Raw genomic sequence first — 141209 nt, forward strand, 5'->3', positions numbered from 1 at the left:
AGGTTCGAAGAAGCTGCGAGCGCTTCGCCTAACGTTTCTATCTCGTCAGGAATTTGATCTAGGTGCTGTGAAGCCAAGGACTTGAGACGCTCAGACAGTCTCCCGTAATTAATTATAGTTTTGGTCGGGGGGGTCGTGGAGGGCGGGGTGCCCAGCTGGAGTATAACTGGTCTGTGGTCCGAGTCCGAGGCCAGATCCGAGAACACCTCCAAAGGACTCACTTCAAGAGTGATGTTCTTTAGGAGTGCCAGATCCAGTACGCTCGGAGTTTGGTTTCGTGTGTCCGTCAGTCTCGGGTAACGTGTTGGTTTGTCGGGGGTGAGCAAAATGAAATTAGCATCGTCGCGGTCAGTCAGTCTTCTTAGAGTGTTGCCGCTAGTGTTATTATAAGCGTTGAGCCAACTTGTATGTTTAGCGTTAAAGTCACCGGCCAAAATGACGGAGTCACTTAAGGAGAGGAGTGTCTGAATGTCACTCTCTAAGAGACGTTTACCGCAGGGTTGGTAAACTGAAACCAGTGTGATCGGCGGATGGCCGGTCATACTGACCTGACATACTGAGACTTCCATGTTAGTAAGCTCGGGAGGATCAAGAGGAGTGCAGTGAAGAGCCCTTCTGTGATATATAGCTGTACCTCCCTTCCTTTGGATGGTCCGGTCGTTTCTAATCATTAGGTAATTCCCTATTTTGGGATCGCGAAGGCTAGGTTTCAAGAAGGTCTCTTGCACCAGAAAGATGTCCGGTTTGTGGTCGCTTATCCATTCGCGGACCTCGAGTAATTTATCGGTGAGCCCGTCTGCATTGAAGAAGCCGACAGTCAGGGAATGTGGTTTTAATCTACCGTTGTAAGCCATTTAGAAAATTTTTATAGTTTTCGATCGCGCGGAGCATGATACTGTGCTCGCCTATTGCCCTTAGGGGGTCTACTTTATATTTCTCAATAAAGAGATCGTATTCTTCCATACGGAATACATCCGAGAAGGAGTGAGTCGCGTATGAAGGTTTGGACGAGGCTTGAGGGGCCGAGAGAGGGGGTTGGGCCGCAGGAGCGGCCCTCGGGGGCTGTTTGGCGACCGGAGAAGCCGGTGCCGCACTAGGAGCGTTAGGCGCTCCGTACAATGGCTTGTTCCAAGCGTTGGTGGTAGGCACCGGCGCTGGAACAAACCTGTGAGCGGGCTTTTTGGGTGCCGCCGGTTTGCGGCCCGCTGCCCTGCCCCTTCGCTTGCCTGGCTGTGGGGCCTTCCGGCATCCGCGATAGTTCGCAGGATGGCCGGCTTCGCCGCACAGCACGCAGCTTGGGGGCACTTCAGCGATCCGTTCCTTGCGGGGACAATCTATCGTGCCGTGATCTCCCAGGCACTTAACGCACCTGGGACGGGCAAAACAATTCCTTTGAGAGTGTCCATAGGTCTGGCATCTATGACATTGACCTATGCGGCCACGGTTGTTGGGCTTCTCAAAGGAGAGGCCAGAGAGGTGGCATATCGCCTTCAAGTTGTATATACTCTTGCCCTCAGGAGAGAGCTCGAGGATCACTAGACAGAGGTCTAGCGGCTCTTTTGAGCGTGATCGGTACATTCGGTGTACCTCCTGGACGGGGAGATCCTGTTTAAGCAGGTCGGCTTTGATGAGCTCAGTATCAAGCTCCTTGGGGAGACCGCGGACTACTACGCGGAGGACTCGCTCATCGCTCAGAGCGTAAGTGTGATAGCCTATTGAGTTTGACCTCAATAAAGCTGTCAGACGCCTATGGTCACCGGATGACTCGCATTCCGCACGAATACCTAAGGTGGTAAGCTGGGCGTTTGGAATAAGGATATTGTTTTTTATTAGCATGGGGACAATTTTGTTTGCCCATGCGTCCTTGTCCCTAATAAACATTGGGGGGATCTTCTCCTTGCGAGGTTCCTCCATAGGAGAGTCCTCACTTTCGGAGTCTGAATCGGATAAGGTTTGTGACCGAGCTTGGCTCTCGGTCACAGTGACCTTGCTAGTGGTAGTGGGCTGAGCGTCGGTTTTAGTAGCCTTTCGCCGTTTTCGATTACTTACGACAACGGTGAAGCCATCGTCATCTGGAGCCGGTGAGCCCTGCGACTCTGGGATATCGCAAATGTCCATGGCGGAAGGCCTATGGACCGTGTTGGTCGGAGTGCGAGTCATAGATTCGCGGGAGGGTGGCAAAGTGCCCTTTGGGTGGGCTGAGGGCCCGGGGAGCGCGTTAGGCGCGCTAGGCCCTACGGACGGAGCCGGAATCGGTGTTGCCGGGCGACCCGAGGCCGAGACACGTGGGTCGCGGGCCGCGGATTGGCTGCCCAGCGGCGGGCGCACTACCTGAGCAGGTAGCACGTGGCGCTGGGTCACGAGTGGCGCGGGGGTTGCGGGGATAGCGGGGGACGCGGCGGCATTTCCCGGAAGGGGACTACCTGATTGGGGTTGACTTTGAGTCAAAGTCACGGTTTGAGACGCAATCGGTTGCGAAGACATAAAACTTTCCAGATAGCCTGGAAATTTAACTCGGAGGTCCTTGAAGAGGGCCTCCAAGTACGGCGGCGGAACGGAGTTGGGGTCCATAGTGGACCCCGGAACTAACAGGGCCTCCCCACCGGGGCGGGGAGGTGAGTACCTACTGTGTGGCCCTAGTGGTCCACGCCTTTAGGTGACGTGGGTGTACCTACTCTTATTCTAGTGTACTCACGGACCGGAACCACTTAACTACACTAGAACAACGCAGAACACAACACAACACAGCACAACGAAATTGGTGGTCAAGACAGTACTAGAAAAACTAGCACCCTCTCAAAAGAAGAACCAATATTGGTGGCCTCCACCGTGGGATCGAAAACCTGCATAGGCGAGGACAGACGACCGCACGGGACGGCTGCCAAGATCGGAGTGATTTACTAAGGTGCATTTATTTTACCAAGGTAAGCTACGTGTGCCTGTAATTACTTACATTAGCAGGTAGTCGAGCCTCCATCTCACGAATAACACGTAGGTAATACGTATACCTACACACGTTTTATAAACGCAGTAACCTATCCCACATTTCCTTCTACGTTTTGTGAAGTCATTGGTAAACCCTTTGTATGTTGTGCATGACGATCGAAATTATTTCACAATGCAATAGTTACATTTTCACAACGGCACAGATTTATCTGTAGGTACTTTCATTGTAAAAAGTTACGGGGTCATAAAGACCCCTTGGCTTTTCTTTATGACCCCGTAACTTTTTAATTTAACTAGATCAAATTGACCTCGTATTAAGACAATAATACCAAAGAACCCTGACTTAATATTAACAGCATATTTGGAGGTATAATATTCTCTCAATACTTAAACCAAGTCAAAGTTATGCTTTAGAGAAGTTCTTCTGAACCGCACTTGCGGTGCGGTACGGGTCACTTAGGCGTATTTATCGCATCGAACGTGTTAAGAGCCTTATATTTATGTTCATCATCGTCATCAACCCATATTCGGCTCACTGCTGAGCTCGAGTCTCCTCTCAGAATGAGAGGGGTTAGGCCAATAGTCCACCACCCAATGCGGATTGGCAGACTTCACACATGCAGAGAAATAAGAAAATTCTCTGGTACGCAGGTTTCCTCACGATGTTTTTCCTTTCTTAAAATGCTTACAACTGAAAAGTTGGAGGTGTATGCCCCGGACCGGATTCTCAACCCACACCCTCCGGAATCGGAGGCAGAGGTAATTTCCACTGGGCTATCACGGCTCATATCATATTTATGCTGTAGATCATATATCTACAGAGAAAAACCACGCGCTTTAACGAGCGCGTCGCGTGTAAAAGCTAGTTAATATTTTATTACGATTTATTATGAATAAAGAACACATTTTTATTATTTACAATGTTTTTATTTAATTAATTATTTTTATTTGAATCAAAGGCTCTTCCAGACAGCCGGTTGATTGTCGTAGCCAAGTTTCCGGAAGTCCTTCGACACCATCGTGACCTGCAGTGAGACACTTCCGTACGACTCGGTGCTTAGCACTGAAACGAAACAGTCAATGTAGTAGCATAAGTATATCCAGAGTGAAATCTATTTACATTCCAAATTTTAGCCAAATCGCTTCAGTAGCCGCAGCGTAAAAGAGGAACAAACATACACACACTTAGACACAAACTTTTTTTTTTTAATAAGCTCGCGCTTGACCACGATCTCACCTGATGGTAAGTGTAGATGTGGCCTAAGGTGATACGCGCTTACCTAGAAGATGCCTATTCACTCTCATGTTAAAGATGCCCAAGTTGTAAGAATTAGGCAATACTGACTTCGGGAGAGAGTTCCATACCCTAGCCATGCGTATAAGAAACGAAGAAGCAAATCACTTCGTACGAGTCCTAGGAATGTCAATGACGTAGGGATGGAAACTTCGCCTTTATAATATTAGTGTGATACCCATGCGAAGCCGGAGCGGGCCGCTAGTTATACATATAAACCTTCCTCTACAATCACTCTTATCAATAAAAAAAAAATCAAAATCCGTTGCGTTTTTTATGTATTTTATTTTATATATTTATGTATACATAGGGATATAGGGAAAAAGGTAGCGACTATGTTTTTTATACTATGTAGTGATAACCACTATTAATGAGGTCCAAAGTGACAGGGCTGCAGAAAAATTATGGCATTGAATATTATTATTATTCTTTACAAGACTACAACCTCGTCTGATGCGATGATGCAGTAATAGATGAAAGCGGGCTAACTTGTTATGAGTACGATGAAAATCCACACCCCTTTTCCTTCACCGTTTGAGACACGTGATATTTAACTTCTTAAAATGCACACAACTGAAAAGTTGGAGGTGCATGCCCCGGACCGGATTCCACACCCTTCGGAATCGGAGGCAGAGGTCATATCCACTGGGCTACCTAACTATAAACGGTTACATATTTGATGATGAATTTACAATAATTGTCTTTCCCGTCGGCCAACATCTTCGGATCCGCCAGCTCCGGGCCCCTGCCCGTCAGCCACGCGAGCCACTCGCCCAGCAGCGTGGCGGGGCGCGGCCGCACCAGCTGCGCCGACAGCCGCTGCGAGCCCGCCGTGGGCGGCAGCAGCAGCACGGCGTACCCGCGGAGACTGTCCCCACATAAACTGTTCTTGGCTCGCACTGTCACTACTAGCTGTGGCCCTGGATAAAAATTATTTACTTACCCTTTAGCAGAATAATGATATACAAGGATAATTACAAAAAAGGAAGCTTCTCTAAGAAGTTAGAGTGCAAAGGAGGCTTTATCGCTAACATTGGCGTATCTAGGATTATTTCCTAGAGTGGGCCCAGACCCACCTTAAGGGGGCAGCCCCTGACATACCGCTGAACAGAGTCAACACTCATTATAGAAATGACGTTTACAATGTTTGTGGACGCTGGTCTCTGAAACGGGGCGACTGATTTTATTGATATCTACCAGGCGGCCTTTGGTGAAAGGTATCAATTAAGGTAAACGGGTTGGTGTGGCAAATAAATTTAGATCCCTAAGCATTAGGAATATACTAGCGGACCCGGTCAAGCTTCGCTTTGAGTTAAAGTGCTCTTCTTCCCTATCTCTACCCTACCCTACCCCTAGGATTTATGGGTTTGAAAAATAGATGTTGGCCGATACTCAGACCTACTGAATGTGCGTATAAAATTTCATAAGAATCGGTCAAGCCGTTTCGGAGGAGTATGGGAACAAACATTGTGACATGAGAATTTAAATAAACTATAGCAGACGCCCTGTTTCACCCGTGCAGTGCCCGTTACTGTAGGAATACGGCGATAAAATAAAGCCTACTTCCTGATAATATTCAAATGGTCAAAGAATTTTTCAAATCGCTCCACATTTTAGTTAATTTGTTACTAATAATAATAAAAGCCTTTTATTTTCATCATTGACAGCCCATATTCGGCTCACTGCTGAGCTCGAGTCTCTTCTCAGAAAACCGATTCCGGAGGTACACCCTCCGGAATCGGTTGAGGCAGAGCCGAAAAGCCATTATTCATAAAAAAAATATACAAAATAATACGTAATGAAATATTTATTCCTCTTACACCCAAATACATTAGTGCTGCCGAAGACCATTTCTATCGGCATATTGAATATGACCCTTTCTGGATCATGACCCGACGTAGCCATCTGACTGGTGCCAGAACTCAAACCGGATATGGGACTCCAGTCTTCGCCCCAAACGATATCGTACTGTAAGTATAGTTGATCATCGAATACACCTGCTGGAAATCGCACATGCTCTATATGACCACTGAATGACACTAAGAATTTTGTAACCTCGGTCTCCCTCATTACTTAGCATTAATTACACTAGATTAAAATATCAATAAATTAAATAAAACAAAGAACTCGGTAGTGAAGTCGTAAACAATGAAAACAAAACAAACCGTTGTTATAGCAACCGGTGTTGCCATTTTCGTAAAACAAAAACCGTAAATTTTTAAATACGTATTAATTACATTCATTTTAATTTAAAATTATTACACTTATATAAGAAGTAAATTAAAAAGTTTTCTGCATCATTCATTCAATTAATTGCTTAAAAATTAATATTTTTCTCATTTATTACCGGTTTTTATAACCAAAGACAACGAGAGCATATTTCCGTTTTACTGTTTTACCGATGCAGTTGTAGTTTGACAACGGATTCGAAAGATGGCGCTCTTCAAGCTTTCAAAAACCAATCGGCCACCATTGTTGGATGTGATCCTTGTGCATAGTTTGATATAATTTACGTTATTCGTGCAAATACAAGTGTTATTTATTGCATTCTTCGAAAGACTAAAGTAACGAGCAGTTATCGGTAAATAATCCAGCACTGGAGTGCAAACATACTGTATATTTTCAAACCTAAAATGCGTTCAAAATGTCACACGAAGTGAGCTTCAGATTTGTGAACACCATACCGTGCTCGTAATAAATGTGGTTTTCATTTGTATAAACGCGCCTTAAAGTGAATTTATGTGTCGCATAGTGTTCATTATGTCCGCGAGGTGATAAAGACGCTCCGTATTAAAACATGCGCACATGAAAAGGATTCGGAGGATTCTGTACACGTCGTAGCGGAGCGCAGTTACGCGAAGGGAGGCTTCAAAGTTGCCGGCAACATTATGGTGGACTGACGGGCCATTTGTTAGCGGATCGGAATTGAACAAGTTTTGTAAACAGTGTCGAGAGGGCACCGCGCACGATGTCCGGCGGCTCTCAACACAATCCTAATGGGAGACAGTCGCAAATAGGCGCGGGCTGGAGCCCTTTACAGGTGGTGCATATTGTTGTGATCAAATCTACACCCTACACGCTGTCCACACTTTAAACAGTAAAACACTCGGCGCGGCGAAATTATAATGCGCATAAATAAACAACGAAACCCAATTTCATATTAATTTCTCGTTGGGAATTCGTAATTTCGCCAGCGCGTAATGTTTAATTGTTTTTGTTGTAAAAACAACAGAAAACCTGTTCTTGCTTACACATCGAATCAATGAATAGTTATTTTAATGTGTGTGTGGCAATACAAGAATCAGCTGTTTGCATGACTGACCTCTTTAACTACAAGTCTACCAAGTTAGCATGACACAGGCTGAGGTTAATGTTGCCATCATTCAGCTAATAATTATTTGTGATTGTTTGAATCATTTGTATCAAACTTTATTCACCATTTCCACTAAACAACTTGATAATATGTATTGATAAAAAGAAAACACTTTGTTATTGAGTTTTGATAGAATCTTCTAGAAGAAATCTTTCTTATAATCCAATCATCAACAAAGATGAAAGTTTGTATTTGTTAATTACTAAAACAATACAAACAATTCAGATTAAATTTGGCACACTTAGATAGTTTATGACCTGAATTAACATACAGAATACATGTTATTGTTATCTATCTATGTTTTTGTTCCTATTAATCTCAGAAACTATGTAACATGATTTCATGTAATTTCCACATATTATTTAAGATTAGAGTATTTTATTGATAACCAAAGTAGAGAAAATTGTCAGTAAACTTGGCTAAACTCAACTAAACTATTGGCTGTTTTTTTTTTTTGGGGTTTTCCCCATGACAATTAATGAGTGATGGAGTGTTGATCAACCAAGCAACTGCTTATCTAAACTGCTATGCCATAAAAAAACAGACAAAGATCGACGATTTATAAAGCACAAACACACAAATCAAGCGGACACCCTCAACTTTGTTCATGTGAAATTCAATTTTTCACAGATCCCGCGGGAACCATAAATTTTTCTGGGATGAAAAGTAACCTATGTGTTAATCCATACAAACTTTCACATTTATAATATTAGTAAGATTAATTATTATTGTAACTATTTTTATTTATTTTCTTCATTACAAGGCAGTCTAGTCGGACAGTCATTTATTTTGTTCAACTTGAAGATGTAAAACTGTATATTACCAAGGTTTTATTTACCTGTACATAAAATTGTATATAGGTAAATTAATACAGTTCAATTGTCCAAAAAAAAATGTTGTTCTGAAAACCCATTTCCCCCAATTATTTGGGATAATTTATGCCGTAGTGTTGTTGAAAATCAATCATCTGGGGCAAAACTCATATAAAAGAAACTCCTGCCATTAAGGAGAGGGGAGGTGGACCTTTCTACCCAATGCAGGTGGGCCACATTTAGGTAATAATACAACTCTTTACTATCATTATATGACAGGACTACAGGTTGTTTCATGTAGGATGGTGCAGGTGACAGTTCATTTCATTCTTGAAAGTTTGCAGCAATTTCTTTTCATTCACAATAATAGTACATATTATGAACATCATACAGGCAACTGTCACCATACCCCTGCTATCTGAAAAAACTAAACTAGGACCTTGTGATCCAAACCCACAACAAGTGTTATCCAACACCATTATTGTTAGGTGACAGGAGAGCCATAGCTCTGCCTGTCACCTAGTCACCGAGCACGTCAGCTTGCTTCATTCGCCACGTTTGATTCCCGGTGCTACCACCAATGAGATTACATCATTATAGTATATATGTATTACATACATTGTATGTAGTACATATATACTTTTTTTGTAGTTAATAAAATATTAGTTATGCAGTTTGGTTCCTATAAGTGGTCTCGTCTCGTTATTTGTTAATACCTTGAAGTTATGGGAAATACTCCCGAGCTCCCTGTATATTAAGATTTTCTGCCAGTCAGTGACACTCACAACTCGCCTGCTTAAATTCTAACGACTGATCGCAAATCCAAAGAGAAAAAAAAATATATTATGCAGTGTGTGATGGTGATATTGTACAGTTACAGATGGCCAACCTGATGGCGCGCGCCCCGCAGGCGCACATGGCGTCGGAGCGCGGCGTGACGTGGCACACGCCCACCCCCCCGCCGCACCTGTACCACGTGCCCGCGCCCTCGCCGCCCGCCATCGACCCGCTGCAGGTAAGCCCCTCATCGGCACCACTATCACCAGGGCCAGCCAAACTCTGACAAGCTCAAGGCTATCAGTAAACATCACTGGTGCTGGTAGGTCTATGATGTGACGAGATATCTCGTAAAGAGAAACAAATATCAACCAATAGCTGCCGAGTTGAGGCGCAAGTAAAATTGTAATATCTTTTAGATATTACCAATATTTCCATTCCCCTCCAACTAGTTAGGATAGACTGTATTAGGAGTTGGTATGCTAATAGACCAATAGGGGTGGGGATCAAATAATCACCTCTTGGTGATGAGGTCAATGACATTTGTCTTTTTCTCTTAAGAGATATGTTGTTGGTCGCATGTTAGGCCTACTTTAGCAGCAAAATCGATAGTAGTGTTCTCTCTTTTGTTTTAGTTACATGAAAAAGAGAGAGCAATATTTTGAAATATGCCACTGTTTGTCGACTATTTGTTCATCAGGATGTAACCGTTGACACATCATAGGCCTCCAGCAAGCCAATTTACTATCTTTGATGTACTTGATACATACCAAATACTTTTAATCATACAATAGGTAGATGACATCTCTGTTTATTTGATGTTTATTTTAATCTACTATATAAAAATAAGTCGGGTTTTCCTTCCTGACGCTATAACTCCAGAACGCACAAACCGATTTCCACGGTTTTGCATTCCTTGGAAAGGTCTCGGGCTCCGTGAGGTTTATAGCAAAGAAAATTCAGGGGTAGGGTAGAGATAGTTGAAAGTTTACATCGAGTTTCACGTGGACGAAGTCGCGGGCGTCCGCTAGTAGTTTGATAATAAAGACCAAATTTGTAAATAGGCCAGCTGGGCTAGTGAAGCTTTAGGTGGTCAATGAAATATTGTACTTGCAATATTTGGATTTTTTTTTAAATTATTAAAATAAGTAATAATGGTTAATAAAAATTACAATACATGAATGTTTTCTTTATTTATGACACTTAAATCTATGTACATTAAACAGTGTGTCGTAAATATAGTAAACGATTTATTGTCGTGAATTACGAAAACATTGATGTTGGACAGTTATGGATAATTTATATTATAGAAGTTATGTGACTCTTTATTCAGTGATTCCCTTTTTCGTAAAGCGTCGATTTGTCAACAATAACTATTTTTTGCATACTAATATCAGTGGTTTACGTTTTTTCCATAGATACAACATTCGTAAATAGTTATATAAAACAAAGTCACTGTCCACTTAGACACACTATGTAATTTTTTTAGGGGCTTTTTTAGAAGTTCTGCTTTCTCAAAAATTGTTTTCACATAATTCCTACAATTTTCTGATTTCTAATAGTATAGAAACATCAAGTACAAGTTACAAAAACTGTAGAAGTTTTTCAACTAGTTCAGTTTTAAGCTAAAAATTTACTGGTAAAACAATAAAATTTCATTTAATTTATTGCAGAAGTAAGTTAGAGGCCAAAGAAAACAGTACTATTTAGAAAACTTTGTTTTATATCCACTATAACTATTAAGACAAAGACTTTCTTAATTAGCCTAGGTGATCTTTTTTATTAAAGTGAAAACTTCTTTAGGTCCCTTGGACACTTTGGGTTATTGAAAGTGAAAGCTGAACGAGCGAGACCATTAAAAACTATTGTAAAATATAATTTCTAATAAAAAAATATCACATTTAACAACCAAAAATACGAGTAATATTTGTCGCCGTAAGATTGCGAACACCTTTAGATTATAAATCGTAAATCTTTATTTTGTTGCCTATCAAAATAAAAAATCATATAAAAATACCTTCACCTAACCACCTAACCTAACCTAACATCAAAAACTCCACGATGATGGAGTGCAAACGAAAATAAAAAACCTTATCCTTAAACGTAGTCGTCCACATCGCCCACCGGTGTTATATAAATTTTTGAACTAGCTCGCAAGTCTCTATCCACATAAGAGGAGCGGAGATTTTGTTGGTTAATATTTCTCCGTTTTCCTGCTTCGCTGCCTCGCTCCGCTTCGGTGGACTGGCAGCCTAACGGTGTTCACAATCTTACGGAGACTTACCCAAGTTTTCACATGAGAAGTTTTCACTACTAATGTAGTCCTGAGACTGCTAGGCTGTTCTCCCACGAGACTACCAGCAAGTGACTCGTGTGTGATACGCGTTGCTTATCCTATCCTCACGACGTGCGACTGACACGTTTAATGTCAGTCGCACGCTACTGGATGTATCCCAGTCAATTAAGGATTTAAGCTCTGGAATAAGAGATACCTAATAAGTTGTAAAGTTCTTTATAACTTTATTTTGGTGTTCTTAAAGCTGTCTCTAAAGTCTCAAAAGACAAAATGTTACAAAAATCAATTTATCGCGATTATCTCGGTTTCTACAGCTCAAATGTTAACATCTTCTGTAATATAAAAAAGATTCCGACGAATAGATGACCTCCTCCTTTTTTTGAAGTCAGTTAAAAATGAATGTATGAAATGTGTTGCTAAGCGCTAATTTCGAAAACGGCTGAAACGATTTGGCTATTTTTTTTAGAATATTCTTTGAAGTACGGCGATGATGTTTACTGAGAGTTTTTTTTTAGGGCAAGGTAGGGGTAGGGTGGGAGTAAGGAACGGTAGGGGTAGGGAAGAAGTGCACATAAGCTTGACCGGATCTGTTAGTTTATTATAAAAATTGTAGAGCCTAAAACTTCTTAAAATTTTTTCATATGCATAACCGTTTTTACTATAAAGAGTAGCTTATTATTATCTCTCATTCCGCGGTTGATCAATTTATTTTCCTTATTTGACCGGTAGCCGGGTTTCTCTGTGGGAGGACAGCCTTATAGTGTTTTTCATATAGCATATGTACTGTGACAGTTGCCTATATTGCCGGCTCGACATTAGTGCCGTGCCATTTCGCGGCGGGTTTTGTGAGCGTCCCTTAAATGTGGAGGGAATGGACTCGTGCCGTGAATAGGGATGATGACAGTTTTTTAAATTGTATATAAATTAAGAGTATACTAATAGTAAAGCAATTTTGTAAAAGGAACAGGGTATCTGCGATCATTACTTTCGGAGCTACAGGGATTTAAAGGGTCAGATTTGCGGCGCTGCCGCGGATCCCTGAAAAACGCTCCATACAAAATGGCTCGAACTAATGACGTCATAGGCAATGTAATGATCGTTAGATTTGTATGGGCGTTCAAACAAAATTACTAATATCTTTGTTATTTGTGCGTTTATGATTATGGTTCTCATATTAAAAAATGTCATATTTAATGTAAGGAAGCTAAAACTGTATGAATTTTCATCTAATTACGATAAAATATTTTTAATAGATTTAGAAATTTTATAATCTCATTTATTTTGCAAATATCCAGACAATCTTTGATTTAACATTGATTCTATTTACCCGAATGTATCATAAAAATCAATATATTCAAACCTAGTCATCATCCCCATTCATGGCGAGAGCTCGCGCGTGAATTCACGGAACTAATATGGAGCCGGTATCAAGAGTGAACTGTCACCACTATATTTAGTATGTTGTGTTCGCTGTGTAACGGCCGGCCCGCGCTACGGTAGGGTCTGTTGACGTTGCAGGCGATGAAGGGCGGCGGCAACTCCGTGTTCCGGCACAGCGCCACGCCGCCCGAGCTCTACCGCCACACGCCCACGCCGCCGGACAAGCATCTCATGAGGTACGTACTACGTATATAGGCCAGGCATAAGAAGGCTCAGAGTCACACAGCGGGCGATGGAACGAGCTATGCTAGGAGTATCTCTGCGTGATCGAATCAGAAATGAGGAGATGCGCAGAAGAACCAGTCACTGACATAGTTCAACGTGTCGTGAAGGTGAAGTGGCAATGGGCGGAGCGCATAAAAGATATATAATTTAAAGAGCCAATAGACGTGACCCCGTACTAGAAAGTGCAGTGTTGGTCGACCCCCCACCAAGCGGACTGACGACGAGCGAGTCGCAGGGATTCGCTGGTAGCAGGCAGCTCAGGATCGTGATGTTTGGAAGTCCCTATAAAAGGCCTATGTCCTGCAGTGGACGTCCATCGGCTGATATGATGATGATGATAGGCCAGCAGTTGACTACAATCATGTCTGATGGTAAGCAATAATACAGAATATGGTTAAGCGCATTTAGAATGTGCCTATTCACTCTTGCTACCCCTGCAGGGTAAACGGAAGCTGTAAGGGCATTCCATAACTTCGTTTAAGTAGTTCGTATCAGGAATGAAGAGCCAAAACGCTTTGTATAAGTCCAAGAGTCGTCACATAAGATAAAAATGTGAAGGAAGAATTAGATCGATATTTCTGGGCGCACTCTTCGAAACAAATCTTTTAGAAAACCGACCATTTGGTGATGCTCCAATGATTGTATCTTTGCGTTAGATGCCTTTCCGCCTTCTAGCTCGGTTTGGTCATTCAGTGGACGTGACGTGAGCAGTTGTAGAGTCCTTTTCATGAAAGAAGTCCCGCGGGTAACACCGCAAAAATATAAGATCGCCATTACCCAAAACGACCCAAAGAACAACAGTAATACAAAACCATAGCTGCTAAATAAGTTCTTTTGTTGGCTTAACTGCATACCTTTATATGCAGCTGCACAAACAGAACATTGTATTGAATACACTTAACTTCTAACGGGAAATGTTACACCAAAAACTACTTTGAAATATACGGAAAAGGAAATTACCAGTACTGATTGAAAGATTCAGTACTCATAATTTCCTTTTTAAAGAGTTCTAAAAGTATACCATTTCAAAGTAGTTTTTGTACAATGTATGGATAAGTACCAATACCGCTATTATAATTGATAAAGAAATTAACTTGTGTAAACTGAAGTACGTAGCATTTAAAAGGGCTTCACCAAAATTAAATTTCATGAAAATCTTAAATTCTATAATCAATCGATTCTAAAGACAAGTCACTTCTTTATTTCGGGACACCGCGTTGATGTCAATTGTTTTAAGAAATTGTTATAGAAAAATCTTGAAAAATTGCGTCAATCTGTGCCAAACGCGTAAACGTAAATGTTATATATGTATATAAACTTTTTTTAATGAATGTAACTACCACATTTTTGTTCATACTTAGATGTCCTATACGATATGATCCAATTCTGACTGTTAAGATTAGAGATTTCTAATTTGAAAAATTAGTTTTTTTTTTGCATATTTTTGGAGCCCTTTGAAAAAATAGTCACTGTAAACGAATACATTTCGAATGCATGGAATTCGTGATAGCCCAGTGGATATGACCTCTGCCTCCGATTTCGGAGGGTGTGGGTTCGAATCCGGTCCGGGGCATGCACCTCCAACTTTTCAGTTGTGTGCATTTTAAGAAATTAAATATCACGTGTCTCAATCGGTGAAGGAAAACATCGTGAGGAAACCTGCATACCAGAGAATTATCTTAATTCTCTGCGTGTGTGAAGTCTGCCAATCCGCATTGGGCCAGCGTGGTGGACTATTGGCCTAACCCCTCTCATTCTGAGAGGAGACTCGAGCTCAGCAGTGAGCCGAATATGGGTTGATGACGACGCATGGAATTCAAAATTAGTGGGAAGTTCCAGAGATGAGCCTGGAGATCAACCGTTGTAACAATTTTTTTTAGAAGAAAGGTTCGTAATTGGTCGCGTCTGTGTAATAATATGTTCCCGTATGAATGTTCCAGGCACACGCCTTCTCCGGGCGACGTCAAGGCCACCGCAGCGCTGCCGCCGGTCGAACTATATCCGCACTTGGGTCCTGGCAGAGGTAGGTTCAATATACTTATTAATAATTAGAAAGAGGAAGCTCTATCTACTGCTAGCTTGAAATGACAAACCATGTTTCACTCTGTCTGTAGAAAAGCCTCGCCCGATTATACTTTTCAGAACTCATTAACCAACTTACTCCCCAAGGCAAGCGTGCGTAAAGAAGTTTTATTTCAAAAAGCACCTTCTCTATAAACAGAGAAGCTGGTCCGGGCCGAGGAGCTGCTGGGCTACGCGCGCGGCGGCGTGGACCTGACGGTGGGCCCGCGCGGCGCCAACGGCTCGCCCGCCGCGCCCGCGCTGTCCGTGCGCGACGCGCCCACCATCAACAGCCTCATCGCGCGCGCCGCGCCGCGCCCGCCGCACGCGCGCGTCGACGCGCTGCTGGAGCGCCTGGCGCCCTCGCCGCACTCCGTCATCGTGCACCCGCGCGCCGCGCCCACGCCCTCGCCGCCCTCCTCCAACGAGGTACGACACGAGCCCCGCGTGACCTCCGCACTCGTCACTGCCGGAGCGCCTGGCGCCCTCGCCGCACTCCGTCATCGTGCACCCGCGCGCCGCGCCCACGCCCTCGCCGCCCTCCTCCAACGAGGTACGACACGAGCCCCGCGTGACCTCCGCACTCGTCACTGCCGGAGCGCCTGGTGCCCTCGCCGCACTCCGTCATCGTGCACCCGCGCGCCGCGCCCACGCCCTCGCCGCCCTCCTCCAACGAGGTACGACACGAGCCCCGCGTGACCTCCGCACTCGTCACTGCCGGAGCGCCTGGCGCCCTCGCCGCCCTCCTCCAACGAGGTACGACACGAGCCCCGCGTGACCTCCGCACTCGTCACTGCCGGAGCGCCTGGCGCCCTCGCCGCACTCCGTCATCGTGCACCCGCGCGCCGCGCCCACGCCCTCGCCGCCCTCCTCCAACGAGGTACGACACGAGCCCCGCGTGACCTCCGCACTCGTCACTGCCGGAAAAAGGAGGAGAAAGGAACTTCACTCGCCATCTACATAATCACTTCACAAAACCACTGGGTCACTTCAACTAAACTTTAAATTTTACTTGGTTCTTGCTCTGCTCTCGAATGAGCCCTTATTGTGTCATGTTTTAATATAAATTTCAATAATTCTTTTACAGGATTCGACAGATTCCTGCGGGGCACCCACCGGATCCAAACGGAAAAGAAAACCGGAGCGCACAATACGCGTGCCGGTGCCACCGCCCCTACACCCGCCGCCCGAGGCGCCCAAGCCCGCCTCCCCGCCCCGCGTGTCGCCGCACACGGAGCCGCCCCTCGAGAACGGCGACGCCACGTACGAGACACGGAACGGACCGGAACGACCGCTCTCCCCGCCACAGGCCGAGCCGCACGTGCGCAGAAAAACCCGCTCCGGCTCCGCCGAGACCATAGATGACATCGCCGCCATGATCGCCAGCACCACCACACACATAGACTCGACGATAGAACCTCTCCCCGCGCCGGAACCGGAGGCGCCGGTCACGGTGGACAAGCTAAAAAGCGTTCTAGCCAGCCCCGAACCTGAACCTAAATCCCCGGTTCCTCTGAAATCCGAAAGCCCGCCACCCCAGCCTGAGGAACACAATTCGCCGCCACACAACTCCCCCAAGAAGTCCTCCCCACAAAACTCCCCACCGCAGAAATCTCCCCCGAAGGCCGAGGAGCCCGAGCCGCCGGCGACCGCCGCCGCGCCGAGGAGGCGCAGTGCGCGGAACTCCAACGCGGAATCCACTAACGTACCTGTCGCTTCGCCGTCTGAAGCCAAGCCTGCGGAGCCCGAAGCGAGCGAAGCGGGCGAAGCGAGCGAAGCGAGAACTGCGGAACCCACCGCAGCTAGCTTCGTCGAAGTGGAGAACCAGTTGGAGAAAATGTTCGCCGGCCTCGAAGAAGAGAATCCGGCTGAGGCGGAGCAAGAAGAGAAAACGGTGTCGGAAAAAAAGCAAACCGCTAAAGCCAGGAAACGGAGAAAATCCGCTCCAACTAAAGGGGAACGGAAGGCGTCGAAACGATCTAATAGATCGGCTACTGGAGACGAGGGTCCCAGACGGAAGGTGGCGAGGAAGAAGGCGGCGGAGAAGAAAAAGAAGGAGCCGGTCACACCACAAGTGCCAGTGAAGGATGCGTACGATTCCGGGAGCAACGCCAGCTCGAGTCGATCAAGAGGACCATACATACAGGTACCAAAAACCATTTTCAATTTGCATATAAGTGATGATGATGTAATCCTTGACGCATCCGCGTGACGAATCCGTGACGCATTACTCTGTTAAAGCCAAGGTGTCAATGACGACACCTTGGCTTCAAGAGTCAACGTCTGAAAGTGACCGGATGTGACTGAACCGATTTAGCTGAAATTTAGAATAGAAATTTTACTCTGGATTAACACATAGGGTATTTTTCATTCCGGAAAAATCCATGCTTCCCGCGGGATTTGCGAAAAACTGAATTCCAAATCGCAAGCGTCCGCTATAAATTTTGTAATAAACAATGCTTTAACCGCTCACTTACTTACAAACTCCAGATCGTGGGACCGAGGGACTCGCCCGTGTCGGTGTCGGTGGTGAACGCGCCCGCCGGCGCCGCGGACGAGGAGCGGCGCACGGGCGACGAGTGGCGGAACGGGCTGCGCGCGCGAGGCCTGCACGCGAGCACGCTGGGCCTCCGCTACGACGCCTCCACGCCCGACGCCTCGTGGCTGTGCGCCTTCTGCGAGAAAGGGCCTCACTTTGCAGGCCTCGGTGATCTGTTTGGACCCTACCAACTGGATACTAGTTGTGATGAGTTCAGGTATTTTTTATTACATTATAATAATTGTTTTACTTTATTCTACTGCATTTAGTGGAGTTGCTGACCCAAAAGGAGGAGAAAGCATATTATGGATGGGACAAAGACATAGAATAAAGAATTTGTAGGGAGTCAAGAAGGCGACCTAGGAAACACGTGAAGAGCATGGAATACGGGCCCGCTCTCCCACTGATTCGGCCCGTATGACTGTGAAGTCGGGCGGGCCATGGGAGGATGGAGAGTTGTACCGTGGAAACTTCCATAGCTCCACAATAAAGGGGTTGGACTTTGGACAACACCAAGATGTGAGGTCAATCTACGCCCGCTGGACTATTGTCTTACCCATTCCTAGCAGTGTTTTCCGACTAGTTGGAAAGGAATAGAGACATTAATCATTTAAAAAAATGCACACCCATACAGTTGTTTCCCAATTTATGAAGCCTTATGCAACTAAGAGTGCAAAGATAAGAGTATTGTCATACCAACTTCTAGCATATGTTACAATATGGTCATTGCTATAAGATATTGCTATTTTTCTTTAATACAAAAAACAATAAAACAAATTATGTATTTCTACCCTAGTAAATAAAATAACTCAATTCTATGAAACAAAACAGACACAGTCCAGAAATATGCTATTCCATAAGACAAAACTTATTATTAAGAAGAAAATCTTGGTAGTTAATATAGGTATAATCATTGAGAATTTGTTGCATTACAGAACACTAGATGAAGTCTCAAAACAAAGATTCGCGTCATCATCGGGAGGTGCGGAAGTTTGGTTCCACGAGGCGTGCGGTGTCTGGGCGCCAGGGCTCCTAGCGGCCGGCTCCCGTGTGTGGGGTCTCGCCAGCGCCGTGTGCGGAGCCCGAGCCGCCCGGTGCGGAGGCTGCGGCCTGCCGGGTGCTGCGCTGACGTGCGCCACGCGCTCCTGTAGAGCCACGACCCACGTACCGTGCGCCACCACTTGGACCTTGAAGGATGATTTCCGTGCACTGTGTCCCAGACACGCCTAGCGATCGTAATAGTGATATATCAAAAGAGCCAGTTAATGTGTTACCGGTGAAACTAGTGATACTTGATATGTGAAAACTAGTGATATGTGAGTGTTGTCAATGCTAGGGACATGTGCAAGAAACATGTGGAACTAGTGATGTGTAAACATTGTGTAGCCGAAAGCAATTTTGTTACCTGATTGTTTTATGTGATGATGATGGATGAAGCCTGTCTTTATCTGGCTTAAAAGGAGCAGGATTTCAGCCAAGTTCTGGACTGAATGTTAGATATGTGATTTAATGATTTAAAAAAAAACACTAGAATGTGCAGAAGAATTTTGTTACCTGATCATGTTTAAGCAAGTTTTAATGTGCTAAGTTGACTTAATGTAAACAAAGAAATTATGAAATTGCTCTTAGATGGCCTTGTAAGAATTATGTTGGGTATATGTTATATATACAGTATGATTTTTTTTATGTATTCAGATTAAACGAAAATTAATAAGCACTGTGTAGGAAATGGAAATAATTTTGATTATTAACATAACACAATTACAATATGCTTTGTTTGCATATTAGTACTTTCCTTTTTTTGGGGAGTGTACCTATAGACTTCCTGTCTATGAGACAATTGTTTTTTTTTCTAATTCTTGCATTTTTTCACTTTTTTGACACAGCTTTGTTATCCAGTTTGGTTAATCATATGTTCCCATACAGGAATAAAATATTGCATATATTGCTTAGTGAAGATATAGCTTTCTCAAGGTAAAGTAATTTTTAAAATCAGTTAAGTAGTTTTTGAGTTAAATGTTAAACATTAACCTTCACTTGTTATTGGCTCTCCATTAATGAATCAATCAGTCACAATTACAAATTGTATATGGGGCCACCTAGAATATAACATTTTATTCAAAGATTTTTTTTAATATTGATGCATTTTTTATTTATTTCGTATATGAATACATTAAATACATACATATATTATATTGTAAATAAACACGCACCAACATTAAACATCAATTCTTTCCATTTTCAACATGTGCTTTTTATAAATACTCATTTTGGAGTAAGTACAGTCTATTTAAGACTGTCAACTAATGTACTTAGAAATTTTTAAACTTGACTTCATTTCAATGTGGGAGACTCCACATTCAGCTGACATGTACATGTAGGCATACTCTATATAAGAGTCATCGTCCACGTGTTACAAGGGTACAATAATGGAGGGGATGGATGAGGAACGGGTGGCAGGTGGACTCCATTAGGACTACCCACAAACTCCCATGGCCCTTTTAACTTTCCGGTTATATGGGCCAAGTCTAGGGAGGGCAAACCTGGTAGTTGCTCTATAGCGAGTTGCCAGGACGCCTTCTTGACTTCCTCCCTACAAGTGGTTTCTCTTTTCGCTCCTTGTCCCTTGATGCTCACTCTCTCTCTTCTGGGGCTCCACTAGAATAATTTTAAGTTGAATCAGTGAGGATAGTGGATTATGCTACATTAATGCTATTTGAATCTATGTAATATGCTCTCCCCCATAAATAGTTGATCCGTGACAGTTATAGAACTCTTGAGACGCAATATGGAGTCATATGTATGCTGTGCAGTAGCGGTATGGGTAAACTGTTTAAGTATTATGTCTTACACACTTATTTGTATAATTGGAATTATTGGCATCCTATGTTACTCAATTTTTAGAGATTTTACACGATATGCCATGCTATTAAAGCTTCTTTGAACATACAAAACCAATAATGAATCGGACCATGCATTTGGATTGTATGTATGGACATACGCATATGTTTTTCGCTTACCACATACAATAGAAGCATACTGGATCGTCCAGTGTGAATCTGATCTATTCATAGAGAAGCGCGGCGTATTGTTCACTCTTCTTGTGTTACCTCCCTCAGAATAATTACATAAGGACCTGCCTCGCTAGACGTTACTTTTCTGTCAAATTATATGATCAACAATCTAATGCTATCCTAAAAACTGCCACTATATAATCAATGTTTCATATTTGTAACTGTGTTTGTTGGTTAAAAAGCTCCATATAAATATATCTTTTGGGTAACTAAATAGTGTAAAAACGGTCAACAACTTCTAGTTTAGTACAAAATATATACAGAAAAATCGAAAAATTACAGACAATTCTGTTTGTGAATTTGGGTGCTATACTATAATACTAGTCCCTATGTAATTAGTCTCAGGTTACTGCACAGCCCTGTATCACGCAGGTAAAGACTCAACTATTAATTAATCCTTAAGATTGAATTTGCTCTGAATTTGGGACTTTATTGAATATTGGACTATGTTTATAGGCCTTTAGGTATAATAATCGTCACCAATAATTTTAAAATTGTTAAAGCTAAGTTGGCCAGTTTTCAAGTGAAATTTTCTACATGATTGTGCGTCCTTTTATTATAAGAGGTCAATGTGTGCAAATGATAAAATGATTGTCGGCGATTATGGACTTTTTTTATGTCTCTTGCACCAATCACAAGTGCAGAAATTTAAATTTAAACAGTCTTATATCTGATGATAGAATCTCTTGCGACCATAATCATAATAACATTATGTTTAATGGTGAAAGTTTTATTTAATCTTTAAACATGTAAACCATGTACTGGTGGTAGATTTTGTTTTGTACTTGTAATATTAGTATCTGTTATCTACCTATAGTCAAAGGATTAATTCCAGTCAGTAAAATGACAAGTGCAACTGTCACTGAAATGTCATTTTAATGAAAATGTCAGTAAAATTACTAGTGAAACTGTCACTGAAATGTCATTTTACTAGTAAACTGTCACTGAAATGTCATTTCAGTAAAATTATATTTTAGTAAAGTGACGGTTTCACTTGTCATTTTACTGACTGGAATTTATAATTGTACTATAAATATATTTATCACAAAAGTATATCAGTTTGATGCATTTATGCAATGACTGAAACTAAAATACCCATCTCACATGGATAGCCAGTAATAAAAAATGTAAGATCAAGATAGTTTTTTTAAACAATTTTGTGTTTTTTTAATTAAAATTTATTGTAAGTTTATTTCATGAGATGGCTGGCATTTGTAATTTATTATACATTTGGGTGAGAGACAGGTACTGTGGCACAAGTTTTTAACTTTTAGCAATACTCGATTAAATCTAACTACCAACTTTTTGGCTATTTCAGTTAAATCTAGTTGACCATGAGTAATGAGTATAGATTAATGTTAACGATAATAAATGCCTGTTATGGATGTGTTATACAGTGTGATGTCGGTTTAACAATGTCACATTTATATAGGGTGTTCTGATGCCAAACTGCCATACATTTCGTAATACACCCCATCTAGGTTACATTCAAAAATTGGCTATATAAAGATACTAAGAAATTATTCAAGTTAATGTTTGTTCATATCAATTCAGGTCACAATTTTGCTTTAAATATGTTTTGCGTAATACAATGTTTATAACTTAGCTGGCGTGTATAGCTTAGTTAATAACAGGAACAAATCTTCCAAAGTCCCATCGTCTCGTAGACACACAGCAATTATATCATACTAGATGTTAATATAGCAAAAAAAAATTGTAGATAAATTCTTGTTAAAGTATTAGAACTAATTTATTCATACCAACGTTTCGTCTAAATAAATAAATTCGTAAACATAAGTATTATAATGATATTGTACAGAATATTTTACATATTATATAGACTTTTAACAGTGAATAGTTGTTGGATATTGGATTTGGAGTTTTGTATATATAGGTGATAGTGTGTATATAACCATTGGAATGCATCAGAACACCGCTTTTTTATCGGCAAATCGGGTAATTGAGTCCTCAACCCCATAGCACAGAGTGGTGATATGACGAGAGGGGAGTGAAAGGAGTGGGTTTTAAATGCATTTTCACTAGTACACCAAATAATATACTCAGAGGCACAATTATCCGCCCACTTTAATGTAACGTGAGTATATTAAAGTGAGCGGATAATTGTGCCTCTGAGTATATTATTTGGTCTACTAGTGGAAAGTACTATCGGGGAAGGCTATAGGCTATATATACTCAGAGGCACAATTATCCACCCACTTTAATATACTCACGTCATATTAAAGTGGGCGGATAATTGTGCCTCTGAGTATATTTATAAATAGATTCGCGACTCCGTTTGCGTGATCCCGCAGTAACCATGAACTTTACCAGGATAAAAAGTAGCTTATGATCTGATCCAAGGTCCCATTTATGAGTATACCAAAATTAATTTAAATCGATCCAGCTATTTAGCTATGAAAAGATAACAGACAAACTTACTTTTATTTTTTTTTTAATTTGTCTACATATTGTTCTCATATTGTGTCATATCTGCACCACTGTATATTAGTCTAAGATCCGAATTAGAAACGACTTTCACCCATCTGTTCACTGGATGTAAAGTATTTTATATCCAATTAAATTAAATATGTCAATGAATGTATTGCCAAAAGTTTGCCTAAAAAAACATGATGATGTCCATAATCCAGGACTTTACGATAATGTCCATAATCCAAGACTTTATGATGATGTCCATAATCCAGGACTTTATGATGATGTCCATAATCCAGGACTTTATGATGATGTCCATAATCCAGGACTTTATGATGATGTCCATAATCCAGGACTTTATGATGATGTTCATAATCCAGGACTTTATGATGATGTCCATAATCCAGGACTTTATGAAGATGTCCGTAATGCAAAACTGATTTTTCGCTGACAACCCTGTTCGTAATGACATTTTAACTTAACTTTAATTCATTAACCACTAATCAGACACTAGTTACTAGTATTGATTTAACCTGTTTATACCAAATTAAATAAATACTCAACCTAATGCATTCTTCTTCTTTCTTGAAGAAGAAGAAGAACCTAATGCATATTCTATAGGCTTCATACTTTCGCTCACTCGTTTTAGTATGGACTTCGTCTGTGAACCAAACCATTGATTTGAAATAAAAATTAAATTGTTGATTAAGCATTTTCTGGACTGATTTTTTTTTCAGGCAACCCATTGGCAATATATTTATTGGCATATTTAATTTGATATAAAATAACTATTCATCCAGTAAACAGATAGGTGAAGTTCCTTTTATATTAGGATTGTGAGTTTACTATATGTGTGTATGCGCGGGAGAGGACTGAGTTACCTGGTATGTCTATAATTGTAACATAGTGAAGGTGGTATATTCAAATAGGGAAACAGTATTTCGTACAATGTAGCTAAGCGCAAACATTGCCTCCATTTGTTCAACGTAATATTTGTATTATTACCCCCTTTCTGCAACATATCTATTTGAAATAAATAATAAGCTATGAGTTAAGACTTGCAACTCAACGCGGCTCGTCTAATTTGGATTTTTTCTTTGTGTCACCTCTATAATGTTAAGAAAATTGAGTAAACTGAAAACAGAGATGCAAATAAATTGAGTTAAATTTATGAAAATTACTTTTTCAAAATTAAGTTTTAAATATTTGGAAGTTTAAAGATTCCTTCGACTGATTTACAACAATATATTTTATAATATTTTTCTGCTAAAGAAACAAATTTTTTTACTCCGCATTTTTTTGAAAAGTAATAACTTCTTATTATCAATTACATCACATGTCTCCTTTATATGTTGTTTCACTTGAACGAGCTCATGATTAGTAGATCCCTTACACCTTGTATAAAGACAGATAGTTGCAGAAAGGTGCATATTGGAATGTATGATATGCCTTATCAAGAAAAATCTATGAAAACATTGTGTATGAATAATGTACCGCATAATAAATTGTATGCAGTATAATATAATATAAAAAAAAATATATATTGTCGCGGGCGATCAATAATAAAATCGGGCCATGTTCTTTTGTCTACGCCTTTTTAATAACTATGTCCTAAAAATGTACACCATCCGTAGAATATAATTTACAAAACATTCTCCAATTCCAAAAATAATTTTAACTAAACTACAGTCTCTCTTGATGAGTACTGTTTACCAACAAACAAATTAAAAATGAGGGTATAAATCACTAGTCATTTCACATTTAATAATAAATATAATCAACTTGTTCTTAAATTAATAAAAATAAATTTGATTAATAAAGCTTAGAACAAGTAGATATGGTTAATATATTTTATAAAACATTTTATAAACAAACAATACATCATTTAAAATAAATAAGTTATGAAATGACATGCATTTTCTACCTTCATTTCTAATTTATTTGTTGGTAAACAGTATTCATCAAGAAAGGAAAGGAATATAGTTTTTTTTTTATATTAACTTTGCTTTTAATCTGGTGGAAATTAAAATAAAACAAACTAAATCTTTCATTGTAAGGCAATAATATCTAAATTTATATTGATATGAGGTTGTAAACATTTTATTGTGATTCCATATAGCAATAACTTAGCTAGATGCATCTAGAAACTGATGAATAGCTTGGATCTATGCTTGTTTATACAATGTTGTGAAGCAACTATTTGGTTAGCTGTTATTAGTAATAAAGTTGTGGCTGGTGGGAGGCTTCGGCCGTGGCTAGTTACCCTACCTACCCACCCTACCGACTAAGACGTACCGCCAAGCGATTTAGCGTTCCGGTACGATGTCGTGTAGAAACCGAAAGGAGTGTGGATTTCATCCTACTCCTTAACAAGTTAGCCCACTTCCATGTTAGATTGCATCATCACTTATCATCAGGTGAGATTGTAGTCAAGGGCTAACCTGTAGAGAATAAAAAAGCAAGATTAAAAATGTGATTTGATATTGCTGAAATGGTAAACTATCTGAACCCTAAGCATTCATAGTAATTTGTTGCCATTTTATATTGTGAACTAGTCTTAACATATTTATTATTGGATTACAATTATATAATTACATGCTTTGGTTCACTTTGAAAATATTAAATATGATATCTTTTTAAGCGTCGAGACATCATTTCTCATTTTTGCTGTAAAAATGTTGCAAATACTTGTAAATTGAAGGCCACCACAATCTAATAGCATGAGCTGACATAGCTTTTAAAAACAAATCAAGATTCATTCATACACCATACATATTCAATTGTTTTCCTTTTTTTTTAACCATCTCCACTTGCCCAAATATTGATGGCTTGTTACTGTCAATCTGGTCCACCTCTCTACTGCACAGTACAGGGGTGGAACAGGGAACCATACATTTTGTATGGAACGTTTACACTTATGTGCTATGACGTGTCGTGATTGCTTCTGATGTGCCGCATACAAAATGTACCTACGATACCGATTCTGTTCACGACACGACACGTCAGACAAATATAAATCCAGCTTTACAGCAGCGCGCATGATTACTTACTTCTGTGCTAGCAAACTTCTCAATTTTATTTTTCCCACCGCCCCATTTGAGAATATTTCTTCGTACGTAAAAAAATCGTTTTAAAAAATGAAATTTTTCTCATCACCTAATTGTAGATGTAAATCTTTCCAATTATTGTTATATATTTATGCGAATTTTCACACAGATAGTAAAACCATTTTGGAAATTTTCTTTTTTGATTATATTATTTTATAATCTAAAAAATCGATCTTCTGCGTTCATCCCTAATGTGCCTTCACAAGGCCCTAAAATTCCTCTGGGTTCTCTACCCCTAAAAATCAGAAACGAGAATTATTTAATTGCTCACTTTGAGAACCTATGGCCACTGATATAAAATTTATAATAATAAGAACATTTGGATTCTACAATATAGCTACAATAATATACTAATAAATAAATAAATCGTGGTTAGGATGTTTACAAAATGAAATGTTGAAATTATTTTCTTTTTGTGATAATAATATTAATCTACCTTCTGGTGAATGATTTCTAGTTTACTTTTTTTATAACTTTTGCTATTAATTTTATATTATTTGCGCTCCACTTTAATTTATTATATACCTACTTATATTTTTAATTCTGACTACATACTATTATTAACATCTCATTAAAATGAATGAGTTCACAAAAATGGCAACTACTATAGTAGTTAATTCAATACTTAATATATGAGTATCATTTTAATTGGAAGGAATTTCAATAAAAAAAAAGAAAAAAATAATAATTTTTTTTTTAGATTATACATACTAAAAACAAACAGAAAATGTCGAGGAAAAAGGAACATTAATTGAAAATGTCCATGGATTTGTATTATTTTTTGTCTTTGATTCATACTTAACTCATTATACTTTAAATCTGTATATTAATTACAGAAAAACACAATTCTGGATTTTTAGGAGAAGGAAAGATTAGGTAAATTTCAAGGATTGTCACAAATTTGTAAAAATAAACAAGTTACCGATCACTACAATATAATTTGTTTTTTTTTTAAGCTATACAATTTCTAGCACTGGCGTAAAAGAAGTTAATTTATTATTATCTAAGTACATAGAAAAAACTATATCTATGTATTATTTCCGGTGAATAGAAAATAGACTGTATTTAGAGAAGATTAAGGTACAAATTTATAGTAGGGGAAAAATCAGGCCAGTTAGCGTTTTTAAAAAACCTTCATAGAGAAAAAAAAAGTACGGACATCCCAAAGCCTTAGTATTTGTAAATGGTGTAAGATTTTTTAATTACTTACGGCGAAATAACTACTTTTTATTAAGTATGTAATTGTTATAAAATTATATTTATCATAATATTATAAGCAAATTGAAATACAACATGTTTAAAACGAGAAAGTTAGCTTTTATTTCTGTATAATGTTTTTTTTACATACCTGCCCCCCCTAGCCAAGTGGAACGTAGATTATCTTTCTACGATAGCTATCGCTTCGAAAACTAGAAAGCTGTATGGGAATGACATTTGCTATCGACAGGTCACGTGATCAAGATCTGTCATTCACATACACTTCTCTATTTTTCAAAGCGTTAGCGATCGTAGAAAGAGAATCGACGTGCCACTTGGCTAGGGGGGCTGTTACTTTTGGTTTCGCCTAATATATTATTGGGCTATAGGTACTAACATAGACATCATAATCTATGTTATATAACTATGTATTAGCAAAATATTATGCTTGTATGTTAGTTTTATCATCAAAGCAAAAATTACAACAAAGAAAAAAATGGATGGAGTAGGTAAAGAAAAATTTAAAATTATATTAGGTACATTTTGGAATATTTCCTCGTGTGTATCTGTTATTAAAAACAAGGATTTCATAGATTTTAAAATGGAACGTAAACTGGCAAATGTTTTTCTGATTTAAAAACAAGACAAAGTTGCAGATTAATAAAAAATAGCCAAAACTATAAAAAGAAAACATACAACAAAGTTTGGTACTTATTTGACTTCTATTTATTATTTCAATACATCGATTAGTTTTTTATTGCTAGACCACATTAACAAATAAAAGATGGACTATAGACAAAAATATTTATTTTTTAAATATTTGGTTAAAGAACTATTTCGCCAATGTGCATAAAACAATCATAGAAGGAGCAAGTAGCAACAATAGGCGCATCAAACTTCCAATCAGCGCCATACGCTATGCTCTCGTGCTCCAGATACTCGCATACAACTTCAATAGTATCCTCGGCGCGAAGTATGCGGAACCCTCCGTACATGCACGCCGCTAGCACTACATCACTATTTGACGGGCTCCACTTCAAACGCCATACTCCGCCGTTTACATCCGTCTCTGTAACGCAACGCTTCAAACTCCTCGTGTCCCATAGACGTACTTTTTCGTCGTAACTGAAATGGAAGAGCGATTCTAAAGCGTGGTGGGAGTAAGTACCTACTGGTTATTTATATGTTTTGCAATATCACACCATACAAAAAACACTAAATCGATCATACTCGTAACTAGCTGACGCCGCGTGGTCCCCGTTCCCGTAGGGATACGGTGAAAATATATAGCCTAAAGTCTTCCTTGATAAATGGGCTATCTAACACTGAAATAATTTTTCAAATCGGACCAGCAGTTCCTGGGATTGGCAGACTTCACACACGCAGAGAATTATGAATATTCTCTGGTATGCCGGTGTCCTCACGATATTTTTCCTTCACCGTTTGAGACACGTGATATTTTTTAAAATGCACTCAACTGAAAAGATGCATGCCCCGGACCGGATTCGAACCCACACTCTCCGGAATCGGAGGCAGAGGTCATATCCACATCACGGCATCTCGGGAATATTGGTCGAATTAAAAAAAAACATATGTAACTAATAAGTATACAAGATTCTTCAAATCAAATCAAATCAAAAATCATTTATTTCAAGTAGGCTCAGTTTACAAGCACTTTTGACACGTCAGTTGACTATTTGTAAAGATTCTACCACCGGTTCGGAAGGCAGGTCCTGCTGAGAAGATACCGGCAAGAAACTCAACAGTTGCTCTTTTGAAAAAGTCATACAGTATTATAATTTACAATTGATAACAATAACTGTTTACATTTCTTATAGTTTTACTTCCTGTGTGAAGGTGGAAGCTGATTAAAAAAAAATGTTCCCTCTACCTTGCAAACTTTCAGTTTTGTCAATTTAAAACGTTTGTAGGGTTCCGAACGTATTCTCGGCCGTCTCGGTCTAGTGTCCCCTGCACATGATGCCATAAGCAATTGCTTAAATAGCTTATAGACTAATCCTGGACTGAGGCTATGTCTAGTGGACGCTGATGATGTCAACTCACCTGCCAGTTAAGAGCTGGTGTTCCACAGTGACGTGGCTCCGTATGGCAGTGACGCCGGCGCCGTGGCTGCGGTCGGTCGTGGCCGGGACGTCGGGCACCCTCACATCGTAGCTCTTAAATATGCAGTCGTCACCACCTGAATAGGGCTAAACTTAGTACCTATACCTATCGCATTATAGCTCTAAAAACTATCAAAAATTTTAATAAAAAAAATTCAACCGACTTCCAGCTCAAAAATTAACTTAAACTAAAAAGCAAAAAATAACATCTTACCTATGTACCTTCTGATCAGTTTGAAGGCGGTACCAAGCCAGTGATGTTTTAATTCAAGCCGTTTAAATTACAAAATTTCTGTGGTCTTTCAGAAACGACTTTAATTATAACATGACACTAGATTGGCAAACGCCTTCAAACTGATCAGAAGGTAGCACATACATACATATACATACACATACAATTGTAGCTTTATGTTACACCATCTGATACCTACCTACCTACTTATGTATTAACTACATATAGGTATGTATGTATTTAAGTAAACCACTAAATTGTAAGAAAAATTTAAAATCTTAGTTACGGTACAACCTACTCACCTGAATAAAACACGTTAGGGTTCCAGTAATTAAACGCCGCAATCCACGCTTCAAAAGAATGAGACTGCCAAAATCCTATTTTCTCTAAAGTTGTTGCGACTACCCGCATAACCGTAACACCACCCGACGAATCGCTGACAACCAAACAAGGTTGATCATTGGACGTTTTATTTGTCGACCAATCAACGGAGAGCGCGAGCACGTTTCCACCAATGGCATCTTCTAACCATAATTCCAATTTCAAAGTTCCACTATCATCTAGCAGTTGATATAGTTGTATGAAACCTTCGGAAGTGACAACAGCTAACACTGGGTGTTCTTGTATGGTGTGATGGCACCATTTCATGTCTAGAACACCCGCTGTGTCTATAGTTTGGATGGGAGATATTTCTGTGGTAATTTCGTGTAGTAGAAATAGGTAGATTCTGCCGAGGCGTTTCTGCTTGGGTTGATCTGCATCTTTTGTCTCTGTAAATTACAAAACCGCACAAACAAATTTATAACATGACAGAGGACGTTTGAGTTTCCTAAATCGTTTGTAGATGGAAGGCCTGCGTTACCTTTCTGTGTTTAACAATGCTGAATGTTTTTTTAACCTATGCTCGTACTATAGGTACCTAAGTAGGTAGGTACGGTAGGCAACTACAGTGTTCATTGGCAAGAGAATATTAATACGAGTAGTTTGTTTGTTTGCTACACTTTAACGAAAAAACCACTAAATCGATTTAAAAAAAAATTCTTTTACTAATGTAACAATGATAACTAAGGGTTATGTCTTACCCTGTATTTCAACTGGAACTAAAAACTACACCGTATGCAGGTGAAACCGCGGAACGTCTATCTTCCTGAAATATTAAGCTACCAGGAATTGAGAGCAGAGAAAATTTAACTCTTGGATTCGCTTCCCAGAAGTAGGTAATTACTTACCTTATCAGCCGATAGACGTCCACTGCTGGACATAGGCCTCTTCGACAATGCTTCCCAGGCTACACAATCACAAGCAACACAGCGTCTTCGCCGGCGAAGACGAGGTCCCCGATATCTAACGTCACCCTGACGTGGGATTTCTAACTCACGATCTCGGGGGCGTCCGGACTGATTGACTCAGATCACGGTTACACCCTCCCGAATGGCCCTCTAAGCCGAGGTCCGAGTCTCATAGGAGACGCCCTTAGAGAGTCATTCCGTCCTCTATCTTTATTTCAGCCTTCGGGTCTCATCAGGCGATGCTTCTGCGCTCGCCCAAATCCCCCGGTGACGCCGTAGTGGTCCCACATGGAGCCATCGGCACTTACTCAACACGAAAAAAAAAAACAGGCCTCTTGCATGGACCTCCAAGCACAACGGTCTCGAGCCGCCAGCATTCAGCGTTCCCTCCAACACGCTTGATATATCCTCCATCTAGTGGGGGGTCGACCAATACCCGCGCTTTCAGGTTCACCATTCCAGCACCTTGGGACTCTAACGTCGTAATTACTTCTTACAGGGTTAGTGAGAATATTTTTCTTAAGAAGGAACCTTGCCTTGATCGCTCTTGTCGAGTTGGTATGTGCCGCACACGAGCGCGTGTCGGTACTGCTCGACGGGACACCACTCCACCGAGTCGGCGCTGTACCCGGTCTCCCACTTACACTTATTGTTCCATGACACCGCCATTAAACAAGCACTAAAAACATACAAACAGACAAATAAATAAAACACACGCTTTTAGCACGCACTAAAAATTACAAATATATCCAATCCGCCATGTTGGATTTAAGTCACGTGACTATTTTGTTCGTATTCCTGACAGCAAACCGTTTCATTTAATACCCTTATCATGGGGGTGCATATCAAATAGCCTGTCCGCCATCTTGGACGCCCGCTATATAAGATTTAAGTCACGTGATTATTTTTATCGTATTCTTGGCAGCAAACCCTCATTCATTTGATATCCATATCATGGGGGTGGATTTCAAACAGCCAGTCCACCATCTTGGGGAGACTGCCATATTGGATTTGTAATGACGTTCCTTAGCTAGTCATGTATTGTCATCAGAACTCAGAGCGTGTGCAAAATTTCATCCTAATCGAAGACGGGATCGGGAAGTGGGTCAAAGATTCCAGAATTTTCTTACATACGTAGTTAGTTAAAAGTGAAACTATTAAAAGCGTGTTAAAAATAACATTTAAGTAACTTTTTTTAATCAATGACAAGTTAGACCTTGACTGTGATCTCACCTGATGTTAAGTGACGTTGCAGTCTTAAGATGGAAACGCAAACAGGCTTACTTACAAGTATAATCTCCCTATAGGTATCCCTGACAGTTTCGACGCGGCATTATAACAGAAAGCTAAATTGCTTGGCGATACGTCTTTGTCGATATCTAGCCACAACCGATGCCAGACGTCTAGACCAGAGGCAATTATAGAATCATAGAACCCTAAACTGCCCCGAGCTTGGAATCTCAGCAAACCACAGCCACAGCATCACCAACAGCGCCGGAAAGGTCCTCAAAACTCTTAGACTATTTTAACGTGGCGCAGTGGATATACAAGACGGAGGTCCTGCGTTCGATTGAAGTTTTCTTAATTGGCCCAGGCTGGACCGACAAAGACGTTCCGGTACTATATCGTGTAGAAACCGAAATTGGTGTGGATTTTCAACTTACACCTAACAAATTAGCCCGCTTCCATTTTAGATTGCTACTACTATGTATATCTATCTAAATATCACCATAACTTGATTTTGAAAATCCTCGCAAACTAAGGCTACTTGAAATTTGGTCGGCACTTGTTCTCCGAGGCACGGGGATGTAACACCAGTCGCCACCAACTTCCCAACTTCAAGCAAAAAAATTTTAAGGAAGTCCGAATATTTCGTAGCCGAACCCTGGACCTCGTAACCCAAAACCACATAGTCAAACCACTGAACCAGACAGTCTATCTACGAGTAGGTAAAGGAGATCATTCAAGCTCCACACATTTCTGGGCTCTTTTTTGAAAGTGCCGGCCAACAAAAAAAAAATGGCACGATTCGTTAGAATTAGCCATTTGGAACAATAGCTAATATGGCATAAAAGTTGTAGGAGGGCTCTGAACCAAGTTATACAGGTTCGACGATTCGTTATTTCCATACATTTTGTCGATTTTAAAAAGAGTCCGCCAAGAAAAAAAACTGATACGTATCGTTAGAACTAGATTAGATCTAGATTTTCATGCACAGCATAGTGTAAGCAATATTTTTTTATAAAGATACCCCCATTTTTGGGGTTATTGACTTTTATTTTTAACTTTTTCGATTTTATTTTTAACTTTTTATTTTTAGCATAGTTTAAGCAATATTTTTTTACAAAAATACCCCCGATTTTGGGGTTTTCACTTATTTTTTAATTTTTCGATTTTATTTTTAACTCGACCCAGAACTCTCGAACTCCATGGCCCCATGAATAACAGCCAAACGAGTTAATCACTGACCTAACTGGGAACTTTACGAAAGCTATACATACATATAAAAGTAAAGAAAACCTGTGACTCAATGAAATAAAACTACATTTACTAATTTAAATCCATTTATTTCATAATAATAAAAATAAGTCCATACGGGAATAATAAATACGGTATACTATCGCGTACGAGCGAATTACTCAACATATATTATATTCTAACGTTTTACATTTGCAACACACAATACTAGATATCAATATACTAAATTTGTACTGTCGTATGGTTCATCACTTACATATTACAATAGGTAGGTACTATTTAGTATTTAGGAGAACCGTTTGAATGCTTTATATGAAAACTTATTACTGAAGAGACCTAGTGCAGATATATAGTCTGATCAATAATGTAATGTAGATGCAGACATGTACACTACGATTGAAAATTTAAGACGTTTCGGAACATTCTGCACTTTAGGTATCAGCGGTAACGAAGGGTTGCGGCGGTGAGGCATCACGCCGCGCGTGCCTGCAGTCACCTCACGCGTCTTTATTTTAGCGTACCTTAAGTACAATATAACCCGTTTATATAAAAAGAAATCCCCATAGTTTTGTTGGCTATACATTGGCTAGTTGGCTGTGGAAATCATTATACATAATTGAAATCCGTCCAATAATGACCTACGCTAGTGTAGTGTTTGGCGATTCTAAAACTCCTTCAGGTCCTTCAGAACTGATTCACACGTCAAATCACGGGCGCTCCGGCTCCGTGGTTTAAACGCTTAACGATTTACACTAGACCTAAACTTATTTTGAGCTATCGAAAACTTATTTTGAGAGAGCCGCCACCCACCCCAAACCAAAGTGGTTGAGGCTTGCATCTACACCCCCGATTCCAACACTGATTGTAGATTTAGACGTCCAAAAAACGTCCTTTACGATCCTGACAATGACATAAACGACAATGCTTCCCAGGCAACACAAACACAAACTACAACCCGATATCTGACGTCACCTAGACGTGGGGTTGTAATTGACTATCTCGAGGGCGCCCTCAGACCAAAACACCCTTCCCGAACGGCTCTCTAAGCCGAGGTCCGACTCTCAAGGGACACGCCCTTGCGAGTTGTTCCTCCCATCTACTATGCTTCTCCCTTCGGGACCCATCAGGCGATGCTTCTGCGCTCGCCCAAACCCCCCAGTGACGCCGGTGAAGTCCCATTAAAGCTCGGCACTTACACAATCAGAGAAGAAAAAGTTGAACTAGCTAATCATAGTGCCAATTGAATTAACATTGTTTTGGATAAGTATGTACATTATAAATATTGTGAGTTGGCGTAAATTCAAGATTGTTTTTGAATAATTGGTGCATAATGAAAATATTTTTCAATACTTTTATAAATGGCAAAACTTTGTATGGAGATACAAATTTGAAACTTCAAGACTACAATGAAAATGTAATGACTAAAATTCATAAACATAAAACTTACAGAAAACTGACAAGAAAATAATCAGCTGTTACTTACAATAATAAGTTTTCATACAAGACTTGGGTATATAAAGTACCTAGGTTTAGAAGTTAAAATACAAAACAAATATACAAAAGGTTTTCAAAAAAGATACCAACTCGTATTTTATATACACCAATACAATTTCGATTAAATTTTAATGTATAATAAGAGTAGATGAAAATGTAATAATATTAATATAAAATATATTAATTGGAAAATGGACTTTCTAAGGATAATTAAGTAATAATAATTTTAAGTTTATGTAAGTTGTAAGTACGCTATTAGTTAATGGTAACTTATCTTTATATTAAAATCTATTTCGTAATTTCTTCTTATAACTAATTACTCGCTATCAAGTATACATCAACGGCAGTTGGACCAAACTTTTTGACATTTTTTTAAAATATGGGACAATATACTCGAATGACTTAGAGATAAAATAAAATATATACCTAATATATTGTTTCAATGATTCTAAAAATGATTGATTGTTTTTTTTCTAATTTTAACTGCTCTCATACTAGAGTCAAAAACAATTACAATAAAACTTGAAAGAACAATCATACACTCCAAAAATCGCCACTTTGTAGCTTGAAGTTGTATGAAGTCTACAGGGTGAGCTTTTCTATGGTTACAGGATGATGTAAAGTTTCTTTTAGATCATCCTGGTTTAAGCTGCACAACACAAAGTTTTAGGTGTTTAGGTCATCGAAGCAACTATCTTCTCAGCAGAACCTGCCTTCCAAACCAGTGTTAGAATCTTTACAAATAGTCAACTGACGTGTCAAAAGTGCTTGTAAATTGAGCCTACTTGAAATAAATGAATTTTGATTTTTTTTTTAAAGCTTAAGCTGACCACTAAAAGCTTTTTGTCATATTTTTTGTATTGATATATTTATTTACAAAGACAAAATAAAAATCCTGAAAAAAAATCAAATTTTACTGCAATTCTTTATCAACTGATACAAGATATTGAAGGTATTATTTAAATTTATCATTTATTTAAAATATATTTATTTGTATATTATTTGAACTAACTATTCAATTTACTATCAGGTTAATTTATACTGCAATATTTTTTTAATAATGTAAGTCATTCTGATATTTGTCCCTTTTACATTTTGCAATAATCTTGAAACTTGAGTTGAGTAAGGTGGATTACCTTTATTAAAAACTAAAATATTATATATACAACTTAACTACGAAAATAATAACTAAGAAAAAAAATAATGAGCACATTTCACTTAAAAACTATAATATCCTAAAATTGAGGTCACACATAAGGCTAAAAACATTACAGTTTTAATTTATTTCAATGACAGGGTATTCACTATAATCATAATTATGTATAAATAATTAAATATTCAAATTATACAGACTTTATTCATTGTCTTTGATTAATTATTGTTATTAATTATATTTTAAATTGTTTTTTTCTTGTAGCCATATAAGGAAAAATCAGGGAGTTGATTACATAGCTGATTACTAAATTAAGGTTTAAAATTTTATATGAGTTGTTTCAAAACAGGACTAGGGTAGGTACATTCAATGTCAACTTAGTTTTATTCAGATTGTCTTTTATTTTGTGTAACAAAGTTAAATCTGTCTGTATTATGTGCAAAAATGATTAGTAAGTTTTGCATTAAATTTTTACATTTTCAGATTCTGTTTCGGCTAAAAGTACTTTACTGTCAGATACTAATGCCATTATGTCAGATTTTGAAAATAAAATAACAACAAATTTCCGAAGGATATGCTTAGTCGACAAATAGCTAGAAAAATTATGAAATATGAAGAAGAAAATGTAATACCCTGTCAAAATTGTACAGCCACTAATATAATATCATCAGACCAGAAATAACATCACTTTAAAGGATCTTGTCATTGTTCTATGTTGTGCACAGATTATACTAACAACTATGTTTCCACAGCTTTCATTTCAACTATTAAATGTTGCTCGTAAACATACAACACTGTTCATTAAAAAGTTTAAAAATATTAATATATTTTTTTTTTGCATTTGAGGTAGATGTTCACAATAAATGTTGCGATCACAGCCTGTGGTTAGTTCAGGACATTTATTATATTTGTACAATGTATCGAGTATCAATATGACATGAATATAACACTTAAGTTTATATACGTGTTGTAATACTAAATTAGCAAACTTTCACAAATTATCACATTATTTTTCTTATATTCCACTAAATAATTATTTACTAATATGTATTTTGTAGAATAATAAAAAGAAATTCAACATTTAATGATAATTATGAAGCAGTAAAGCACTTCAGAAGCAGCAATTCAGAAAACTAGCAGTAGCATATTAATCATACAGTGAGATTTTCAACATAACACAATATCAGTTATATTGCTTTTGTTATCAACTCAAATTCGGCTCACTGCTGAGCTCGAGTCTCCTCACAGAAAGAGAGGGTTTAGGCATTAGTCCACCATGCGGGCACAATGCAAATTGCCAGACTTTGCACACACAGAGAATTAAGAAAAATCTCTGGTATGCAGGTCTCCTCACTATGTTTTCCTTCACCCTTTGAGATATGTGACATTTAATTTCTTAAATAGCACACTACTGAAAAGTTGGAGGTTCATGCCCTGGACCAAATTTGAACCTGCATCATCCAGAGTCATATCCACTGGGCTATCACTGCACTGCTAAGTTGCTTAAAATTATATTAAACTAAATTAATATTCATGTCATATTAATTATAAAGTTTTCTTATTTGTGTAAAGCTTAAATATATTTGCCACAACTACACAATGTTGATTACTGTATGGAATCACAACTGCCAAAATTTCCTTATCATAAAACTTTAACATTAATAAATATATGCAAGAGTTTAGATAATAAGGTATACTTTGTAAAGCGGATAGTTGTCTCTTTGGGGACCTGAATAAAATCTTCATCTATTAACAAAATATGAGGTAAATATTAAAATTTTAACTCATTGTGTCACACAAAGTTGTTCATTTATTTAATGTCTAAGTACCCTGAATTATATATTTGACTTTATTCTAGTGTTTCTCTTAAGTGTTATAAAAATTAGAATATCCATGTCTTGTAAATTTGTTTGTTACGCAGTTTACAGTAAATATTAAGAGGATTCAATTGAACTATCATTTTTTAAGTAGCCTGGTATTGTAAAATGATATAACATAACAGCTCACGAAGACTGAGAGACCTACAATTGACTGTGACACATAGCTACATAAAACTACTGTCTCGCCGATCTTTCTGTCTCTATGAGACACTCTCTGACCAAAATACGAGCGTGTACGATGCCGCGTTTGAGCCGCTCAGCTGAGCTGCGGCTCCCTGAGTAGCTGGGTCTTACTTCCTTACCCATCTCTTCAATGACGGCGAGCAGTTGAGCATACTTTGACATACCATTGTCCTTGTCTTTCCCGACTGACGATGGAGACGACGCAGGAACGGTGGAAATAGTAGCATGGCTGTTACCGCTTATTGATAAATCCTTGTGAGTACTCTTCCCACTCATTGGTATCGCAGTCACCGTCACATCGCTTAACTTTGACTCGACAGCCTGAATGTCCATCGCCTCCATATCACTGAAAAGAGAACAGCGTTAACGTAAAAAAACTAACTGAATTAATCTATTAGCAGAGCCAAACTTACCGAAATAAATAAATACTAAACGTCAATTGAGAAATTCACACAAATTGTACGCTTCACCGGCCAAATAAAACGAATAAAGACAATAATAAGATAAAATTAAAGTCAATTTAGGACATACCCAACACGATCACGTCGGTTTCCTCAAAACCGCTACACTTGCGATAACAATGCACTTAAAATAGTTGAAGCTGTACAGACGTTGGAATGTATCAAATATATTGTAAATGCAAATGAATTTCATAAATAAAACCCGTATTTTCTAAACAAGATCGAAATTACACCACAATCCACATTGACACAAAAAGAAACACAGTCCATAGACAATTAATATTTGTGACATCGAACGAAAAAAAATCAACAATCAACAATGAACATAGACATTCTGTGCCTCAGACGAATTGTGCTCAAAAAATAATAAACGTGACACGTATGCGTTCTGTAGAAGTTCTAACGACTAAAATATTTATATAGATACTAGTCAGTGGTAAATTATTTAGTTGTAATAGTAACTAAGCATAATTTATATCTTTTAAATTACCGTAAAATGTAAAAATAAAACAAATAAAAAATGGCGTTCAATCAACTCCAAATGTCATTAGACTTATGTCAAATTGTCAAAAAGACAAAGAAAAAAGCAAATCGTTCCGCAGAGGATCTCGTCAAAAATATCTGTTTCTTTTAATTATTTTTTACTTTTATCTTTAAAATACCCGGGGCCGTTGCATGCCGCCTCAAATATAGAACGATGTTACCGCACCGCGTCCAGTCTTATATAAGAAATGCATTCCGGTGTCGCGTTGTTCCCATAGTTTTCTAAATTGATCAAATGAATGTAAATAATAAAACAATAAGTGGTCGGTGTCAAGTGATATCTCCGCCCACAGCGCCCACTGCACTCATTATGCGATTAGTGTAAATAAATTGAGGGGAAGTTGGTTAGAATAGGGTTAAAATGTCTGGGGAGGGCGAGCGGGTCTCTCGACCCAATTCTCTGGTACTGGAGACTCCGGCGCCAGAGCGGGAGCCCTTGCGCTTCGACGTGCAGCTGGTGGGAGCTCCGCCCGAAGTGGAGCAGCTCGTGAACAACATCAAGCAAGTGGCTGAGGACTTTCTTTACCATTGGAAAACTTTTCCTATTGGTAAGTTTATATTTATTAATTCATATTAATCAAAGACACCTTGAGAGTTTCACTAAATCTGGGGCAACATATAAATTACTAATTCCTCACTTAAATAGTGCTTGGTATAAAACACATGCCTTTGTGCCAGACAGTTTGATAAATTTTAATTTTTTCTATTTGTTAGCGGAATATGATTAGGAATTGTATTTGCATTCGAAGTTTTTACCATCTGTTCAACACACTATATTATTATATTATAAACAAAGAATTTTTTTTCCAATTGGACATACTTTATTACTTACTTTATTTAGAAAGTTTTGATATATATTTTCTCCCTTTTCCCTATAATAATCATATGTTGTCAGTATTGTGTATGTATGGCAGTGAAATGGTTACCATTGCACTGCCATACACATTGACCAATCAAAAAAATCATTTCATTTCCATAGATAGGGCTTGGTAGAGGCCACATCCTTCAACATGCTAAAATCTTTGCATATCTCTCTTTTTTCTTCCATTCTCATCAAACTTGATTGTGTCATACAAGTTCGTCGGTTTAGGGTACTCTTCAGCTGGCCTTGTGTCATGTCTACAAGTTTATGAAAAAATTCAATAGAACTTACAATAGTTACTACAATAGTTATTGTAAATTAATATTAATGAGCAATTTTTGAGTTTCTTGCCAGCTCTTCTCTGCAAAACCTACCTTCCTAACCGGTGATAGTCATTAAAAATATTCAAACTTGATGTTTCAAAAATGCTTGTAAACTAAGCCTACTTGAAATAAATTAATTTTGTTTTATTTTGTTCTGAATCGCTAAGACACAATTACTTATAATGCAATAATGCGAGTGTGTTAAATTCCTCCACAGTGCTCCCACAATCAAGATTCACGGGCCCTGGTAACAGACCCTCTGACATCATAATACCACCACCATGTGACGAACTGGATGCAGCCGCCCTCGACGCTGGGGTTGAACCACATCCTTTGACACCAAAGCAACTTCACTCTATCAGAGAAAAGGGGTAAGTTATCACACACAGTTATATACATTATTGTCTCAGTCTCTGGAGCGAAATCCCGAGGCCACCCTTAAAAGTGTTGGCTTGATATTGTAAACGCTGACTTGAGAGTCAATTAACTTAAGAATATACTCATAATAATAATTGATTTTAATACATATAAATATTTGAAATGTTTACTTACAATAATTACAAAATATAATGTCTAATATTACAAATCTTTTACTGGTTGCTGCCAGATATAACAGCAGTTATATCCTGATTTTTATATCTATTAAATACCTTTCTTTACAATATGTTATTATTACACACTACAATGGGATATTTTCCTCTAAAACAAATTTAAATAACTGTTTCAGTTAAATCATAACAAATAAACTAAAATCAAATCTCTTTGTAATATTACTAGTAGACGCCACGCAGTTTTACCCGCGTAGTAAAAAAAGGAATTTTTTATATTATTTTTATTTTACCTACTCTTATTTTAATCAAATGATTTTGTATCCTACTAAATTTAGTTTTATATCCCTTGAGCTATTGACATTTTTAATAGGTATTTCTACAGACAGGACTGCTGGTCTAGTAGCTCATAAAATGTACGAAATTACAATCTTCATAAATTACTTTCGTAATTCTTACTTATTACATAATTTACATAATCTGCATTTAAAGTTAAATATTACAATGGCCTATAGATGGTTTCATCACGTGACAAAAGAATATTCAGAGATGATTACACAATTTTCAACAGAAAGTAAAGTACCTACTATGCATAATTAAAAAGCTTCAACAAAGATTTTTTTTACTTTAAATGAAAATCTTGCAGGGACTTTGTGTTATGCCCTACTTTACCAAACTCGTACAATAGTTACGGCGATCGCATATTTGTTCGTTTGTACGTAACGCACACGAGCTTTTGCTAAGAACGTCGTTCATTCAGTAAATAGGAAAATACCTTTATGAAGTCTTTCGATATTAATGTACAATATTTATTTATTTAATCGGAATTTTTAAAAATTAAACATGTTAATTTGAGACTTCAGTATCTTTGTCAGAAGGTAGTACAAAAAAGGCTATAATAAAATATTACCTCAGAATGAAAAGGATTCAAAACCTTAAGGTTACGCGAGTAATGTAACATTTTATAAACAAAGCGAAAATTCGACGCAGCAAAGCTGATCGTTTTTATAAATCTTAGTAATAAGTGTTTCTTAGTGTAAGTTACGTACGGAGATAATCTGCGATCACCTTTATGTATATGTTTATCCTTAATAAAGGCCCGCATCCTATACTTTATGTTCTCTGAGCTTATTAACACCAATTAATGTTTTCAAACAAATGACGGACAGTAATTCAAAATGTGTGTTACATTGCTAATTGTTATTAACTTTTATTGTGTTTTAAATTGATTCCTTTAGAACAGAATGGGACATGTGTTAGTTTACGTGTCGTCGTCATCAACCCATATTCGGCTCACTGCTGAGCTCGAGTCTCCTCTCAGAATTATAGGGGTAAGGCCAATAGTCCACCACGCTGGCCCAATGCGGATTGGCAGACTTCACACACGCAGAGAATTAAGATAATTCTCTGGTATGCAGGTTTCCTCACGATGTTTTCCTTCACCGATTGAGACACGTGATATTTAATTTCTTAAAATGCACACAACTGAAAAATTGGAGGTGCATGCCCCGGACTGGATTCGAACCTACACCCTCCGGAAGCGGAGGCAGAGGTCATATCCACTGGGCTATCACGGCTCGTTTACGTGTAAAAATAAATAAATTCTTTAAAATTAAATGTTATAGTTTTGTTTTATCACAATGAAACATTTCTCGGCTTATTACCAATTTTCTCAACCAATTTCTTTTTTTAATTGTATACTATAAATATAAATTAATATAGTTAAGTAAACATAATAAATAGTAAAGCGATTTTGAACAAGTAAGTGGGTATCTGTGATCAATACTTTCGGAGCTACAGGCTCTATATCGTCAAATTTTTTTTAATTAATCAATTTTGCGGCGCTGCCACGGATTGCTAAAAAACACTCCATTCAAAACACAAAAGAAAGACGTTGTCGTTGAGAGAGATCGTCAAAATTGTATGAGCTTTCAAACAAAATTACAAATATTAGTAATACAATAATCTAGCGGGCGGGGATCGAACCCGTAACCTCTAGGTTTTGACTCTACCTTTACCGCTTCAGATTTTTACTTAGCTTTTTATATTAATTAGAAAGAGCATAAAGCACCTTTGGTTATCGCACACTACAATATTTCAAGTAGGTTGTATTACCCTTACGTCTCTACTGCCACTCGAGCACGTAACATATTGCTCAAGGACCAGGATAATAGCCTGCGATTTGTCGTTTAATCTAGAAAAAGGTACCAACAAATTCAGAATATACTCCATAAAGCCGGTATTGTAACTAACGACGGCTGAAGCCTCCCGCCAGCCAGACCTGGACCAATTAAGAAAACCTCAATCTATACCCAACCGGGGATCGAACCATTTACATTTACGGGCTCTGTGTGGCAATGGTATGGGCAGTGAATTTACAAGATGGAGGTCCTGGTTTCGATCCCCGTCTGGTAATGGTAAATATAAATAAAGGTAATGGTAATAATAAAAAAATCCCCGGATGAATAAATCAATATACTCCATAAACCGCATTTACGGCCTCCGTGTCGCCGTGGTAATGGGCAGTAAATTTACAAGATGGAGGTCCTGGGTTCGATCTCCGACTAGGTAGATTGAGGTTTTCTTAATTAGTCCAGGTCTGGCTAGCGGGAGGCTTCGACCGTCGCTAGTTGCCTACCGGCAAAGATTACCGACCAAGCGATTTAGCGTTCCGATACGATGTCGTGTAGAAACCAAAAGAGGTGTGGAATTTCATCCTCCTAACTAGTTAGCCCGTTTCCATCTTAGATTGCATCATCACTTACTATATGGTGAGATTGTAATCAAAAGCTAACTTGTAAAGAATTAAAAAAAAACTATTTTATTCCGCACCAATTTTCAGCTGGAAACGCAGTCCAGGTGAAATATTTTAGAATTAAATAATAAAACGAATTTGTGATAAGGAATTAATATTTAAAGAATTTATCTACATTTATATTCTTAACGTAACGAATGAACTCAAAATCTACTGTACTGATTTCAAAAATTCTTTCACTAATCAGAAAGCTAAATTATCAGGGAGGGATTATTATATAACATAGGCTGTGATTGGAAGCCCATGCAAGAGGCCTATGTCCACCAGTGGACATAGGCCTCAGTCCATCAGCTGTTAATGATGATGATGATGAACATAGGCTATATTTTATGCCTGTATTCCCACGAGAATGGTGTCTACACTGGTGAAAACGGGAGGTTCTGCTAGTAATTAATAAATTAGTCTGTTCCGGTGCACCTCAGTCAAATCTAGTTACTACATTTATGTATTGACGCAGACATATCATAAATTCTAGTTTATATCCGGTTTTTTGAAAATCAATATTGGTTACACAAGTCGAGACATAAACGCGTGTATCAACTTACAAGGTTGTTGCCTGTAGTATAACTATTTAAGGAGATGAATCTCATGTGCCCACGAATATGGACTTCGCTTTGCTATTACGAGTTTTTTTAGTTACGGAGGTTTTGACGTTGCACAAAAAGTTCCTCTAAGCCGAGGTCCGAGTCTCAGAGGAGACGCCCTTAGAGAGTCGTTCCGCCCATCTACTCTGCTTCTGCCTCCAGGCCTTAGCAGCTTCTGCGCTTCCTCAAACCCCCCGGTGACGCCGCTGAGGTCCCTTTAAGGAGCCTTTTAGGAGGCACTTACACATTCAGAAAAAACATGTTGCTATAGGTTCGATTTTCAGCTCGATTAAGGTTTTGTTTTTTTTTGTTTATTTACAAACGCCAATGACTTCGTCTGCTGAGATTATTTTTTTATCAAATCCATGTATTTTTTTACGATAAAAGTAACCTGTGTGAGTGTGTTAATCCAGTATATAATCTATATCCATTTCAGCCAAATCATTTAGTAACAAAAATCCATACATTCGTAGTACGTACGTACGACTTTATAATATTAGCAGGATTTTTTAAAAATCCGTAACAGGTACTCGTATTTTTAACTAGGTACAAGTTTAGAATGGCAGGTGTTGTATATACTAACAGAACTATAATCTCGCATTCGCCTGCTTCCTGCTGTATTGTATTACTTCAGCATATTCATTACGTTAGTAAGTACGTATTACTTACTTCATTCGTGATTGATTCTTATATCAACACAATACATTACCTCGATGGCTTGGTTGTCAATACAAATGCTCTATAGCTATAGCCTTTATGTACCTTTTATTTCTTGTAGTAGGGTAGCTCGGGATGCTAAATTTGCAGTTACTAAAGCGTCATGGGGACCGTTTAAATTTGGTAGATTAAATGATAGGAAGAACAAACGGTTATTTACTTTTTTCGGTTTTAGGGGTGGAAAAAAAACTACAGACTTTAAAAGCAATTTTTATTACTTTGGCTTACTGAAATGGGGATGATGACTAGGTTTGAATATATTGATTTTTATGATACATTCGGGTAAATAAAGTCAATGTTAACTAATTTATACATAAAAGGCAAAGATAGTCAGGATATTTGCAAAATAAATAAGATTATAAAATTACAAAATCTATTAACTTTTTTTTTATCGTAATTAGATGAAAATTCATACAGTTTTAGATTCCTTACATTAAATGTGACATTTTTTCAATAAATGAACTATAAACATAAACGCACAAATAACAAAGATATTAGTAATTTTGTTTGAACGCCCATACAAAACTAACGATCAGCGAGCCAACGACGTCACTAAATCGTGCCATTTTGTATGGAGCGTTTTTCAGGGATCCGCGGCAGTGACGCAAATCTGACCCTTTAAATCGCTATAGCTCCGAAAGTAATGATCGCAGATACCCTGTTCCTTTTACAAAACTGCTTTACTATTAGCGTACTCTTAATTTATATACAATTTAAAAAACTGTCATCATCCCTATGGTCAGTTATGTGGTTTGCGTTTAGGTTGGCTGCATATTGGCTACGCTTGAGTGACTTGAACTATGCACAACTAGTTGAAGTTGTTAATCATTGTGTTAGTTACAATATTCCACTTTATCCTAATCCTTTAAACTAATAATAATAATTATAAAGCCTTTTTATCCCAGTATACCCAATTTTTACATTTTACATTGTGATAGTTCTTTATTTATTAACAAATGTACTTCATATGTAGTGTTAGTTAATATTAAGAGTGTTTAACGTAAACGTGCTTAAACCTAAAGTATTTAGGATAGGATCCCATTTTGGCTATCGGCCTCTCTCAACCTTTTCCACCTTCCCCTATACTTGCCTTGGTCAATCCAATTTCCTTCATCCTCCATCCTTCATCCACCGCTTGAGCGATGTCGTCTTCCCATCGCTGCTTCGTCGTCGAATTCGTCAATGAAATTTGATCTCCAAGGGTAAAATTATCGGGTATAGCACAGCTGTTATAAATATGAAACTTCTTACAAATGTATCTGTCATTTGAGATCTAAAGTACTCGTATATGATTAATACAGTCAATTGATCGCAACTAGCACGATGTTTCATTGCATAACACTGGTTTCCATGTCGATCAATAATTTGGAGTTTATACGAATGTGAATCCATTGTCAAAGTAATCATATAATATATACGTACAACTTGAAATGAATAAGTTGTTTTACTTTGTCGAGACGCCAAGTTGCTGTAACCTGTATGACAATGTACAATGTTGGCATATTTTATTTGTAACCCCATTTTGAGGAATCTTATTTCAGCAGACTCACAAGTGATTACAATAATAAGAAAACTAATGTTAAACAAAGGTTATGATTCACAACATTTGTCAGACAAACTGTAACCAAAATAAAACCCTAGAATAGCAGAGAATGACCTTGAGTCACGCACTTGTGAACGTTGTGTGTAGGGTTAAAGGTACTTTTAACTGTTAACAAGCACTTCCCTTTTCCACTCAAGTCACTCTCCCCGCCTATCCCAAGTAACCCATAAAGAATTACACAACAAGAGATGTGGACGGCTCGAACGCCACGAGCACACTGAAGCCGACCGTACCGCAAGTCGTTGCAACGCGGCGATAATACTTACACTAGATATCCTTGAAATTTGATTTTTGTCGACGCATTGCAGGCATAAGTCATAGCTCTCTTCATTTGTAACAGGTAGCAGAAGTGGGATAATATTTCAAACAAAATCCGTATATGGAACCCGTATAGAAAGAATAAGGGAGAAGCCACACGGTGCGTTCCCACGCCGCGCCGCAGGCACACTCTGCACGCCACGTGTGTACAGCGACGCGGCATAACGTCTCCAGGCGGCGCCGTGTGGCTCCACCCTTATTTGACTGTCTCAAATTTAGTAGTCAAGGCTGTTTTTTATTAAATACTAGCGTGGTATTAAGTATTTCACAAATCCCTCGGGAACCATGGATTTTTCCGGGATAAAAAGTAGCCTATATGGTAATTCAGACTATAACATAACTTAGTACCAAATATCAGCTAATTAGGTTCAGTAGTCGAGGCGTGAAAGAGTAGCAAACATTCATATCATCAAAATTATCAGTTTTCGCAAATCTCGGGAAGCCATGTATTTTTTCGGGATAAAAAGCCAATGTGTTAATCCAGAGTAAAATCTATTTCCATTCCAAATTTCAGCCAAATCACTTCAGTAGTAGCGGCGTTAAAGAGTAACAAACATCCAAACATCCATGCAAACTTTCGCGTTTATAATCGTCGTCGTCATCAACCCATATTCGGCTCACTGCTGAGCTCGAGTCTCCTCTCAGAATGAGAGGGGTTAGGCCAATAGTCCACCACGCTGGCCCAATGCGGATTGGCAGACTTCACACACGCAGAGAATTAAGATAATTCTCTGGTATGGTTTCCTCACGATGTTTTCCTTCACCGATTGAGACACGTGATATTTAATTTCTTAAAGTGCACACAACTGAAAAGTTGGAGGTGCATGCCCCGGACCGGATTCGAACCCACACCCTCCGGAATCGGAGGCAGAGGTCATATCCACTGGGCTATCACGGCTCTCAGCAGCAGCGTTTATAATATTAGTAGTATTTCTGTATCGGTGTTACAGCGAGTTCGAGGTCCCGTCTCGCCATTTCCCCGGCCAAACGCACGTGTGGCGAGTGGCCGGGTGGTTGCAGCGCGGCAGGGTGCGCGCGAGGGAGGAGCTGTACTGCCACGTGGCGCGCGCTATCGCGCTGGTGGTCGTGGTGTCGCGCGACCGACTGCTGCGGGACGAGCCGCTGTCTCTCATCGCTGGGGCCAAGGCGCTCATGGAAGGACTGCATAGGTGAGAGTTACTTTTGACCCCTGCCATACACTTTAATGACATTGCATAGGTGAGAGTTATTTTTGACCCCTGCTAAACACTTTAATGATATTGCATAGGTGAGAGTTATTTTTGAACCCTGCCAAGCACTTTAATGACATTGCATAGGTGAGAGTTATTTTTGACCCCTGCTAAACACTTTAATGACATTGCATAGGTGAGGTAAAATTTCAATTTGTTCACAGATTATTAGATCTCATATTTGGCCTGCCATCGTTAGAAGCTCGTGATCTCGATAAGAAAATACGTGAAGAACGTTCACGTTACTTAGTAGCCGAACTAATATGTAAGGTAGGAAGGATTTATTCATAACTTACACATGAAAATGAATCCTCTTTAAACTTAAAGTGTATTCAATGATCCGTCGGTATTGTTCAGCCAGAAAACCAGGAAGACATAACAGCGCTGGCGACGTGGGTGACGCGCGGCATGCGGCGCGCCGCTTCGGAGAAGACGGACGCACGCGACACGCCGCGTGCCGCGCCGCGCGTGCCCTGCCTCTACACCACGCCGCAGAAAACGCAGGTAACTGACCGGATACGACACATTCTATGTGAAACCAAGAACCACAGTGGACCTACCCAGTGACCCGCCTGTAGTAGCAGGCGGCGCTTGAAACCGCCGTAAGAGGCTATGGCCGAGCCGGTACACTCGGAACCCGTAAAGGTTTCTTGGATGACTTCCCGTCGGACATGTGGTTTGCGATTCGCCGCAGACGAAGGCGGACGCGCGTGCCTCAGCCTCTACACCACGCCGCAGAAAACGCAGGTAACTGACACTGAGTATATAACAGCATTGGCAGCGTGGTGGACATGTGGTGCTGATCGCCGGCTACTTTTGCGGTCTCGATCGCAGCACAGCGGATATCGGATATGACACATCCGATGTGAAACCATGGACCACAGTGACCCGCCTGTAGTAGCAGGCGGCGCTTGAAACCACCGTAAGAGGCTATCGCCGAGCCGGTACCCTCGCGACCCGTAAAGAGAATCGTCGTGCCACTTGGGTACAGGGGCTGAGTTCGTTGCGGAGTAAGCATTGTCAAGTCAACCTGATGATGTTGTTGGTTTCAGACTGGAAGATACGCTTTAGATTTAGATGACGTTACCACATGGGCGTAGTATTTACATTACAAATTGTCGGACCGAAACTAGTTTTAGAGCCGAAACCGAAACATCCACATAAGGTCACTTTTTCGTTCTTAAAATTTGGTATGAAGCCCCATAGACTGATCGCTCATCTAGGGGGGGCAGTCGCTACGCCCATGCGTTACCACACACAAACTCTTCAGAGATTAGTGAACTAAATATTGAACCTCCCAAAGCACAATCATCAACAATCATATAATAATGGGTTCAGGATGCTGTTGGGGTTGCCGCGGTTTTGCTCAGCGTCAGGTATGTTTGCGCAGGAGCGGACAGACGATTTTTATGCAATAATTAAACGAAAGTCATCCCTCCTAGCAAGACTGCGGGCGAGCCCCAATAGGATCTTGAACATGTTAGCAAGCAAGACTGACTCGCCGATCCTGCAGAAATTTATTTCTGTTTTGGTGCGTTGAGATAGTTTTTATTTTCTTAAATGTAATTTACCTACTAACATAATTTTTAAGATTGTAACTAACCAATGGGCCTTTGTAACCATAAATAAAGAAATTATTATTATGAAAGCACCACTTGTGCACTATTCGAAGAAGAGCTTGTCTGTCCAAGGTGGACCTGCGGCTGTACCGGCGCGAGGTGCTGCGGCGCGCCGCGCCCGCGCTGCAGGCGATCTTGGAACGCGAGTCGCGCGGCTGGTTCCTGCACTTCCGGGAGCGCCGCGCCGCGCTGCTCGCCAGCCAGAAGATGCCAATGAGGGATATCGAAGAGGTTAGTCCACTTAATAATAAATTCGTATATTAGTGAATATGCACACATCGCTATCAGTCCGACAGTGAAAGCATAGCAGAAAGCATTTATTACATTTTCTTTAAACGAGAATTTTTTGCAAATAAAAAAATACGAATGTGCTTTAGACCACACGAACGGAAGTACAACATGTTTTAAAGGAAAAAACAAAGCGCCACCTATGAGCCTCAGGCTTAACTGCATCGCAACAGATTCTTGAAGTGTACAAAAAGCTTTGTTTCAATGTTTTCTGAAAACGCCATCTACTGGTAGTTTAAAATAAATACTGTTTCACTACGCGTGTAGATGGCAGCACGCGTCTTGAAAGCCTCGCCTGATTAACATTTAACACATTCGCCAGCTTACTCCCCAAGTCAAGGGTGTGTACGTCACAAAAAAGGAGATATTTTTTTTCAATCTAGTAGAGCGAGAATGAACAATTTAAGGTCATTTAAAGTGTCAACTAGCCTATTGTAAATGTAGGTGTGACAAATAGGTATTGTTCTGTACTCCAGGAAGTGAGTTCGGCGGCGATGCGCGAGTACGTGTCGCGCGTGTGCAACGCCGTGCTGGCGAGCGAGCAGCTGGCGGCGCTCGGCCCCATGATGCCGGAGCTGCTGGCGGCGCAGCTGCGGGCCGCCGTCATCGTCAACAGGTACACACGTTCAAAGGCCAGGGGCCTCGACTTGCGGTGCTATTTCCCAGACGTTATTTGCAATAGCAGACTCACCAGACTTGTGACTACAGGATGTAGGGTTAAGGAATTCCTTGACAATCGATTAACACTCCCTCCGCTCGTGTTGTTCTCCCTGCCTAGCTTAATTTGGTAAGATCCTATTGGAGCAGCTTTGGATACCCGTTCTAATATAGAATCCGTCAGTTTTAACCGTACAGTTTTTCTAATTCATAATTTTGACTGAAATTTTGATTAGATAAAACTGTACCGTTATAACTGAAGGTCTTTAATATAATATAATAACGTTACAGTTTTACTTAGTGATTAGATAGGTAGATATAAAGTTAATCCACCATTACATGTAAATGTATACGTAATATGTTCGTAGAGCGGAAGAAGGCGTGCGTCGCAAGCTGGAAGCGGGCCTAGCCACGGCCGAAGCCCGCATCCAGACGGCGCACCCCGTCCTGTCGCGCGCCGAGGCGTGGCGCAAGGAGAAGCTGGCGGCGGCCGCCCACGCGCTGCGCAGCGAGCTGCGCTGGGCCGGCATGGAGGACGCGGCCATCGCCATGCAGGCGCACAAGCTGGCGCAGCATCGGTACTTCCTGCTCAGGGATCTCACCTTTCTGAGGGACCGCGAGCCTTTGCTCATGAAGGTAAAACAGTGAACAAAAATATTATTTTGTCGTCATTGACTTTGTTGGTCCATTACTTAAGGGCCTCTTAAGGGTTGGGAATATTTTGAGGATAGATCATTGCTGCTCTGATCAAGCAGTGTTATCCGAGGCACGAAGGAAAAGTTCAGAGAACTTTAGGATACTTTAAGGATTGTTCTGCAAGTCGGCTACTAAGTTAACTTGAACTCCCAAGTTACCATGTACAACGAATGTGATCGTCGTCGCAGGAACTCCGCGCCGCCAAGACGCCGACGCGCGAGTTCACGTGGGCGTCGCGCATCTGGCTGCCGCGGAACTGGGCCGTGGTGCGCCACTTCCGCGGCCGCTCCGAGCGCATCCCCACCGTCATCAGCGGCCGCGCCACCAACATCGTGACGCCGCGCTCCGACCCCTCGCAGCCCGTGTTCCTCGCCGAGCGCGAGATGGTGCGCACCAGCACCACGCGCTGGCCGGGCTGGAGGCTGCTCAACTTGGCTCACAGGTGACCTTGCGTGTGCCGAGCGCATGCCGCATGCCGCACCCCCACCGTCATCAGCGGCCGCGCCACCAACATCGTGACGCCGCGCTCCGACCCCTCGCAGCCCGTGTTCCTCGCCGAGCGCGAGATGGTGCGCACCAGCACCACGCGCTGGCCGGGCTGGAGGCTGCTCAACTTGGCTCACAGGTGACCTTGCGTGTGCCGAGCGCATGCCGCATGCCGCACCCCCACCGTCATCAGCGGCCGCGCCACCAACATCGTGACGCCGCGCTCCGACCCCTCGCAGCCCGTGTTCCTCGCCGAGCGCGAGATGGTGCGCACCAGCACCACGCGCTGGCCGGGCTGGAGGCTGCTCAACTTGGCTCACAGGTGACCTTGCGTGTGCCGAGCGCATGCCGCATGCCGCACCCCCACCGTCATCAGCGGCCGCGCCACCAACATCGTGACGCCGCGCTCCGACCCCTCGCAGCCCGTGTTCCTCGCCGAGCGCGAGATGGTGCGCACCAGCACCACGCGCTGGCCGGGCTGGAGGCTGCTCAACTTGGCTCACAGGTGACCTTGCGTGTGCCGAGCGCATGCCGCATGCCGCACCCCCACCGTCATCAGCGGCCGCGCCACCAACATCGTGACGCCGCGCTCCGACCCCTCGCAGCCCGTGTTCCTCGCCGAGCGCGAGATGGTGCGCACCAGCACCACGCGCTGGCCGGGCTGGAGGCTGCTCAACCTGGCTCACAGGTGACCCAGGTCATCATCAAAAGAAAAAAGAAAGAAAAATAGAAAAATTATTCACTTTTTAGTGTCACAAACAGTACATCCTATCTTAGATATTATATGACTGTCTCTGACACCAAACAGAAAGGGTTTACAGCTCAGCATTAGCCGTTCATCGCAGGAAAGCAATGCCCAGCGCTGATTTTCAGCTGAGACCCGGGTGACGTCACAGTCAGTTATAATTACAAACTAAACAACTAATCAAAATACTTTTAATACATTCAAATTAAAAATTCAAATAATAAAACACAAAATAAAAAACCAAAAACAAAAAACCTTGATAAGAGCGTTTATATAAAATGATAATAACAAAAATAAATGCCAACATACAATAATTAATATGACATATCTATATATACATTATATATATATAATTATAATATTAGAATATATATAAATAGAAATATGAATACTTATACCAATTAATAAACTGTACCTAAATATGTTATTTGTATCTAAAGTTCCCACTAAATAATTGATGCCTCCACTGCATAATCTTCTGACTCTTTTTGTCTATATAACATGAACTTCTTCAATTTCTGAGAGAAGCTTAATTTGGATTGAGACCCGCGAATAGGTGGCGGAATGTTGTTCCAGCATCGAGTGCGTCATCAACAAAGAATGCGCTATGGCCTGCTCCCTTCTTGCGCCCCTGCTTCATATCCTCACACACTTGTACCGCGCGGGCGAGGATTCGTGTGACTGTCCTATAGTATTTACTATAATGTAGTTGATACTATCTATATCTATTTATTATTTATTAAAATCAATCCCACTTTTCCTTATAATTTTTTAACTCTAGAACGGGCTAACCCATCCAAACCAAATGTTTAGGCTTTGTTCGGACTATTTAGTAGATGATTTATGTGAATCAAGTGAAGTTTGCACAAAATAAGGTAAGGGTAGGGTAGGGGTAGGAGTTGGGTAGTAGTAGGTTATAGGAAAGAAGTGCACATAAATCAAAGCGAAGCTTGACCGGGTCGAGTTGATAAATAACAATCCGTGTCGCACATCCGCAGAGCGTCGAGCTGGACGTGGAACATGATGTTCGTGCTGGGAGTGCTGGTGCCGTGGTGCTCGCCGCTGGCGCTGAGAACGCTGCTCTGCGTCAAACCGTTCGTGCCTGACTTGGAGTTGTCTCAGGTAACTAACGTTAACGAACACAGTTATTTTTTTTTTTTAAGTTAAACTTCTTTGACTTGGGTAGTAAGAGCAGATACAGACCTTCAATATTTAACTGTACAGGTTGACTGTTCAGTTAAAACTGCAAGCCTGTAGCACGGGCATGTTGCTGAATGTGTTACGAAGAATAATCAAGCGAAGCGTCTAATATGCACCGTGAATTGGATGGATATTAGACGCTTCGCTTGATTATTTATGATATTAGATAATTTTGTTGAAAGTTCTAGGTAAAATTTTACTAATTTTAACTTGGTTGTGTAAAAGTTATACTTTTCTCCTATTTATTGAATAGGTAAATGGGACTCTATTTCCAAAACGGAGTAGCGAAACTCAAACTATGTGGTCACTGTTGCTGAAGCTGTGGCGACATGTGTCCAAAGAGAGGACGCGATTTGAGACTGAACCTGATACTGGTACGTACGATTTTGATGACACTTTATATTCTAACATTTTTTTAAAAACGGAGTACTAAATATTCAAATATATGTATACTAGCGGACGCCCGCGACTTCGTCCGCGTAAATTTCGATGTCAACTTTATGAATACTACTACTACTACTACTACCCCTACCCTACCCTACCCCTACCCTACCCCTACCCTACCACTACCCCAACCCTACCCTATCCAACACCTACATCTACCCTACCCCTACTCTACCCTACCCCTACCCCCACCCTACCCCTACCCTACCCCAAACCTACCCCTACCCTCCCCGTACACTATCCTTTTCCTACCCCTATCCCACCCGTACCCCTATCTCACGCCTATCCTACCCCTACCCTACCACTTCCCTATCCTACCCGTACCTCTACCCTACCACTACCCTACCTCTACCCCTACCCTACCACTACCCTAAACCCGGCCCTAAACCTACCCTACCCCTACACTACCCCTACGCTTCCCTACCCGTACCCTACCCTAACCTGTAACTTCTCTATCTTACTCCTACCCTTAGCAAAATCGGTCCAGTCCTTCGAGAGTGGTGGTATGACCAAGAGAAATAGAGACTTCTATGCTAATAATATAAAGAGGTAAAGTTCGTGTGGTTGTAGTAGGTAATCTCTGGATCTACTGGACCGATTTGGAAAATTGTTTTACCAATAGAAAGCAACGTTATTTGCGAGTGTCATAGGCTATGTTTGATCCCCATATTCACACGGGAACGGGAACTACGTAAATGAAAGCGCCGGGCGTCATATAGCGGAATTTCTGCGTCTTTTAGAAATTTTGTATTATCTCCGAAACTATTTAAGTAATTAACATACTGTAAAGGGCAAATCTTATCTCCATAATATCCTTGTAATTATTAAATAATTTATTTTAATAAGGATTAAAGTTTAGTTGTATAAATAATGACGTAAACCTAAGTATATAAAATTAATAATTTTTAAAACACAAAAGGTACTATATCTGCTAATATATTGAAGATAGATATATGGTGTCGCGGACTTTTTTGTAGAACTTTTAAAGATACATAAAGCCTCCATACATTAATTTCAATTTTACACAATGGTTAAGGCAGCGCATGCGAATAAGTCTGCTTAGGAGGATTTTCGGTCCGACCTGTATGACAAAAACTGTGATAACTCGACTAATATATATCATACTAATATAAAATATAGCCTATAGCACTCCCCGATAATGTAGCATTCTACTGGTGAAAGAATTTTTGAAATCGGACCAGTAGTTCCGAAGATTACCCCATTTAAAAAATGTGACAAACTTACAAACTTACAAACTTTACCTCTTTATAATATTAGTATAGATTGTTTTTTATTAATCAAAAACACGTATTTAAAAACAATAATGTTGAGTTGTAATAATCTATACTTCTATACTAATATTATAAAGCTGAAAAGTTTGTTTGATTGAACGTTTGAATCTCAGGAATTACTAGTCCGATTTGAAAAGTACTTGCAGTGATAGACTGCCCATTTATTGAGGAAGGCTATAGGCTATATATTATTTCCCGTATTTTTACGAGAACGGGAACTATGCGTGTAAAACCGCGCGGCGTCAGCTAGTGCTCTATATAGTCTATGAGTTGATACTCAAAATGAAATTCCAATGCAGGACTTCTAGGCAAAGGTCTGAGCCGGCAAGCGAACCGCGTGTGGAACTATGGCGCGGTGGGCGGGCTGGGCTCGCTGGCGCTGCTGCTGCTGTTCCCGCTGGTGGCGCTGGCGGCGAGCGCGCTGTCGCTGGCGGTGGCCGCCAGCGTGCCGCTGTGGCTGCCCGCGCTGGCGGTCGCGCTGCACGCGTCCAACGCGCTGCTGTACGACCTGGACTGTCCCGACCCGCCGCGGCTCAACAGGTGACTCGCCGCATCAGCTCGCTGCTGGTGGCGCTGGCGGCGAGCGCGCTGTCGCTGATTGAATGAAGCGAAATAAGAAAATCAAAAAATCAAAATCAAAATTCATTTATTTCAAGTAGGCTCAATTTACAAGCACTTTTGACACGTCACTTGACTATTTGTAAAGATTCTACCACCGGTTCGAAAGGCAGGTCCTGCTGAGAAGATACCGGCAAGAAACTCAACAGTTGCTCTTTTGAAATGAAAAAGTCATACAGTATTATAATTTACAATTGATAAGAATTACAATTTCTTATAGTTTTACTTCCTGTGTGAAGGTGGAAGCTGATCCAATGGCCTCCAAGCACTTTTATCGTTAAGGAACTCATCAATAGTGTAGTAACCTCGACTAAGTAAATGTTTTTTAACACATTGCTTAAAGTTGTGCATTGGCAAGTCCATCACAAAGGAGATGGTCCATTTCAGGTCCACTCTTGTACCCCGTATCATTAAAATTTAAAAAATATAAGGATTTTATTAAAATTTCTTTAAGTGAATAAATTAACTAAGTAAAAAGAAATAAATAAAATAAAAACCAAAAGTAGTTTTAAAAAATATTTTCTTTTATTTCCGCTAGTGTACAATGACTGATCCTGGGCTCCATACAATTTTGGACCATCTCCTTTCACTACTCAAGACAGAGACATTCTCCCTGCTTAATTCAGCGCAATCTGAGAAAGATAACTCCACGAGAGACGTTGGCGGAAACCACCTCCAGAACTTTGAAACGGCGAGCACCTTGTAACACCAGTGACTCGCAGAGGGCGCCACTGACTAATCACTTCGCGGAAACAAATCACGCCATCTAGCGTCGGCACGAGCCAACACGAGATAGAGCGACGTCATATGCGTCTCAGACTACTATATCCTACAACACAATCTGAAATATACAGGATGTAACGTAAATATTACGACATACCCTACAGGCTGATAGCTGAAAGGCCTACTAAAATAACGCAATATGTGTTAGCTAAAGTTTTGCGGTTCTTATGTTATATTGATTTTTATACAAAATACAAACTCTACCTTCAGTGCAATTTAGTTATACTATGTGCTGAACGCTTAAGTAATTTTTCAGCACATGGTATGACTAAGTTTCACTGAAAGTACGGATTTTTGTATTTTGTACAAAAACCAATATAACTTAAAAAGCGCAAAACTTCAGCTAACATATATTGCGTTATTTTAGTAGGTATATCAGCTATTGCCTTGTAAAGTATGTTGTAATATTTACGGGACAACCTGTATATGAATTGTTTCTTCATAAAAATATCGCAGTGTGACTGTTCCAGATGGTTCGTGCTGCTGGAGGTGGTGGTGTGGCGCATCGGGCTGCTGGGCGTGGCGCAGCCCGTGCTGGCGCTGCTGGTGGCCGTGCTGCTGTGTCCGCTGGCCGCGCTCGTGCTGCTCGTCGGTTAGATGCCTTTTGTTGGATTTGGCGTTGTCATGGGACGCACGAGTAGGATTAAGTTGCGCCGCCATATATCTCGAGACGAGAGAAAGATAAATGTAGACCAAGAAAGAGAGAGGCAATATGTATTTTTCTTTTACGAGATAATATGTCGTCTACGCGTGCTAGGCTTACTTTAGTGGAACATCATCGCTTATAACTTGAGTGTCGAATCATGACTGCGTCACCGGCCGTGTGCGGCGACTCCGTATAAAATGTTTCATATATTTTACACAACTAACTTAACTACAGTAAAGAGGTCGGTGGCGGCGTTTTAGTGACTTTAGTCAGTAGCCCGGCTGGAATGATGACACTTAACAGCTGTATCTGTCCCTACAGGCGGCGTGAGCTGGTGGGTGGTGCGCGGCGCGTGGGAGGCGGTGGCGTGGCGCGCGCTCATCGTGCGTGCGGCGCGCGTGCCGGCGCACGACTCGCGCTACTGCCGCCGCGTGGCCGGGCCCGCGCTGCACTCCTTCGCCTCCTACCAGATCACGTGAGTGGCGCGACGCATTGGCTGGCGGGTGGTGCGCGGCGCGTGGGAGGCGGTGGCGTGGCGCGCGCTCATCGTGCGTGCGGCGCGCGTGCCGGCGCACGACTCGCGCTACTGCCGCCGCGTGGCCGGGCCCGCGCTGCACTCCTTCGCCTCCTACCAGATCACGTGAGTGGCGCGACGCATTGGCTGGCGGGTGGTGCGCGGCGCGTGGGAGGCGGTGGCGTGGCGCGCGCTCATCGTGCGTGCGGCGCGCGTGCCGGCGCACGACTCGCGCTACTGCCGCCGCGTGGCCGGGCCCGCGCTGCACTCCTTCGCCTCCTACCAGATCACGTGAGTGGCGCGACGCATTGGCTGGCGGGTGGTGCGCGGCGCGTGGGAGGCGGTGGCGTGGCGCGCGCTCATCGTGCGTGCGGCGCGCGTGCCGGCGCACGACTCGCGCTACTGCCGCCGCGTGGCCGGGCCCGCGCTGCACTCCTACGCCTTCTACCAGATCACGTGAGTGGCGCGACGCATTGGCTGGCGGGTGGTGCGCGGCGCGTGGGAGGCGGTGGCGTGGCGCGCGCTCATCGTGCGTGCGGCGCGCGTGCCGGCGCACAACTCGCGCTACTGCCGCCGCGTGGCCGGGCCCGCGCTGCACTCCTACGCCTTCTACCAGATCACGTGAGTGGCGCGACGCATTGGCTGGCGGGTGGTGCGCGGCGCGTGGGAGGCGGTGGCGTGGCGCGCGCTCATCGTGCGTGCGGCGCGCGTGCCGGCGCACAACTCGCGCTACTGCCGCCGCGTGGCCGGGCCCGCGCTGCACTCCTACGCCTTCTACCAGATCACGTGAGTGGCGCGACGCATTGGCTGGCGGGTGGTGCGCGGCGCGTGGGAGGCGGTGGCGTGGCGCGCGCTCATCGTGCGTGCGGCGCGCGTGCCGGCGCACAACTCGCGCTACTGCCGCCGCGTGGCCGGGCCCGCGCTGCACTCCTACGCCTTCTACCAGATCACGTGAGTGGCGCGACGCATTGGCTGGCGGGTGGTGCGCGGCGCGTGGGAGGCGGTGGCGTGGCGCGCGCTCATCGTGCGTGCGGCGCGCGTGCCGGCGCACAACTCGCGCTACTGCCGCCGCGTGGCCGGGCCCGCGCTGCACTCCTACGCCTTCTACCAGATCACGTGAGTGGCGCGACGCATTGGCTGGCGGGTGGTGCGCGGCGCGTGGGAGGCGGTGGCGTGGCGCGCGCTCATCGTGCGTGCGGCGCGCGTGCCGGCGCACAACTCGCGCTACTGCCGCCGCGTGGCCGGGCCCGCGCTGCACTCCTACGCCTTCTACCAGATCACGTGAGTGGCGCGACGCATCAACAGTTGCAGTACCATACTATGCAAACCTGAGTGCCTGAAGACGAGTGATGACCTACGGATCCGAGACTTGGCGCTAACTATGGGCCTTAGAAGGCTCAAAGTCACTCAGCAGCCGATGGAGCGAGCTATGCTTGTGGTTTCTCTGCGTGGTCGAATCAGAAATGAGGATATCCGCAGGCAACCAAAATCACCGACAGCTCAACGAGTCGCACAGCTGAAGTGGCGATGGGCAGGCCACATTGTTCGAAGAGCCGATGGACATTGGGGTCCCAAGGTGCTGGAATGGCGACACCGCATCCGAAAGCGCAGTGTTGGTCGATCCACCACTAGCTGGACCGAGGACATCAAGCGGGTTGCAGGGAGCAGCTGGATGCTGGCGGCTCGAGACTGTTGTGTTTGGAAGTCCATGTAAGAAGCCTGTGTCCAGCAGTGGCTGAAAGCGATGATGATGATGATGAATATGCCACCGGTCCGCAGCGCGGCGCAGGCGCTGGCGGCGGTGGTGGCCCGCGGCGAGCTGGAGGCGCTGGCGCTGTGGGCGGCCGACTGCGAGGCGGCCATCGAGCGCCCGCTGCGCGACTACGAGCACTTCGTGCGCGCCTGCTTCGGGCCCTTCTCCGTGCAGATCGCCAAGGTTTGTTGCTGCTCGGCTCCTCTTTGGATACAAAACTGCATTTGAGATATATTTGATGAAAATAATAAAAACCGAGTGTTTGAGGGTGTGAGTGAGTCTACACCACACGACCGAAGTAAAATTTCTTTCAAAAGCGCCATCTATGAGCTTTAGGCATAACTACATCGCAACAGGTTCATGAAGTGTACAAAAATGGTTTGTTTCAAAGTTGTATAAGAATGCCATCTATTGGTAATGTAAAATAACAAACACTGTTACCGTGCTTGTCGATGGCAGCATGCGTCTTAAAGGCCGCTCAAGATTATACTTTTCGTAACGCATTGAACAGCTCACTCCCCAAGTCAAGCGTGCGCTAAGAAGTTTGACTTCAGAAACAAATGCGTTAATCTTCATTATCTAATGTATTACTTGAATTCGCTAGTTGTTATTAACAATTTTATAGTGCGTATACATGTTTCTTTTGTTTCCCATTAGACGGGCTCGTATAAGCAAGTGGAGAAGGAGTGCGGCGAGCTGGTGTGGTCGGCGCGGGAGAAGCTGTCGGCGCGGCGCCGCGACCTCGCGCTGCCGCTCAGCGACGCGGCGCGCGCGCGCGTGCGCATGCTGCCGCAGGAGCTGCGGGTGAGTTGTCGGCTGACACTACGCTCCGAGGTGTTCGCGGAGAGCAACTTGGCCGATACAATAATGAAGCAATGTGTGTACAGAAAGCAGTGCACGCGTCGGCGGTGGAGCTGGCGCGCATGTGGGGCGAGGCGGCGCGCGGCGAGGAGTGGTGGTCGGCGCGCGGCCTGGAGCCCGGCGACTGGCACGCGCTCGCCGCCAACACGCTCGTGGAGGTGAGACGTTGCGTCCAGCCTTGCGTCCTGTAATGTCGATGTCGACGCAAGCTGTATTAACCGAAAAGTGGATCTATAACATTATTCTTAATAATCTCATCTGTTTTGTACTGTTTTATGTGACCTGTTGGTACCCTGAAGTAAAACTTCTATAGCCCTCTCAACATCTCTCGTCTCAGACTTGCTTTACTTTACTAGTTACTTCACAATTATGCCGTTAAAACATTAAGGTTGCGCGCTAGGCTTACATGTTGTACTTTAGCAGTGTTACTACAGATGGCGCTTTTATAACTCAACGATATGTCATTTCGATTATACTTCCTAAATTCCTTCCCATAATACTTCCTTCTATTCTAAATCCTTTTCTGTTAAAGCTGCTCGGCTCTGGAATTCATTGCCCTTAGACACTCGGCGTGCCCAATCTCTAACCTCTTTCAAACGGCTGGTAAACATGCACTTTTTTCCTCCCTGATCTTTTAATTTAACTTACTAATCCAAATTACGCTTGTATGTGTATGTTTTATTTATTATTATTTTTGAATTATTTTGTTTATTTATTTTTCTTTTGTCTTCCATTAGATGCCGTCTTGTTTTTGTTTTGCAGGTTTTCATGTATGTATGTATGTGTGTATGTATGTGTGTATGTATGTATGTATGTATGTATATATATATTTCTTTGTATATATGTATGATGTAGTTAAGTATAGTCTATGTATTATTATTATGTATTATTGCTTAATATTTATGTATTTAAATTACTTAACTTTTCTTATTTTTTGTGTGCGTATACCCGAATCGGTGCTTACGTTTTTTTTTTTCTCTTCCACAGTGGTTGTCTGGAAGAGATCGCTCTTTAGCGATAAGACCGCCATTTGTACATTAGTTTCTAAGTGTTATTATAAGTTATTGTTTATTTTTGTTTTTAATGTACAATAAAGTATATTTCTTCTTTCTTCTTCTTCTTCTACTTTTCGTAACATTCACCAGCTTACTTCCCAAGTCAAGCGTGCGTAAGAGAAATTACTTCAATTAAATAAAAATTGAAAATTAAAAAACGTCTGATAAATATAAATATTGATATTTCAATATTTATATTTATCAGACGTTTTTGCAATATCCTTGCAGGTTTTTGACGCGGAAATCCTGGTAGCGCTAGAGGAGGGCGAAGCGCGCGTGGCGCTCGAGCCGGGAGCGGGCGCGGCGCGCTGGCGCGACCTCACCGCGAAGCACCCCGCGCCGCCCGACGTCATCGCCGAGCGCGAAGACTGGAGGCCCGCCCCGGGTGAGTGTGCGAAACTCGAATCAGCTCAGCCCTACGTCCATAAAGGTGTGTTGAGTTCTTACGCCTTGAGTCTTCGCAAGGGCCCGGGGAAAACACGACCGAAGTTAAACGCCTACGCTTCCTGAGTGCAATTCTCCGTCGCACTCTATGACGATGGAGTGGTCCTAAGGTGTGCCTCTGGTTGGAGGCGTTTGCGGTCTCCTTTTGCTTTTTATTTTCTTTTCCTTTCTTGGATTACCGTGAAGTTGGTTACCTCGAGTCCTATGAAGCTAGAGTCTATATAAATGCGCCGCTGACGCATTACTCATCCGCCAGATGTAGTTTTCTGCGGAAGAATCTGAGTTGAGCTGGAGTTCCGTCATGCGTTATACCTGTGTACAATTATTTATCCTGTTAAATCATGCCATTTAACCGCTAAGGCGTATGGGGCGACTGGAGCGGCACGCCGGCGCCGCGCGTGCCGCCGCCCGCGCTGGACGTGGCCGCGTTCAGCCCGCGCGCGCAGCCGCACCCGCCGCTGCCCTCGCCTGCCGTCGTCGCGCTCGTCTTGCACAACAGGTAAGGATTCAACCGCCGTCGACTGCCGCCGAGACGTCGCCGACTGCAGTTGACTGCCGCCGACTGCAGTCGGCGGTAGCAGTTGCTGCTCGTGTAAATGAACACTAACTCCAGTCTTGATGGTCAATAACCAAATTAAAAAATCCACCAACGTTATTGTAATTCTGACCTATTGGTAAAAATGCGTCTTAGACGTACGCCGCGTAGCGTACGTTTAAAGAGTGCTCGAGACTTGATATAGCTCGTGGATATTCGCGACACGATGCTCGAAATGTTTGGACCTGGGCAATGTCCTCTAGTAATAAATTAAATTGGTATCCTTAAAAGACTTTGTGTTTATTTCAATCAATGTTTGTTATCAGGGAGGCAGACATTCCTGTGCCGTTGGAGTCGGAGCTGTGTGCGGAAATATTGAAGAGCTTAGAAGACGCGCCCGACTGCGACGACAGACGAGGTACCGTTGCCTAATAGGGAATTTGGATGTGATTCTAATAAGAGTCGTATTTTTTTTCTTGTGGTATTAGTTTTGTATGGAAGCTGGCGTGCTATTTGCGGCCGAAAGTGTTCTCGGTAATGATAAATGAACCAAACGGTGTAGTGTTCGCTGTTTTTTTTTAATGATACGGTGCAGTTGCGTCTCAGAATGACTGCAGCAACTGAACTATTCGTCGTGCAGTTGACGTGTGTTGTGTTGTGTGATGACAGGACCCCTTTAGCAAATACGACGCTCGAACAGCATTGTAATGTGATGTTGTGTGATGGGTCGGTAGTTTTCCGAAGATAGCAGGACTAATGCACAACTTGTGCCTGATAGTTGATTTGTTTGCCGAACTCGACAGATGGCGTGGAGCGGTACCGAGGTGGAGGCAGCGAGGCGACGAGCGAGACGAGCGGCTCCGACACGCCCGAGGACGAGGACGCGCGCGCGCCGCCGCCCGCCGCCACGCCCGACTCCGCGCTCTGCAGGTACTACTGACAACGTATACATGAAAGTTCTTTTTTTTTTTCTTTTTTCAAGTAGGCTCAGTTTACAAGCACTTTTGATACGTCAGTTCAGTGTGATTGGTAATAGTAAAGCGTGACATCCCCAATATAACTACTTACTTATCGTTCGTTATCAACTCATATTCGCCTCACTGCTGAGCTGAAGTCTCCTCTCAGAATGAAAGGGCTTAGGCCAATAGTCCACCACGTTGGCCCAATGCGGATTGGCAGACTTCACACACTCAGAGAATTAAGAAAAATCTTTGGTGTGCCGGTTTCCTCACGATGTGTTCCTTCACCGATTGAGACACGTGATATTTAATTTCTTAAAATACACACAGTTGGAGGTGCATGTCCCGGACCGGATTCGTTACCACATCTTCCGGAAACGGAGGCAGAGGTCATCCACTGGGCTATCACGGCTCAACTAGTTAGTAAATTAATCGAATAAGATAGTGTGGAAACAAACTTCTCTTCGCCTTGTACAACTTCCAATCGTTGTCGGTTTTAGCCCCCACGGACGATTCGAGGTCTGAAGACAAATCCCCTCGCTACACTACTCGGTTCACTTAGGTCTTCATCAGAGCGTCGATGGAAGCAAATAGTGTATTTGAGGCTTAACAAACTCGTATTCATAATGTTTGTATGTGCCAATGTAATTTTTTTTTCAGGATATCGCCCAGCACAGAGCGCGCCGCCTGCCGCTGGACGCTGACGGGTCGCGGCGTGCGGCTACGAGCCGACCTCGCGAGCCCGGAGGATGTGTCGCTCGACACCGACCGACACGTGGGCACCTCGGTGTGAGCCGTTGTGCGCCTTATGTACGGGCACATAAGGTTGAGATTACTCTGCTGAGATTAGACGACTTAGGGAGAGTTCACACTACACTACAACCATACTACAATCGCGACTAAGAGTGGTCAAACTGTGGTTACGTATCGATGCAGCTTTTTATATTTATGGTGTGTTGACTAACTTTCCGAAGGACCTTTACGCCGTCGAAGTAGGTGCGAGAGGATTACCAGCAAAATTTCTCTATAACTTGCTTAAATACCTTGGCCTCTCTAGAACTGTACCAAGTTCTATATTAGCACGGGTACCAAAGCTGCTCTGCTCTACCAAATTTGGCTAGGTAGGGAGAACCTTATTACCATTAGGCGGAGGAGGGGAGTGTCTATCGATTGTCAAGAAATTCCTTAACCCTACGTCCTTTGGTCACTAGTCCGTGACTTTGCGTGAAGATTTTCTCTCTACCACGCGATGGACCCGACACCCGCACGGTGAATCCATTGAATGTTTAAATATTCGTCTCATATCGATATGGTTGCGTTTGCACTAGTTAGTTGCTCCACGCTGCGACTCCATGGTCGGGTCGTTAGTTTGGCTACAGGTTGATGAGGTTCATTCAGGGTTCGAGTCGCGAGTCAGGCTAACTTTTTTCTTAAATTTTTTTTGTCTGTGGTTGTACTGCGTCGCATCATATGCAGAGCCGTGATAGCCCAGTGGTTATGACCTCTGCCTCCGTTTCCGGAAGATGTGGGTTCGAATCCGGTCCGGGGCATGCACCTTCAACTTTTCAGTTGTGTGCATTTTAAGAAATTAAATATCACGTGTCTCAAACGGTGAAGGAAAACACCGTGAGGAAACCTGCATAGCAGAGAATTCTCTTAATTCTCCGAATGTGTGAAGTCTGCCGCATTGGGCCAGGGTGATGGACTCAATAGTCCACCACCCTGGCCCAATGCGGATGCGGAGAGGGGTTAGGCCAATACCTAACTCCTTTCATTCTGAGAGGAGACTCGAGCTCAGCAGTGAGCCGAATATGGGTTGATAACGACTTCACACGCGTTGACCTTTTATACATAAAAATGAATAACCCCGCTGTGTATGGTGTGGTGTGGTTGTAATGTAGTAGTCGTACGTGTGTAACCAGCCTTAGGTCTTTGCATGAGCATCGAGTTTTGGTTGTACGGGCAAAGTAGGAACTACAAAGGGAAGCAAGTTTTGGTTTAAATTTTCACTTGGCTTGCGAATTTTAAAAATACTCAAAAATTATAAAAACAAAAGAACGTATGATTTTATGGAACCACGATGCAAATGAAACTATGCGCTCAGCCATATTGGCTGCTATGCCAAGCGCCAGTCACTCAATAGATGATTTTTTATTCGGATCCCTAATTAATTATAATATAGATTATTTCCTGGGGGGAGGGCAGCAAGTATATTATTAGTATAGTAAACACACACAAACACGCCTGTACGCCTTACAATTTCAAAAGAACCTTTAAAGTCCTTAGTGTATGTACTAAAATGGTTGGGTAATTTCCCAACCTTATATTAACCCTTAAAAAAATTTTGCCAAGCGTTAATTTAACAGAAAATTTGAAAAATTGATTTTGTCTGTATCCATACCTCCAAAATCGTAGCTCATGCAAAGGCTGTTATAATATGAGCCGACAACGACCTCAATTGATATTAAACTCTATGCTTTATATGTTAAGGTCTAAATACGTTTGTAAGTGTAACCAAAGTTATAATGATCTGTATTACATGACACTATATTAATGTTAATTTGTAATTACATATAATAATCTAGTCCAAATGGTGTGAAAACGAAAATTCGTTAGATATAAAAGAAAATTATAATCGATAGCCTATACGATACAGAATAAAAATCTGAAAAAGACGTACCTATGCTATTTTTATTAATTTATTAATATACAGGGTGCTCGGGTGTATTTCCCATAACTTCAAGGTGTTGACGATTCCACTAATAGGAGCCGAACTGCATAACTTATATTTTTTTAGCTGAAAATTAAAAACTTTTTTATGTTTTCATAAAAAACAATTAAAATAAATCCGACTATCCATGTAACACACGCCTTTATCTTTCCTTGCATTTTAAAATACGTAATCGTAGTGGTAATACTGTCGATATCGACGAGATATTGCAACTGGCACTCCGTACTTCACTAGTAAGCTACTTCATGATAATTATCAATGAATCAGTTTGGCTAGGTCATAATATAAGGATGCGATATAAGGGACACAATTTAGATCTATTTACAAAAGAAATATTTTTCACTCCGAAAATATTCATTTTAGTGATTTTTAGTTAACTTTTTACTTAAAGAACATAACCCTAGAGTTATGGAAAATGCTCCAGAGCACCCTGTATAATAGTTGCAGAAGAAAATAGCACAGATAACTAAAACAAAACCAAAAAATGTTGTTTTGCGTCGAATTGTTTATAATTTTTCTTCTGTTTTAACGAATTTTTGCAGGTTTCATAACTTAAGACTAGATTACAAGAATTGTCATACATTTTATTTATAGACATCTCTTGATTTTTTTATTCTACAGTGAGCATTTATTTTAGCTCATCCTCTATTTATTATAATATTTATATTAGTTTATTTTAATATAATTACTTGATTATATTTAATACGACTTCGTCCCTGTGTAATGCGGATTTTTGCAGATTTATGTTTCTTTAAAGTTTTTTCTCTCAGCCTAGCTTAATTTATTGTGAAATCTGCTTTATGTATTTTCAACCGAAGCTTGGACAAATAAGTTTGTAAACATACTTGCAAATATATAGCAGAAATAGAAATATTATGTATTTAATGTACAGAATTCAATAATAATAATGTTTCTTGAACTATATTTTAATTTTGAAATGCACTATATTATCTGAGTAAGAAAATTACAGACCTATGCCATTTCATGTTTAAAGTCACAAAGTCGAATGCTTAATATAAGTATGTAGTAATACATTAAGACAACGATAATAATAACTAAACATATAATTATTGCCTCGAAATATATTCAAGCAATATAACTTTAATGTAAACTCGAATAAGTAAGAATCATGATGATAATTCATCAATTATAATTACTAAAGATGTTGATAAATTTTTGGGCTTGCTGTTATTTTTAACCGATTTCAAAAAAGCAGGAGGTTTCTCAATTCGACTGGATATATTTTTAAACTTACAACTTATCTTTAACACGGAAAAATAAGCACTACATAGTATAAAACGATAGTCGCTTTCTCTCTCCGTAATGGATTTTGATGCGGTTTTTTTAATAGATAAAGATTGAAGAGGAAGTTTTATATGTATAATGATATTCATGGTTCCCGCGGGATTTGTGAAAAGCTGAAATCCACGCGGACGAAGTACTGGTGGAACTGCTGAAAATTTGCAATAAAATTAAGTGTAGGTAATTTGCATTTATAGAATATGCATTTTTTATTGTGCCTCAAAAATAAAAAATAATTTCCAATATTTATCAACGTCTCTAGACTCGAAAGTACACTGTGTAATAACATAACATATATGCCCCTTTTCCATCTCATTAAGTTGTTTTTAATTTATTGTTTTGCCCTAATTTTAATAATTTTAATGACCAGTGAATTTTGTTCAAACGGAGGAGTCAATTATTAAAAAGACTAAATAAATACTCGTGCACCAAAAAGCTTTTGTTTCGTCCTAAAGTATTTTTAAAGCATTTATGATTATCTAAATTAAATAAAGTAGTTTTTTTTACTTTTGATATTTTGTGTCTATGTTTATGAAAAAATATTATATCTGCTTTATGTATTTTTGTGTTTATTAATAATAAGTGTAATTTAAAAGAGAACTATTAAAATAAGGAACGTAATGTTTAAAATTCAATATGCTAATTAAAAAAAAAATCTGTTAAAAAACGTTCTAAAATCCCCGCCATTTGGGGAATTCCTTGCAAGTTGGCAATGCTCTTAGAGATAATAAATAAATTGTTCATAAATCGCTCACTTGCCGTTCTCAATTGCTCAGTTTACAAACCAGAGTCTGGTGAACAGGAAAAAAACGCTCCTTGTTCAAACTACGTTTAATATTTAAACGGGTCGGTTCTGTAAACCCCGTTTAAATGAAAGTAATTTTCATTTTTTAATGGCAGCTGTTATTTACAATTATTCTAATTATCGGTTATAACAATTATTTGTTCTATTTACACTGTGAAGATTTCTTCTTAGATTTTAAATTTAATAACTTTTTTGTTTATTGGCAGCAATACTGAAGCAGCTGTTATCATACAATTATTTTAATCATCGGTTAAAACGTGAAATTATTTGTATTATATACATTGTGAAAATTTTGTGTTAGATTACTATTTTTGATCTGAATTAGGAACGACCTTTATCTATCTATTTAAGGAATGAATACTGATTGAAATCCAATTTATTATTTTAACAAATATTTGCTGTCTAATAATTTTCTGTCCAAACTATTAACCATTATAACTCCTATTGATATTAATGAAAGTTTTTTTTTATTCTTTACAAGTTAGCCCTTGACTACAATCTCACCTGATGGAAAGTGATGATGCAGTCTAAGATGGAAGCGGCCTAACTAGTTAGGAGAAGGATGAAAATCCACACCCCTTTCGGTTTCTACACGGCATCGTACCGGAACGCTAAATCGCTTGGCGGTACGTCTTTGCCGGTAGGGTGGTAACTAGCCACGGCCGAAGCCTCCCACCAGCCAGACCTGGCCAAATTAAGAAAATCTCAATCTGCCCAGCCGGGGATCGAACCCAGGACCTCCGTTTTGTAAATCCACCGCGCATACCACTGCGCCACGGAGGCCGTCCGTTTGCCCTGAAGCTTGCCTAGATTTTTCTACTGGCAATATATTTCTTAACAAATGAAAATTTTCATCCATAAATCCATCAAGATGGGTGAAACTCGTTTCTAATTCAGATCCACTGAATACAATGAGTTGAGATTTATCTAGGAAATTACATTTATAGTCTGGCAAGTCCGTTGATCCCATGATATGCGGGCGACGGGCGGAAAGACTGCGCGGGTGTGAAATCGTGAGGTGGTTTTTCATTCATCGCTACACGCCCCCCGCCCCGCGCGGATTATCGGGAGTGTTACGAACGAAGTTGCCAAGCTATGCAATATTTGACTGAATATGGAATGTCAATAATAGAATCTAGTCGGCCTATAGTATGTGAAAAGTAATGTGTATGTCATCAAGTTTTTTTTAATGTTTTTTACTGATCTGATCATACGTTTAATAACTGCGCTTTAGTTAATTATCAATTTCATTACTAATTATGTATGCCTAATTTTTGTAAGAAAATATGTAATTGTAAGTGATATAATGAATAATGTCATCTAGTACGTAGTTAGTTTTAAGAATGCAAAAATAATAGGAAAATGGCATAATATGACAGTAACATGATTTTTCAAGAATATTTGCCATGTCTTTTAAATATGACTAATATTTCAATTCCCCTCCAACTAGTCGGAAAAGACTGTGTCAGGAGTGGGTACGACATTCGTTCAGTGGGCGGAGATCGAACCCCCCACCTCTCGGTGATGACTCCGACTCCTTTACCGTGGAGCTATTGCGACTTCAAATTGAGTAACGGTCGCATGTCACTTTCCAAAATAAAATTCTGTTTTTTTTTTGCTATTTACTCGTACTTGATTGTTTGCTTCTAATTTTGATGAAACAAAGTTATATTGCTTTCAGCTTCTCTTGACATATGAAAATACTACATCAATCCTAAAAGCAATTCCTGGAATAAGCACAAAAACTCGGCAGAAAAAAAATTGACTAATCTATTTTTTGTGTTCTGCTGCGCTTCTTAATGATTTTCAATAATTATATTCTAAGTACAAACACTCGGTTTCTTCTATCTAGTTGAGGGTCACTAAAATACGCTGCATTAATTATATTCAAATGTATTTCTTGGCTTTTTTTATTCTTCGCTGTTTTAATGCTCCAAAACATTAAAAATATTACATCCGGCTCGAAGGACCAAAAGTATGCCATTTTCCTATCGTATTGAAAATCGCCTTAATCGTTTGATATCTATTATGCACGTAGTTAAACGAACCGCCCATGTAGTTGTAGGCACCCTCGGCTAAATATTATCACTCACTATCAATATAGGCGCATACATATTATGCCTTTCAAATTTTTCATATACATGTAAATAAAGCAGGCGAAATAAGTAAGCAATTCCAACATAAACCATTAAAAGTCCGGCACTTTTACTCGTCAAGCTTTCAAAAGATTTATGGAGGAACCGAAGTTTTGGCCAATACAAAACTTGTGTGACTACTTGTAGCTTCCAACGATTAATTATTGTTTAAAAACTGAGTCCTTGCAGTTTCACCGAGAAAAGCCCTCGACACTTCGAAACTGAAGCATACTCATATCACGTCCACTTTATAGATTTGAGGGACTCTCTTTTAAAAACGAATAATTATTATTTAGGTTTGAATATTTAAAAAATCCTCATCATTTCAGTTAAACACAATAAACTTTCTTATAAGTCCGAATAACAAAGACGACTTTCCAATGCTTAAGCTTGGGATAAAGATTTATCTCTTTGTAAAGCTTCAAGCTTGATATACTATATTACCGGGTACTGTATTTGAACTTTTACAAACAGGCTCCACCTCCACCCAAGGGAATTAAAAATATACAAAAAAAAATCTCTATAATATGTATAATACAAAAAAATGTTTGTATACGTACATATATTCATCAGTGTATAATGCTAGTGTCATACTAAAAAGTGCTATATTTAGCAACATAACTTTAATGAATCGCAATTATAGATCATAGATAAAATAATAATAATAAGTGTATCTTTTTATTTAGTTTTTTAAATGAGGTTGCAGTGTTTTTGTGAAATTAAAAATACATAATATATTTATAATAATTTAAATAACTATGTATATTTGTAATGCATTTTAACATAATTTTATTTATTAGCATTACCGACCATGACTGTAAGCTTTAGTTAGGTTAAGTTGTATTTTAAAATGTATAAAATACGAATATATCTATATCATCATAATACATATATAAAGATTTTATTATTATCATATTGTTTTAAATCGATAAAGAAAAATAATATCACTCTCAGTTTTGTGCTGTTTCTGTTTTATATACACTTCTTTGAATCTATTAATCCGTACAAGTGTTTTTATAATAAAATCACCCTTTTATTTTCTCATCCATACAATTCAATTACTTTAATGTCCTAAAATTAATAAATTACTTAATATTGCTCATTTGACTAAAATAATATTTAAACTTATTTATACTTTGTAAAGGTGATTGTGCACTGGCGCAATAACGAATTTGTATGTTACCTACATCCTCAGACCAATTATAAAAGCACCTGTATCGCAACCAAGTTCTCGAAAAATTTTTTTAAAAATTGTCTGTCATTTTCTGAGGAAAACGAGCGAAGACTTGGCATATAAATGGCGGCTTTTGCTAAACTAGGAGGTTTTGCCCGTTTTTACACCATTCAACTACACTTCACTTCAGGTATCTTTACGAAGCTCTAACACGATTACAACTATAAAACATCGATACTATAGACAATTTTTATTATAATCGCATTAGATCGTTGATCATATACTTTGACAGAAAACGCCTAGCGAGGCAGGTCCTATACAGTAATTGGTCTGACTCTACATCAACACGCAATCATTCGAAGGTCTATGTTCTTGCATGCAGTGTGCAATCACCCTAAATCGACAAGTTATGCTTCCATTGAATTAGCGTTATTAAAGCCAAGCATCTATTTATAGTAACGTCCTAATATTTATGATCTATTATATTTTTTACTGTGTAGACTTATATTGTTTTCTACTAGACCGTCTGTTAGCCCTCATTCGCACGAGAGCTTTTTTAACGGACGTTAAAATACGTTCAAATATAACAAATGCATTCCTAAGTATATGTTCACACGATAGAGTTATTAAAACGTGACGCCTTTTTCGAGCATTGTTGCATTTTCAATTTTGTGCGATGGAAATAGAACTTCATTTAACTTCGTACTATATTTGAACGCTTTTTTAACGTTCGTTAAAAAGCTCTCGTGCGAATGAGGGCTTTGTCGAATAGATTGTTAATTCAATGTCTAGTCCGCTCTGAAGTCACAACGCGCTGTACTGCGCAGGTGTAATAGCCCCGCCGAGAGGATTTGTAAACTGCAAACAGGTTCGGAGCGGACTATAGTCAGGCAAGTTAATTGATGACACTCCCATGGTATGCGGGCGACGGGCGAAAAGACTGCGCGGTGTGAAATCGTGCGTGCGGGGAAGTGAGGTGCATCAGTCGTGGGTTTTTCATTCATCGATACACGCCCCCCGGCCCGCGCGGGAGTGTTACGAACGAAGTTGCCAAGCTATAGCTTCGGAGCGGTCTAGAAGTGTTGCGATATTTATAACTCCTTTAGTAGATTACTGCAGGTTTTTTGCAACTCTTTCAGACGATAAAGCCTTCATACATAACCCTTTTGACGTTAGTGACTGCTAACATTAACCGATCCAAAAAATAATTAATTGTAAAATTAGTTTGGCTTTTATTTTCTGAAAGCGACGCAGCGAAAATGAGAAAATAAATCTGTGAATTGTCAAAATAAAATTCTGACTTGATATTGATGAATTTAAGGTTTGAATTTGTTTGCCGGCCTAGTAGTATGTACGCCATTGATGTTATTGCTTATTTTTTTTTGTAAAGAATTGAAATCGACGGGAAGTAAAGGTTTTAAATAAAACACTTATTTTATTGAATGGAATTTAAAATTTATTAAACCTACCTACCTAGAATATTATAATCATCTCTGTTACATGTTGTATCACATGGATTTGAAAATTACTTTGTTTATAAAATACCTACTATGACAGAGTATAAGTTTGAATGCATAGATTAATAAATATAATAATAATTAAAAAAAAACAATACATTTGATCTGCTAACGTGAACGCATTGGTTACTATAACATCCACTTCTAATTAACAATAATAATTTGAAAAAATTTGTTGGACCTACCTACCTAATTAATGATTAAATAATAATTAAAAAAAACATTAAAAATATTTAATAATATTTCAAAAAAATAGTTATTAATTATTATGCCTGATGCACAACATCGAAAATTAAAAACAAAAATTGGTCCTAAATAAAGAAGGAAACTAACACAAAATGCAAGTTGTAAAACTGTTTTGCAATGCAAAAAATGTAAAAAAAAATTACCTTAAATATAATAACGTTATCATAATAAACACAACAACCTGAACCACACCACGCCTGTCAAAGTTAAAAAACACTACAATCAATTTTGCATACATAGCCAAGGAGCTGGTGGTAATTTTGACATAACATTTGAGTCGAATGCGTCCACAGTGCATACCGACGTCCATAATTGCATCCATTTAATCAATATTACACACGCGCCTTCGTTCGTTTTAATATATATTATACAGACCAGAAATTACGTACACAGACACACTTCTTACATTTTTAGAATTACCTACCTAGCTATTAAACCTAAAAAGACTAAACGAAAGCATCAAGTCTTTTTAGGTTTAATGGCTAAGTCAAAAAATCAAAGAAAAAATGTAAGTTGTGACGTAGACGTCATGTTGTGGTTGCTGAATATATTCGGTAAGGAACTAAATACCTCAATATAGTCATAAATTGACGAAAACTGTTTAAAATTAATATTCTCTTAAATCTAAATAATTCGCAAAAGCCACGATTCCATACATTTCCACCAGCTCTTTCACTATAATATATGTGCATTGATTCAATATAAAGAGGGGGATCTACTTAAATATTACATGTAATAAAAATTAAAAGCGACTACTGATGGAAACACACTCAACATGCCACTCGACCCGCAGTTCTTTTCCGTCTCTGAAATAGGGTAGTTGACTCGTATCAAATTTAATATAAACAATATTAATTTCGTGTAATACATGGAATAAGGGTCCGAAATATATCGATATCAATTAATAAAAGTTAAGGATTTCTCTTAAAACTTAATTTAAACATCACGTATTTTTTCAAATTTTTCAAACGTCAAAAACGCTGTCGTCCATTTTGTGACGTCACTAACACCCTTGATGTACTAAACGTCAAACTAATTTTTGTCACACGCATTCATTGTAGTGACGTCATGAAACAGTTGAAATGTAGACGGTCATGGCCGACCGTCGTTGTGGCTCGTATTGTCAAAAAACATATTTAAATCTAATACTTTCATGTCAATCCAGTCTCAAAAAAATATAAAAAAAAATTGTAGTCTAGTAGAACGATGATAAACTTTATATGACCATTAAAAAAAAGTGTCAACTAGCCTATTAAGAATACGATTCGTGCGGCAGAAGATAAATACTAGTCATATGTATTTAAGTTAACACACACCGCGTGTGGTCGAGTCTGCACGACTGGCATTGTGAGCGTGTTTTAAAAAGTACAATTTTGTGCAAACAACGTAAAACAATTCGGTCACACAATACATGTTTTGATATGTTTAATTTGCAAAGTTAACTACACAGGTTTCAAATATAAACGAAATTACAAAAGTAATTTTCGTACACAATCACGAGTAACACAAAAAGGTGCGCGCATAAAATTTGCATTTTTTTTTATTTCGTTTTCCAATAGACAGTTATTTTTTAACATTATGAAGATTAGTTACATTAGCTTTATTTATATCGACAATGAAATATCTCCATGTGATAAAGATTCTATATAAAAATAAATGTGACTCTAATACACATCTAACTTTTTAAATTATTAGAAATACAAACACTAGCAAGCTACTATACGAGATGGCAACACAGTACATTTTGCTTTCATTACACTCTATCGGGGCAACAATGTTTGAAGTGACCAATAGTGTTATGGCTTCTCTACACCATCAGGCACGATTGACAAATACAAGCGATCCAATCTAGAGCATGTCAGAGAGCATAAATCGCCTTAAAATAATTGCCCAGTGATGATTGATTAGACAAAATTTTGAAGACAACCAATCAATGTGACAATCAGACCACCTTGCTATATGGCCTAAGGTGTAGAAAAGCCATTACATATTCCATTTTCTACAAAGTTTCAACAAAATATACACAAATACATTTCTAATTATTAAAATGTACGAGGCGCCATATTGAAGAACCTGATTATTTAACGTTATATCTCTTGGCCATTATCACCTTACCTTCAACTTACAAATCTTACATTTAATAAATTAAAATGATTAATAAAAATTCAATAAAAATCATTACACTGTTGACAAAGTTACCCCGACTTACAGTACATAGTTAATACCAAAGATTTCAACCGTAGACATGACTTGATACAGCATATTTTCTTTACACAAACGAATGATTGACGGAGCAAGCAGGCTCGATCAGACTGGTCAGAAACGCAATCTCTGAGCGGCCGGCCATAACAACAACTAATCTCGTTGGTACAGTTAGTCTGTCGTCATACCCCAGCTTCCCTGTACATCTTGGGTTTTCTGATAGGAGCCTTCCCTGCGCTCGTCAATTTTCACATTTTTACCTGACATTTCAAAAAATTCACTGTCCTTGTGTAGTGTCTACGAAGCGAAAGACGTGACGTCACACTGAAAAGACAATGCTATCAAATCAATTTGAGGACAATATTCAAATTCCATGTGTAAATGATTTGAAGTGCCAGGTATAAAAAAGTTATATATAACATTTATTGAGTGTTTCCATAGTATTCACGCATCTTAATTATTTGAAACACACATCAAACTCACTGCACGATTTTCGTACACCTAAGGCACATCTACAGATTTAAATCTTTGGCCAATACAATACGCATTAAAACTCTCTCTAAATAACTTCACACGACTCGCAACATTTATTTGTGACAATATTGTTTAGGCCTAAACAATCGCTCGCTCTTACACTATCAATTCCTATTCAAGAACTAATGCCCACGTGCGCCACTTGAAATATAAGTAATATACAGAGCATTTTAATTTATATATTATGTGTATTAATGTTTCACCACTTTTGTTTCGAAAATTGTTGTCGTCTGACCATAATAGTGTCATATGACGCTAAAGGGTGATTAAAACTACGTTCCTTCAAAATGGTCGTTCATGATAACCAAACAAGACAAAAGAGACTATACTTCACGCTTATTCGTATACACTACACAATCACAGCGTGATTGTTTTTTTTTTTTAAGAATATTTGCCATATATTTTTTTTATATGAGCAATATTTCCATTCCCCTCCAACTGGGAAGGTACGACAATAGACCAACGGGGCGGGGATCGAACCACCACCCCCGGTGATAAGTTCGACGCCCTTACCGTTTGTGTAGTGTATACGGACCATTATATAGTACAAGAGCAGTGTCACTATCTCTAGCGTCATATAATCACGGCTTACATTTCTTACACAAGCCCTACACTATGCCTCACAAACATTTATTAAAGCGTGCACTATTCAGACCATGACAAAATGTGCCGTATCGACATTTAGCTGAACTCTGGGACCGAAGTATACAAAGACGGTCCTATCACTTCGAATAAACACACGAAAAAAATTTAATGTAACGCGTTACGAAAGTCATTAATTAATAAATTCCATTTACATTTCAAATATTGAAACACACGATTGCGAGAAACTTGTAACTTCGTACACATCGTTATAAATAAAGTCCTGTCACACACTTTGTAAGTACAAGTCGTAAAAATTGTGTGAAAGGACTTAAATGACGAAGCCGTAATATTCCAGACGTTAGTCTCGATTAGAACCAGTTTACAAAATCTTAGGTCACGCTTTAATTTAATCATACAAAAACATTTCAATGTATTTAATCCAAGCGATATGTTGTAACCGTCTCTGAGACTATAATTTTTGGCCGTACGCTACACTGGTTGGCGATGAAATCTGTAGATTCTACTGACTGCTAATTTATCGAAATATGATCGTGGTTTCACATCCCTAAGCGTCCTGCAGACTTGATGATAAACTTGATCGTAAGTGGATGGCGTTAAAATAGCGTGAATGTATTACGTGCGTGGGTAGACGCACTTTATAGGGCAGAGGCCACACTATCATACAACGCTAATGAAGGTATATAAGGTGCAAAATAGTACGCAGTCCCACTTCATCCAGCTTAGCTCGTTCCCACATAAACGTCATGGGGACTTTTATAGTCCCAATGAGCCACAGATTATTGCGATATTTTTGGTTTTAGGACATTGACCTCTTATAATATAAGGACGCACAATCATGTAGGAAATTTCACTTAAATACTGGCCAATTTTGCTTTGACAGTTTTAGAATTATTGTTAAAGAAAATTATTCCGAAAAGCCTTTAAATATAGTCCAATTTTCAATAAAATCCTAAATTCAGAGCAAATTCAACCTTAAGGATCGAGTTTAAGGTTGAATTAGCAAATGCGACTACTTTATTTGAGTGCCAAGAAGTTGTGGCACTCATTGAGTGGAGACGTTTTTTTGGTCGCTGTTTGTGCATCCACTTTTTAATAGAGATCGGTGATTTAGGTAGATAATTCCTCTCATTTCTACGAAACCGTATATAAAGTATATTTTTGTGCCCCCTTTATGATATTTAATCCGGGATTTTGGCCCATGAGAGTATGTAGAGACTTTCAGGATCCAATGTGAATAACTTTAGTAATGTTCGCGCTCCAACATAGCGCACGGCGCTCGGGTCTCTGCTCTACTAGAGTACAATATAACTATGTATTATTTGGCCGTCGCCCTAATAAATAAATATATATATAATATATCTCGTTATCAAGTAAAAGGCGGCTGTGGTTGTATTGCTTCCGGTTACATGCACGTTGCTTGCTACACTTAAAATAATGTCCAATACAATTTGAAAACACTACTTACGTCTAAGGGCCCCTTCACACTGGCGTTTCGACGACAGCGTGCGCAGAAAAAGCGCTAGTGTGAAGCGGCTATAAGATTTATTAATCCTAAAATCAATTTGTTATCACTATTACTATACATTATATATGCCGATACGTAAACAGAAAAAGAAAAACCTTTTGTTTAAATTCTCAAAATATATATTATAATATAAATATTTTATTTGTTATTATTATTTTTATTTTGTTTTTTTTTTTTGTTTTGTTTTGTTTTTAGTTGTAGAAAATTAGAAAAAAAATCTATAAAATGCGTTAGTTTATAAAGATAGCTATGTATTTTTTATTAATAATATTAATACGAGTATATTTTTTCCTTTAATAGATTCTTTTTAATAAAAACGAACATATAAAATATATTATTAACCAAAATAAAAATGTATCGATAAATCGGGCGAAAGAAAATATGTATGACAGTTCGTAATTAAAACTGTCAAAATGGATTAATTGTAAATTAAAATCGATTTGCATAACATAATAGCGTATTTAGACTCCTTAGAGTCTTTTAACTTGATTTGATTACAATTACAGTAAAAAACAATGATTTTTCTATTAAGCTTACTTACGTAAGCATCAACATTGTAAAAATAAAATTTAAAGTACACAAAGCATCCTCATTGAAAATTATTTTTGATGTATGTGTAAATTTATAGCCCTTTTACTTATTATCAGTCTATGGGTCAATTTAAAAATGAAAGCGTCAGGGGTAATTTTTTTCTAAATAACAAATACGAAATCGTAAAAACCTTTGTCAAAAATTTGTTAGATATACAAAATAAGCAGTTTGGGTTACGAAAATGCGATTATTCCCATATTGTTCTAAAAACCACAGTTTAGTAACCATCCAGTTGTGTCAACAACAACGCAGGTAAGTGTGAACTTCAGATGCAACTCGACAATGGTTCCAGCCACATGCCGCATTTACAATAAATAATTATTTATTTTAATTTTAGTGCCATAATAAAAATGGGGCTTCCTTTTAATAAATAATTTTCGAAGACACCAGGAAATTTATTATCAGGATTTGGACTTAACGACAGGTATATGTTATATAATCTTGGAATACACTTGAATCTGTTTGATCAAGGACACATTTGTGATATCTGTAACCACTAACAGAATTTAACTATGTTGTGCATCAATAAATGTACACTATTTGCCATAAAAATCATTGCGCGAGCATTATGTCCGCAAATATAATAACTGATCTACCTGCAGAATTTAACTGTTACCACAAACTGCTTCCATCTAATCCTTAACGGTAATTAATAATCCTCGACTTAGGAATCAACTGTATGATTACTAAACTATGTTAGAATAAAAAAAAATGTGTAAACCTACAAAGAATATAACTAGGAATGTAACAAAAAATGCGCTGTAAGGTGTAAAAAACTTTCTGCGTTCATCTATAAATTTTTAAGATCTATCTATGTCGATCTACGATAACTTCAAGTGAACTGCTAATTCCTATTAACATCATTTTTTAAACAAGAAACACTATTACTTCCGCATTAAGACGATAGAAAATGGATAAGTTTTTAATAGACTGTCAAAAATAGGGTCTAATTTTAGAAATATCTATAATTAAGACATAGACAAGACATTTCTTTGTTTTTTTTTTTAAATATAATTGAGACAATTTAGACTTCCCGCAGTACTTCATTAAACGTTGAATTTGCGATTAGAATATAGTTAGGCAACATTGATCAAATATTTGGTCCTTAAAGTCTATTTGAAGCCAGTCTATTGTGCTGTCCAAACTGAAGCGAATCTACACTTACTCCTTATGTATGTATGATTATTATTTAGAAATGTAAAAAAGTAACAATCAACAAGTCCAGGTTAATGCTTGATTATCATTAATAATAATAATAAATAGTCACATTTATATAGGTTATATATTATATACAGGATGTTTTGTTTTTTAGAGGTATAGAAACCTTAAACTGATGGTGTTTTTAAAATAAAGGTTTTTTTTTTCTAAGATTATTTTTTTCAAAATTAATCAAGATTTTTTTTCAAAATTAATCTAATCTAAAATTTTAGTGTACTAGTCATTTTATTCATTCAATGTCATGGACCAACTACTTTTAGGTAAGTTTTATGCATCCGCTCTACTTTCTATGATAAGGAATAAATGGCGAACAGTAATTATTAGAAGGTACCACATACACATATATAAAACTTCTCCAATAAAAATAAACCTCAAAAAATATTCACTAGTAATAATATTTTAAGAATTTTAAGCATTAAAAAGGTTTTTAGTTTAAGGTTTCCTAATATGGACCCAAATTAAATACAACATCCTGTATAGCTATTATATGAACTATCATAAGTATGTATAAACTTTTATGATCATGCAAAACTTTGAATATAAAACTATGGGTGTGTTTCGACCTAGTGGAGTAAAGCAGTGTGAGTGTCACCAATCAGGTTGTATCACGTCATCAATCGAGCTTCTGATTGGTCGATCCTGCAGATATTCTCCACTACAGGGGTAACACACCCTAACACTACTATTTTGAATACATTTTAAGGTCTGTGTTTTACTAATCACTAATATTGCTTCAATTCTTTCATCAACACTTGCTTGTTTAAAGTTAATTGATTTTCGAAAATATATTGTTATTTTTGTAGATTATCATTAGCACATCCATCAATGCCGATATTATATCACAATTTGTTCACTTTACAATTATTTAAATTTTACGTTAATGCAGACATGATTAAAACTTTTTATTAATCAATTACATATAATATGGTTTCTGGTAAATTGGATTAACTATATTTTCGTTTATATAGAACAAATTGTCATTGTATATTTAAATAGGAAAGTAAACGCTTTCGACAACGTTTGCGTATATATTGGTGGTTTGCATATAGTAGAGACGTTAGTTTGCGTATAGTATAGACGTTAGTAGAGTGATAACTATTAAACGACTATTCCCTATAAATCTTCTAAATTCTATTTTAGTTTTAGATGCTGATAAAAGAACTGTCATCAACAATGAGTATCATTTTAAATGTATTATATAAAATTTCAAATGATTATGTAAAAGTTTTGACATAACACTTTTTATTATTTATAAGTATCCCAAAATTATAATATTCTTCAGCAATATTTAACTAATTTGAACTATTGGTTGAAAATAACCAAAAATGTGATTGTCTTGTTAAAATTACTTCTCTTTTTTAAATATGTAATTTTATGTTAAGTTATTATTATAAATAAAAAAATATATAAAAACAATGTCTGAGTATAGTTCCGATTAATTGAAATTAGTTCCTCAAATATATAAATTAAGTTTTAATAATTTATTGAGCTGCTGAATTTCTATTTGGGTTTGATAAAATTTTGTTTTTAGATCTCTTAAGTGGTTATACTAGTATTCAAAAGCAAGTCCACTACTCTGCAGTCCTAAATAAAAATTATTTAGCATCAAAAGCATAGTTAAATTTGATTGGTTTAAAAACTACGATGTAATCATGCTCTACATAATTATTAGAATATGCATTCATATAAGAAAAATATTTAGTTATTTCTATATTTTAATAGACAAATATAAAAACGTACGCATCTGTATTTAATTAAACATTTTTTTTTCATGGAATAGTTCCTCAGTTGGCTTTAAATATAAAAAGGTCGGTCTTCACAATATTAACATCGTTAAAAAGGTTTTGCAGCTCTGCCTGGTCAAATAGTGTATATAAACAACTTTTAATGCTCTCGGTTACACATTATCCGCCATTCTATTGTTAAAATATACTATAGAGTAGAAAAAAGTTAATAATTTATTAATAGATTCTATTCGTTTTATCCATTGATTAATTATTATTTGAATCATTTCCGTCATTAAAACTTCTTGTGGATACATCCACGCGATGCAAGGTGAAGTACTCACACAGGTGTACGGTGTACTGGTGCAGTAGAGAGCTAGTGGTGGTGCGGCTTGGCGGGCAGCGTGGCCTGGCAGTAGGGGCACTCGCTGGCCGTGGCGGCGCACGCGTCGCACAGCACGTAGTGGTTGCACGGCGCCAGCGTCACGCTGCGCGGCTGCTCCTCGCACACCATGCACTTGGTGGCCGTCTCCAGGTACAGCACCTTCTCGATCTCCTCCAGCTCGGCGCGCGCCGACGTCTGCAGCGCCTTGAGCGCGGCCAGCGGCAGCCCGCGCAGCTCGCGGCGGGGCGCGCGCGCCGCCTCCAGCTCGCGCTTCAGCTGCATGGCGTGCGCCAGCGCCTCGTCGCGCTGCCGCTCCGCCAGCGCCGCCGACCGCGCCGCCTCGTCCGACTCGCGCTGCCACGCCTCGCACGCCGAGCGCGCCTGCGCGATGCGCTCGTCCCAGCGCGCGGCCGCCAGCCGCGCCGCCGCCACCTCCTCGCGCAGGCGCGCCAACTCGCCGCCCGCGCCCGGCGACGCGCCGAACTCGAACCCGCCGCCGCCGAAGCTGCCGTAGCGGAACAGCGGCGGCAGCGGCGAGCCGGGCGGCGGGCTGAAGCCGCGCACGCGCGCCGGGATGGCCACGGGCGCGGACGCCGCCGGCGCCGGCTCGGGCTCGGCCAGCTCGCGGTCCAGCGCCGCCACCAGGTGCAGCGGGTCGTCCAGCGCGCCGTCGTCCAGCGCGTTGCCCACCACCTCGTGCAGCACGGCGGCGTCGAAGGGCGCGCGCGGCGGCCAGGCGGCGGCGGGCGCGCGGCCGCTGGAGCCGCCCGAGGACGTGCTGGCGCACTCGGAGCCGTCGCCCGAGCCGTTGGCGGGCGCCAGCAGCTCGGCCAGCTCGGCGCGCTCGGCCGGCTCGGGCTCCACGTGCGCGAAGGCGCAGAACAGGCCGCGCGGGCAGTAGCCGGCCTGCTGCACGTCGTTGCACTTGGTGCTCTTGTAGATCTCGGGGTGGAACTGCTGCTCGGTGCGCGTGTGGCAGTAGCCGCAGCCGTCGCCCGCCTCGCAGTTGCTGGGCTCGCCCCACTCCTCGCCGTGCTTCACGTTGGGGCACGGCGTGCTGCGGTACTTGTACTTGCGCGGCGAGCGCCGCTTGTCCTTGCTGTTGTGGTACTGCGGGCACGCGTAGCCCTGCCGGCACAGCCGGGGCGGTCTTTTGCACGGCTCCGTTTTGTACGATGATAACACGTAATTTGTATCTGAAAACAACATATACATTCGTCATCGACCATCAGTCAGGCATGAGGCAGAAGGTGTTGCAAGAACATTGCGGTCCAACGCACCTTGCCACTTGGGGTCCTCGTTCATCAAATTCCTTTCCCTATCCAGCGCGTTGGGCGCCGCCACGTCCCCGTCGGCGCCGTCCGCGCCGTCCAGCGCCTGCAGCTCGCGCACGTCCAGCACGGGCGGGCGCAGGTCGGGCGCGCCGTGCGCGAAGGCGCAATGCGCACCGTTCTTGGTGCAGAGGCCGCGCGCGTCCGTATCGTGCACGCACATGCACGTCTTGTAGTAGCGCAGGTGATAGCGCCGCTCCGTGTCGCCGGCCGTGCGGTGCAGGTACGGACATCTGGACGTGAGCGAGCGATCAACAAACAGAACAACACTTTCTACGTAGAAGGTGTATATCGTAATGGCTCAGTAAACCAACAACAATATATTATACTCTAACACTTAATTTTAGAGTGCAATTTACATGAATAAGTTTAATAATGTATACTTATATTAAAACTGAAAAAGGTAAAATTCTGTACATTGAAGATATTTTGAAAATTTTAATTTAATTTTGAAAATGGAGTACTAATGCAGTGGCAACGGGTGTGGCACATAGTTTGAAGAAGTTTAAACTTTGCCCACGTGGAATTCAGTATTTCACAAATCCCACGGAACCATAGATTTTTCTGGGATGAAAAGTAACCTATGTGTTAATCTAGAGTAGAATCTATTTCCATTCCAAATTTCAGCCAAATCGCTTCAGTAGCCGCAGGAACAAGCATACACTTACACATACAAACTTTCACCTTTTTTTTTTTTTTTATTCTTTACAAGTTAGCCCTTGACTGCAATCTCACCTGATGGTAAGTGATGATGCAGTTTAAGATGGAAGCGGGCTAACTTGTTAGGAGGAGGATGAAAATCCACACCCCTTTCGGTTTCTACATGGCATCATACCGGAACGCTAAGTCGCTTGGCGGTACGTCTTTGCCGGTAGAGTGGTAACTAGCCACGGCCGAAGCCTCCCACCAGCCAGACCTGGACAAATTAAGAAAATCTCAATCTGCCCAGCCGGGGATCGAACCCAGGACCTCCGTTTTGTAAATCCACCGCGCATACCACTGCGCCACGGAGGACGTCAAATAACCTTTATAATATTAGTATGATTAATATACTCTATGGGATATATTGTTAAATGTTGGTTGGATTATGGACCCTCTACTAGGTGGACAGCCCAATAGTCAATATTCTTCATTTCAATTAGGCTTAGTTTAGAAGCAATTTCAAAACGTCACGTTAATATTTTAAGATAATATGCTGATAAATAATAATTAGTTGAAAACTTAAAATTAAAGTTATGAGGGTTCCAAACTCGCGTTTTGGTCTGAGAAGAGCCCACAAAAAGCTCAGCCAGGTTTTTTTTTTTTAGTTTATAACCATTTAACAATAGTGAATAAGCCGGTCATGTAATACATTTAATTTCCAAGCTATTTTGTCATATAGTCATTAACACTATAATACAACTTTTCTATAAGCTTGAAAACTTTGACCATATTGAGAGACATGCCTGTGGGCTACAGGGAGCTTGGGACTGTGTTAGTCCACAAAAGAGGTATATGTCTAGCAGTGTATGTCACACTGGTGTGTGTCCGTCAACAAGAAAAATAGTACAAAAATAGTCAATTTACCATTCACACATCAGTCAGTACAGACTAGATCTGCATCACTTCATACATTTCTTATTCAATAATAATTTAAACATACAGTAATCAAAAACATAATGTTATACAAAAAATACTTTACCCATTGTTACAAAATATTTTAGAAAGTTTATATGTTACAACAAAAATGTAAATTAAAAGTGTAATGTTTTGTTTGTGTTTGTTTTCTATTGTCAACATAGAGGTATATGGAGATAAGATTCACCAACAAATTGTCAGTAGTTTTTTGAGGGGGCCAGGTAAACTAACACATTGAATATATTTAACACAAATAAATATATTCTGTGTCCTTACACACAACTACAAAGGGCAATGACTGGCCCATACAACTCTAGCCCAGGGAACCCCATATAAAAGTATATAGAGATTATAATATGATGTATAATTGGCTTAGTAAAATTATGTTTCTTAAAGAAAAATACATCATTTTATCACTCTTCTAGGGCAAATTGTTTGCCCATGCACCAAAGTGGCGAAGTAACATTTGGAGCCGACTGATTTTGAAATAACTTTTTTGAAATAAAAATTTTGTAAAACATTGTAGCATTTTGATTAAGTGATGATTTCATTATTAAAGTAGAATTATGAAAATTTTTTTAGATATAAGTAAACTGCTGGATGGTTAGGGTATGCCGGGGATGACCAACCCCCTTTTGTTCACAATACACACACAGATAATAGTTTTACATGCTGTTCTGTCATTCATTATGACAAAAATACTTACAAATGAAATGTAACTTCATCTTTTTAGTAAACCTAAAAGTTGTTGACAGTTTTTTTATGCCATGTGACTATGAAAACCAGCATTTTTTAGAGAACTTTTTCCACAAGGAACAAAAATGATACATTGATTCTATGGAAACAGTTTCTATAAACATTTTAGATCATTGATCTAGTACTTTGACAGAGGGGTAACGTCTAGCGAGGCAGGTCCTATATATAATTGATCTGAGATTTTCACCACTCTAAGGTGAGTGAACAAAGTCCTACAGGAGGGTTTGAACTGATGTCCTCTTCATGTTGATTCCAATCTCTTAACTGTAGAGTTATTTAGGTGTAAAACTTGTTTGTATATTTAATTTTTACTCCTGAACGGTTTGAATACAGCAACATGAAACCAAAACCTGGACAATCCACACATCAGATAATTTTAAACAGAACAGTTTTGTACTGCAAAAACATATCATTCTATACAGTCATTTATTTACTTTCTCCTCACAATCTTTAATAACTTTGTAAGCAAATTTAGTCATAGTCTTCTAACTGTACTGACAATAGACCCAACATGAGCATTAAAGGCATAAGGCATGTTAAAAAATGTACTGCTGCCAATGACAATTAAGACTGTTAAAGCTACTAAAGTTAGTGGCAATCTCAAGGGCTGCTTAGTATACAGGTAATAGAATACAGTAATCATGTAAATTGTTTGCCAAATGTCTAGACTACTGCCCTACTCAATGTGTACTGTTTACCAACAAACAACTTAAAAATGAGGCTATAAATTGCAAGTTATTTCACACCTAAAAATAATTTTAATTAACTTGTTATTAAATTAATGAAATATTGGATAGAAGCAGGCGTTACTTTGCGGAAGTTCATCATGATTATATAATGATTTATTTATTTTGCTATCATCCGCGAAAATTCGGCGAACCCATGCGACAACGTCACCCAGGTCCGACAAAATACTCTCTACGTACGTTTCACCCCGAAACCGGAGCATCCTCAGGAGATGTTGACTCTACAACGTGCAATTGCATTCACCTACTTTTTGGTCTATAAAAGACGAAGCAAAGTTCGAAAACGACACTTTGCAATTGCACGTTGTAGAGTCAACATCTCCTGAGGATGCTCCGGTTTCGGGGTGAAACGTACGTAGAGAGTATTTTGTCGGACCTGGGTGACGTTGTCGCATGGGTTCGCCGAATTTTCGCGGATGATAGCAAAATAAATAAATCATTATATAAATTAATGAAAGTAAATTTGATTGATAAGCTTAGAACAAGATATACTTTGAATAATCTATATATATAAAATATGTTGTGGCATATTTTGTGTAAAAAAAAATTGCCACAACATATATGCATATGTTGTGCAAACATATACATGTAGCTACATACTTACTGCAGGTCTACAGAGCAGATTCAAAGTTTGTACAACTTATACTGTAACTAGGGTTCATGATTTCTCGAGCTTTTCAATTTCTCGGGTCTCGAGAATTCTCGAGGTTAATTTCTCGGGTCTTCTCGGGTTGTCGAGAAATTTACATTAACGTACATTTTCTCATAATTATTCGGTTTCAATATAACAGGTTATCTGCGATCATTACTTTCGGAGCTACAGGGATTTAAAGGGTCAGATTTGCGGCGCTGCCGCGGATCCCTGAAAAACGCCCCATACAAAATGGTACGAACTAATGACGTCGTAGGTACATCATGATCGTTAAATTTGTATGGGAGGTCAAACAAAATTACTAATATGTTTGTTATTTGTGCGTTTATGTTTATTTATTAAAAAAATTATTAAAAAAATGTCACATTTAAGGTAAGGAAGCTAAAACTGTATGAATTTTAATAGATTTTGAAATTTTATAATCTTATTTATTTTGCAAATATCCAGTCAATCTTTGCTTTTTAGGTATAAATTAGTTAACATTGACCTTATTTACCCGAATGTATCATAAAAATCAATATATTCAAACCTAGTCATCATCCCCATTCTCGACTTTTCTCAAGCTTAATTTCCCGGGATCAAAGCCCAAAGATTTCCCGATGAACCCTAACTGTAACTGAGATTGAAATCAAACTAAGGATTGTGATACTTTTTATCACCATCTCTTTGTGAAAGACAAATCACTGACATATTACAACTGCTTACAATTTCTTTATTTCTCTAACCTGTTAAAAAAGCTATTACATACATTTGTTATTTAATTTCATTCATATTTATGTTCAAGGAAATTATGCTGTTGAATCATTAATTTTATCATGTTTACATGAATAAGATTACATTGATTTCAATATAAAACACTGTCACAATTTCATTGCAGACAAATTATCTTACTTGACTTTATGAAGCATTAAATTTCTCATGGTATTAGCAACGATTATATGTCTATCTTGTTTACATTTACTGTAATTAATAATTATGAATAGATCCATTGAATATCAAGCCATAAAAATCATTAGATGATTATTTTTGACTAAATAAAAATGATTATTTCCATGAAAGTAGTGAGAACAATGGAACCCATAAATAAGTTATGTAGACAAAAAGAAGAGTACCCTACATTGCGTGCATATCATAAACCTTAGCATACTTTCTATTTGGTCGGGTTATCGTGTTAGTAAATATGTCTTACGACCTATTCAATACAAAACTGCATTTCCTAGTTTACGCTAAGGTAAAGGACTGTTAAAGGACGAGAGTATGAGGAAAATATGCAAGTAAATTATTAACAAAGTGCCCAACAGCTTGATGAAGTACTTACTCATCCCCATCCTCGCATATCCCCGACGTTTCGTTATATTTGGTACAATAGTTATCAGCGCTATAATTAAACGTGCCATCCCTCTTCCGGACGGGTCTTCTTCTTCTTTGATTATTAAAATGCCAGTGAAAACATGTGAAAGGCCTATGTTGTGTACATTTGTGTTGTAGGAACGACGGGCACTGCTCGACTCGGAATTCCTTCAGATATCTGCAAAATGAAGCCACCGGACTTAATGTATTGTACACCACGGGAATCTACACAAACTGCACTATCACTGCACACAAAAACTATCCAGTAAAAGCATAATTACTTATAATGATTTGGTTTTTCTGTTTGGGCTGTCAACAAAGGCTTAGATTCCGACGGCATTTTTGTGAACTATTATTGCGCCTCTCGCGTCGCGCAGGGCACGCTCACCGATGGCCAATTAAAATTCAATACAGGGTCACGTGATACTGAATAATGTCATTGAATGAAAAAATGTAAATAAAGATATTTTTAAACAGAGTATTTGTGTTTATTTATTCCACATTTTCGATATTAATGTCCTTGAACTTAAAAAGACAGTTTTATATCTATTCTCTATCTCTAGATAACATGATGGCAAACACCCAAACACAAAAAGCAAAAAAAAGTCAAAACAATCATTATTTGACACTTTGACAGACAAAGACGTCACGTTACGTAGTACTAGAATGTTTTCTATTTGTTTCATTCGCACAAATGTATATACCTATTTACGCTATTAAATATAATTATTATTCTATCCCTTTAATAATATATTAAATATTTATCTTTGATATTTTTTGAAAATTGAATGATTTAATCATAGATTTAATATACAAAACAAGGGTTTAATTTGTAAAATGGTGCTAAAACCTTGTAACATTTTGTCTCTGATTAAGCATTTTCTGTGATGTATATAGCAACACCAGACTGACGATTAGCCAATAGCAGAAGTCAATCCAAGTCACAGATATTGTGTCCAATCACAAACTCTGCATTTGCTCCAATGAATTGATCCAATTCTAAATGAGGTTAACCAATCCAGTCAGCGAATAACAGCGTCACTGTGAGCCCGCCATTCTCTCGGCGCCATCTTGACTTGAAGTGAAGTGAACTTGAGCAGGTGATCGTTGTTGTTAGCTCTCTGTTTAAAATTATAATATAAACATTACTTTGTTGATTGATAATAACAATTGTGTTATCTTGCAAAATCTATTCGGGGTATGTATTTTCATAAATAATAGCCGTACTGCACGACTTTCTAGTCCAAATATCAAATTTTAACTACCAACAAATTCGCATTCGCAACATTGTTGAAACGCAAACAATTTTCTTTTTACTCATTTCGATTTTCATGTTTCAGTGAACAATGGCTCGTACAAAGCAGACTGCGCGTAAATCCACGGGAGGAAAAGCTCCCCGTAAACAGTTGGCCACAAAAGCAGCGCGAAAATCAGCGCCTAGCACTGGTGGCGTAAAGAAGCCCCATCGTTATCGTCCTGGTACCGTGGCGCTCCGAGAAATCCGTCGTTACCAGAAATCCACCGAGTTGCTCATCCGTAAACTGCCGTTCCAGCGGCTGGTGAGAGAAATCGCTCAAGATTTCAAGACCGACCTTCGGTTCCAGTCCGCCGCTATCGGAGCTCTGCAGGTGAGATTATTGCGTCATCTTTGTCTTTCATCTGCCTATGAATAGTTTGTAAAACAGTTTTTATAACGAATATATTTTTGTTCCTGCCAGGAAGCCAGTGAGGCGTATCTCGTGGGCCTCTTTGAAGACACGAATCTGTGCGCCATCCACGCAAAACGTGTAACCATCATGCCTAAAGATATCCAGCTGGCAAGACGAATCCGTGGGGAGCGCGCTTAAGTTAGCCTTAGTTTGTAACTTTATTCGTAAATTATGTGTAATTCGAATAGACTTAAATTCTATATCATTTTTTTTCCACTTCACATTAAACTCACATTCTTATAATTAATCATTAGCGTAAGGCAGTATCAGAACTGAATTCTTTTTTATACTTCTTATTTTGTAAGTTGTGCTATGTTGTATGTATGAGATATTGCTGATTCAAATCACCAAGTTTACTTGCCAGATGATAGTTGATTAACATCTCCGACTTTAATATGAAATTCTTAGTGACATCTTGTACTACAGCATGGACTAGAATATTGTTGTATGTCTAGGTATAGAATAATAGGCAATATTTGTAACCACTATATGAATGACAACACCCATATTTGGAGTTTTTGGTTCACTATGTGTGTATTGAGATAATTTGGTGTTAAATAAACAAAATTTAGATTTAATTGCATTTTATCTTCACTTCCTTCACCACATTTTAGGGATATGTTTTGATACAAAAATAATAATTACTAGCCGACTGGAAAGATGAATTGCAATCTATACTAATATTATAAAGCTGAAGAGTTTGTTTGATTGAACGGGCTAATCTCAGGAACTACAGGTCCGATTTGAAAAATTCTATCAGTGTTAGATAGCCCATTTATCGAGGAAGGCTATAGGCTATATATTATTCCCGTATTCCTACGGGAACAGGGACCGCGCGGCGTCAGCTAGTCATCCTTATTCCCATACCAATATTATAGACAGGATACTGAAAGTATGTCTGTTACTTTTTCAACTGCAAAACTGGTTTGGATGTGACTTGATATAAACGTAAATTGGTCCACTGAGCAGTAAATAGGCTACTTATAATCCCGTAAAAATCTATGATTGCAGTGGGAAATGTAAAAATCAAATTCACATAGATTAAATCACAGGATGTACTAGTAATAAGTCTTGCATTGACCAACTGTAACAAATTACCATTAATTTCATCTAACTATTATAATGTCTATTCCCATAAATATCAATTCAAGTTTTTGTTTGTTTCATGTTATATTTATCTATAATGCTTTTAAAGAAAACATTTTACAGTAAACAAAAAAATTCTTGTCAGTGTACTTATTCAATTTTATATACATGCATATAAACTAGCGAACACCACACGGTTTTACCTGCATAGTTTGTGTTCCCTGTAGGAATAACTTTGCCGCCCTTTAATTAAAAATACTTTTTCTAAATATTATATTAGTATATTGTTAGAATAGTATAGTTTTTTGAGCCTAATTTGTTATGTATAAATACTAAACTATAATATATATATAATATATAGTTGAAAGAAATAAAATAGGTTTCCTAGGGAATTAGTAAATTTTGATGCACTTAATTTTTACAGCTTCTCATTTTTGCTGCTCCGTATCAAGCCCTGTGTAGCTTTCCAACAAGTAAGAGTTTTACAAATCAGTTCAATAGTTTCTGAGCCTATTCAATGCAAACAAACAATTAAATCTTTCCTCTTTATATTTATAGTATACATAAAATTGAAGATTTATTTCAAAACAATGACTATGATCCCAAAAAACAACACCCAATTTTTGTGTCTGGGCTAATCTTTAAAACAGCTGAACCAATTTTAATGGGATTTTCACTGAATAAATCAGACTGCTAATTGCCTACAATAACTACATGTGATGCAACTGGTCAGTAACTTAGTAATTCTGTTTACATTCTTGAAGGTTCTTGACCAAAAATGTTGCAATACTTGTTGTGAACAGCTAGTAGGTACATTATTTAATACTGGTCAGCAATAAGAGTTAGAAAGACATTTTAAGATAATAAAATACAAAATAGTTTGTAATTTTGTTTAATATAAATAATTAGACCTACTAAATCAACATTTTATCTTAAAGTACTACACTACAAGTTTTGCTTCTTCAACTTCTATTTCTTGAAGTCTCATTTCAATTTCTGCAACACTGAGTCCATTCTCTTTATTAAATTTATAGCTTTGCAACAATTGCTGTTTCTCTAAACCCTTAATCCTCTCATACAATGTCTTGGTAAACTCCTTATCAACATCGTTTTCTTCCCTCAGAATGCAAAAGTAAATTAAAAAAACAGCCACACTGCCTACAACACTGTATGGTTGGTACCAAGGCATGCTCTGTGCCCTTTTATTTTTATTAATTATGGGTACTTTTTTTTTGGCCGCATTACTAGTGGAAAATTTTATAGGTTCATTTTCTTGTATCTCTGTACTGAAGGGCCGATGAAACTTGTTCTGTTTTATGAAATTTCTGAAAAATTAAAATTTTATTCTAACATTACCGCTCATTACATAATCATCTTTAACGTTAACGGTCCACACAAAGCCAGGCCTCAGTCCTTCTAAAAAGGGGATTTATGGACAACTTATATCTAAGTGTTTAATTACTTAATAATGAATCATGTTGTTTTAATATGACTCATTATCTGTTTTTGTCTAATAACTTATCATTATTACAATTAGTGGTGTCATATTCTGGTCGTGAGAAATGGGAAATCCAACAAGAAGTGTAAATTAATTTTATGACTTGTATTTACAGTGATATAAAAATATTGTGTAATACAATGATGTTATTTAAATTCCTGTTGATGTTATTAAAATATTGACTATACCTTAAAATTAATAAATTCCTATTCATTTTATGTATAAATATTAAATTGTAGCCAAAAATGTGAAAAAAAATATTTGTTTTTTAAAATTACACCACATTTGTCAATGTCATTGTCAAAAATCAAAATAATGTTTTGACATTTTTTGTCTTGTTCTAAAGTTGTCTGTGGTTCTTAGTATTACCAGATTTGAAAATTGGGCAGGATCAAAGACAAGTAACTTAGAATGATTAAATCGTAGACCGAGAATATTAATAACAAACCGTACATTTTTGTCGGTTTAATTTATTTTTACCTTATAATATTTTAAATCATTGCTTTCTTCTCAATGAGCTGCTTTTTTTAAAGCATAATTCAAGGCATTTTTTAATCTGCAAATAAAAATTGGTTTACAATGTACCTACATTCTCTGAAAGTACCTTTAATGTATATAAATAATAATAATTATCATTTCACCGCGGCTTGTTGCTTCGACTGGTGACAGAAGGGCTGGCTCATTTTTTGCGCAAAGGATCAGCCTGGCTCTCCAACGCGGAAATGCAGCCAGTATTCTTGCCACCATTCCACGTGGGCATGATTTGTATAGTTATTAGGATAAGTTAGCTTAAGTTCCTTATTGTATTTCTCAATAAAAAAAAAGTAATAAAAAATAAACATTGGAACTACTATCTACTTAACTATTAAGCATCTTTCATAACGTGAGAAGATATCTAAATTACCGCAGAAATTCTTCTCCAGCATCAGGTTCTATGAGCAAACGATCTCGCTCTGCCAATGACTTTTTACGTCGTTCAATGGCTTTCTGTAACCTAGTTTCACTCTCCGAGCTTGTAGGCACGTTATGTTCCTTCTTATGTATGTTTCGGTACACTGGTTTCGTACAACCCGGCTTCATCAGTAGGGTTTGAATATCACAGGCGTCAGAAGTAGCGTAGATTTCTTTGCAAAATTCTGATCGCATTTCCCAAACCTCAGAAACCATTTTATTCTAAAGGGAAGTAATAGTTGTAGAAAAACAAGATTAAATACTAGTGGACGCCCGCGACTGCGTCTACGTGAAAATCAGTCTTTCAGAAGTCCCGCAATTCTCATTAAAATCGGTCCAGCCGGTACAAAATTTGTTAAAGATTGATTATGTTTTAGTATTGGGTAAATAGGAACTCATTAATACATAGTTATTTTGAAATCATAGACAGACACTACTTGTAACATGCATTGAGTAGGTAAGCGAAACTAATAATAGAAATTAAATATCACGCGTCTCAAACGGTGAAGGAAAAACATCGCGAGGAAACCTGCATACCTGTGAATTTTCATAATTCTCTGCGTGTGTGAAGTCTGCCAATCCGCATTGGGCCAGCGTGGTAGACTATTGGCCTAACCCCTCTCATTCTGAGAGGAGACTCGAGTTTAGCAGTGAGCCGAATATGGGTTGATAATGATGAACCTACTCCAAAGATGTAAAATAAAACTAAATTAGTTTGAGATGATTCAATTCTAAATACGGTTATGGATTAAATATAAAATCGATTATATCTTAAACTAGCGGACCCGGTCAAGCTTCGCTTTGACTTATGTGCACTTCTTCCCTATCCCTACTCTAACCCTACCCTACCCCACCCTACCCCTACTTCTTCTGCTCGACTCTTAAACATTTGTATGAGAAATAGAAAACGGTTGTTTTTATGGTTTTCCCGGCAATTATTCTAGTTTTTCTCACCTTTTAGACCTTCTCTATACCTCCACGAACATTTCAAGACCAAGATGAGATAAATCCGCTCTAGCGAGACTAACGAACAGCAATTCATTTTTATATATATAGATAACGTATTAGGTACCTATATTCGAACTAATATGATTAGCTCAGGCTCGTGATGTTTGGAAGTCCCTACAAAAGGCAGTCCTGCAGTGGACGTCATCGGCTGATATGATGAAGATGATTACTTACAGATTTAGCACGCAACTGTTTCAACTCGTCCTTTAATGAATTGAATTGCGCGGACAAGGTGTCGCGGCGACATTCTTCCAACAGTTTCTGTTTACGCAGCGCATCAGTGACCTTAATCAATTGTTCTCGCTCCAGCTCTAATTTCTCAGACTGTGCTGTAGCATCACGAATGGCTTTATTGAGTGATGATATTTTATTTTCCACTATGGAAACAAATAAATTATCAGTTAAAATTTGAAAATGTCCCAAGACTCGTGAATTTACCTACAATAATGCTTATTAGAAGGCTCAAGTCACTCAGCGGGCGATGCGAGCTATGCTTGGAGTTTCTCTGCGTGATCGAATCAGAAATGAGGAGATCCGCAATTGAACCAAAGTCACTGACATAGCTCAGCGAGTCGTGAAGCTGAAGTGGCAATGGGCAGGCCACATAGTTCGAAGAGTCGATGGACGTTGGGGTCCTAAGGTGCTGGAATGGCGACCCGCACCGGAAAGCGCAGTGTTGATCGACCCCCCACTAGGTAAACCAAAGACATCAAGCGGGTTGCATGGAGCCGCTGGATGCTGGCGGCTCGAGACCGTTTTGTTTGGAAGTCACTTACGTTTTGGGTTAGCTAGGGGATTGAAGAATGCAAATGCGTATGATTTTACACTTATTTAAATAGAAATTTCGCAATATAATAATTATTACAAAATTAAATTATAACTAACTAAAACTAAAGTGTGAACCAAGATCGAATCGAATCCGAATTAATTCTCATGCATGCCTTCATCTTTATAGTCATGACTCATGTGCTAGACGTCTTACATGACTTCAGGTAGGTAGGAATCGATAGATGTAGAGTGCTGAGTGGGCACATGCCGCTAGAAGGTCGCCGAAAGCAGAGCACTGGAACATTACTGGCGTTGCAACGTACTGTAGGTACCGCGTTCGTAACAAGTCCATGCAAGACGCCATATTGACGTCTATCAGGTGATAATGATAATGATGATGATGATGAATTTTTATGTCAGAAATTCTTTCCTTCTTAAATATGGTTATCCTATCTTCATCTTACGATGGTTCACGATGTGAAAGCTTTTGAACTAAAAACAACATCAAAATCGGTCTATTCGTTATCAACCTACGTTATCACGTACCTGTCATACATCTGGTCATCTGGATAAACAATTGCTAGACTACAACACCAATTTAACAACAGTAGCTACGGAGGCAGTAGAACATATTAAGTTGTTATTAAAATTATAAGATCTTACTTTCACGTTTTTCTCTTAGTTTCGTTTGTTTTTCTATTTCTTCAAGTCTTATCTTTTCAATACTAGAGTTAGCTATATCTTCCATTGTTTTTAGAATATTTTAATTTACGTACGAATTGTTTGGTAACGTTAGTTAAACTTCACAAAATAAAAACAGATTAAGAAAATAAGAATTTTTTAAACTTCTACTAGAGTTTAAAAAATTTAGCGGGAATTTTACTAAATTTAATTTAATTTTACTTAATATTTTTTTATATGTCATATTCTATGGCTGGGGGTTCTATTTATTATTAAAGTTTTAAAAAATATCTCAGCCATTTATTATTGCAAATAAATATTTGTTTTAAATAAATTATTATAAAAAACAAACTATTAGTACTTTTAATTATATTATTAAATAAATAACTATATTAATAATAAAAAATTAAAAAAAAATTATATATGCTTCCTTTTTGTAATAGCACGTGCCCGAAACTTCAGTACAAAGACTTTGGACATAGGAGATTATGCATGTGTTGGTTGCGAAAATAAATTAGTAGGTACGGAAATCTGACAGTAAGCGAAAATCGTACATTAATTTATGCAGCACAGCACTTGTAAGATTTTGAACTAAATTTTCATGTGTCAGCTGAACCAATGGAGTATCCCAAAGGTTTAGTGTAGTCTGTGTAGAACGTTCCTTTGGGATGTCAACGTTGCGACATCTGACCTTCCAACTCTCTAGAGCCTCTGTGGCATAGGTTAAGCAAACTAAATTGGAATGAAGAATACGAGAACTTAACTCTTTTTTACTATGCACAGAGGAAAGAGAAGCCGGAAGAGCAGCACTGGAAATTTTTCGCACGCCGATGGCACCGTATTTGATCGGTAAAGTAGTCTAGTTCCAAGACTGCGGCATCAAAATGCAAATTATTTATTTTTCAAGTGTGATTTGTGATTGTGTGATTTAAGGTGGCATCCATATTTTCGAGTTGTCTAGGAAATTTCCAAATTGGGCTATAACGGTGAACGTTCATAGGCACAAAAAGGCAATGCTTTAGAATCGAAAAAGCTATATGAGAATTAAGAGAGCCCAATTTGTCTGTATTAGCCGAAAATGTCTTGAGTTTTTGATCCAAATTGGGTTCAATGGCACCACCCAGTAGGCAAAGTGATTATTTTAATATTGGTTTCTTAAACTATTTTAAAAGTAAGTAAGTGTACCTTGATGAAAAAAAAATTAAAAGCTAAATCTCCATTTAAAGTTGCCGCTGTTTTAGTTCTAAAATATTCCGTTTGCGGAAATATTATCGCTGTTGTTAAACGCAATGTTAAACTTTTTTTGTGTATGTACATTCACTTCTTTTCCTTGGAGTATATTAAGTAACTCGTAAGCATAAGATAAATCAAAGAGTATATAATCACTACGTTTTAGATAAATATTACTAATCTATGGTATGGTATGGTACGTCTACGTTCAACGTTGCCCGGGTAACACAAACAAAACAACCTGCGTGAGTGCGTGAGGTTTAACAACAAAATATCTATTAGATTTTTTTAGAAAATAGACAAATATCGGGCAATTTAAGAAAGATTTACAACAGTGCAAATGCAAACTCCTGACGCTCATGGATTTGTCAACATTACTTGGCCCAGTAAAAGCGTTCCACACGGTGGAATATTTCATTCGAGAATCTCAGAACCGTCTTCAGCTCAGCAGGAGTTACTTAAGGGTGCGTTGATCTACGTGATCTTAATGTCTCGAGATTAAGAGCACATAGATATAAACTTTAAGGCATCTCTGAAATGAACTGTGGCTGTCGCTATGCGCAGATTGTGCTTAAAGTAGGTACGTTAAGATAAAACCAAGACGTGAAAAGACTTCGGGTGGGAGGGAGGCGCGTGCGTGATAATGCCCTGCCGCCGCTTCTCTCCGTTACCGCTGATACCTAAAATCTTGTATAGTTTGCTTCGTAATCTTACTGTACAAATACTGTTTCAGCATAGATATCTTCATTATTTGAGTATTATAATATAATATGTCACGTACAAATAATATAAATTAGTCTTACTGAGGTCACATTGGTTTGTCGATCTCTAGCGCGTAAAGTTCCATACACCATACCTCAAAAGAATAGAAACGGAAGCGTTATTAGGACTAGGCACTTTGTTGTGCTTCTATCTATAAAGACTTTATCTCGGGAACGCGTGCAGGAATCGAGTTTTTACAACCATATACTCCGGTCTACAGTCCCTTGAAGCTATGAAGTAATCAAATTTCTAAGCGTAAAATGCGACTGTTAAAATACCGCAAAACTGCATGGCATACGTTGATTTAACTACTTCAACGAGTTTCAGGACATGTTATGGTGGGAATACAAGTAAAATCATTAACTTCCACTTTTCTACGTCTCTCAGTGTTACTAGAAGAATCAAAGTTAACTCTCGCTCAACGTCGGAAGGCAGCTTTCAAACTACGCGAGGAGAAAACCGTCGAGACTCCCGCTAGAACATCGCAAGAAGAGAAATCTATCGTCCGGCCACGCACCTCGTGCCGCCGCTCGTTGTCTGCCATACGGGAGTCTGAAGTGCTTGACGTTGACCAGTATGTATTGATATTGGATAGAAGCAGGCGTTACTTTGCGGAAGTTCATCATGATTGTATAATGATTTATTTATTGGCCCGTCTATACGGCGAACGGAGCGGTCGCCCCAAGCGCTAAATCCTAGAGGGCGCCTAAATGGTAAAGAAAAATAAAAGAAATTTCTTTCTTTTCGTTTGTCTATATTTAAAACGAAGAGATGAACGCGACGTGCGCGAATTTCTAATAGAGGCGTTTTTCTTTACCTATGGTGCAGGGAGTGCGTTGATTTTGACCCGGGTATATACAGGTAATAAAAGACTCTAACGAAATTGGCCGTATCGTCGCGATTTCGTTCACTGAACGAAAGCGCTACAGTACGGGCCATTTCGCTATTTTCATTTTAACACAAAATTACTGAACTGATATTTATGAAAATTAAATGCTAGGACACACTAAAAACAGAAAAATTAAATCTTTTTAACAAAAAAAATTAACCGACTTCAAAATCACACAAATAAACTAAAAAGCGAAAAATAACATTGTATGTGCTACCTTCTGATCACTTTGAAGGCGGTGCCAACACAGTCATGCATTAACTAATATCTCGCAAAACTTTACTTTTTCACTTAGCTATCGTCCAGTTAAACGCGGTGAAGACAGGGACAAGTTAAAAGAACAACTGGCTAACAGAATGACGTATGGAGACGCTGAGCAAAAACCACCAGCTCCCCCAAAAGCCTTGGCGAAGCCTGGTCCAAAGTTACCCACCAAAAAGGAGCAGTGGAACGATAGTAAGTTACCCGGGACCATTCCAGATGATTACGAGTAGGTACTCGTATCTAGGGAATTTATGAGGGTAGTTCTTGTTCTTAATATAATTTCTGCCGCCAAGGAGCAACGGTATGGTGATTTTGTATTGATTGACAACGATAAGAATGCAATGCCCACGTAGAATGACGTGAAATGACAAGAATATTGGCTGTATTTCCGCGTTGGACAGCCAATCTGATCGTTTGCGTAAAAATTGAGCCAGGACTTCTGTTACCACTCGAAGCAAATAGCCGCGGAGAAGTACCCGAAAAGGTATGGTAGGGCCAGTGTAATTGCAGTCATGAGACTTAATTCCTATGGCTCAGGTTGATGAAGGCAAGTTAGTGTGTCAGTGTAGATATAGCAGGACGTCTCTCTATCGAGTGTCCCGAAGAAGTCTTGCTTCGTTATGGTACTCGTAGGAGTCTACAGATCCGCATAGTACGTATTGGACGCATTGCATCAAACGGATTATAGTATACTTTGTATTTAAAAGTGCATCTGCTGATCCGCATCGTAGGGGTCACACGAATCTACCGTAAAAATATAAATACGTAAAATCCGATGCGAACGCCTGCCATTAGGCTCGTTTTTCAGTTCCCACTTAACATCAGGCTTACCTGCTTGTTCCGTCAACTATTACTATACAAAAGCTAACTACAGCATTTCCTCAATTCCAGTATTAACACAAATACGCGAACGCGCCGAATGGCTAGCAGAGATGGAGGTGTTGGGTCACGCGGGCCCACACCGAGAACTCATACAAGACCAGATCGCTGAACGTTTGAGGGCTTTGGATGCTTTGGGCGTCGACAGTAAATGTTCATCGGCTAGATCCAGTGCTTCAGGATTCAGTGTACTGCAAAGCCAGTGTTCTGGGAAAAGCTCGAAGTCAGGTAAAAATGTATATAGAGACATTCCATGGATTCACCGTCCGGTAGAAAAAACTCCCGAGCTAATCCTGAGCCCGAGCTTGTGGTATAGGGGCATCCTTGACGGTTAACTAACACTCCACTTCTCTACTCGTGATCTCCCTGCCTAGAAAATTTAGTAAGATCCTACTACTAAGAACAGCTTTGGATATCTGTTTTAATATACGAGTAGATCTTGCTGCAGTTCTAGTAAGGCCAAGGTCTTTATGCAAGTTATAGAGGGACAAGAGACAAGAGAGAAGTCTTTATGCAAGTAATAGAGACAAGAGACATGAAACTTTCGGACTTCATGATTCACATTGTTTTTGAAAGGAATAAATGTGTCAGATTAAATTATCATCATTATGTCAATAAAGAAATAATATCAATGTGCCTTCCTTATTCTATTTCAGTATCTACAAATGAAAGCAAAGTTATTCAGAGAGATCAAAAATCAACTAAGAAAAGAACAACCAAACAAAGAAAGCAAGAGGAGAATGTTGCAGAATACGAGAAACTATCGCCATTGCAATATTCACCGAGGCGTCGAGTTTGAATCATCGAAAATTTGCAAATTTTAATGAATTGTTCATTTTATTAAAAAGTGGTGATCTCTTTATAGAGGTAAATTAAATTATTAAAATAAACCATGTTTCCTTACGAGCTATCAACCATTTCTAAAATTTCAGAGATATTAAAAATAAAGATAACCAAATGATTTTAATCATTATCACTGTCATCATCAATAACAATCATTTTTGATTTTTTTACATTCTTTTCAACAGAAGACTTTCTTTTCTTAGATTTATTTACATTTTCAATTTTATCATCATTTATTATATTTACAACAATTTCTTCATCTTTTGGTGCAGGCCTATCTAAATGGAATTCTGTAAATTTTCTGACTGGCATTTTTAAAACAAAATTTGCATCATCAATTGAGTCCATGTTAGGTCCTTTTTTTATGTAAGATATTGTAGAATAGGCAGTAAAATGAAAATCTTCTATTAAATATCCTTCAACTAGCAAAAAAGCTATAACATCTTCACCTATTGTTCTAGAAAAGTTGGGTTCTTTCCCTTTATGCCTTAAAATAACAGGTCCTTTCAGGAACCAAGCATCAAGTAACTTTTGAGCAGTCAATTTTGTGTCTTGCCTCTCAGCATTATCAATTATACTTGATATAGTCTTACAATGTAATTCTAAACTTATTTCTCTACTTGATGTGTTTGGATTTAAACAAACATCACACATTTTGTTGCAGTCTGCATCACCCCAATCTTCATCAAAGTAACCAGCTATTAATTGTCTTCTACAAAATGTTCCATTTAAACAATATTTTATCATACCATACAAATGTTCTAGTTTCCCAATAGAGGAGAAAACCATGGAGCTCACTTTAAATATGTCTTGCATTCTGTATAAAGTAACACATTCTGCTCTTTGGCCATCTCTACCAGCTCTCCCACTCTCTTGGTAGTAATTCTCCATTGACTTGCTGATTGTGTGGTGAATAACAAATCTAACATCAGGTTTATCAATGCCCATACCAAAAGCAACAGTTGCAACAATTGCTTGGTAATATTTCTCATGCCATTTTAAATGAACCTTTGATCTAGAATTAGCTTCCATATTTGCATGGTAACAGCCCACTTTAAGTCCCCTTTTTCTAAGCCCCTCTGCAATATCTTCTGAATCCTTTATGCTGTTAGTGTAAATTATACCACTTTCACCATTATATCTATATTTAAGGAGTTTTTCAAGAATAGTTAAACACTCTTCCTGGGATGTGGGCTTTTCTAATATTTTGTAAAATAAATTAGGTCTATTAAAAGTAGATTTGATTATTAAACAGCCTGATATATTGAGTATTTTTTGTACATCAGATAATACATGGGCAGTTGCCGTAGCTGTTAAACCAAGTATTGGTACTTTTTGAAACATGTTAGATAATATGCCAAGGTATTTATAGTCCGGTCTGAAATCATGGCCCCATTGAGAACAGCAGTGAACTTCGTCAATAGCAATTCTTTGTAGTCTTCCATCAGCATGACATTTCTGTAGGTTGGCCATAAATCGTTTACTTTTAGCAAGTCTTTCTGGAGTGACGTACAATAGTTTTGTCTTGGTGTTTTTGTCTTTCAATGCGTTTAAAGCAGCGTTGGAGTCTTCTTTGGCGCTGGTGCTTGTCATGAGCATTGCTGGAACGTTTTTGTTAGTTAGAGATCTTACCTGATCTTCCATAAGTGACACTAGGGGGGATATGACAAGAGTGATGCCGGGTTTAACGAGCGCGGGGAGCTGGTAGCAGAGACTTTTGCCGGCACCTGTCGGCATAACCACTAAAGCGTGTTGTCCACTTAGCGACGAATTGATCGCACTTAGTTGCTTCGGTCTAAATGAATTCATCTTGAAAACATCCTTAAGCGTCCTATTAACATCCTCCGACCATTCGTAAGTAGTACCACTCCAATCGACGCTGGCTAACGAGTCCGATATCAATTTGTCTATAGATTTTTTTAAAGAACCTTTTTTTTCGTGTAGTTGTCGCTGTATATTTTTCCATTTGGCTATCTCAGCGTCGACTTTTGTAAGCTCCTTATCGACATTTTTAATATCTCGTTCTAGATCTTCGATCCTTTTCATTATTTATGTTTTAGTTTTATTTTATGTGAAAAAGAAAGTAAACAACAACCCAAATCTCAACAACTTCCGAACAGCTGTCTGGTAATGTCAATGTCATTGTCATTTGTCAGTATGAAAATAGGTACAGATAAGAAAGCATTGTCTATGTTTTGTTTAGTTTGAAAGTACATTTTGTCCGTTACAATTTGTTGTTAAATTAAATTAACATCGTATATTTTTAATTTAACAATAATGAATGATGGAAAATTTACATTGCAAAAAGTATATAAAAAATACTTATTGCATTATTTTTGCAATATAGTTATCGCCACTGTAATAAACAAAAGTATTATCTATTTAAACTAAATAATAATATAGTACGTGGCCTAATAAATCAATAAGCCAAATAGGCTTGGACTTTGCTATGTGAATGTCAATAGAAATAATAATGCAATAAACAAACTCAGTCACTTTCTTTTCGTTACTCAGTACACAACTTCGGATAAGGAGACGTTTACCATGCGGAAATAATTCATTAACATCAATTTCATTGGATTCAAGAAGCGTACATTTTTTTGATACTACATTGTGGACAAGAACTGTTGTGATCAGTAGGGTGTATTTTTTGGTAATATGAGAGAAATAGGACCAATATTCATTAATATTATTTTTTATATTACATTTTTCAAACTCTCTATTGCACAAAATACAGCTGTTCTTATTCTTGCTCGAGGGGGTTCTAAAAGTATTCGACTAAAAAATCTTATCCAAGTAGGAAACATTAGTTTGACCGCTAGGTCTATTGTAACAGCGCAACAAGCTGGATTTAAGGATATTACTGTATCAACAGACCACCCTTTAATAGCACTAGAGGCTTTGAAATGTAAGTAGTATTTTGTATTTTATTAAACTAATTTTGTTAAAGATTTGTTTCTTACTTCAAAACAACAATATTAAATGTTGAAGATTAGAATATTATATGTTAAAATCGTTATTCAAAGGGTTAAAAATATTTTTCTTCTATAGATGATTCGAATATTTTCAAGCGCAGTCATGTAACCGCTACAGATTGGGCTCCTTCAATATGGGGAGTGTCTGAATTTCTCGAAACGAGGCCAGACATTGATGTGTTAATTCTACTTCAAGCTACTTCACCATTTATTAATCCGAAACATCTTAGCTCCTCTGTTGAAAAACTGAATAGTCCCGTTTCATTTGATTGCATATTTTCTGTGATTAGGTAAGTAAAATATACTTGATTACTATTTTGATTAAAAGTTTTCTTTTGCATATTTATTATACTTCTTTTAATTTTATTATTACCAAATATTTCAGAAGCTACAAACTGCGATGGAGATATAAAGAAACGGGTATTTATCCAATAAACTTCCATTTAAAAAAACGACCTCGAAGACAAGATTGGTCAGGTGAACTTATCGAAACTGGAGCGTTTTACATTTTCAGAAGAGAACTAATCGAAAAGGGATATTTACAAAATGACAAGTAAGACAGACTTTTTGAAGTCCAAGTTGGATATTGTCTATGGTGATAACATGTTTTAAAAATTATAATTACTCTGTGGTTTCCGGTTACTTTCCGGACGTGGCAAAACTTTCCACAACAAAAACAAAATTCCATTCGAATTTCGATTTTCATTTTTCATATTTCCAAGTTCTATCTGGAACTTGGAAGCGGTAGACAGTTTTCCCACCACGATTGCAAAACTTGTTATGTGACTGAGAGTTTATGTTTTTGTTGTTGATTACGTAAATACGTGAAGAAGTGGTGTGGCGTACAAAATGATATGAACACATAAATGTGATTATTTACAGCTGTACTGTATGGGAGGTTTCGCAAGCCGAAAGTTTAGAAGTAGACTCGGAGTTCGATTTACATTTGGCTAACATTTTGTGGTTAAGTAAATTAAACTCACAATAGTTTTTACTTTTTATGGGAAAATCAGGTGAGTTTTTTAATTGGACGCTTAATTTATATAAGTTAATACAAAAGTAGTGGTAAACTTTGTAAAGTAGGTACTAAACTGAATATTATCTTTTAAAGTCTTATACTTACTTCTTTATTAGTCCTAAGAGTACTGGGATTTTCGGTCTTTTATAAAGAAATTAATTATATTAAAATCAACTTTAGTTGTGAGTTCTTAAAATGTAAAAAAAAATCTTTAGATTAAGAATATATTTTTGTAGACTTTGAAACTGGATATTCATATATTCAACCTGTAGTACAAATTGAAGGCAGTTTTTCTTAAACTATTTACAGTTTTAGCTCCAATATGTCAGTGAACGCAGAAGAAGTAACATTTGAAGCATTAGAGAGTACAGATGTTATTAGCGTTGAGTTAGTTCCTGAGCGCAAAGGGCTCATACTGAAGCACTGCGAGTACTATGTGAGCTCCCGACGTCACGGCACAACTGTCACTAGGAGATACAATGAGTTTGTGCAGCTATATGATGTTCTGTGCGCAAAATATCCTTATCGGTAAGATTCCATTCTCTTTGAGAAGATTTTTCCGAGTTTTTATTTAACAAAATATTGTTCTAACTATATTTTTTATTTTTAATATGAGTTTAATCAGGGATATCTATCACAACCAAGTTCATCGTAAAAATTACATGTTTTAAAACAAAATATCTTAGAAGTCTATAGACTGTGTGGGTGTTGGGTCCATCGTGTGGCAGATAGTCAGAGAGACACTATGTGTAGATCCCTGAACTTGTGACCGATGGTGTAGGGTTGAGGAGTCCTGGACAGTTTTTTCAAATTTTTTATTAATGTCTGTAATTTGACTATCCAACACTAAACTATTTTTCAATTTCAAACAATAGTTTCTAAGATCAGCATGTCGCTTTATAATATTAGTAGGTATAGATATTATGATTATTTAATAAATCATTATATGTAAAATATTTAACAGAGGCAAGTAAATTTGATAAGAACATTGACATTTTTTGTATTAAAATCACATGAATAATTTTATCAACACACACACACATATGTAACAAGGTCAAATGATTATGATTACAGTATGAATACAGATTCTCATGTTTATAATTAGGATGTGTTTGCATTTGCTTCTCTGGTTATCTATGCTTTTGTAAAATTCTAATACCCTGTATATATTGGTAATACCTTTAAAAAAAAATAAAAACAGGTTGAACTAGGTATCAGTCAAGTCATCCTTATCAAATTATTTGTAACTAGTAGTCAAACTGCGGTTTGGCCAATGTTTCTCTCTGATGATGTAGCTTTTCATTTGTGAAAGAATATTTTAAATCTGGCTAGTAGTTTGGAGCCTATTCGTAACCAATAATCAATCAATTAAAAAATTAAAAAGCAGAGCCTATTAAGCTCAGTGGATATTACCTCTGCCTTCAACTCGGAGGGCGTAGATTTGAATCCGGTCCGGGGCATGTTTCCAACTTTTCAGTTGTGTGTATTTTAAGAAATTTAAATATCTTGTGTCTCAAAAGGTGCAGGATTAACATCTTGAGGAAATCTGAGAATTTTCTTAATTCTCTGCTTACCTGAGAATTTTCTTAATTAATTAATGCGTGTGTGAAGTCTACCAATCTGCATTGGGCCAGCGTGGTGGACTATTGGCCTAACCCCTCTCATTCTGAGAGGAGACTTGAGCTCAGCAGTGAGTCGAATATAGGTTGATAACGAAAGTTTTTGAGGTTGTAGGGGGTAATCTCTGGATCTACAGTCATTCTGAGAGGAGAATTGTGCTCAACAGTGCTCTGAACATATGTATGATGATGATGAATCAATTGAAAAGCTATTGTCAAGGATTAAGGTACAAAGAAATCAAATGCAAAAAGCCAATATTGCATGTGACATAAGCTTTGCAAACAAAGAAATAAAACTGGTTTTAATAAATGCAATAATAGAAGAAACGTATTTTGTCGAGGACATTATTTTATTACAACTCTTGCATAGTTAATGAAAAGTAAAATAATTATGAAGCCTCCAATCGCTATATGGTAAAAAGCCTGACTAACCACGAGAGGTACGGGTTCGATCCCCGCTCAGTGAACTATATTATACCCATTCCTAACATAGTGTATACGACTAAGAGTAGTCAATAGTCAAAAAAAAAATTATATAAAAAAAAGAATAACCCATGGTTCCCGCGGGATTTGTGAAAAACTGAATTCAACGCAGACGTAGTCACTGGCGTCCGCTAGCTTATGTTATATCGATTGCTTAATTTACAGTTCTTTTTATGTAGGATGGTGCGGGTGACAGTTCGTTTCACTTGAAAGTTTGCCGCGTTTCACGATAATAGTACGTCATACAGGCGACTGTCACCGTACCTATGCTATCTGAAAAACACTTTAGTAGTAGAATAATTTGACGGCACAGTGGTATGCGCGTTGGATTTACAAAACGGAGGTCCTGGGTTCGATCCCCAGCTGGGCAGATTGAGATTTTCTTAATTGGTCCAGGTCTGGTTGTTAAGAGGCTTCGGCCGTGGCTAGTTACCACTCTACCGGCAAAGACGTACCGCCAAGCGATTTAGCGTTCCGGTACGATGTCGTGTAGAAACCGAAAGGGGTGTGGATTTTCATCCTCCTCCTAACAAGTTAGCCCGCTTCTATCTTAGACTGCATCATCACTTACCAACAGGGGAGATTGTAGTCAAGGGCTAACTTGTCAAGAATAAAAAAAAATAAAATAAATAACGGTTGGTAACAATTTGTTTCCAGTGCAGTGTGCACTCTGCCCCCCAAACGCGTGGTAGTGGGGGGCGGCAGCCCGCTGTTCTTGCAGCGGCGGCGCGCGGCGCTCCAGCGCTGGCTCGGGTTGGTGGCGCGGCACCCCGTGCTGGCGCACGACGCGGACCTCAGGACCTTCCTCTGCGAGACCTCGCCCCGGCTCGACAAGCCCAAACACGACGAGTTCATACTGGCTGGCACACAAGAGGACAATGCGGTAAGTTTCAGCGCTGGCGAACAAAACAAATTAAATGTATTTATTTATTTATTAAGTTTGCTAACGATTTTTACATATTTTACACATATAAAAAAATAGTAGATTGTTATACAAGGGGCTAAAAAGACCCATTATATACGAGGTATTTTTAGGGCCTGAGACGTAAGTCGAGGGCCGCCTAAATAGAAACCGAGTATATAATGGGTTTAGCCCCACGTGTTACACTCTGCTTTTCACTACGATTGCGAGAAAATAAAATAGTTTAGTTCAATATTCAATGATTTATTTAATTGAAAATTAAATGTACAAAGTCTACAATTTTGCTTTTTAATTTTATTTTTTTCACATGAGAAAAAGGCAAAGGACCACCGTAAAGGATGTCCCATGTCTTCAATAAAAATTAAATAAAAAAATGAACGCATTCCACAGACAAGCACGCTGCATTTATTTCCAATTCACAGTTTTTTATTTATTTTTCAAAACAATCAGAGCCTTACCTTTTTTTTTTTTTTTTCTTCGGGGAGGAAAAAATCCATCCGGACTTCTGCCGGCTAGTCGGCAGGGCATGTCCGACTTGCACGGACTAAAAATAACCTCCTCGTGTTTCGTGGTCAGCGCGGAACCGCTTAGCATTTCTTCACGCTGAACATGTTTTATATTTAGATCTCTCGCTTTTCTTCTGCCTCTTTATTTCTCTTCTTTTCATGGTGGCTCGGACCATATGGGCGTACTTTTGCCACTCTTCATCGCTCGACAGCATGCGGGTGATAAGGTTTGCCGCGTTTACCTCGCCGCTTGTTCCTTCAGCCGCAGCTCTTAAGTCTGAGCAACCTGAGCACTCGAAAAGTGCGTGCCTCGGGGTATCTTCTTCGTCACAGAAGTAGCATGTCTCGTTATGCGCTTTCCCAATGGCGAAGAGGTAGGTCTTAAGCCTTAGAGCCTTACCTATAATGATTCAATTTTCAAATAAAACCTCCTCCGTTTTATAGTAGGCTAGTACTCGTAACAGACAAGAATTAAAAAAACAAAATTACTTTAGCCCCTAGAGGCTAATATGCTTGTTTAGCCCCGCTGTGGAGTGGTAATATGACAGTGTTTTTGAGCAAGAGTAGTGAAAATTAACTTATGAACTAACATGCTTAGCGTATGCAATATCGTATTAAAGCAAACATTGCTTGCAAAACCACTTTCATCTAATAATGTTACAAAACAAAATACATACTTATACTTTACAACTTAATTAGAAATCTAATGTATCCTAATTAAAAGCAAAAATATCTAAAACTATATAATCAAATATTAAAAGAAAAAAACTAAACAATAAATAGTAAAAAAAAAACAAGGTAACTAATAAAACAAGCCAGTCATACTTGGCTAACCAGGTTACTGATGATTAACCTGCGAAATGTGTTTAGCGAATTTAAATTGACATCCAGTGAACCACTAAGCTTATTATACTGTTTATGTAGAGGTCAGTTCTACCCTGTTCTACCCTTATTGCAAACCTTCACCAGGCAGCAGGTTGAAAAAACATTTGAATTGAACCCAGGACCTTATGATCCAAAGCCAAATAGTCTGTGGACAAATCTAATATATTGTACCTATTTGGCTTTAGTCCCCTTTAACTTGGCTATAGGGGTCCGCAGCACCTGTGCATATAATCGAAGATCTGTATTAGGAACGACCTTCACCAATCTGTTTAATGGATGAAAAGTGTTTTATATCAAACTAGCGGACGCCCGCGACTTCGTCCGCTTGGAAATTTTGTTTTTCACAAATCCCTCGGGAACCATGGATTTTTCGGGATGAAAAGTAGTGTGGGTGTGTTAATCCATAGTAAAATCTATTTCCATTTCAATTTTCAGCCAAATCGGTACAGTAGTGGCGGCGTTAAAGAGTAACAAACATCCAAACAAACATCTATACAAACTTTCGCGTTTATAATATTAGTAGGATTTAGATTACCTTTTATATTAGTTAATAATAGCCAGGAAATTTTCAGACAATAAATCATAATAGGTATATTTTTTAACGTACTTGATATTAAAAAATATCATCCATTTAACAGATGGGTGAAGGTCGTTCCTAATTCGGATCTTCTACTAACATTTGGATACTCAATATTACATCCACAATCAGGGCGAACCTGAACCAGTTGTAAAATACAAAATTGTTTTGTCGACTAATAGCGGCGACATCGAAAATTTCGCTTTTTCTTTTATTGTGAAGTGAGGAAAGAGACGATTGTGATATTGATGACGATGATGATATTATTGATGGCGCCACTATTGGTCGACAGTATGCCTGATTCTCTTCACGAGATATCTTTCGGTGCGTAATAAGTGTATTCTCTTGCTCTGCTGGCTACAGAGAGACATGAGCACGGACGACATGCAGGAATCCTTCGCGTCGGAGCAGGAACAGCTTCGCCTGGCGCAGCTCGGCTTGGGGAGACTGTTCAAGATTATTGAAAAAGGTATTTAAGCTTCCATGGGCACACTTGACTTGGTTGGTGAATGCGTTACGAAATCTGTAACTGAGCGAGAGTTTTAAGAGGCCTCACTGCTGCAGGCATAGTGAATCAGCTCAGACCAATTAATTTTGGACTTTTGCACTCAAATTCACCAACTAAATTGTCCTTTTTTGAGGGGGGCGAGGTAAACTCACAAATCGAAAATACTTAACACCAATAAATATATCCTGTGACCTCCACAGTACTTACACGACTATACATTGAAATCGTAGCACACACGTGTAATTTTAACATTGATTCTATACACACAGTTTTTATAAGCACTTTAGATAGTGATAATTTACTTTTGACAGTGTTTTGACAGAGGGGTAACGTCTGGCGAGGCATGTCTTGTGGTAATTGGTCTAATGAATCAGTGTTTGTTATTTTAAACTACCAGTAGATGGCGTTCTTAAAGAACTTTGAAACAATCCCTTCAATGTGTAGACATCTCCTACCAATAAGGTCGGGGCTACGGTCCTCGAGGCAGTGAAGATCTTTCTCCCTCGATTAAGTGTTTCTAACCCCTTTAGGTCTTGTGGCCTATGTACCTCAGACCAACTATTGTATAGGACCTGCCTCGCTAGGTATTACTTTTCTGTCATAGTATATGATCAACGATCTAATGCTTTTATAAAAGCTGTCTCTATAGAATCGATAGTTAATAGTTATAATCGTGTTCGTCGGTTAAAGAGCTCCGTAAAAATACCTTTTTGTGTAGTTGAATGCTGTAAAAAACGGACAAAAACTTCTAGTTTAGTATAAAATATATACCAAATCTAAGCTCGTTTTCATCAGAAAATGACAGACAATTTTGTTCGTGACTATGAGTGCGATACAGGTCCTTCTATAATTGGTCTGAGCCTATGTACACTTTCATTTCAATTGCAATGCAGTTATGACTGAGGCTCATAGATGGCGCTTTGTTTTTGTTTATCAAAGTTTCCTTTCAGTTGTGTGGTCTAAAGAGCTTTGTATTGTCCCAGTGGAGGGTCGCTGCTCGGCGGAGCGCGCAGACATCCGCGAGCTGGGCGCCGCGCTGCACGCACTGAGCGCGCCCGCCGCCGCAGACAACGCGCGCTGGGCGCACATGCGCGATGCCTTGCGCGCTGCCGCTGAGTTAGTTTTTTTGTTTTTTTCTTTATTATTAAGTCACTAATTTAAGTGAGATCAATTATTGTATTTTATCGATATCCTCCAAACGGTTAAAGGTCTTAATTTTTAGAGCCATCCAGCACTTGACCCGCACAGCGAAAATACGAAGAAAAAGAGAGTGGCTCATGCTTGGAATCGCACACTGAATAGAATATCTTTATTTGTCCACACACAAGTAATAAAATAAATTAAACAAACAGAACGTATCCACCTTAGCAAGATGCCACAGCGAGCTGTGGTGCTGGTTTTCAGGTGAAACCTTGTGTGTTCACGGACGTGTCTACGACTATGGTTAAAAACTTAAAACTTACAACAAACCAAATCTATTCCTGATGATAATAATATATATTAAACTATAAATTAACTGACTGACTATATACATATACAGACAGAGTAACAAAATTAAAAATAACAAAATTAACATAATTATACTAAATTAACAGGAAAAATCAAACAATAAATACGAGCCATCCCGTAAAGTGAACGATCTGCCGCCACCATAGTATTGTAGTAAGGAGAAAAGAAATTAGTATTATGGGTTATTTGTTTGCTGATCCAATAATACATTAACATATGACATAATTGACCCATGCACGCAAGATTATCTGTATATTTGCGTTCCAAGTAGCCTGCATGCCGCCTGCCAAAGTTCTTCTGTAAGATGCGTCAATCCCAGCTAATCGCTAATACATAAATTGGAAATTTGTAGTATTTTGTAACGAGCTATGATTCTTAGGCTGTGGATCCGTGGTATGATACATAGAGTAACAAACACAATATCGTCAGGCTAGCAATGGCGATGGGCGGCGCGGACGAGTCGGCGGAGGACGAGGCGATGGAGCGCACGCTGGTGGCGCTGGACGCACTCGGTGCGTACCGGCAGCTGTGCGCGCGCCTAACGCGCGGCCTGCACGCCGAGCGCGCCGCCGCCGCCGCCGCCGCGCCGCACAGCGCCGCCTCGCACGCCCTGCGCGCGCGCCACCGGTACGCGCTGCGCTGCGCCGCCGAGGTAACTGCACTGTCATCATCATCATCGTCTTCATCGTCACCGTCATCGTCACCGTCACCATCGACATCATCATCATCATCACCGACACCGTCACCATCACCATCACCGTCACCATCACCGTCACCATTACCATCACCGTCACCATTACCATGACCGTCACCATCACCGTCACCATCACCATCATCATCATCTTCGTCACCATCTCCATCATCATCATCACCACCATAAAACCATAACAATCATCATCTCCGTCACCATCACCATCAACATCATCATCATCACCATCGTCATCACCACCATCACCATAACCATCATCATCTCCGCCACCATCATCATCATCATCATCATCATCATCATCATCATCTTGGTGCTGCAGTATCCCTTCCCTTACATGAATCTCATATATTAATGTGCACAAGAGTCCATAAAATGGATGTCCAAAACAAATTACCTCGTACTGTAGTAGTAACTAATAAGAACCATTTCGCACAAGGTAGTCGAACTTTAGTCTTCATCGACTATCGACTATTTCTACATAGACCCTTGAGATCGATATCGAAATGCCAATTTTTTTCTCGCCAACTCCGATCTTCGCCTGACGTATGATCTCTTTCCAGGAGGCGCGAATAGCCCGCGCATACGCGTTGTCCGCGCTGGAGATCCTTCCAGAGCTGCTTCGTACGCAAGGCACGTCGCACGCACGCGTCGCCGCGCTGTGGGCAGACTTGCACACAGCGTTAAGACATCCACACTCCAAGCCCACTAACAAATGACTGATCTTTATTCCAACTGTGATATTCCACTCGAATATTCATACAAATTCTTCCAACGCAGCCTAAGCTAAAGGAACTTGATCTATATACGTAGTTGAAATGTACCTTTATTATTATAAGCATATAATTTATGTCTTGATATGATCACGCCAAGATTTCAATGCTTGGTAAGCGATAATGCAACTGAGAGGTATCCGGTATCCGGCTCGAAGGACCAAAAAACTGTACTACTTTTAAGATACTTATTATAAGTTTACATACTAGTTGACATTTAATATATCGCAGATTATATCCTATAAGTTACAGGGGTGCAGTTTATGACGACAGGGGGAGCGAGAGACCCTTGTACTACGTGGGCAAAAGGGGAGGAAAAAGAGTGTCATGGCCAGACCTTCGTGATTTTATTACATTATTATAGGCTGAAGTTTGTCAGCCCTTGTGACTTGTTCCATGCTGCTATCTATGGTGATTTATTGAAATAGCAAGTAATAATCTGAGCCGAGAGCCGTGATAGTTTAGTGGATATGACCTCTGTCTTCAATTCTGAGTGCGTAGGTTCGAATCCGGTCCGGTGCATGCACCTCTAACTTTTCAGTTGTGTGCATTTTAAGAAATTAAATATCACGTGTCTCAAATGCCGAAGGAAAAACATCGTGAGGAGAAGAGAAGAATTTTTTTAACTATCTACGTGTGTGAAGTCTGTCATTGCATTGGGCCTTGGTCTATAGACTATTGGCCTAAGCCCTCTCATTCTGAGAGGAGAATCGTGCTCAAAAGTGAGCTGAATATTGGTGATAATGATGAAGTAATAATCATTCTAAAGCGTTTTAAATAGTTTTTTTAGGATAATATGATGAACAATGTTGCTAGACAACCGTTCTGAATATTTCTATGGAACTTGTAAGTAGACCCTTAAAAGTTCAATCTTTAATGTTGTGTATTCTATGATAGAAGCGTGAGAAACTTTCAGCGTTTTAGGGTTCCGTAGTCCACGAGCTCAATTGTCCGTATATGTATTTATTTTTATTATAATCTACGGAACCCTATACTGCGCGTGGCCCGACACGCACTTGGTCGGTTTTTTTTTAATAAAGAGGGGACTAGCACATTCTATAATAGACATTAGGTAATACATTATGTCACCACACACGATAACTATTGTATGTTTTTGTTTACGTTCGAAATTCGATATAGCTATAGCTGACGGTAAGGCCGGCCGCACACACTCGTTTTCCGTATTCGTTATCCTAATGCGTAATTTCGTATTGGAATTCCGTGAGACTACCGCAGACTTTACGTTTTTTTCTTATTCGGAATGAATATAGTCGCAAGGGCTCGTATTCGCATTTTTGACGGCCTCCGTGGCCCAGTGGTATGCGCAGTAGACTTACAATACGGAGGTCCTGGGTCCAGGTCTGGCTGGTGGGAGGCTCCGGCCGTGGCTATTTACCACCCTACCGGCAAAGACGTACCGACAAGCGATTTAGCGTTCAGGTACGATGCCGTGTAGAAACCGAAAGGAGTGTGGATTTTCATCCTCCTCCTAACAAGTTAGCCCGTTTCCATCTTAGATTGCAGCATCACTTACCATCAGGTGATATTGTAGTCAAGGGCTAACTTGTAAAAAATGAAAAATAAAAAAAAAATCGTTACGCACGGAAAAAAACATATGTCCTTTAATATATTTTATATTGTTATCATGTATTCGGTTTTCCGAACACGGAAAAGGAATACGGAAAACGAGTGTATGCGGCCGGCCTAATAGTCTAACCAGAATGAATATAGATCTTTCTAGAATTACGTAATACTTAGAGAATTTTAAAAAGATTGATTATACACACTCGAATGATAGCGATCTTTATACATGTTTTATACTGTAGTATTATTATTTTTGTTATTGTAAGAGATATTATATATACATTTTGTATTGTATAGGTAAAAAGTTTCGGTGGCAGGTTTAAATAAGGACCATAAGTTCGTTACTGTGATATTTTGAATTTTGTCAATTAAATATATTAACGCAAAGTAATATTGTAGCAATCATAGTTATAACGTGTTAATCTTGCATTTTATTTTTATATAATAAAAATATATTACCATTAAATTGTTTTTTATAGTAATTTATTTCACTGCCCTTAGTTCTTTATTTAAAACTAGCAGACGCCGCACGGTTTTTACCCGCGTGGTTCCCGTTCCCGTAGGAATCGGGGTATAAAATATAGCCTATAGCACTCGGGGATAGTGTAGCTTCCCAACAGTGAAAGAATTTTTCAAATCGGTTCAGTAGTTTTAGAGCCTATTCACAACATACAAACAAATAATTTTATTAATATAAGTATTGCCCCGCGGTTTCACCTGCGTAGTTCCTGTTTACGCAAAAAATGTGGCTTTCTATTGGTAAAAGAATTTTCAAAATCGGTTCAGTGATTCAGATCAGATTACCCCCTGGCAATACCACAAACTACCTCTTTATAATATTAGTATAGAAGAACAATCTATTTCAGACTTCTAATGAGTCTATTGTGTAGTCTTGATATAACACGGGAACGGGAACTACGCGGGTAAAACCGCTCGGCATCTGCTATATTCAATATTCATGTCTGAGTTTTGGTAAGCTGATGAACTTTTCAATAGCTAGATTTTTGCATGAGGTAATTGTTTACAATAATCCATTGTAGATACTAGTCGTTGAGGATTAGGCAATAATTCAGCGTAATATTGTTTACTAACTTCATCTATTGTCGTAGATCGCATTTTGTCAATTACGTCCCAGTAGTAGATTCAGTCATGCGCGTATTTGTAAAACTAATGGACGTGTTCAACCTGGTCTTGTGCCTCTGTGTTATCTGCGGTACTATAAACAGTTCTCCCGACATTTTTGTGAAGCAAAAGAGAAAATATCGGCCCATCTATCATTTGACATCATCGCAGGGTTGGATGAATAATCCAGCGGGCATCACGGTATTCAGGAGGAAATACCACATTTTCTACCAGCTCCACCCCTACAACGCGCCGTTGGGACTCGTGAGTTGGGGCCACGCGATCAGTACCAACTTGGTAGACTGGCTCCATTACCCAGCAGCCTTGGTGCCCAGCAAAACATATGACAGACATGGCTGCCTCTCTGGCACGGCGTTAGTGAACTGGCGTTTCCTCACTTTATTTTACACTGGACACAGAATCTCCAATAACGTTAGTTACGAAACGCAAAACATTGCCATGAGTCGCGATGGAATTATCTTCAAAAAATACATCTATAATCCGGTTATAAAACAATCTCCCATAAATACAAAAGTGCTGAGAAACCCTAAAGTGTGGCGGTTTCGAAATTATTGGTATATGATTTTGGGGACCACTTCGATACTGGGCACCGGTGAACTGCTTCTGTATACTTCTCCAGATATGTTCAATTGGAAGCTGTATAGGACGGTGGCAACCTCTTACGGGGACATGGGCTATATTTGGGAGAATCCTGATTTATTCAAATTGAATGGTCATCACGTACTTCTATTATCGGCTATAGGAATACAGGTACCGTCAGACGATTACAGGTTTAATAATAAGTATCAAGTGGGATACGTCGTTACGAGATTTGATTACCTGACAGCCCGATTCGAAGATTTGGAATTATCAGCAGCGACTTTCCATCAGCTGGACAACGGACACGATTTCTACGCTCCAAAGACATTGTCTTCTAACGGAAGAAGGATTTTGATAGCTTGGATGGGCATGTGGGAAAATAATTTCACCTCTACCACGTTCGGCTGGGCTGGGATGATGACGTTGCCCCGTGAACTTAGTCTGAACGTAGATGGGCGTATTCTTATGACACCTATTAAGGAAATCGTCAGCTTACGTACGGAATTAGTAGAAAGCGCGTGGTACGAACCTGGAGAAATGTTCCTAGCGGGGTATAAGTCTTTCGAACTACTGGTGAATTCAACGTCGCCGTTCTCGGACACTGTGCTTATATTTGATTGGATAACTGGAGCTTTTAGTATCAGATACTCTGCAGAATTTGGATATATAAGCGTGGACCGAGGAGATGATGACGGCGAAAGGAGAGCGTATTGGTCACCCGAGAAATATATTTTTCTACGAATTTTCGTTGATGCCAGTTCTGTGGAAATCTTTTGCGGGGAAGGTGAGGTGGTGTTCAGTAGCCGCATATATCCAAATGCTATGATAATCCGAGTAGAAGGCAGTACTAATGTGTATATCGTACAGTACCGATTGCGTAGAAGCGTTAGATTCGACAGTCTAAAATATCGTCCTTAAAAAAATGTGATAGACACTGCGCGTGCATGCTAATGCATATGTTGCAGAACTATTTTAAAAATAAGCTAGCAAATGTAAATCTAACGGCTACAAGAGAGCGAAGCATTTGGTTCCTACCTACTACTAGACGTTCATATTTTCACCAATATAGCCCAGTCGATAGACGTCCACATATATACAAACCTCTTGCATGGACTTCCACGGTCTCGAGTCGCTAGTATTCATCGGCTCCCTATAACCCGCTTGATCTCTTCGGTAGTAGGGGGTCGACTAAAACAGCTCTTGTCACCGGTCACTATTCCAGCACCTTGGGATCCCGATACCAGATTTAGTTAGATTCAACCAATATAATAGGTAACTCTTAATTTATTTATTTTATTTTTTTTCTTAATTTTGAGTAGTTGTAGTTCAAATTGTAAGAATCCGAGAATGTCTCCAATTCAAACAAATTGTAAGTGTACGTCTTCTGTCATAAAGGGCCCCGGCCTGTCTCCTGACCCAAATGAATACGTGACGATTTTTCTGGATTTGCCCGGCCCGAATCAGATGGCAGGTTACATTGACAGACTGATTGAAGGATAAAGGAGTCTTCCACAAATTACGTCACAGGCACCTACTATCTACTCATACATGTTAAGGCAGGGGAGAAGTGATCCAGAGTTTGGTGACGTCACACTTTAAACACTCCGACGGCCCTTTAAAATTGATAACTCAAGATGCTTAATTTTTTTTTTTTTATTAATGTAGATAATAATGTTTTGTTAATATTTTCAAATAAATGAAGTCGATTTTGTTAAAAATATTTGCTGTTTTTTTTTATTACTAGCGTAACCCTACTACTACTCTACCCTACTCCCACTCTACAGCTACCCTGCCATACAGGGGAGGAGTAGGGACTCAACCCTATCCCTACACTAATCCTACCTTACTACTAACCCTACCTTACTCTACACCTACACTACCCCTGCCCTACCAATACCCTAAAATTAATAAGATGATTTTTCTGGGATCCTATGAATTTGCCACGGCCCTAAGATGTTAGGTATACTTATTCATAGGTACCTACTAACTAATCCAATCCATGACTGGCTCTGGAGCTTAGAACGACCACGCTATTCTAATGCGTGTCGTAGTTTTACCGATTTAAGCATAATTTTGAATACTATTGGGATTAAAAAAGAAAATGTCAGTCTTGATGATTCCCAACATCTATTTCCAACTTGCGAGATGAAAACTGAAAAGGGACGCCATGGGACGCTGTTCGCCCACGTAATCTTGTTGTATACAGTAAACGTATACTGAATACTGAATTGCAATTTCATTACTTATTGTTTGCCTTTGCAATATTACGGTGATGAGGATACATATTTCTGTTTTCAATTCTATATCAAAGGAATAAGGTAAGTTATCGAATGTTCAGTTTTCAAGTCAGTGGGTGAAGCCGTTAGGTACTACGTCACTTTGTATGACGTCATTGTCTGGGTCATAGAATAAATTAAAATAGATGTTTTATTACCCAACTACAATAAGGGGAACGTCACGACAAAAAAAATGCTTTAAATTACACTCCATTTGTTGAACTATCATATAAATGAGTACAAATATGGATATGTATGTCGGTAACTATGTGGTAAATATGCCATTTAAAATTATACTTTCCGTCCAATCCGTCCATAATTAAAGCTGATAAATAAATGAATATAGATATTTTACAACGAGAACTTTGGTTTTAGTTATTAAGTTGTACAGATATATATTTAAGTGCGATTATTTGTGTAAACTCAAGGAACAAAGAAAATAACATTTAACATGAACAATTTAACACTTTAAAATTTTGTGCACTACTACTATTTGTAATAGTAGGTTAAAAATTAAATTTTTCACATTTAAAAATGTATTCAGCTTTGTTCATGTTTTCATCAGTTTACTTTTATACTCACAGACGTGCCTGTGACAGTACTAGTTAGTAAACCAACATAGACAAGCCTTCATTGAGAGATGGAAAATAATACACGACCAAAAACAATATCTATAGCAGGGGTGGCCAACTTGATTAGACCCAAGATCTCCTGTTTACTATTGAAACCCTGTACGATCTACCAATTACATAATGTGAGTACTTATTGCGTCTTTTGTAGTCAATTCATAGATATCACTTTGATCAATGGAATCATTAAACCGATGAATTGAACCAACTTCTCAAATCGCTAAAGCGAATTTCGAAGACTGCTACCACTGCTCTTCAAGTTGTTGAAATTTTTTTTTCTATGTCAACTATCATATATTATAATTTTTATAAAAATTATACAAGATAATGCGTGAAGGAGTTGGTGATTACGTTGTGCAGTCTGGTCTACGTATTTATATTTTTTGCCTTGCAACGATCTACTGGACTAACAGCCGCGATCGACCGGTCGATCGCGATCGACCTGTTGGCCATCCCTGATCTATAGTGTTTGTTTGTCCATTACGTTTTCCTGTTCTGTTTGTACCTAACTAATCTGTTTACACTGCAGATAATCTTTGGCGTTGGTGTTTTTGGTTTTTTATTTACCCTTTCTTGTGGGTAATTTTAAATAAATAATAACATTTTTTTTTATTCTTTACAAGTTAGCCCTTGACAACAATCTCACCTGGTGGTAAGCGATGATGCCATCTAAGATGGAAGCGGGCTAACTTGTTAGGAGGAGGATAAAATTCCACATTTCGGTTTCTACACGGCATCGTAACGGAACGCTAACTCGCTTGGTGGTACGTCTTTGCCGGTAGGGTGGTAACTAGCCACGTGTAACATGGTAACTTAAGAAAACCTCAATCAGATCTAGAGATTGATACTTAATATCCTTCAGTTCAGAATCAAAAATCTCATCACAATTCTAAGAACAACGTAGCCTTATAATTTATTTTAAGGCTACGTCATTGTTTTTAGCTACGCTACTACGGCATAGTTTTGATCAATAGTGGGAAATTACTAATTTAGTAAATGGTAACATTTTACTGTCAAATCGCAATGTGACGTTTGAGTATTTGACATCGCGACGCGACATCCATTCATTCCAGTGTTGCCAGAAGGTTACTTTTGTAACCTTTTAGGTGATTTTTTGACTGCATTGGTAACTTTTAGGTTACATTAATAAAAAGGTTACTTTTACGTGATATTTCGACAAATGCTCAAGAACTCATCGATGTTTCTGTGTCAATCTCACTATAAATGAAGACGTTACAATTGACGTTGCGAAATAAGTAAGTTGCAGTCACATTGAATTTCTTAAAAAAATCAAGTATGAATTTAAGAAATTAACGTCAATTGTTTTTAAAATTCTTGCTCTTTAATTGTATTTTTCTTATCCAATGAGGAAAAGGCAAACAATCAGGGCCTTACTTAAGATGATTCTATTTATGAGAAAAATCTCCTTCAGTTTATAGTAATTTAGTACTTGGCTAATATTCCTAACAGACAGATAGGTATTAAAAAAAAAACAAAATTACTCTAGCCCCCAGAGGCTGAAATAGTGGTTTAGCCATGCTGTGAAACGCAAAAAGCAAGAGTAATTAGTGAAAAGGTTACTTTTTACACAAAAAGGTTACTTTTTTTAATATTTCGGGTAACTTCTCACAAGACCCAACTGGCAACACTGATTCATTCACAAAATCAAGTTGAGTTGAACGTTGAAAGTTCAGTGGACGTCTTGTTTCTATGTCCACTTGTGAAAGATATATAATAAGTTTGTAACATATGTTCAATTTAAATTTTAATAGTTAGTTTGATAGACGTTAAATAAAATGGCCAATTTAATTAAAAGTTTAGTGATAACTGTGTTAAGTTGTGCGTTCGTCAACTCGGACAAGCCTATAAAATTCTACCAGGAAAAGGTAAGGAAATTTGAAAAGTTTATTAAAACTTTTTAGTTCTGTAACTTGAGTTTACTTAAAATAAAGAAATTTGTTTCACTAACAAGTACTTCTGTACTTTACTTTTCAAGTATTTCTCTTTGATGCACCTTTTAATTATACACTGGGTTTTCCTTGTTTTGATAGAAAATCCTAATTATCATAGAAATTAATTGTATGTATCTCCAAACAGGGGAAAACAAAACAAACCTTTAGATATTATATCTTAAAAAAATCTGTTTTAATTAAAATGATTTTCAAGTAAGTCACCTAAATATTGAAAACAACTTCATTACTTTTTAAAATTTTTACCCAGAAAGATTTAATTAATTAATTAATATTCATAAAATGTATGTTATATTGAACATTTAAATTTGATTTTCTATTTGTGTATACATTAATTTTATGTTAATTGACTGAACATATTCTTATTTTTTGTTATTGTGAAAGATATAGATGGAAAAATAAATTACCATCTTAAGATGTCAGTATCGTAGAATACTATTCTTTCTACATCATACAACATCATACCGGAATGCTCAATCCCTGTACATTTTTGTTGGTAGGGTGGTAACTAGCCACGGCCAAAGTCACCAGCTGCCCGCCAGACCTGGACCAATGAATAAAACCTCCATAAATATGGTCCATGGGGGGATATCCATATTCTAGGAATGGGAACTCATGGGTGATACTGTAGGGCATCTGCTAATAAAAATTAAAGGTCAAAAGATTGTAACCAAATTAATGATCCTATTAAATAAACATTAACATTAGTGATAGTGACATTTACCTCAGAGTCAATCTTAAATTGCATCATCAAAATCTACTTGAGTACTTAATACTTTAGTAGGAATAGCATACATCAAAAACTTAAACAGAAAAAAGACATCTTGTCCGTCTATCAGTCAATCAGACTATAACCAAAATAAACCATATAATAAAAATTTGTATATCAAGAGCAATCTCCTGATAAGAAAGGAATGTCCAATGTACAGAAAAGTCAACAAGAATTTACATTAAAAAAAAAATAATTTTGTATCCAGCTTATAGAAAGGATGAAGAGGGTTCTGTATTAGTTTGAACACCCAATAGTAATAAGGGATTTGTCATGTTATTTTGAGATCACAGACTTCTTAAATAGGTGTTCCTGAAATAACATAAGCCTACCCGAGTCTTGATATAAACTTTCAACCCCTATTTCACACCCTTCTATTAATATTTTTGTATGTTTTACATATTATGATAAATCGTTTTTTAATCATTTTACAAAAAGATAACTCAAAACATGAATGATTTATATTAAAAAAAACTTCAATTACTAGAAAAATCTTAAATGACATTATTTTTAGTATTTTTCTAGTAGTACACATCAACATAAATATGGACAGACAGACAAACAAAAAATCAAAAAATACATTTTTAGCTTTAGTATTGTTTATATTATGTATAATGCCCTTCAACAATTATTTTTTAAATATCTAATAATACATAATACAGAATTTGGCCTGTTTGTTATTGTTTTATTACATAGATCTTGCTGCCTAAAAGTGAACCCTATAATATTAATTTAACTTTAAAAGGCAAAACGCTATTATTGAATGAAAGTCTGTCAGGTCTTACAATTCCCACCAAGAATGTTACTAATAAACCCTCAAATGGCCGAGAATAACCTTGAGTGAAGTTCCGGGCTTGTGACTGAAGAATGTAGGGTTAAAGACGTCTTTTAAAAATAGTTAATACTCCCCTTCTCCACTCAAGTCATTCTTCCCGCCTATACCAGAATAATCCATGAAGGATTATCAAACCAAGGTGTGGACGGATCACGAACGAAAGAATGTCACGACTAAAATGAGTTAGTCCGCCCGGGCGGTTTACCACCACTACTCCCAACTTAACTCACGGATCATTTCGTATATCATATCCTATCCCATGACGACACGAGCCGATCTATCAAATGACTCACTCGCGCCGACACGGCCATTCTGACAATCGCACGTCCTCGGGCGATCCCCTTAACTATCATATTTAATATTAAATGATAGTTAAAACCCTTGAGACACTATTTTACTTAATTATTTAACGTCATGTCAAGTCAGTTCTAACCCAGTTCAATCACAACACAAGCCCGACCTCAGGGTTGCCCACGACCGGCCACCATCTCACAGTGGTAAACATGTCCCAGCGATAACCCTAGTCAGCACTGTACTAATCGCGAGCCCCATGTCAGGTTTCCCCACGACCAGCCACCATCTCACTGTGGTTAACATGGCCCAGAGACAACCGTAGTCAGCGCTAAATGATGGTCATCACGCAGTCACGTCTCTGTCAAATCCATGTGTCACGTGGTCACGCCACTGTCAAAACATAATCGGGTCAAAAATAGTCGGTTGGGTCATGTCAGGAGTGAAACCTATCGCTACAAGCCTTAGTTTACTATGTGGGCAAAAGTTCTTGATCCCACTTCTGATATCGGAGACGGGTTGACATCAGAAGCGGATTTAAAGGGCAAAACACTATTGTTGAATAAAAGTCTCTCAGGTCTAACAATTCCCACCAAGAATGCTACCAATAAACCTAAGAATGGCAGTAAATAACCTTGAGTGGTCCCGGACTAGTGACTGAAGATGTAGGGTTAAAGACGTCTTTAAAAACTAGTCAAGTCACCCTTATTCACTCAAGTTATTCTTCCCGCTTATACCAAAATAAGCCATGAAGGTATATCCAACCAAAGGTGGCGACGGATCACGAACGAACGAACGTCATGACAAGAATGAGCAAGGCCGCCCGAGCGGTGTACCACTGTGCACCTAACTGACGGAACAATTCGTACTATCTCGGCTCATGACGACACTGACCGACCTCTCGAATATATCCTCTTGCGCCGACAAATATATCAAAATGTTCTACTTGCTTTAAAAACGCAATTTTATGTTTTGTATTCAAATCAAAATAAACCTAAATATAGATTTCCTGTTTCTATATTATTTTTTATGCAATTATGTGTCATTTCATGGTATATCACGAGACAGGGCCAATTCACATTAACAATGCAAATATTTATTGCACTGTATAGTATTCCTTATCATAATGGAGCAAAGTTCAATATGGCACAAATGTATTGTAGCGCAAACTCAATAACCTTTGGTCCAATATGGCACAGGACACTTTCGCTACAATGGTTTAGCCAAGGTTTTATATAATGATCGTTAGGAAATAGAACTAACATCCTCTAGTACTATTAAACGTCTATTTTACATACTTGTATTAGATTACTTATATTGTATCTAACAATTATTGTTAATTGTAGTAGGCATAATACCTACCTACAAATAAAATTTTCAAAATTATAAGCATATACTAGCGGACATCGTCCGCGTGGAAATTAATGTAAACTTTCAACCGCTATTTCACCCCTTTATATTTTTTTTTGGGTCAAAAAGTACCCTATGTTTTTTTCCAAAGTCCATTTACCATTATACCAAAATTCATCTTGATCGGTTCAGCCGTTTAGTCGTGAAAAGATAAAAGACAGACCGACTTACTTTCGCATTTATATTAGTATAGATTTCCAAGAATACAACCACCATAAAAGAAGCCTCTATTAACCAAAGAAGTAGATATTATTATTTATATCTCTGTAAAAAATTGATTTCCCTGGAGGCCTAGAGACTTGAGACGCTCCACGACATATCTCAGGAGCAGGAATATCGACCAATTACGAAATCTCTTTTACTTTCGTCCCATAACAACTATATTTTGGATTCCACCGCTATTGGTCGATAATTATTTGCATTTCTCTCGTCACTAAAATTTCGTGGTGAATTCATAGGTTTAACGTACGTATCGGACGTATAGCATTAAACGGATTTTTACCTTATTGCAAGATTTACTAATTTTACGGTAGATGAAATCCGTTCGATGCGTACGAAGCAGATATGTGGACGCCTGCCGTTAACCGCCTAAACATCTAGCTGAGTAGAAAAATAAACCAAGCTATGCTTGCGGTACGCCGCGTTTTTTGCCTCTTCAAAAACGCTTACCACCTTAGAGTTACATTTCTTCTTTGCTCACGTCTTTGGGGCCGTTTCCAACTTTCCAGCCTTTTGTATTTTGCCAGCCCTTTCATCCTAGTTACGCCACTGCACATGTTTATCAATTTTCCTTTCATCCATCTTCTAGGCCTTCCATGAAGCGCAAGAATTAGCAGACAACAACATAAGAGACATAGCAAACTGGCATTTTGCCAGTCCTTTCATCCTAGTTACGCCACGGCGCTTGTTGATCAATTTTCCTTTCATCCATCTTCTAGGCTTCCCATGAAGCAGAAGAATTAACAGAAAGCAACATAAGAGACATAGCAAACTGGCATTTTGCCAACCTTTTCATCCTAGTTACGCCACGGCGCTTGTTGATCAATTTTCCTTTATTCCAGGCCTACCATGAAGCGCAAGAATTAACAGACAACAACATAAGGGACATAGCAAAGATGTCAGACAGGCAGCACTTTAGGAAAGTGCTCGACGAGATCCTCATACCCCGGGTGGTCGGTACACCGAACCATGAGAAAGTTGGCAACTACATCGTGAACGAGATGAGGGGGTTGGGTTGGGATGTATCCGAGGACGTGTTCCCGGACCACACGCCCGTGTTTGGGACCCTAAACTTTAGGAACATTATAGCGAAGTTGAACCCCAACGCGGACCGGTTCTTGGTGCTAGCCTGCCACTATGACAGTAAATATACGAGGGAGCACAATTTTATTGGTAAGTTATTTTTTTACAGTTAAACAATTCGTGATTCACTCTTTATCAGTACTAGGTACTATCTACCTACTACTATTTTTTTGTATAAGTTCGTTATCAACCCATATTCGGCTCGAGTCTCCGCTCAGAGTGAGAGGGGTTAGGCTAATAGTCCACCACGCTGACCCAATGCGGATTGGCAGACTTCACACAAGCAGAGAATTAAGAAGATTCTCTGGTTTCAGGTTTCCTCACGATGTTTTCCTTCACCGTTTGAAACAAGTGATATTTAATTTCTTAAAATGCACACAACTGAAAAGTTGGAGGTGCATATCAATTTTCTCGTATAGGTACTATAAACAATTCGTTAATACTTTTACCTGTTTTTCAAGGTACCTTTTTTGAGTAATGCTAGCCACACACGGTCCAGTTCCCTTTGGCTGAAATTCCAAATTTAAGCCAAATCGCTTCAGTAGTAGCGGCGTTAAAGAGTAACAAACATCCAAACAAACATACATTCATACAAATTACTTAATATACTACTGTTATATCTTACTATCTCTCGTTCAGACGTTGACCCTCTTGGCTAATTTGACTGGACATTTACTAATTTAAAAATTGAGATTGACCAAAGAACCTTGTTATCGGCGAAAGATAACAAGGTTACCGCAGAGAACGTTTTTAACAGCATAGAAAATCCCGGTGAATAATATGTTTTGTTAGCCTTTCGATTCGCCGAATGTTATCTCGAGTCTTATAACCTAGTTCCCGTTCCCGTGAGAGTAAGAAGATAAAATATAGCCTATGACGCTCACAAATAACGTGGTTTTCTAATGGTAAAAGAACTTAACCTCTGTATAATATTTTTTAGATTGTATTTATCACCGCCGCTGGATGCTGGCGGCTCATTGTTTTTTTAAGTCTATGCAAGAGGCCTGTGTCCAGCTGTGGACGTCCATTGGCCCTTAATGATTATGATGATGTTGATGAATTATTAACGATTGCCTAATTTTAAGAAAATTAATATCACGTGTCTCAAACGGTGAAGGAAAAACATCGTGAGGAAACCTGCACACCAGAGAATGTTCTTAATTCTCTGCATGTGTGAAGACTGCCTATCCGCATTGGGCCAGCGTGGTGGACGAAGGCCTAACCCCTCTCATTCTGAGAGGAGACTCGAGCTCAGCAATGAGCCGAATATGAGTTGGTAGCGATCTAATTAAAGGGTTTCTTCACTAGTGAAAATGTGATTGGTCTGATGCTAATAACGTTGTATTGAAATTTTAAACTCTAAGCATCTGCTATTCTTATATTAATTTAAATCACTTTATGTAAGTGTTTCTTTTGTATAAAATAAGGAAAGAGAATAATAAGATGCTTATTATTACAAAGGCTTCGATAATGCTTTAGCAAAGATGCTTTAAAGCTGGGCGTTGTACATTTTTTCATTTCCTTTTTTGAAGGCTATTTGGGAAAATATAATCCCGTGCGTAAAAGTAGATTCCAGCTAGTCAATTTAGTGCGGGCAAGACAAATATTTGTACCTAGGTAGATAAGGTATATTATGTGAAGCCGTCTAGTAGAAATTATCACGTTTCACGCTCTTTGAGGAGGGGGCGGAGTGTTAGTGTCCACCCTAGAATTCTGGGGTACCTATTTAAAATTCTATGGTGGACGCCAAATGACAAAATATACCTACAAAGAAAAATCAATACAGTCGACCCGTTTCAGAGGCCACAGTTCCACAAACATTGTAAACTAAAGGAGATGGTCCAAAATTGTATGGAGCTCAGGATAAGTCATTGTACCCTAGCGGAAATAAAACAAGATATTTTTTTAACTAGTTTTGATTATACAAATCTACGGAATTACTTTAATACTTTCGAAATAATATTCATTTTCTCCCAAGAAATGCAACACTATTAAGGGTAATAATGGCGGATAGATGACGTTTTTAATGCAATAATCGATTTGACGTTTGCTGTCAATTGTCATGTCATAGTTGCTTTAGGGGCGCCATCTTGATATAACTCAATAACTTGGGCTTTTATTTTATTTATTTCTTTTTATTTAGTTAGATTTAATTTTTAACGATAAGGGGTACAATAGTAGACCAGAAATGGACCATCTCCATTTTTAGTTCTTTCCGCTAGTAATGTGTATGTTTTCCTCCAGGCGCGACAGATTCCGCGGTGCCGTGCGCCATGATGATCAATCTAGCAGCTGTCATGGCGAAACAAATGGAACACCTGAAGAACTCCTCCCCAAGCCTCATGTTTATATTCTTTGATGGTGAAGAAGCGTTCAGGGAGTGGGGCCCCAAGGACTCCATATACGGGGCGCGGCATTTGGCCAAGATGTGGCATGGGACGCCATACAGAGACGGCGCGAATCACTTGCAAAGGATGGTGAGTCAATGTAACTTGTCACATACCTACTTCACATTCGCGAGGACAAGGCATCACTAGGGTAGGCATACTATACCTTGCCAAGTTCGTTCGTAACATTTCCAATGGTCCGCGCGGCCGAGCGTGTAGCGATGAATGAAAAACCCGACTGATGCACCTCACTTCTCCAAACGCACGATTTCATACTCGCAGTCTTTTCCCCATGTCGCCCGCATATCATGGGAGTGTCAACGAACTTGCCAAGCTATACACGAGTGCGTACAAAGTTTTCTCATAAAGGTGCTGTTAGACTTGAGCATTCACTTGTAATGAGCATTCGTGCGAATGTTACATCACAGAAAAAATTGAGAACATTTTAGCGAGCATTCTATCGAGCGTTCTGGCGAGATTTGCTTGGAGCTTTTTGCCGAAAAAAATATCTTTAACGACGAATAGAGCGTTCGCTAGAATTCTCAAGATGTTCGTAGCAATATTGGGCTCTATGCTTGGCTCGGCTCGTTGTTCAGTTCGACAAATATAAAAACGGCGAATGCTCGCCGTTTTTAATCGACTTCAAATGAATTAATACATCACCGGATTAGCACTGCCTTTAAACTGATCAGTAGGTAGGACATAATGATGTTATTTTACGTTTTTCAGTTTAGTTTTCAGTTTTCAGTTTTTCGGTACGTTTTATGTTTTTGAAGTCGGTTGAAATTTTTTTATATTTTTTTTTGTTACAAGTGAATGCTCAAGTCTATCAGCGCCTTTATGTATACGTGTTTTGATTAATTTTTTTTTTTATTACGAAATATTATTGTTGCTGCTTACAAAACGACGATACCTAGCGTTTTGTACAGTGATATCTGGGTAATTAAAATACTCATTTTAAAATATAAGTAGCGTAGTGATAAATTGTCGAAATGTTTATGAAATAATATATAAGTCACTCACAAATCGCGATAATTTAATTATATTCGACAAGTTAGCGCTTGACCACCACCTCACCTGATGATAAGTGACGACACAATCAAGATGGTAATGCCATGAGAAGGGAACAAAGTAGGGTAGCAACAGGCAGCGGCCGAAGCCTCCCACCAGCCAGATTTGGACAAATTAAGAAAACGTCAATCGTTTCATCCGGGAATCGAATCCAGGACTTCCGTCTTGTAAATCCACCGCGCAAACCACTGTGCCACAGAGGCCGTCAAAATAATCATGATGAAGTAGAATTCATGACTACCCTATAAATAATAAATAAACTACGGTAGCATGGTGTGAGCTGTAGCATGGTGCGGGTGACAATTGCCTTACGACGTTCATCATACGTACTATTGTCGTGAAAATAACTGTCACGCGCACCATGCTACAGCTCACGAGCTATAAAAACAAATGTTTGTCGTAGGACGTGTTGGTGCTACTCGACCTGCTGGGTACCCCAGACCCGGTGTTCTACAGCTACTTCAAGTCCACGGAGCCGTGGTACGTCCGCCTGGCGAGCGCCGAGCAGCGCCTGGCGGAGCTGGACCAGCTCTCGGCGTACTCGCAGGGCAAGGCGGAGCAGACCTACTTCCGCCTCGAGAGCAGCCTCGCCGTCATCGAGGACGACCATCTGCCCTTCATGAGAAGAGGTGACAGTTCATTTTCTATTATCCATATAGTAGATACGTGTGCCGAACTGCGCTTAGCGAGCGCCGAACAAAAATTACAGTAAAAAGTATATGACATAGAGTACCTAATAGGTCCTGCCTAAATTATTTCATGTAACAATTTCCTCGATTACAGGTGGTATTAACTTTCAATATTTATGTTATTGTAGAGGGGAGGTATATTGGTATAAATAAGAGGGTATTTGATGGCTTGAGCTCAGTTGTTTGTTAGGCAGCGTAGACACCGTCACGCTGCCAGTCAGTGATTTTGTGCAATAATGCAAATTGAATGATATAACGCTAAAAGACATCCATTTGGATGGGAAGTACACTATCTATGAATACAAGTATCTTTTGACTCGGAAAGAGTAGGTAGACCGGAGACATCAAACTGGACCCAGGGAGCCGCTGGTTGCTGGCGGCTCGAGGCCTATGTCCAGCAGTGGACGTCTATTGGCTAATAAAGATGAACGATGATGATGAAGATGACATGCCCTGATGAATCATTGGGTAAAAAATGAGAATTATTGTAAATCCACGTGCATTGTGAACGAATATATGATTGACAGCGCTATCGCGTAGGCTTATCGTGAAGTACTAGATAGCTATATGCTGCCAAAACCCTTTCAGATTATATCTATTTACCTACTTCAACTAAGATTTTTTTGAATGCCCAATTTGGTTTGGTTAATCGTACTAATATTATATTGCGAAAGTTTGTATGGATGTTTGTTTGGATGCATGTTACGTAGTTGCAGTTGCAACTACTGAACTAATTTGGCTGAAATTTGGAATGGAAATAGATTTTATTCTGGATTAATAGGCTATTTTTCATCCCGGAAAAGTCCATGGTTCCCGAGGGATTTGAGAAAAACTCAATTTCACGCGGACTAAGTCGCGGGCATCCGCTAGTGTCATAAACGCGAAAGTTTGTACGGATGTTTGTTACTCTTTAACGCCGCTACTACTGTAGCGATTTGGCTGTTTGGAATGGAAATAGATTTTACTCTGGATTAACACGGGTTACTTTTATCCCGAAACAATCCATGGAGTCCCGAGATTTACAAAAAAATAATGATTTGGATGGTATGAATGTTTGTTACTCTTTCACGCCGCGAATTCTAAACCGAATCACCTGAAATTTGAAGTAAAGATAGATTATTATAGTCTGGATTAACACAGGCTACTTTTTATCCCGGAAAAATCCATGGTTCCCGAGGGGTTTGTGAACTTAAGGCAATTATTATTGTTTAAATAACGTTCGTTGTTGACCACAACTAACATTGAGATGACTATAAATTTCCTCATTTTTCATGCGCTAGTAACACATCTAAGTATTTAAAATCATTGATAAAGAGATAAAAGTTTACATTAACTTTCTAGAGGACGAAGTCACGGAGTTCTAGTAGTTCTAGTATAGTATATCTACACTATATATATAATATAATATAATATATAATATATAATAATATTATAAAGAGGTAAAGTTTGTAAGTTTGTAAGTTTGTCACATTTTTTAAATGGGGTAATCTTCGGAACTACTGGTCCGATTTCAAAAATTCTTTCACCAGTAGAATGCTACATTATCGGGGAGTGCTATAGGCTATATTTTATATTAGTATGATATATATTCGCCGAGTTAATACAGTTTTTGTCATACAGGTCGGACCGAAAATCCTCTTAAGCAGACTTATTCGCATGCGCTGCCTTAATCATTGTGTAAAATTGAAATTAATGTATGAAGGCTTTATGTATCTTTAAAAGTTCTACAAAAAAGTCCGCGACACCATATATCTATATTCTATATATTAGCAGATATAGTACCTTTTGTGTTTTAAAAATTATAAATTTTATATACTTAGGTTTGCGTCATTATTTATGCTACTTAACTTAAATCCTTATCAAAATAAATTATTTAATAATCACAAGGATATTATGGAGATAAGATTTGCCCTTCATAGTATGTTAATTAGTTAAATAGTTTCGGAGATAATACAAAATTTCTAAAAGACGCAGAAATTCCGCTACATGACGCCCCGCGCTTTCAATTACGTAGTTCCCGTTCCTGTGTGAATATAGGAATCAAACATAGTCTATGACACTCGCAAATAACGTAGCTTTCTATTGGTAAAACAATCTTTCAAATCGGTCCAGTAGGGATAGAAAGTTTGTACGGAAAGTCCTTAATTTTTCTAGGTACATTTGTAAATGTAAAATGATAAGTGGTATTTATTAGATATAAGTTATAAAACTTGCAAAATAGAATGTAAAATAGTTGAAAGTTGACATAATATTTTAAAAGTTACAATGAGTTAAGTGATGTCAGGCGAAGAAGAAAAGATAAGCTAATAATGCCACCAAAAAGGCTTGACATGTTCGCTAAGAGTGTACATTGTAGTGCAATTTCAATATATAACAAACTACCAGATATCTATAAGATTGACAATGTAAATAGTTTCAAGAGTAAGGTTTCTAAAATGCTTATGGATAAATGTTTCTATAACTTAAATGAGTATTTAAATTACAAATTTTAATGATATTCTTTTTTTTTTTTTTTTGACGTATGATAAATATTTTGACATAATTTTAATTGACATGTGTGTTTGACATAATTTTAATTGACATTTTAACATTTCACTGGTAATAATTACTTGACTTTGCACTAAAGGAGATCATTCACGCTCCATACATTTTTGGGCTCTTTTTGAAAGTGCCGGCCAACAAAAAAAAATGGCACGACTCGTTAGAATTGGCTATTTGGAGCAATAGTTAATATGGCATAAAAGTTGTCAGGTGGCTCTGAACCAAGTTATACAGGTTCGACGATTCGTTATTTCCATACATTTTGTCAATTTTCAAAAGTGCCCGCTAAGAAAAAAAACTGATACGTATCGTTAGAACTGGTCATTTGGAACAATATTTAGTATGTCACGAATGCTGTAGGTTTGGTCTGAACCAAGTTATAAAGGTTCGATATCTCGTCACTTATATGCATTTTATTGAGTTTTGTAAGTACCCACCGACAATATTAATGCTACGTATCGTTTTAACTGGTCATTTTTAGCAATAGTTAGTATAACACAAATGTTGTAGGATTGCTCTAAACCAAGTTATACAGGTTAAATGGCATGCCATCTCCATACATTTTATTGATTTTTAAAGGTGCCTGCCAATAAAATTCTTACAGGTATCATTTTAACTGATCATTTAGACATACTTTGTCAGTTAGTATGGCAGACACGTTGTATAAATGCTCTGATCTAAGTTATACAGGTGTGACTATTTGTAATATCCACATATTTTCTTGATTTTTAAGTGCCAACTATTAAAATGGTACGTATCATTAGAACTGGCTGTAATAGGAATGGGGAGTAATAGTTAGTATAGTACTACAAACGTTGTAGGCCTGTTATACAAGTTCAATGATTCTTAATTTCTATGCATTTTATCGATTTAAGCAATACAGTTAGTTGGTAGGTATGACAGAAACATTGTATGATTGTATATATGTATTCTGATCCAAGTTATTTGCGTTCGATGATTCGTCACTTATGTTTTTGTTGATATCTGAATGTGATGGGTAACAATATATAGGTAATAATGATGAATACTTAACTAATAATATGAAATAAATGTCATCATGGTGTAAGAGCTGTGTCATCATTATTTGTTATGTTCTTCCTTCTGGACCGTTTCTGCACTTGGTCATGTGATTCGCCGTGTATTTGTTATGTTATTCAAGCTTGTAAACCGAATTTACCATTACTTGAAGAACCTAATAAAACGTTTTTATTTCTCTCAATACACAATTAACACAATTTTTAGTTACATTTGCACCATAATGTTGAATTTGTTTAAATGCTTAGAATCATTATTTCTATATTTTATTATTGCTTTTATGTTTTTCAACTTTTTCGGAAATCAATGAATGAAAGTTATATAACTTGTTTCAGTACTAGAATTTTTCTGAAGCGTGTGCAACGTGTTACTAACTATTACTCCTAATGACTAGTTTTAATGTTAGGTACCATATTTTAGGTGAACGGTACTTAGTAAAATATATGGATTTGACGAATCATCTAAACAGTATAACTTGATTCGGATCTATACTACAACGTTTATGCCTTAGTAACTATAACTGAAAATGGCTAGTTATAACGATAAATAGCATTTACTTTGTAACTTGTAACAAAACTCCATCAAATACATTGAAGTGACGAGACATCGAACCTGTATAACTTGGTTCAGAACAATCTTGCAACATTTGTACCATACTAACTATTACTCCGAATGGACAGTTTTAACCATAAGTATTTTTGTTAAACGGTACTTTAAAAAATCAATAAAATAAATGGATTGGACGAATCATCGAAACTGTATAACTCGACACAATGCTATACTACAATGTTTATGCCATAGTAACTATTGCTGAAAATGGCTAGTTATAACAATACGTATGATTTATTTTGTTTGCGGGCACTTACAAAACTCAATAAAATGTATAGAAGTGACGAGTCATCGAACCTGTATAACTTGGCTCAGTGCAGTCCTGCAACATTTGAGCCGTAGTAACTATTGCTCCAAATGGACAGTTCTAACGATACGTACCAGTTTTTTTCTTGGCGGGCACTTTTGAAAATTGACAAAATGTATGGAAATAACGAATCGTCGAACCTGCATAACTTGGTTCAGAGCCCTCGTACAACTTTCATGCCATATTAACTATTACTCCAAATAACTAGTTCTAACGATTCGTGCTATTTTTTTTCGTTGGCCGGCACTTTCAAAAAGGGCCCAAAATGAATGATCTCCTTTAACAAGGTTTAATAATTTTGACAGTATATATTATGACTATTATTTTATTTTATCTGTCACAGTAGTTTTGAGTTAAATTTGTCATAATCATTGAATCTTAAAATGTTAAATTGTATAAGCTATTACATATGTTTTCTTTTTTTATTTGTTTGCTTTTAAATTAGGATTATACATAGTCTATTTAAATTTTTCATACACCAAATTATTATGGTAGAGAGTATCAGGGTCTTATTATATTTAAGTAATCTTTGTAAACCTGCTTTCTGATGAATAAATAAATTATTATTATTATTATTATTATTATTATCGATTTTTACGCGGACGAAGTCGCGGGCGTCCGCTAGTTGGCTATAAATATAATACCCACGTTTCTCAATGAATGGCAACACATCTGCGGCCTACGTGTGACGTAAAACTGAAACCTCTGATTTATGCTCACGTCAAAACGTAGGCAGTGCTACGTAGACATTTGCATACTCCTACATAGTCAAAGTCATACATAATAATGTCCTCTTAAATAGAAAACACATACAAAGTACGAATAAAGGTCGCGGTATAAATTACACGTGAATAGTATTCTTATTAGATTCATGGATTTTTACGATTTTTTTTTATTAAAGTTTTGTTGGTTGTGTGCTCTAAGGTTTATGACAATATTTCCTTCTTCCTTTCTTATCAAAATACTAAAATAAGTACAAGGAAGCAAAACACTCTGCGCAAAATAATCTATCTTACCAATAATGTAGGAAACACAAAACAAAGATTTTGAAATTAAAAATTATAGAAAACGGTTTGTAGCCAAGGACATTTATACTATAGACATGTTACGTGCCTACAAAATCTCCGCAAAAAATGATTCCACTGAGCGCACACATGCAGTTTTGTGTTTAATTCCATTAGGTACCTATATATTTATGTAAAAACAAGTTTTTACAAATCCTGAACACACAACTCGACATTGTATACAATATTTAGGTATTATTTATTTAAATACCTTTCGTTGCTTACGATGCAACTCCATGAAATTAAGCTTTTGGTCGCCTTAGTTTTGACGAGCTAGTGACTTATCTCTATTATAAAATCTTTGTTTATAGCAGTTTTGTGGTCCACCCAGTGTCTTACATGAATATGGTTTAATCTTCACTGTAGAGATAGTATTTTTGTATGTAACGAATAATCTCAAAAACTACTTGACCGATTTGAAAAATTCTTTTTCCAATAAAAAGCTACATTATCAGGGAGTAACATAGGCTCTATATTATCCCCGTATTCCCACGGGAATGGGAACTACGCGGGTGAAAATGCGTGGTTTCTGCTGGTAATCGATAAAGTTGTCACAAACAGGAAATCTTACTGATAGTTTCCTACTTCCAAGCCGTTGTCAGACCACCCGCTTGGCACTGTTGAGCCCTTGTAATTACCTTTAAAAAGGTAATAAATAGCACTAACATCAGTCATATATCATAGCTACGAGTGTGTTCGCTCAGCAGGATGGCAATGAGGAAGGAAACTATATAGGAAATAAGTTAGCGACAAGTGGTGAGATCTCGACTTTATCAACTTATAGGATTTTTTCTGCTACGATCTTTTAATAACTAGGATACTCATTCAAACAACGCAACGCAAGCAAACAATCGTAAGAAAGCTATCGGCGACAAACAGAGTTTTTAGTCGTTTGTTTACAATAATATGTTTATTTTAACTAAAACAAAGCAACGGAAAGAAGAAAAATAAGAAGAAAGAAGTTGATTTACAAAACTCATTTAAAAATCAGAGAAAGATTTTTTTGCCGACGATTATTATTATAGGTTTCTTCAAGTCTAATATTGTCGCTTAATGTAGATTCTATAACGATCATCATGAAATTTTAATAATTGAATGGCCAATTTCAAGATGTCCCTAAGGGTTTTATTCATTATCAATACAGTTGATAGAACTAATTATTGTCTATGGTTTTTTATATTTAAAATATTTGTGTGTATTTTTTGCGATACACTCTTTAGCCTAAGTCCAGTTAATGCCGAGAAAAAATCCCTTAAATATTAAACCCGAGAAAAAGGACTAAGGGACATCTTGAACTCGGCCATTTAATTATATCTAATGACCGGTACCGACCGACCATTATTGAGGACGGGGGAGGGGGGATATTTAAGGGGGTGTAACTTTCCAATTAGGAGTTGAGAATTTTCACCAAGAATTTCTCTTAAGAAAGAAAAGCTTAATATATAGTAGAATTTTACTAAAAAAAATTAATAAAAAATATTGTATTTCATCGACATGTTACTTTAGCAATGAATAATATACCTATAGTTGTAGAAAACGTCCCTCACGCGTCCTATAGTTATTATCATTACATAATTTAGTATTATTTATTATAATTTTTTAATATTAACATTTAATATTAGACTTGAACCCAGGACCTGGTGACTAACTAAACCATCGAGATAGTTAACGGGCAACCTTTAATTAGGATGAAATTAATTGTTTTTTTTATATCTTATTTCAGATGTCGACGTCCTCCACATCATTCCAAATCCGTTTCCAAAAGTGTGGCACACGCCGAAAGATGACATAACAGCTTTAGATTTTAACACCATAGACAATCTCAACAAGATCTTCCGTGTCTTTGTGGCGGAATATCTGCATTTGACCCCCTAGCGGCGGTGGCGACTCGAAATGATAGCTGTCATATAACGCGACGGACTATTCAGGTTCTCTGTTTGGACTATTCAGAATATTAAAATGTTGGATATGCAAGTGTAGTCGCTATACTCAATATTTAATGTGATATGTGCGTTATTATAGTATACTTAAAATTATTATAGTATCTACTTAAAATATAAATATTGTGTCGCTTTCCAGAACAGAACTATAATGTATAAAAATACTATAAGTATTTAGAAAAGAAGCTTTGCACAGTTAACCCAGAATATTAAAAACAATCAGTAGATACTAAATTATTTTTACATTTCTGATTATATCATTGTTATAAATATTGTTTAATATTTTTTAAATTTTTGCAGCAATCAGTAATTTTTTTTATACTCTTTATTATTGGTTTCATGATTTAATACTCACACAGAGATTATGTTTTATGTCAAAATAAAATGAGTTACCTACTTGCATGTTAAAATTATAAAATGTTTTGATATAAGCATAAATTTTATATTATTTCATGACTTGTCATGAATTTGTTTTATTGGTTCTTTTATACTTACTACTGATTGATGGAATATGTAGACAGCCTATTCTTAGAATAGTTTCGCAGTATTGCAGATAATTGTGTTCCTAAGAGTAACTGTGGTTGTTATTAATTTCCTGTATTTACGAGTACAATCCTCATTTTTATATTTTTCTTTTATTATGTACCTTATTATTGTAGGATTTTAAATAAAATGTACTTATCGGATTTATGTAGATATTTTTAAGTATATAAGTTAACATAGGTATGTGTGATGTGCCTAATCATATAATTTAATTTGGACTATTGAGTATATTATATTATACAAATATATATTCAATAGTCCAAACATGACCTAATGAATTTTACAGGAATTGAACAAGTCACACGATCACAAAATCGTTGATAGTTTATTGTATAGAATTAATTTTATTGTTTAATTAAAGTTTTATTTTATAATCTACAAAATGTTCGTGTCTTGCCTAATTTGTAAAAAAAAAATATATATTTTAATCATTGGCATAATTGTTTAATAGATTGGAAACATTCCTAATTATATTTATTTTTAAATAAAATACTTGTTAATATTTGTAATTGATTGGTATACAGTTAATTTTGTATATAAAATCGGTAAACTTATTAAACATTCCTGGATTCTGATGCTTTACCATAGCAGCAAATTGATAGAAATACATATTATATAAATGTTGCAATGAAGTTTCATTTTATTTAGCTATCTATTTATATTTTCTTTATTTTTATTAGGGTTGTTATTACTGTGTATTTAAGTAATCTATACTCTATACTAATATTATAAAGAGGTAAAGTTTGTAAGTTTGTCACATTTTTTAAATGGGGTAATCTTCGGAACTACTGGTCCGATTTTAAAAGTTCTTTCACCAGTAGAATGCTACATTATCGGGGAGTGCTATAGGCTATATTTTATATTGGTATCATATATATTAGCCGAGTTATCACAGTTTTTGTCATACAGGTCGGACTGAAAATCCTCTTAAACAGACTTATTCGCATGCGCTGCCTTAACTATTGTGTAAAATTGAAATTAATGTATGGAGACTTTATGTATCTTTAAAAGTTCTACAAAAAAGTCCGCGACACCATATATCTATCTTCTATATATTAGCATATATAGTACCTTTTATGTTTTAAAAATTATTAATTTTATATACTTAGGTTTACGTCATTATTTATACAACTAAACTTTAATCCTTATTAAAATAAATTATTTAATAATTACAAGGATATTATGGAGATAAGATTTGCCCTTTACAGTATGTTAATTACTTAAATAGTTTCGGAGATAATACAAAATTTCTAAAAGACGCAGAAATTCCGCTATATGACGCCCGTCGCTTTCATTTACGTAGTTCCCGTTCCCGTGTGAATATGGGGATCAAACATAGCCTATGACACTCGCAAATAACGTAGCTTTCTATTGGTAAAATAATTTTCCAAATCGGTCCAGTAGATCCAGAGATTACCTCCTACAACCACACGAACTTTACCTCTTTATATTATTAGCATAGAAGTCTCTATTTCTCTTGGTCATACCACCACTCTCGAAGGACTGGACCGATTTTGCTAAGGGTAGGAGTAAGATAGAGAAGTTACAGGGTAGGGTAGGGTACAGGTAGGGAAGGGGTAATGTAGGGGTAGGGTAGTGGTAGGGTAGGGGTAGGGTAGGGTAGGGGTAGTGTAGGGGTAGGGTAGGTTTAGGGCCGGGTTTAGGGTAGTGGTAGGGTAGATGTGGGGGTTGGGTAGGGTTATGGTAGTGGTAGGGTAGGGGTAGGGTAGGGTAGGGGTAGTAGTAAAGTTGACATCGAAATTTACGCAGACGAAGTCGCGGGCGTCCGCTAGTAGAATATAAATAGGTGGCACACTGATAATTAAAAATTCACCTTTGATAGAGCAAAGAGTCTCAGTGCACTGTCTTATAAGAACATGTCCTATTCCTATTTCACATGATGTTTTTCAGCATCAAAAACTACTAATAAATAAATATGTCTTTATGATTTCTAATCAAATTGATTGTCTGCAGCATTTACTTTAAAAAAATATTAAATTTTTCCTTTCATTCAACAATGCTAAGACGGAATTTTAAA

At 38.6% G+C, this 141209-nt stretch overlaps 13 protein-coding genes across 19 annotated transcripts; 7 read left to right on the forward strand and 6 right to left on the reverse strand.

Moving 5' to 3' along the window:
- Positions 1–3857: 3857 nt before the first annotated feature.
- On the reverse strand, positions 3858–6400 carry LOC112048082 (B9 domain-containing protein 1). Its single transcript, XM_024085456.2, has 3 exons — positions 6061–6400; positions 4933–5160; positions 3858–4009 (listed from the first exon to the last, which is right to left on the reverse strand). Exons 1-3 carry the CDS (start codon positions 6308–6310, stop codon positions 3900–3902), a joined length of 588 nt encoding a protein of 195 aa, XP_023941224.1. The 5' UTR covers positions 6311–6400; the 3' UTR covers positions 3858–3899.
- Positions 6401–6669: 269 nt separating this feature from the next.
- Positions 6670–27684, forward strand: LOC112048081 (uncharacterized protein CG5098-like). Of its 2 annotated transcripts, none has more exons than XM_052884489.1 (8): positions 6670–7280; positions 9300–9440; positions 12999–13114; positions 15104–15186; positions 15385–15653; positions 16312–17370; positions 17715–17980; positions 18699–27684. In XM_052884489.1, exons 1-8 carry the CDS (start codon positions 7209–7211, stop codon positions 18991–18993), a joined length of 2301 nt encoding a protein of 766 aa, XP_052740449.1. In that variant the 5' UTR covers positions 6670–7208; the 3' UTR covers positions 18994–27684. The 2 variants fall into 2 exon arrangements, with proteins under 2 accessions (XP_052740449.1, XP_052740450.1); XM_052884490.1 differs by having other exon boundaries at positions 13017–13114.
- A 677-nt stretch (positions 27685–28361) lies between these two features.
- On the reverse strand, positions 28362–39185 carry LOC112056879 (diphthine methyltransferase). Of its 2 annotated transcripts, XM_024097368.2 has the most exons (6): positions 38935–39185; positions 38558–38749; positions 31752–31894; positions 30229–30696; positions 29636–29771; positions 28362–28696 (listed from the first exon to the last, which is right to left on the reverse strand). In XM_024097368.2, exons 2-6 carry the CDS (start codon positions 38743–38745, stop codon positions 28396–28398), a joined length of 1236 nt encoding a protein of 411 aa, XP_023953136.1. In that variant the 5' UTR covers positions 38746–38749; positions 38935–39185; the 3' UTR covers positions 28362–28395. The 2 variants fall into 2 exon arrangements, with proteins under 2 accessions (XP_023953136.1, XP_023953135.1); XM_024097367.2 differs by lacking the exon at positions 38558–38749 and having other exon boundaries at positions 38935–39183.
- Positions 39186–39397: 212 nt separating this feature from the next.
- LOC112056878 (uncharacterized) lies at positions 39398–72037 on the forward strand. Its single transcript, XM_052884501.1, has 22 exons — positions 39398–39955; positions 40810–40963; positions 48128–48346; positions 48571–48676; positions 48764–48910; positions 50098–50256; positions 50790–50929; positions 51339–51606; positions 51855–52108; positions 53896–54019; positions 54351–54471; positions 56133–56373; positions 57705–57826; positions 58202–58355; positions 60174–60330; positions 60805–60951; positions 61035–61166; positions 62292–62448; positions 62868–63006; positions 63369–63460; positions 63846–63972; positions 64662–72037. Exons 1-22 carry the CDS (start codon positions 39769–39771, stop codon positions 64792–64794), a joined length of 3480 nt encoding a protein of 1159 aa, XP_052740461.1. The 5' UTR covers positions 39398–39768; the 3' UTR covers positions 64795–72037.
- A 1541-nt stretch (positions 72038–73578) lies between these two features.
- On the reverse strand, positions 73579–89785 carry LOC112056553 (RING finger protein unkempt). 2 transcript variants are annotated; one of them, XM_052884493.1, is made up of 4 exons: positions 89430–89785; positions 89117–89347; positions 83977–84260; positions 73579–83892 (listed from the first exon to the last, which is right to left on the reverse strand). In XM_052884493.1, exons 1-4 carry the CDS (start codon positions 89486–89488, stop codon positions 82688–82690), a joined length of 1779 nt encoding a protein of 592 aa, XP_052740453.1. In that variant the 5' UTR covers positions 89489–89785; the 3' UTR covers positions 73579–82687. The 2 variants fall into 2 exon arrangements, with proteins under 2 accessions (XP_052740453.1, XP_023952758.2); XM_024096990.2 differs by having other exon boundaries at positions 89117–89326; positions 89430–89782.
- Positions 89786–90098: 313 nt separating this feature from the next.
- On the forward strand, positions 90099–91435 carry LOC112056552 (histone H3.3A). 2 transcript variants are annotated; one of them, XM_024096989.2, is made up of 3 exons: positions 90099–90248; positions 90489–90776; positions 90867–91435. In XM_024096989.2, exons 2-3 carry the CDS (start codon positions 90495–90497, stop codon positions 90993–90995), a joined length of 411 nt encoding a protein of 136 aa, XP_023952757.1. In that variant the 5' UTR covers positions 90099–90248; positions 90489–90494; the 3' UTR covers positions 90996–91435. The 2 variants fall into 2 exon arrangements, with proteins under 2 accessions (XP_023952757.1, XP_023952756.1); XM_024096988.2 differs by having other exon boundaries at positions 90186–90346.
- A 1384-nt stretch (positions 91436–92819) lies between these two features.
- Positions 92820–94097, reverse strand: LOC112056551 (uncharacterized). The gene is made up of 2 exons (XM_024096986.2): positions 93630–94097; positions 92820–93268 (listed from the first exon to the last, which is right to left on the reverse strand). The coding sequence occupies exons 1-2, from the start codon at positions 93653–93655 to the stop codon at positions 92884–92886; spliced, it is 411 nt and encodes a 136-aa protein (XP_023952754.1). The 5' UTR covers positions 93656–94097; the 3' UTR covers positions 92820–92883.
- Positions 94098–94341: 244 nt separating this feature from the next.
- LOC112056559 (uncharacterized) lies at positions 94342–97017 on the reverse strand. Its single transcript, XM_052884419.1, has 3 exons — positions 96832–97017; positions 95557–95777; positions 94342–94614 (listed from the first exon to the last, which is right to left on the reverse strand). Exons 1-3 carry the CDS (start codon positions 96914–96916, stop codon positions 94342–94344), a joined length of 579 nt encoding a protein of 192 aa, XP_052740379.1. The 5' UTR covers positions 96917–97017.
- Positions 97018–97453: 436 nt separating this feature from the next.
- Positions 97454–101809, forward strand: LOC112056555 (UPF0193 protein EVG1 homolog). 2 transcript variants are annotated; one of them, XM_024096993.2, is made up of 5 exons: positions 97454–97698; positions 99229–99415; positions 100026–100186; positions 100886–101101; positions 101530–101808. In XM_024096993.2, the coding sequence occupies exons 1-5, from the start codon at positions 97680–97682 to the stop codon at positions 101670–101672; spliced, it is 726 nt and encodes a 241-aa protein (XP_023952761.2). In that variant the 5' UTR covers positions 97454–97679; the 3' UTR covers positions 101673–101808. The 2 variants fall into 2 exon arrangements, with proteins under 2 accessions (XP_023952761.2, XP_023952760.2); XM_024096992.2 differs by lacking the exon at positions 97454–97698 and adding an exon at positions 98282–98543 and having other exon boundaries at positions 101530–101809.
- Positions 101692–103858, reverse strand: LOC112056554 (ATP-dependent DNA helicase Q1-like). Its single transcript, XM_024096991.2, has one exon. It carries the CDS (start codon positions 103760–103762, stop codon positions 101837–101839), a length of 1926 nt encoding a protein of 641 aa, XP_023952759.2. The 5' UTR covers positions 103763–103858; the 3' UTR covers positions 101692–101836.
- Positions 103859–105307: 1449 nt separating this feature from the next.
- LOC112056556 (sorting nexin-8) lies at positions 105308–116252 on the forward strand. 2 transcript variants are annotated; one of them, XM_052884494.1, is made up of 7 exons: positions 105308–105704; positions 106019–106237; positions 108469–108694; positions 111065–111170; positions 112193–112325; positions 113148–113370; positions 113988–116252. In XM_052884494.1, exons 2-7 carry the CDS (start codon positions 106032–106034, stop codon positions 114141–114143), a joined length of 1050 nt encoding a protein of 349 aa, XP_052740454.1. In that variant the 5' UTR covers positions 105308–105704; positions 106019–106031; the 3' UTR covers positions 114144–116252. The 2 variants fall into 2 exon arrangements, with proteins under 2 accessions (XP_052740454.1, XP_052740455.1); XM_052884495.1 differs by lacking the exon at positions 105308–105704 and having other exon boundaries at positions 106046–106237; positions 108474–108694.
- Positions 116253–116774: 522 nt separating this feature from the next.
- LOC112053409 (raffinose invertase-like) lies at positions 116775–119002 on the forward strand. The gene has a single exon (XM_024092816.2). It carries the CDS (start codon positions 116931–116933, stop codon positions 118419–118421), a length of 1491 nt encoding a protein of 496 aa, XP_023948584.1. The 5' UTR covers positions 116775–116930; the 3' UTR covers positions 118422–119002.
- A 3058-nt stretch (positions 119003–122060) lies between these two features.
- On the forward strand, positions 122061–139795 carry LOC112052384 (glutaminyl-peptide cyclotransferase). The gene is made up of 5 exons (XM_052884496.1): positions 122061–122294; positions 126745–127075; positions 129230–129462; positions 130847–131072; positions 138412–139795. Exons 1-5 carry the CDS (start codon positions 122205–122207, stop codon positions 138561–138563), a joined length of 1032 nt encoding a protein of 343 aa, XP_052740456.1. The 5' UTR covers positions 122061–122204; the 3' UTR covers positions 138564–139795.
- The last annotated feature ends 1414 nt before the right edge of the window (positions 139796–141209 follow it).

The sequence above is a fragment of the Bicyclus anynana genome, chromosome 11 (genome assembly GCF_947172395.1).
Source record: "Bicyclus anynana chromosome 11, ilBicAnyn1.1, whole genome shotgun sequence".
Lineage (NCBI taxonomy): Eukaryota > Metazoa > Arthropoda > Insecta > Lepidoptera > Nymphalidae > Bicyclus > Bicyclus anynana.

What these genes read in the sequence shown, in the direction of transcription:
- LOC112056551 (XM_024096986.2), bottom strand. Translation starts at nt 93,655, where the DNA reads ATGAATAGGAATTTATTAATTTTAAG. An exon ending in AGGAATTTATTAATTTTAAG is followed by an intron (nt 93,269 to 93,629) that starts GTATAGTCAATA and finishes TTAATTTTTCAG; the next exon opens with AAATTTCATAAAACAGAACA.
- LOC112052384 (XM_052884496.1), top strand. Translation starts at nt 122,205, where the DNA reads ATGGCCAATTTAATTAAAAGTTTAGTGATAACTGTGTTAAGTTGTGCG. An exon ending in CGAATCACTTGCAAAGGATG is followed by an intron (nt 129,463 to 130,846) that starts GTGAGTCAATGT and finishes TGTTTGTCGTAG; the next exon opens with GACGTGTTGGTGCTACTCGA. An exon ending in TCTGCCCTTCATGAGAAGAG is followed by an intron (nt 131,073 to 138,411) that starts GTGACAGTTCAT and finishes ATCTTATTTCAG; the next exon opens with ATGTCGACGTCCTCCACATC.
- LOC112056555 (XM_024096992.2), top strand. Translation starts at nt 98,420, where the DNA reads ATGCAAACTCCTGACGCTCATGGATTTGTCAACATTACTTGGCCCAGT. An exon ending in GAAGTGCTTGACGTTGACCA is followed by an intron (nt 99,416 to 100,025) that starts GTATGTATTGAT and finishes TTTTTCACTTAG; the next exon opens with CTATCGTCCAGTTAAACGCG. An exon ending in TGGGAAAAGCTCGAAGTCAG is followed by an intron (nt 101,102 to 101,529) that starts GTAAAAATGTAT and finishes ATTCTATTTCAG; the next exon opens with TATCTACAAATGAAAGCAAA.
- LOC112056879 (XM_024097368.2), bottom strand. Translation starts at nt 38,745, where the DNA reads ATGGAGGCGATGGACATTCAGGCTGTCGAGTCAAAGTTAAGCGATGTG. An exon ending in CCCTAACGTGTTTTATTCAG is followed by an intron (nt 29,772 to 30,228) that starts GTGAGTAGGTTG and finishes AGCCCTATTCAG; the next exon opens with GTGGTGACGACTGCATATTT. An exon ending in CACCAGCTCTTAACTGGCAG is followed by an intron (nt 28,697 to 29,635) that starts GTGAGTTGACAT and finishes CTTCCATTTCAG; the next exon opens with TTACGACGAAAAAGTACGTC.
- LOC112048082 (XM_024085456.2), bottom strand. Translation starts at nt 6,310, where the DNA reads ATGAGGGAGACCGAGGTTACAAAATTCTTAGTGTCATTCAGTGGTCAT. An exon ending in CAGCACTAATGTATTTGGGT is followed by an intron (nt 5,161 to 6,060) that starts GTAAGAGGAATA and finishes ATTTTTATCCAG; the next exon opens with GGCCACAGCTAGTAGTGACA. An exon ending in CGACGGGAAAGACAATTATT is followed by an intron (nt 4,010 to 4,932) that starts GTAAATTCATCA and finishes GTTTCGTTTCAG; the next exon opens with TGCTAAGCACCGAGTCGTAC.
- LOC112056559 (XM_052884419.1), bottom strand. Translation starts at nt 96,916, where the DNA reads ATGGAAGATATAGCTAACTCTAGTATTGAAAAGATAAGACTTGAAGAA. An exon ending in ACTAAGAGAAAAACGTGAAA is followed by an intron (nt 95,778 to 96,831) that starts GTAAGATCTTAT and finishes TTGTTTCCATAG; the next exon opens with TGGAAAATAAAATATCATCA. An exon ending in CTGTAAGTAATCATCTTCAT is followed by an intron (nt 94,615 to 95,556) that starts CATATCAGCCGA and finishes ACTTCCCTTTAG; the next exon opens with AATAAAATGGTTTCTGAGGT.
- LOC112056556 (XM_052884494.1), top strand. Translation starts at nt 106,032, where the DNA reads ATGTCAGTGAACGCAGAAGAAGTAACATTTGAAGCATTAGAGAGTACA. An exon ending in TGCGCAAAATATCCTTATCG is followed by an intron (nt 106,238 to 108,468) that starts GTAAGATTCCAT and finishes ATTTGTTTCCAG; the next exon opens with TGCAGTGTGCACTCTGCCCC. An exon ending in GCACACAAGAGGACAATGCG is followed by an intron (nt 108,695 to 111,064) that starts GTAAGTTTCAGC and finishes TGCTGGCTACAG; the next exon opens with AGAGACATGAGCACGGACGA.
- LOC112056878 (XM_052884501.1), top strand. Translation starts at nt 39,769, where the DNA reads ATGTCTGGGGAGGGCGAGCGGGTCTCTCGACCCAATTCTCTGGTACTG. An exon ending in CACTCTATCAGAGAAAAGGG is followed by an intron (nt 40,964 to 48,127) that starts GTAAGTTATCAC and finishes TCGGTGTTACAG; the next exon opens with CGAGTTCGAGGTCCCGTCTC. An exon ending in CGCGCTCGTGCTGCTCGTCG is followed by an intron (nt 57,827 to 58,201) that starts GTTAGATGCCTT and finishes CTGTCCCTACAG; the next exon opens with GCGGCGTGAGCTGGTGGGTG.
- LOC112056553 (XM_052884493.1), bottom strand. Translation starts at nt 89,488, where the DNA reads ATGCCGTCGGAATCTAAGCCTTTGTTGACAGCCCAAACAGAAAAACCA. An exon ending in ATATGCGAGGATGGGGATGA is followed by an intron (nt 84,261 to 89,116) that starts GTAAGTACTTCA and finishes GCTCACGTCCAG; the next exon opens with ATGTCCGTACCTGCACCGCA. An exon ending in CGAGGACCCCAAGTGGCAAG is followed by an intron (nt 83,893 to 83,976) that starts GTGCGTTGGACC and finishes TGTTGTTTTCAG; the next exon opens with ATACAAATTACGTGTTATCA.
- LOC112048081 (XM_052884489.1), top strand. Translation starts at nt 7,209, where the DNA reads ATGTCCGGCGGCTCTCAACACAATCCTAATGGGAGACAGTCGCAAATA. An exon ending in CCGGACAAGCATCTCATGAG is followed by an intron (nt 13,115 to 15,103) that starts GTACGTACTACG and finishes TGAATGTTCCAG; the next exon opens with GCACACGCCTTCTCCGGGCG. An exon ending in CAAGAGGACCATACATACAG is followed by an intron (nt 17,371 to 17,714) that starts GTACCAAAAACC and finishes TACAAACTCCAG; the next exon opens with ATCGTGGGACCGAGGGACTC.
- LOC112056552 (XM_024096989.2), top strand. Translation starts at nt 90,495, where the DNA reads ATGGCTCGTACAAAGCAGACTGCGCGTAAATCCACGGGAGGAAAAGCT. An exon ending in CCGCTATCGGAGCTCTGCAG is followed by an intron (nt 90,777 to 90,866) that starts GTGAGATTATTG and finishes TGTTCCTGCCAG; the next exon opens with GAAGCCAGTGAGGCGTATCT.
- LOC112053409 (XM_024092816.2), top strand. Translation starts at nt 116,931, where the DNA reads ATGCGCGTATTTGTAAAACTAATGGACGTGTTCAACCTGGTCTTGTGC.
- LOC112056554 (XM_024096991.2), bottom strand. Translation starts at nt 103,762, where the DNA reads ATGAAAAGGATCGAAGATCTAGAACGAGATATTAAAAATGTCGATAAG.